Consider the following 144,179-nt stretch of genomic DNA (forward strand, 5'->3'; position numbering starts at 1 on the left):
AAGAATTACTTATCAGAATAAGTACTGTTCATCTGTTAGAGCTAGCTGTTGCCTCAAATTGGCTCAGTTTTTGGTTCTGTGACTGTGCAGTGCACAAGGGTTCTAGACCATGACTGACACACAGAAGCACAACCACAAAGCAAATAATCAGCAATGGTGACAACTGTGCCTATTCTGTGAGCCTAAGAGAATCCTCCAGTGCCAGGGAATGAGGTGTGTAACCCATCCTGGACCCTGTGGTGGACAGAAAAGAAAAGTGATCATGTCTGTGGGAAAGGGAGATGAATTTAACATCTGGATTTGACATGGATTTAATGTGGATTTAAGTGGGCTGTGGTAGATATGTCACAGGTTCTTTTGGAAAGGCGAGATAAAAGTGATGTGTAAATGCAGTAGGTGAGATGTCTTTCTGTTTAACAGCAACAGGCATTAAACAGGCCCCTAGAGATATTTGGGGAATTTGTAGAATTGGATAGACATCTTTTAAATTAAACTTCCAGTCCTGTGTCTTAGAAAAGCTATCATGTTCACTCTCTCTCTCTCTCTCCACACAGAAATATACATACACACACATGCAGGCTATATTTCTCATAAAAATCTTTATGTGCATATATGTATACAATGAAATGACCTTCTATTTCATGACTGACAACAGATAATTAACAAAAACTTTAAACCTCTGGCCTAAGGAATTCTTGCAATACAGAATTATCACAGGATGTGGTTTTCAAAAGGCAGTGAGGGATAAGGTTTGACTGTCCCGAGTTATGATTCTTTTCCGTGGTACTTTACATTTTACTTTTAAAAAGCAATCTCATCTCTTTGAGTTTCTGAGCTGAAGTTCACCTCAAAAGCAACACAAAACTACATAAAGAGCCATGTTATCACTACCTGGCACTGTTGCTTTGCATAATTATGCAGGTTGAAATTTAGAAACAGCTCATGGTGTGGCTCTGATCACCTCCTACAGGCTCAAGGACGTTACCCTGTAGCTAACGTGTTCAAGTTCCATCATTTATTGAAATACTTCCTCAGACTTCTCCATAGGCAGATTAATTTCATTTGTTTATATAGCAAAGCTTCTTAAGAAAGAAAATGTAAGCAGTTGGAAATGAAAGCCAAGTAAACCCGGGTGGCTATTGACAGTAAAGGAAATTATTAAAATGCTGTAGCTAAGGATGTGTAATTTGCCACAGTTTAAATCTTTAAGTAAAAGCTGTGTGCCTATGTGACATCCATGGTGTTAATATCTAATGTATCTCATGGGATGTGCCTTGATGTGGAAGACTAATGGACTTGAGACCACCATGTGAGTAGAAAAAAAGTTCAAGCCCCTCTGTCAGAGGAAGAGATGGCTCGCCTTATCTTCTCTAATGGTTGTGTATTAAACCCTTTTTGGTATGTAAATCCAGAGGGCTGCCCCAGGTGTCCCAGGGGTCTCTCTGAAGTTTGTGTAGTTCCTTCACAAAGATTTGTAGCTCTGGGATTGTATATGAAGGCCTGTGTTGTACATAGCAGGTTGCTTTCCCGAAGCAAGTTTGTGGATGACACTAAGGTGGGTGGAAGTGTCGATCTGCTGGAAGGTAGAGAGGCTCTGCAAGAGGATCTGAACAGGCTGGACCACTGGACAGAGTCCAATGGCATGAGGTTTAACAGGGCCAAATGCCGGGTCCTGCACTTGAGGCACAACAACCCTATGCAGTGCTACAGACTAGGAGAAGTCTGTCTAGAAAGCTGCCTGGAGGAGAGGGACCTGGGGGTGTTGGTTGACAACCGACTGAACATGAGCCAGCAGTGTGCCCAGGTGGCCAAGAAGGCCAATGGCATCTTGGCTTGGATCAGAAACGGTGTGACCAGCGGGTCCAGGGAGGTTATTCTCCCTCTGTACTCGGCACTGGTGAGACCGCTCCTCGAATCCTGTGTTCAGTTCTGGGCCCCTCACCACAAGAAGGATGTGGAGGCTCTGGAGCGAGTCCAGAGAAGAACAACAAAGCTGGTGAAGGGGCTGGAGAACAGGCCTTATGAGGAACGGCTGAGAGAGTTGGGGTTGTTTAGCCTGGAGAAGAGGAGGCTGAGGGGAGACCTCATTGCTCTCTATAACTACCTGAGAGGAGGTTGTAGAGAGGAGGGTGATGGCCTCTTCTTCCAAGTGACAGGGGACAGGACAAGGGGGAATGGCCTCAAGCTGCTCCGCCAGGGGAGGTTTAGGCTGGACATTAGGAAAAAATTCTTCACAGAAAGGGTCACTGGGCATTGGCAGAGGCTGCCCAGGGAGGTGGTTGATTCACCTTCCCTGGAGTTGTTTAAGGCACGGGTGGACGAGATGCTCAGGGATATGGTTTAGTGCTTGATAGGAATAGTTGGACTCGATGATCCGGTGGGTCTCTTCCAACCTGGTTATTCTATGATTCTATGATTCTATGAAATGGTCACCTCTAAAAGCAAAGCAGGGAGACAGTTTCCTCCAGTGACCAGGTTACTGGATGAACATTACCTTTTGGGAATACTTTCTTTGTCACCTCTTTTCACTTCTAAGCAAAGAGTTGGACATGGCAGAGTTTTCCACTTTCATTAACTCCACTAGCCTCTCCAGCAGTGCATTTTTGACAAGTTTAAGTGTTTACATTATTATTAAGAGTAATTATTCTGTCTGTGTCTGTATGGTTGAAACAATGTATTGTTAAGAACAGTACTGTTCAGAGCAAGCAAACATTGCATTGACCCTGCAGGATGTCTGGAAAACTCTTTTGAGCATAAAACTGTATTTTCATGTGTGTCCAGTGTTCCTATCTTGTTCCAAGTTTGGTTTACCAAGAGCACTCATTGTGGTGGCATAAGGAAGAGGAGGAGCCAAAATACATGCCTCATGCTACAGAAATTTCTCTGTTAACGTCCTCATTTGGATATTTGTTGAATACATGCAGGTTCTGGTCCTCTGTAGGGAGTGTCTTGGCAGCCTTGCTCCCTGTCTACTGCACAGTCTCACCCAGTCAGATGTACGGCATCTGCAACCCACCCACTCGTCTGCCAGCACACCTACACACAGAAGGGAGGCCCAAAGAAGATAGATTCCCTTGGGTTTTCCTAGGAGTGTAATTGTAGAAGATTAATAGCGGAAGCCGTGACTTAAATAGAAGTAGTAAGAAGAGCAAAGGCAGTGTTGCAGTTGTGGTTCAGGACTCAAGAGATCTAGCACTAATTTAGTTCCTCTGCTGCTCCCTGAGTAACTTTGAGCAAGTCACGTAATATCTCCAGGCTTTGGCTCTCTATCTATATGTTGAGTCAACAATTCCCTTTTCTTAAGCTTTGTCAAGACCTGTGTCTGAAAAAGCAGGCCTTGATATAAGGCAGAAGTGATCTTCTGTAATGAGAGGTCTGCAAGTTATTTAACAGTGTGATTTAAAGGAAAATGTTATTTGAATGTGTTTTAATCAGCTACAAGATGCTTTACTGAAGCATGTTACATAAGCGTAATGACATTCAGATGAAAACCGGTCCAATTTAAAATATAGTAAAAATAACAATACATAAGTCATGAAACGTGACTTTTAGAAGATCAAATAGCAAGAAACAAATAATCATACATGTTTACTACAGAGATTCCAGAAAGTGAACACTTTTTCTTTTCTGACAGACAAACCATGAGGTATGTACGTGAACACCCTCTTCCACAAGTTGCTTCAAAATGTTAGTCTCAAAACCCCCAGATACTTGAGCTGACTGTTGCAAAGGAATATGATAATCCATTGGCTGGCTTTAACACATCAGTAGATTTCATTGTGAGTTAACATCAGCATGTTTTGTCACAGTTATCAACAAACAGATTATGTCAGGATTGCTGGTCAAGGTAGCAACAGACATGCTGACTCAGATCAAGGGTCTGCCTAGCCCAATACAGAATCATAGAATCATAGAATAGTTAGGGTTGGAAGGGACCTCAAAGATCATCTGGTTCCAACCCCCCTGCAATGGGCAGGGACATCTCACTAGATCAGGTTACCCAAGGCCTCATCCAACCTGGCCTTAAACACCTCCAGGGATGGGGCAGCCACAACTTCCCTTGGCGACCTGTGCCAGTGCCTCATCACCCTCATGGTGAAGAATTTCTTCCTAATGTCTTAGTCTAAATCTTCCATCTCCGGTTTATGCCCGTTCTCCCTCATCCTATCACCACAAGCCTTTATGAATAGTCCCTCTCCAGCTTTCTTGTAGGCTCCTTTCAGGTACAGGAAGGTCTCTGTAAGATCTCCTCGGGACTTTCTCTTCTCCGGGCTGAACAAGCCCAACTCTCTCAGTCTGTCTTCATAGGGAAGGTGCTCCAGCCCTCTGATCATCTTTGTAGCCCTCCTCTGGATCCATTCCAACAGCTCCTTCTTGTGTTGAGGATTCCAGAACTGGACACAGTACTCCAGAAGAGGTCTCACAAGAGAGGAGCAGAGGGGCAGAATCACCTCCTTCGACCTGCTGGTCATGCTTCTTTTAATGCAGCCCAGGATCCTGTTTGCCTCCTCGGCTGTGAGGGCACATTGCCAGCTCATGTCGAGCTTCTCATTGACCTGTACCCCCAAGTCCTTCTCTGCAGAGCAGCTCTTAAATACATCCCCCTCCATCATGTACTGATTTTTCAGAGGGAAAAAATGTAATCAGAACAGAATGGCAACTGAAGCATTTTTTAAATATTTAGCATTTGGGATAAATTTTATCATTTCTCTAATGGCCTTTTACACTGCCAAAATTACTACTATCCACTCAGTACTACTTCCCACGGATAAACAAATATTATGCAAATACTGAGCTACATTATGGCTTTGGTAAGGGAAGATTCTGTTCTGAATTTCTGGCTTGTGAATATGTAAGTTAATGTGCTTTTTCTAGGAACTGAATTGTTAAAAGGCATTGGCCTTAGACAATTCTTTGTCATTGGCACTGGTCACAAAAGAAGGGAAATATCCTTGAAAGAAGATATGTTCTTGGTTTTCTCTTTTTAGTTTTAGTCAGCTTGTAATATTCATAGAATCATAGAATCATAGAATAACCAGGTTGGAAGAGACCCACCGGATCATCGAGTCCAACCATTCCTATCAAACACTAAACCATGCCCCTTAGCACCTCGTCCACCCGTGCCTTAAACACCTCCAAGGAAGGTGAATCAACCACCTCCCTGGGCAGCCTCTGCCAGTGCCCAATGACCCTTTCTGTGAAAATTTTTTTCCTGATGTCCAGCCTAAACCTCCCCTGGCAGAGCTTGAGGCCATTCCCTCTTGTCCTGTCCCCTGTCACTTGGGAGAAGAGGCCAGCACCCTCCTCTCTACAACGTCCTTTCAGGTAGTTGCAGAGAGCAATGAGGTCTCCCCTCAGCCTCCTCTTCTCCAGGCTAAACAACCCCAACTCTCTCAGCCGTTCATCATAAGGCCTGTTCTTCAGCCCCCTCACCAGCTTTGTTGCTCTTCTCTGGACTCGCTCCAGAGCCTCAACATCCTTCTTGTGGTGAGGTTCAAATTCAGTAATATTGAATTTTTCCCTCTTGTTTCCAATGCCCTAAATGGACACTGACATTTCAAACAAATCACTGAAATTAACACATCTTTAGGCTTGTATTCAGATTTGCTGTATGCTCTGAGAGGCCACTGATCTCAAGGAAGGATTTTTCTTTATAATTACATAGGCTGTAATGGAAAGCCTTTACGTAGATGATGTCTGTGCCTCATGCTCTTACAGAGGTAGAATTCAAACTTCAGACATGGGAGAAAGATTGTATAACCCACACAAGGAGTAATGTTATAAGTTAGTACGTGAAAGGAAGTTATTGTACTTCATTAATTAGGATAATTATTTTTCAAAGGCTCAGGGAGGCAGGACCAATTCTACAGAGTATCTACTCTAGTCAGGTTTCAATGTTATACAATACACATGAGGTCGCAGCTATGCCAGATGCTTATCTAATCTGGAAATGCCTGTGATCGGATGAACGCCCTGATCTGAAACCTTCCTGGCTATTTAGTGCCCATATGTTATGTAAGTCAGGATAACTGAATGAATTTAAAGTATAGAATAAAATCTCCCACGTTTGTAGTAGTCTAGATATATTGGACCAGCCAGTAGCTCAAAGGCATTTTTAGTAAACAGTATGTTTAGAAATGCCTCTTTACGCTCTCTGAATCTCAATGACATGCATTGTCACAGACCTACTGACCTTGGAAAAGTGACCAAAATCCTCCCTATATAAGATTCTAGGGGTAAAAATTACATGATTTCTGGCTCCATAAGCTCAACCTCCTGGCAGTATGGATATTTCATACTGTTTTGATGCAAATTGCATAACTGGAAAAAACCTCACACACTAACTGGCTAGCGATGAAGCCATAAAAAGCCAAGCAATAAGTAACAACATATCTGAAAAGTGACATCTTCTTCACTTGTCAAAGAATGCAAATGTAGCAGTTGACAGATTATTATATTTACAAAGAAACAGAATAGCAGTGGAAAATTAATTCTTGAGGTCATCACCATACTTTAATCCAGAGCAGAAGTTGAAGAATATTCATTTCAAAAAAAACTATTACTAGGGATTGCTAGCTGTTAATAGATCTATTACAGGGAAGGAAGATGAATTCTTACTTCTTATCACTTGTTCTAAAGTATTTAGGAGCTCAGCCCATTAAAGTAGAACCTTTAAAATAGACAGTCTGCACAGGGTGACCTTAGGATGTTTATAGGTAAGCCAGAGTGGATCAACAGAAATTGTCCCAAAGAAAGGGCCTTATTTCTCTCTGCTTTCTTCTGCATTGCATAAATTTTCTGATGTCTTTCAATTTTTTTCTCGTAGGTCATCTTTTCTTACACTTTCTCATTGTTCTCATCTGGACTGTCCCTAAAATCCTTCACAGAAAGGGTCATTGGGCACTGGCAGAGGCTGCCCAGCGAGGTGGTTGATTCACCTTCCCTGGAGGTGTTTAAGGCACGGGTGGACGAGGTGCTAAGGGGCATGGTTTAGTGTTTGATAGGAATGGTTGGACTCGATGATCCGGTGGGTTTCTTCCAACCTGGTTATTCTATGATTCTATGATTCTAATTGATCCACAGGTTTCTCAAACTGCAGCTGTTAAACTGGGCAAGGTACTCCAGCTAAACTCTTGTCGTCTTAAGCATTTGAAAAGGATTTCTTTTTCATGTCCTTTGCAGTTGAGGCATCTGTTTCTCCATTTGAATGGGACTGTTTCATTTTCTTTAACAACAGCACATAGTTGATCCTTTCAGCTTAGGGACCACCAAAACTTGCTAAAGACCTGGTATCAAATTCAGCATTTCTCCAGGGTGTGCTTCGGATGCTTACAGAATGTTCAGGACATTAAGAGAGGCATCGGATGTGCTTTAGACATCTCCAGTCTTAGGAGCTGCCAAAGACTGTGTAATATGGACTATATTTTTCAAATAGATGCATTTTACATGAATCATGTCCCAGGTTGACCAGTTCTGTGCCATAAAAGAAAGAGACATAGAGGCTTTTAGGGGAAGCTGCTCTGCTCTTTTGCACTCTCATTCATTTGGCTTCACAGTAGTTTTACAAAATCAGCTTTCGAAGTTAAATTAAGCTTAATTTTTCAAAGGGGAATAGTGCATCACAGACACCGTGGTGTGTGAGATAAGTGTTGTTAGGCAATATTTTAGATGCCATAGCTTTTGCAATGCTAAGGGCATTCCAGTTTCCAGGTTCTGGCCTGATTTTCCCTGGCAGCTCTGCAACCTCTCACCTAATCTCTTCTAGCACTGTCTTTTGGAAGCCTTTGGGACACTGTTTTTCCCTTGTTCTCATGCAGTTGTTTTTGTACTGCTGTTTTCAAGGCCTTGTACCTGGAAAACCTGACACTGATATGACAGGTCTCATGGGAAGGACCTGCCACTACTGTGGGAATCTACCTATTTTCTTTGCCTTTTCCTTCCTTACCCTCCTTATTCTACTATTACTCCTTATTTTGTAAGTTTTAATTTGTATTAAACTGAAAATGTATGTAAAACAAAGTAAACAGTGGCAATTTAAGTACCTTATCACCATGTTCTTGTATTTAAAGAGTGGCCACAAAGAACATGTAGATTCCCTTTTTACAAGGAGTCACATGAAAAAGACGAGTTGTAATGGGTACAAGTTACACCTGGGGAGATTCCAATTGGACAGATAATGAAAATTTTTCACAGTGAGAACAATCATTCATTAGAACATGCTCCCCAGGGAAGTGATTGGTTCCCCAACATTAGACACTTCTAAGATTCAGCTGAGCAGGTGCTGGGCCATCTTGTCTGCACTGTGCTTTTGCCAAGAAAGCTTGGACCAGATGATCCTTGAGGTCCCTTCCAACCTCATATTCAATGAGTCTATGACTCTTATGTAACCTAATATTATATATGGATGGAATTTTTGCAATTGATTGCATGCAACACTTGTGCCGTGTCAAGCACATTCCATTCAGTAAGAGAAGCATCCCTATAGGAACAACTGTCATGGACTTTGACTGGTGAGAGGTGTACAGCACTCATGAAAAATTACAGTGAAAATTCTTTGTCATAGTCACAATGCTGCTCTGGACAGTGCCCTCTGAAGGAGGTATCCCTGTGGGACACCATCACTGAGTTTTTCTTTTCTCTTTCTCATTTTTATTTTTATTATTTTTATTTTATTTTTATATTTTTATTTTTATTTTTTCCCTGAGTAACTTTCTCCATTAAAGCCAATGCCTGTTGACGATTAGGGTCCTTGAGCTATGGGTCTCGCTAATAAAGCTCTGTGTATGTAAACCTGTTTTAACATCCTTTGTGCAACAATGCGTGTCTTAGTACTTATTCATGTGAACTGCCTGAAGAAAGCAATTGATGGGAAGGGTGGTGGAGATTTTTTAACAGATGTTATGCATTTGTCCCAGAGATAAGAAGGCGTAATAATTGGTTTAAAACTGTATTAAAGATTGATCAGTAGGTCAGAGAGACCTTACAAAGATTAAACTCCAAGATGAAGCATGGGCTTCTGTGCAAATGGTTAATGACCCCTGAGAAACTGAAGATGAATGAGACTATCACAGTGTAAATCAAAGAGTGCTTAATGCCATTGACGCATTAGTTGTACCATCTTTGACAGCAGGAATGGTCATCACTTCTGGAGTCTAGAAGGATTCAGACAGTCAAGTCCAGATATGGTTTTGCTTTGGTGATAAGCTGTGCTCCAGTGGCGCAGCTTTTTGAGTAACTATAAAACAACTCTCAAAACCTGTTACTACACAGAGCCAAGGCTAACACAGTCCCTGTGCACAGACCTAGGACACACAAAGAGGAAGGCTATCTTCTGAGAGAGGCACCTCTGGGACTTGGGACTTCAATTTGGCGGTATACAACCTGCCAGACAACTCTTTTAAGCTGTTAGTAGCAAACAGGCACCAAAAGAGCACAAGTAGGAGTGAAGAGACAGGCTTTCAGCTCAACTACAGCAAGACTCATACACTACATTGCTCTTGTTGCACAACTGCTACTATTATTTATTCTATGTTGTCCTGTTCAGTCTCATCTGTGAGTGACTTGTGATGATTAAGCAAGTAATAATGTGTTTTCACATGTCTGCATGATGTTTTACAGGGAATTTAAACTCTTTTCCTGTAATCACAGTTGATCTTAAGGAAAAATTTGCAGAAGCAAAGGTCCTAGCATAGCTGTGGGAAGTGAAACACAGGGGGCAAAGTTCCTTGCACAAGAAGTTAAGGACCTAGGTTCTTGAATCAGACAAAGAAGAAAAGAATCAGACAGGGAGAACCACTTGATTCAAAAAGCAGACTGAAAGACTGTCCGGAGGGGAGAGAAAAAGATTGTGTGAAATTACTTGCTGGCCCCCTCATTAATGTTTATGACTAATTATGGCAATTAGCAATAAATACACAGTGCCATATCTGATAATTAGTTATTCTACCGCAAACCACAAGTGCTGTTGTGCATACTTTATTTTCATTCCTGGCCAGGATTAACTAATCAGAGGGAAAAAATTGTTGATTATGTCTGAGAAGAGGAACTCCCTGTGGTAGCCTTGAAGTAATGATGTGTCTTACTTAGGTTACTAAATTATCACTTTGTTTAAATTTACTCTTGGGCCATTTTCAGGGGGACAGGGAACACTGAGAACAGAGCAGTATTCAGTTGATGAATGAGTAATGATCTGAATCATCACAAATGAGGAAAAGAGTTCATTAATCCAACTGTGAAAGGATTTTGGCTCTTTCTTTTTGAGAATGAATTCTGTGATCCCTAGTAGAGAACTAGAGGAAAGCTTTCTAGCTTTCACTTTAACCTATTTTGTTCTGTTGGTGTTTCCACTGGAAAATCTTTTTAAGTTGTAAAGATTTAAAAAAAATCCTGATCCTGTGTAGGAGAAATAATTGTGAAGATGGTGATTTTTTGGTAATGACGCATCCCACAGGAACTGTGCTCTATGTGTCAGCCATGTGCAGAAGTCTTAAATACCACAGAATGATGCAAATAACATTGCGCACCTATTTCTTTGCAACATAAGGATGGCAAATATGCTAGATGGGTCTAGATTTGTTGTAGGAGCTCCCTTGTTGGACAAGAAGGCTTTACATCAACCAGGATGGGAGCCTGAAAGACAGTGAGATCTGGGTTTGGTTTTTTTTTTATATAAAACAAAAGGAAGCAGAATAATCTCTTGTAATATAGAATCTTAATGTTATATAATAGTCTATTCTAAAAATTATGAATAAATTTAAGCTAATTTGATTAAATTTGTATAAGGAATAATATTTACATTTCCATTATAGGGGTCAGCTGAATGGAAATAAGACAGAAAAATTTCTAGTTGCATTTAATAACCATAACAGCAAAATCAAGTATAAAAGTTTCAAAGTTTAAGAACCATGAAACGGAAGGAAGAAAGATAACACTGACCAGTAATAATTGCAGTATGCAGCTGAATTTGGAGAGGGATTGTGACAATAGGACTGAGATGTTGTCCAGTCCTGTATTCACATTTATTTGCAGCAGTTTGAATTGGTCCTGAAATTTAAAATAAAATAATCTGCTTCAGTCCCCAAACGTGAACTGGTCAATTTTGGAAACATGCACAGATTTAAGATGAGAGAAAACATATGAGAAATTTAGAGTGAATTGAGACAGATAATTGTAAGGAAAACAGAAGTTGGTTACCAGAAATAACAAAGATAAAAGCTTTGATATATGTCAGGATGTACGTGTGTCAAGAGATGATGAAACAAGAAGAACCATGATTATGGTAAAATAAGACCACAAGCTTTCCAACTGAGTTTAGAAAAGTCAGAGCAGTATTTGTGAACATACATCACAAAGGCAAGTAAACAGAAAACACTCCCCAATTTTAAATGATGTTTGAAGAGAGATAAAAAAAATCTTTTTCTCAGTCACCAGAGTTACAATCTTTGAAGATAAAATAAGAGAAAATGAAGGAAAAAACACATGAAAAAGGGAAGAGAATCTGTTTTTACAGACTTTATTATCTTTATGCAGGTATGTGACTTAAAAGTTTTACTCACCACACAACGGTGGTAGTGATAGATAACATATTCTCTTGATGTGCTCATTACTTGTATCACAGAATCACAGAACCTTCCAGTTGGAAGAGACCCACTGGACCATCGAGTCAAACCATTCCTATCAAACACTAAACCATGTCCCTGAGCATCTCGTCCACCCGTCCCTTAAACCCCTCCAGGGAAGGTGACTCTGCATGTTGTCTTCTGCTAGAAAGAGTGGCTGGGCAGCAGGAGGAGACCCTGCTCGCTTTGTCCTTGAGACTCTTCTCTAGGTCAGGTGGAGCTCCTGGGAGAAGGAGATTTCTCTTGGACTATCTAGGTATGCACATCTGGAGTAGAAGTTGTGACTGTCAGTGTGAGAGCATGAGGGAGCCAGCAGGCAGGACCCTGAAGCATTTAGACACTGGAAGTTTTCTGTGAGGCTTGGGGGACAAATACACATGTGTTAGAGGTGCTTTGAAGGAGACTTTCCCAGAGGACTCCATGCAGGTTGCCCAGCATTTGTCACAATACAAGGGGTCAGGAGAAAGCTGTTGGTCTGAGAGAAGACTAGTGAAAAAGAACGTCCTACCAAAGGGCAGTTTTGTATTCTATTTTTTTTTTTATCTTAATGTCTTATCTGTTGGACTTGACTCCCTCTGATATTAAAAATTACTGAGGTTTTGTCTGTTTTCAGACATCTAGGCTGTAGTGATCTAAACATTTGCTGGTTTTACAATCCTCCCTGTAAGTGCAGACATGTGCACCTCAAAGTAGTGGCTGGCTTGTGAGCCTTTCAGAGTCAGCAAGCCTAGGTACATCTCATTGAGCATTAGCCATAAGGCCGGAGTAATTGAGGGAAGGAATAACCTTTCCTAACTGCATTTCACTGAAGAAGTGTACTTGGAGTGGAAACTTTTCCCTAGGAATTCCTCACCAGGTGCATGACAGGTTGATTGGAGGGCCAGAGCGAGGTTTGCCTATTGGTCCCACTGACCACCCTGACACCTCATGTATTGTTAGTTAATCCTTGGCATCTGAGCAGGTGAATTAGTCTCCAAGAATGCAGAAATTAAAATGCCTTCTTAAAGCACACAAATTTATAGTGTTTTTCTCTGAAGAATAAGGTGGTTGGGAATCCTAGAATCATAGAATACTTTGGGTTGAAAGAAACCTTAAAGGTCTTCTAGTTCCAGCCCCCCTGCCATGGGCAGGGACATCCCACTAGATTAGGCTGCCCATGATAAGATTTTTCTTGTTGTGAATCACATTATATTGGTACAACAGGATGAACACTATGTTAGGATTGCTGGGTCCAGGGCACTGGCTCTCATCCATCGTTCTGCAACATGCATGAGATATCTCCAATAAAGGGTCATCCCTGTGAATGCCAGCAAACAGTGCAACACTGTTTACAGGAGACAGAAGTCTGTTTACAATGGAAAGGAAAAGTTTCAGATATTAGCTGATGGTTTTAATGGTCTCCACTTTCTTGATTTTAAAATTATTGCTAAGGAACAAGAAAAAAAGAGCAGAACACATGGCACTCTACCTCTTAAGTCAGAACTCCTGGGCTCCTCCCTGTGGTTTTGGGAAGATAAGTTTCCCATGTTAATACTGCCTAAAAGAAAGGCAGTATATTGTTCTTTGTTAGCAACTACAATAGCGCTAAGAGAACTTGCTAACAAATGTTAAGAGCTACTCTGTGGCTTGTCTTGTTTTTCAGACGAGAAAGATGGAGAAAGAGAGTCTCAGTTTGGAAGTGGCTGCTTCTAGACAGGATAACACAGAAAGAAAGCAGCACCATTTACTTTTTGCCTATAACTGTGGGGCACTCTGTGCTGTGATTTTGTGAGCCATTTGTGTACTATTCAATGTGAATGTTAATGTTCACAACCAACGCTTGGAACCAGGCAGACTCATTTTGTGTGGTTGCCTCAAATTTAAGACAAAAATTAAACTTCATTCATCTGCCTATGTAGACTTATTTCCATTTAAAGCATTTACAATAATATCTCTATATAGACATATATATACCATAGACAAACACATATTTAGTGTATAGATTGCTATTAAGAGATTTCTTCTATTAATCCCTATTGTTCTGTTGTTTTTAGAACTGAAAAATAAAAATTAGATGGATTTCTGCCAAATACTAACTAAAATAATAACAAGTTAATCACAACAAGGATTTCTTTAGTGAAAAACCCACACATTTACAGACTTGTTGGTTCAGCAAAGAAAGTAAGGTTAGTGTTTGGTGGGTGAGAAGAGCAGAGTTTTGAATTGTCCACAGAAATTAAAACCAGCTGTGAGCCTAAGAATGCAATGCAAGGAATCCTAGCAGGCACCCATGAACGTGATGAACAATAACACTTTAAAGGAGTACATTTTCAAAGTGATGTGTGAGGTTTTATCCTTCTGACATCCACCAAATGTGATGAAAGTCATGTGGCTAAAAGTCGTGCAATGCTGTGAAAATTCAGAAGATTAGGATCGTTTGATCAGATGACATGAGAACCATATGATTAAAGAGTCTGTAATTCCAAGTTCCAAGACAATGGAAATTTATAATGCTCTTTATATCAAGAGACTTTAAATAACTGGGGGAGGGTATGGTACAAATTCACAGACCACTGCAGTGCATGGGTAGATAAACGTACAGTTGTGTGAATGTAAGTAAAGTAGGCTAACCAGAATACTTCTATTTTCTTTTCCCCACACAGGATTTTTATGCAACTATGTTAAATTCCCTTATGTTATAGTACAGTACTTGAATATATGGTGTTTATTAAAGTTGTAATAGTGCCTTTTATTACAATCAAGAGTTTTGATTGACATGTAACAATTATGAAAGCCTATTTTTCCCTGTCCCCCAACTCCATTGGAAGTTTTCAAGGCAAGGTTGATGAGGCCTTGAGCAGCCTGATCTAGTAGGAGGTGTCCTTGTCCATGGCAGGGGGATTTGAACTGGATGATCTTTAAGGTCCCTTCCAATCCAAACCATTCTATAATTCTGTAATTCTGTGATTCTAAATACTCTGTCAAAAACCTGTGTATAAAAACTATGATCCTTATATACTACCGATACTACTGAACAAAATAATTACTGATGCATAAAAAAGAATAAAGAAGGTGATAAGACAATAAATATTTTAAGTAGCGCTCACCTCAGCTTTAGATGTTTGAACTGAGGTGTTTGGTTTAAGAAGTTTTGGTTTCTAGAGCAAAACACAGATTTCTATCCACTTAGTCATCTTATTCATCTTAGCTCATATTAGTCATTCATTCCCTTTTACCTCTCCATAACTCACCTTCTGAAGGAAGCTCCCTCCATCATATTGTCGTCTTTTAATTTTTTTTCTCCAGGACTTTCTTTCAAGGATCTTCTCATTCTGTTTTTTAAAAATTTCTGGACTTTTATTCCTTCTTTTTTGTTTTTGCCTCCCTTCAGCAGTCTTGCTTTGTTGCCAGAAGGAAGAGGAATTAGTAACAAATGGGTGAATCCCAGAAGCTTGGTTCCTTATCTGATGTGTCTTAAAAGATGAACATTTCAAAAAATTGGCCTATAAAGTTCATGAGAACAGAAACTCATGAGGAAAGACTATCTTGCATGTTTTTAAGTGTTTTCCCCTTTACTTTTGGAAAAACACATGATTTGAAAAGAGGACTTCATCATTCTTACTCATAGATGTTGCCAGCAACTGGAAGCACAAAGGCATACAAAACTGAAACAAAATGAAAATGAATTAGTTGAATTTTGAAGCTAAAAATAATTTGGTTTGCAGAGTTCAGATTTTAAGAAAGAGTTCAGGAGCTGGAAAATATCTAATTTGATACAGCTTAAATTTACCCATTGATACAACTTTTTGAAATTTTACAATTTGGGCCTTGTACTCAACACAGACCTGAAAGAAAGAAGAGTTGTAATATTTCTGTTAAATTCCTGCCTAACGGGGTATCAGCAAGCTCTGTTTTATGCAAGGGGTGCAGTTCTTGCACCATGGAAGTAATGGTCTCTGCTATAAAGAGGATGCACTGGAAGTAGTCAGACAAAAGAGAATTATTCTCCAGAAGTACAAGTCAGAAGTGTGACTAGCCCAGTCACAAAGAGTGCTGATGACAAATGCAAGAGCAGAACTCATTTAGAATCAGCTCACATAAAGACCATTGGGTTTGGCCTTTAAGAATAAAGCTTTCTGACACTATTTGTTCTGACAGTAGAGTTAACTCCTTAGCTGGAGGCTAACAGTAAACCACACGTAGTCAAGTGTATCAAAGCATAATGAGGGTTGCAGCCATGCGATGAGGTTTATTGCAGTGGGAAGTGCTGATGTGTCTAATAGAAGTTGCCTTCAGCCAACTTTTAAAAAGCAGAACGCCCAATATTTTATAAGAAACTAAAAGATGGGGGTTTTCCTATCACATTCTGCAGATTTTTTGTGTATAAAATAATGACTTCATATAAATCTAAAAATATTTTGTATATGACTGAATGGCACCTACTTTTTGTTAGTAAACAAAAAGCTGACAAAACCAGTAATTTTTCTGTTGCAGTCATAATACTGTTCTTCAAACATGGAATGAAGTAAAAGAAAAATGAATGTCTCAATACAGGTCTGTTGTCATTATACCCTTTTTGAGTACCAAAGAAGAGTTAAATAGTGCATTTTCCTCATGCCTGACAATTTATTTTTAGGTTGACTTCCAAATAATTGCTTATATTTGACTGAGGTACTCATGAATTTCTAGGTGAATTCAGAAAAAAAAAAATCACAAAATACAAGATTCCCATCTCTATCTTATAACAAATCTATTGGTAATGAATAATGTGCCAGAGCAGAAACAAATATGAATGATGGAACACAGGACATCTTTCAAAAATTAAGTCCTAAAAAGTTAATGTGTCTGGAAGAAAATGGAGTCCAAATGTCTTGCATTATATTTAGGAGACCAGTGCATTTTAATACAAGTTACAATTTTACTGTAGAACCTGTTTTCTCAGCAATTGTAATAGATAGTATAGCCATAGGAGGAAAGGATAAACATTTTAAAACAAACGGAAAGTAACACTGCATTAGCTTCTGCAAATTAAACTCGTTACTGTCTGTAAGACACTTAATACATGGATGAACATAAAAATGCTTAGTATTATTATGAATACTGTTTAATGCACAATGCAAAGAATCTGGCAACTGAAAGAGCCACAGTAGCTAAAACAAATAAAAGGTTTAAATAAAGTGAATCTCACTCCAGCCTAAACAAGAAGAATTTAATAGAACCAAAACTTAAGATCTTGGCGTGGCACTTCAGCTGCTGCTTGCATTAATCTTAAAACTGTAGCACAAATAACATAAAACCTGAAGTCATGGTACAGATTCAAGGGTGAAAAGTACAAATCTACATTTAAGATTCCAAGTTAAAGCCTTAATGTGCCTCTGCAGCTTAGATCAATGTGCAACTATATGTAAATATTAGATGTTTTAATACACTTAAAAAATCCCATTTGCTCCTGAGAATAATTGTGCATAAGCTATTCACTGATGACTAGTTTTATATGCTTTCATTGAAATCTGTGTATTTTGGGTTAATAAGCTCTTCTGGGTCTGTTTCCATTATGGACTCACTTTTAAGGACTGACTTAACCAAGGATATTTTTAGCGTTCTCCTTAGTCCATTCAGACTGATGTATCACTCGAGTGAATACTGCTAATATGCTAGGATATTGTAAGCAATGAGACACAGTTCTGAGAAAGACTCAGAAAAACATGCCAAGAAATATATTTATGTCTCATCAGATCATCTGAGTCAATCCAATGGGCAATGCTACCAATGAATCAGCAAGTGAGCTTGCAGGAGCACCTCTGCTATGAGGACAGGCTGGGATAGTTGGAGTTGTTCATCCTGCAGAAGAGAAGGCTCTGGGAGAACTTATAGCAACCTTCCAGTACTTGAAGGGGGCCCACAAGAAGCCCCAAGAGGGATTCTCTTGGAACCCCTTTCTAAACTCAATCAAGTAAAGAATTAATTCAGATGCAGTCATCCTGGTTGCTTTCTGTAGTGAAATGACTAGTAATGAGAACGAGGGCAGGGAGGTAGATGTGCCTTTAGTAAGGTTTCTGACCTGAGATCATTGGTTGAGTTGGACATTAGCTGGGCTGCCAGGCCCAAAGTGTAGTAGTCAATGGCTCCATGCCCAGCTGGTGGCCAATAACAAGCAAAGTACTCCAAGGCTGATAACAGAGCCGATGCTCTTCAGTATTTTTATCAGTGAACTATGTAATAAAACAGAAAGCACTGCCCAACAAATTTATAGGTGTCACAAAGTTAGGGAGAAACAGCTGATATAACAAAGGACACAGTTTCTTTCCAGATTAACCCTGAGAAACTTGAGGACTGGGCCAGCATGAATTTCAGCATAGAGTCACATCTGCATCTGGGAGACTGGGAATAGGCTGAGTGAGTAGCAGCCTTGCTGCAGGGGATCTTGGGAATGAAGCAGAGGGCAAAGAGCATTACAGGCTTCTTCAGGTTGGAAAGATCTTTGATGGTTTTCTTGTTGAACCTTCTGCCATGACATTAGGTTGCATTTCGAATATCTCTAAGGATGGAGACTCCACAACCTCAGCCTGATATAGTGCTTATCTATCCTCATGCTGGGAATTTTTCCTTATATTTAGTTGAATTTTTTTGTGTTCTGACTTGTGTTGGTTGCTTATTGTCCTTGTACGCAGAAGCCAATCCAGAAATACCTGATGACCTGACTTCTGCAGAACTTCTAATAAAGACAAATTGCACAAAGCCTGCAATCTGACCTCTGTCTCAATAAAGGAACTGTGACACATATACTGAGGCTCTGGTTGCAATTTTTGGCCCAAGATCTCCCAGCCTCCTTATTAGTGAAGGGGACCAGGAGGGTAAAGCCCCTTCCAGTGTAGGGGAGGGTCAGGTTTGTGCCTGAGGAACCTGAACATATGCAAGTCTATGGGATCTGATGAGATGCATCCCAGAGTCCTGAGAGAATTGGCTGATGTGGTGGCCAAGACACTCTCCGTGATACTTGAAAAGTCATGGCAGTCATGAGAAATTCCTGGTGACTGGAAGAAGGATAATGTCTCCATTTTTAAAAAGAGTAGAAAAGATGACCTTGGGAACTATCACCTGTCAGCCTCACCTCTGTGCCTGGGAAGATCATGAAACAGATCCTCCTAGAAGCTAAAGCATGTGGAGGACATGGAGGTGATTAGTGGCAGCCAGGGGCAAGTCCTGCCTGATGAACCTAGTGGCTTTCTATGATGGGGTAATGACATCACTGGATGCAGGAAAACCAACACATCTTCTATCTGGACTTCTGCAAAGCCTTTGACACGGTCCCCCACAACATCCTTCTCTCTAAATTGGAGAGATACGGATTTGATGGGTGGCCTGTTTGGTGGATAAGAAATTGGCTGGATGGTCACATTCAGAAAGTAGTGGTTAATGGCTTGATGTCCAGATGGAAATCCGTGACAAGTGGTGTTCCTCAGGGGTCCATACTGGGACCAGTGTTGTTTAATATCTTCATCAGTGATATAGACAGCAAGATCCAGTGCACCCTCAGCAAGTTTGCAGATGGCACCAAGCTGAGTGGTGCAGTTGTCACACCGGAAGGATGAGACGTCACCCAGAGGGACCTGGACAGGCTGGAGAAACACGTCTGTGAGAATCTTATGGGCTTCAACAAGGCCAAGTGCAAGGTCCTACACCTGGGTCAGGGCAATCCATGTTTTCAATACAGGATGGGGAATGCCATGATTGACATCAGCCCTGTGGAGAATGACTTGGGGGTGCAGGTTGATGTGAAGCTCAACATGAGCCGGCAATGTGTGCTCACAGCCCAGGAGGCCAACCGTATCTTGGGCTGCATCAAAAGAAGCGTGGCCAGCAGGTCGAGGGATGTGACTCTACTCTCTACTCTGCTCTTGTGAGACCTCATCTGGAGTATTGCATCCAGTACTGGAATTGTTAACATAAGAAGGATATGGAGCTGTTGGAATGGGCCCAGAGGAGGGCCACAAAGATGATCAGAAGGCTGGAGCGCTACTAAAATGGATTTAAATTGGGAATTACAATACTGTTGGTTTCTTGGCAGACTGGGAATAATCTGCACAATGCAAGCAGTTCATCAGTACTTCTTTGAGAAAGAATATAATTTCTTTGAATTCTCTTACTATAAAATAGCCCCGGTTTTGAGTTTATTATTCAGCTTGCTAAAGTTACCTGAGAAGTAAGTGGTACTGTTCCAGAGAGTGGAACTCACATAATGGTATTGTTGTGTCCTGGTCATTCTCTCTGATCAGATTTTATGTCAGCTACGATGACTACTTTATGATTTAAACAAGCTTTCTAGTGTCTTTGTTCTCTAAGACAGAGATTCTCAGATTTTCTCATCTAGGTCCTCCCATTGTCCAGAGAGTAGATGCTGTCAGTGATGGTACCAGCACCACCAACTTCTTGTCTCTGTAGTGGTCCCTGCACATGACAAAGGACTTACACCCTCACTCTTTCTGCTTCATCCTTCTAGCACATATGAATTTTCCGCAACTCCCACTACATAACATTTTAAAAGAAATTTGGAAAACTCTGCTGTAGGTGGTACAGAAAGAAAAGGAAGTTGCAGAGTATTACCTAGGGTGAAAGTAACATCACCGTGGAAACTGGGAACATTTTTTATTTTTGTTCTGTTGTTTTATAGGATTTTTGACTATAAATAGAATATTCTAATGAGGATCACAGATGCAGAGCCTGATGGAGATAAAACTTTGAGGATCTTGACAAAACTAAAACCAAGTTCTAATAAATCTCCTATTCCAGAAATTACTTGGCAGTCCAAAAAGGAAGTTAGGAAACATCTATTGCTTAACATACTGTTGAAACAGAACGTTTCATATTAGTGCATTTTGCCCGTGGCAATGCCAGACTGAAGACATCTCCAGTTTGTCACAGAAACTAATCCCAGCCTGGTGGGTAATTGGATGGAAAGACCACATGGGAGTCTTGGGTGCTAGAAGGACAAGCCAAGAAAATGTGGCTAAACTCTTGGCAAATATCTGACAATGGAAACCCAGTGAGTGAAAAGGCTTCACTTGGCCCTCTTGTTGTTCCTGAGCTAGCTGACCAGAGCAGAAGAAAGTTATTGCTTTCTATTCCTTAATTTAAACAATGAGGGAACTGTAGGAAACTGCAACATTTCTAGAAAATGTAGCTTTAACTGAAAGTAAATTTAATCTTACTCCTGTAGACATACACGTCTTCACAGAATAGTGTCATGCCTCAACATATTGTGTGAATTAGCCCTAGGAATGAGTGATAATTATTAAAGTGGATTTCATACAGTAATATCAATAAATTCTTACCTGAAGTTGTGGATTTATTGAGGGATAGGACTGCCATTGAAGGACCTTTTTATGCAGGCTGACAAGTATATCAAGAAATTTAACAAAGACAAATGCAAAGTCCTGACCTTGGGAGGGAATCACCCTAGGCTGAGATCTGTCTGAATAGGGAGGAAATTTGTAGAAGACTCAGTGGTCCTGGTTTACAAGAAGTCCATAGGGTACCCTTGCAGTGACTAAGGCTCATCACATCCTGGACTACAGTAGCAGTGTGTAGCTAACTGGTCCAGAAAAGCAATTAGTCCACTCTACTCAGGCCTTGTGAGTCCATATCTGTAATACTGTGCCCAGTCTTCAGCTCCGTAGAGAGATATTAGCAAGTGACTGCATCCAGTGAAAGCCATCGATATAGTTAGGGTCTGGAGCACAAAAGGGGTGAAGACAGGCTGAAGGATCTGTTTCTTTAACTTGGAGTAATGCAGGCTAAAGAGAGATCTAATTGTTGTCTCTAACTAACTGTCCAATCAGTAAGTCAAGAGGGACTCAGAGTTTTCTTGGACTTGCATAATGAAAGGATGAGAGGCAGTGATCACGATTTACATCAAGGAAAATTCTGACATGGCAGTGGGAGAGCAGTAGAACAAGTTCCCCAGAGATAATATGAAACTACATCCTTGGAGGATTTTTATAACTCTACTAGTCCTGAGCAATCTGATCTAGCTTTGAAGTTGACCTTGCTTTGGGAAGTTTTGATATCATTAAGCTTGATTATGGTGATGACAGGATTGAGTGTCTGTGGGTAAAACTCAAGAGGAGCCCATAAGAACGCAGATGTTGTAATGGGAGTCTGTTATAGACCACCTAGCCAAGAAGAAGAAGCTGATGAGCTCTTCTACAAATGACTGGGAGAAGTCTCGAGATCACTAGCTCTTGTCCTTGTGGGAGACTTTAATCTACCAGATGTCTGCTGGAAGTACAATACAGCAGAGAGGAAGCAGTCTAGGAGATTCCTGGAGTGTGTGGAAGACAACTTCTTCACACAAATGGTGACAGAGCCAACAAAGGAAGGTGCCCTTCTGCACCTGCTGTTTGTGAACTGAGAAGGCCTTGTGGGGCATGTGATGGCTGGAGGATGCCTGGGGCAAAGCAACCATGAGATGGTAGAATTCTCAGTTCTAGGTGAGGTGAGGAGAGGGATTAGCAGAACAGCCACCTTAAACTTCCAGAGGACAGACTTTGGGCTGTTCAGAAGGCTACTTGATAAAGTTCCATGGGAGACAGTACTTAAGGGCAAAGGAGCCCAAGAGGGCTGGGTGCTCTTCAAGAAGGAAATCCTAGCAGTGCAGAAGCAAGCTGTTCCCATGTGGCAGAAAATGAGCCATTGGGGAAAAAAAGAAACCAGCTTGGTTGAGCAGAGAGATCTGGGTGGACATCAAAAAGAAGAATGTCTATGAACTTTGGAAGAAGGGACAGGCATCTTGGGTGGACTACGGGCAAGAAGTGAGATCATGCAAAGGAAAAATAGGGAGGGCTAAAGCCCAACTAGAGCTCAGACTGGCCAATTCAATGAAAGATAATAAAAATGTTTCTATAAATACATCACTAGTAAAAGGAGGACCAGGGAGAATATTCAGTCTTTATTGGATGCAAAGGGAACAACTGTGACAAAGGCTGAGGACAAGGCTGAGGTACTTAATGCTCAGTGCTGGGTCCAGCCCTGTTCAATGTCTTTATCAATGACCTGGATGAAGGCATCGAGTGCACCCTTAGCAAGCTTGCGGACGACACTAAGCTGGGTGGAAGTGTCGATCTGCTGGAGGGTTGGGAGGCTCCAAAGAGATCTGAACAGGCTGGACCGCTGGGCAGAGTCCAATGGCATGAGGTTTAACAAGGCCAAATGCCGGGTCCTGTACTTGGGGCACAACAACCCTGTGCAGCTACAGACTAGGAGAAGTCTGTCTAGAAAGCTGCCTGGAGGAGAGGGACCTGGGGGTGTTGGTTGACAGCCAACTGAATATGAGCCAGCAGTGTGCCCAGGTGGCCAAGAAGGCCAATGGCGTCTTGGCTTGGATCAGAAACGGTGTGACCAGCAGGTCCAGGGAGGTTATTCTCCCTCTGTACTCGGCACTGGTGAGACCGCTCCTCGAATCCTGTGTTCAGTTCTGGGCCCCTCACCACAAGAAGGATGTTGAGGCTCTGGAGCGAGTCCAGAGAAGAGCAACAAAGCTGGTGAAGAGGCTGGAGAACAGGCCTTATGAGGAGCGGCTGAGAGAGCTGGGGTTGTTTAGCCTGGAGAAAAGGAGGCTGAGGGGAGACCTCATTGCTCTCTACAACTACCTGAAAGGAGGTTGTGGAGATGAGGATGCTGGCCTCTTCTCCCAAGTGACAGGGGACAGGACAATGGGGAATGGCCTCAAGACGCTCCAAGGGATCCAGTTCAAACTGGATATCAGAATGCAATTTGTCATGGAAAGGGTCATTGGGCACTGGCAGAGGCTGGCCAGGTAGGTGGTTAAGTCACCATCCCTGGAGGTGTTTAAAAGACGAGTAGATGAGGTGCGCAGGGATATGGTTTTGCGTCAGATAGGAATGGTTGGACTCAATGATCTAAGAGGTCTGTTCCAACCTGGTGATTCTATGAAGTTGAACTAACTGACCTTCAGAGGTTCCTTTGAATCTGAATTATTCTATGATTGTAAATACTTTAATTCTATGATTGTAAAATACCAGTTCCTTAATCAGTAGAAAAATATCAACTCCCTTTCATCATGCTCAACATTTAGAACTGATATAGTGCATATCAAGGTATTGTTGGTAGAGCATAATTTATAGCTAGACAGTTTCCCCCAACTTTCCTATGTTTAAACAAATATTTCTGGCAGGCCTTGACAAGAGTTGTGTTGGGGAATCTGCTTGGCTCCAGAATGGGATTTTGATCAGAGAAAGTCATAGTCCGCAGTTACTAATAAAGAGCCAAGTGGCTGAAACATCAACCCGGCAAATGAACGTTCAATTTCTTCGACTTGATTCTGGAACTTGAAACTGCACAGAAAATGAACACTTTCCTTATAGCAGAAGATATTTTTAGGTTGATGTCTCATCTTTTCTATTATCATTATCTCATGTTTATAAATAAAAAATGCTGAAGTAGTCCTTCATAGACGTCTTTAAAAAAAAAAGCCAGCAGTTTTGGAGAAGTGGAGTTACTGGTACTATCTTCATTACAGGAAACTGATCTGGTTCTTAACTTGTGTTCAATTCCATTGTAAGCAAAACTACAATTTTCACCCAAAATCTTTAGATTTGAAAATATGAATTCTTTCCTGATTTTGATTCCTTGTTTAACCTTTCTCTTACTAATTCTCAGTATTTCCACTTACTATAGAATGAGAGAAATAAAATCTGCTTTTTACTCTTACTTCTGTACAGAACATAGATGACATTTTCACTGGCAGAAAGTGGCAGAATTTGAGTCTTGCCAAGAGTGGAATTCCTACTCCAATGAATTCTATAATTGTGTGAAAAATAAAAAATAAAACCCTCCTAAATTCCAAGTTATTTGCTTAATCATTTCTGGGTATTTGTAATCCTTTCTATTAGGCAACTCAAGACATGGAAGTGTTTCTTGAAAGTGAAATAATTTATAATAAGGCTTTTTATGCTGAGTTATTTTCCAGACGCTGGCCCATGGGAAGTCACCATATATCTCACTGTTACTGAACAAACATATTTATGTAATTATTGTGACTATGGTGCGCATTTATGGGGCCAGGAAGGAGATAGCTTTCCTAAACATTTAGACAATGAGCAAATGTTACCTAGTTTATTTGCCTCGCATTTTTATTAGGTGGTGTGGGGATGGTGATGGAAAAGGAATGCACTGTTCTGTTGCTGTCTCAGGCTTCTTCAGTTTGTGGACCCGTAAACTTTTTCTGGGTTTTTCTAGTTCAGTGTATAGTCCTTTTCCATGGATTCTTTGGGGTTTGGTGGATATACATACACTCATGAATATGTTGTATTTTGCTGCTACTGTGCATTGGGAACAGATATAATCGTTGTTCCCACCACACACACCAGCAGTCTTGTCTACGTGAGGAAAGGAAGTAATCCCTATACTCTCACTGGTAAACAGGGACACAGGACAGGATATGAGACGTCCCCAGCATGATGTTGGACAAGAGGACAAAGCCCCAGCTCGTTATAGGAGGGTTCTAGTCTTCTTTCTCTCTTCTTCCTACCATCCACAAAATAACATTTGAAGAGGGTCAGACTTATACCTCTGTCTAGTCCTTCCTCTTGGCTCTAGCAGTAGTTGTTGTGGGATGATGAAAGAAAGCAAAGTGCCATGTCAGTGTTGGCTCTTTCATGCCTCTGGGACTCAGACTGGGAGGCTGCTAGAGCACGAGACCTATGGCATGCTGCTGATCATTACTAACAGCTGCCAACACAACTGTGAGTATGTCTCGCCCATTCCTGAAACCCACTTTTAACTGTGACTCTTAAAACATCCTTTAGAAGTGAGTTTCATTATTCAGCTGTACCATGTGTGGAAATTTGTGTCCTTTTGTTTGTTTTACATTAACACTTCTTGCCAAATGGTTTTCCCGATAATGGATTTTGTTTGTTACCTTCTCCAGGCTGTAGGTGATTCCTGGGTACATAGTTGCATATAATTCCTCTTAGAAAAACAATTATCAAATCTCCCATAATTATTACTTCACGTTTATCAAGTTAATAAACTTGAGTGGGTAAAACTCATGCTGATTAACTTCCTAATATCTAAGCCCTGAATCTGGTAATGCCTGAAGTTCTTTGCAATTTATATTAACTTGCTGAGAGAAATGGATCTGATTCAGACCTTAATAATCAATGAAAACTGATTTTACAGAAAGCCTGCAGAACTGAGCTATGTATGAACAGCTGGATCAGTGTACGGCCCATTATCTCCAGATGAAGACTGAGATGCAGCCCTACGATGTTTCAGGGTGAGGTACTTTTGTTTGGAACTCTAATCAAATTTAAAGAGCTACTATGTGAGGCTAAGTAACCTTAAGAATATCTCTAAACTATGATTCAATTCTTAACCACTTGGGAAAACATTCTACAGCAACAATAATGAAAACAAAAACACCAGTATCTCAGTATCAGTACTGGTTCATTCAGAAGAAATTCTAGAAAAAAACAGAAAGAATGGTTTAAAATATACAGTGTGTATGAAAATGCATATGTTTGTGTACAGTTCTCTTCATCCATGGAGCTGAGAACAACTCTGTGAGTGAAATGTGTGGATTGGCCTTTGTAGGGAGGTAGCCGTCCCTTTTACTGGGACAGGACGCAGGGGCACCTTAAGTGCTAGAATGCGGCATAACAGACCAGATTTATTTAATCTAGGAGTTAGAAAGCTAGGCAGAATTTTAACACTAAAAACAATGAAAAATTTCTACTATTCATAATGGTGAGGCATAACCTCCTCTTTTTCATGAAGGGACGTGAAAAAATGATCTAAAAAGCTAGCATTTTATCTTAATGAACTTTAAAAATCAATCAACCCAACAAATGAACCCCTGCTGCTGCATATTTTGGTCCACTGTAAAAAATTGTTGGAAGATCGTGCTAAACATCCTTATTAATGAAAATTTACACAACACATGAAACTACTTAAATTTCAAAATTTACCAGATACCAGTCCCTGGCAGCAACTCTGTCATTTCCCAACAGTCCACTGCAAGGGGTAAGTAGTTCCTGGCCACCACTTTTTCCTTTGAACTTCTAAGTTATTTTTCATATAGGAAAAGTCCCACTGATTTCCATGTTCTAGGAGTCTGAGTCACAAACCAAACTGTACCCCACTAGCGTGTCCAAGAGCACTGGGCTTGGAAAGTATGAAGTAGTATGAAGATGATATACGGTCTGTAGCTTCAGGCGATGCCCGACAGTCAGGTGCAAAGGTGACCTTTTTGATCAGCTAAGATCCCCAAAGGACAACTGTGGAGTACACAACTTTTCTAGGCTCCTTTGATGAATTATGAAACTTCTACAATATTGTCATACTCTTTTGTAGCCCCACCCTATTCCGAATCCCAGCCCAAGGGGAGCCTGATTTCACTGATTACTTCTGTAGAGACCCATCATAAGTAGAGCGTATAACACCTATAGATCAAATATGCAGGACAGCAAGGGAAGTCTGGCAGTGCTTTTGTAACTGATCTAGATGAAACATAAACACCTCTGACTCTTACTCATCACTGTAAAGTATTCTTAGAGCCCAGATCAGCATCTTCAGTGCTATACAATATCCTTCCTGTTCAGTTCATGACCTTTCTTATGAATGATAGTCCTTCTTAACTATGAGCAACTAGGTCTGACTTGGCAGATCCCACAGCTAAACAGCTTTTTTATAGTATAAAAATATGCTCGTCACCTTCTTCTCCATTACCTGTGTTTGCCTTCTGGCATACGATGTTCTCTGTGTTTTAAGTGCCACCATTAGAACTTCAATGTTCTGCAGACAGAGATTTTTCACTCCCAAGTGCCAATTACACTCAGGTTTATGAAGGGAAACTTTATCCTATCTCAGCAACTGTCCCTAGACAGGGTTCCTGCATCAGTTGCCAGCAAAAAGAATGCTATGTCATTGTACCTGGTTAGAAATGGGATCAGGGAAATCAAGGGCTTCTCCTGTGCTACAGAGGTACCCTCCATACTCACATCCATGAGGAGATCCATAAGAAAATGTCCTCTTGCCATACTGAAGTCAAAGACTGCCTCATCTAGAAGTAGGTGCCCCCAAATCATAAAAGCAGTTACTTGACCTGTGTACTTGAGGTCCTAGGATGTAACACGGGCCAAGGAGCTGTAAAGCTGGAGCTGGTGCTTGCTTGCAGAGCAGTGTGCTGGGTTTGCTTCATGCCATCCTAGCACAAAATCAGAGCATGAATACCCTACGCAAAACTGCTGTCGGGGTCTTGGCAGAGCTTTACGGCTTGCTGTGGAAGACAGAAGATAAGGCAGTGAATTATTGCTGCAAAGTCTGTACATACAATCTCAGTGACAGATTTACTACTCTTGAAATAAAAAGTTCTTAGGTGAGGCGCATTGTAGTTCAGCCCTCTTATATGCCTTATGCACAAGAGTGAACAGGGGAGAGGTGTGTGTGAAAAGGCAGCTAGGAGGAGGCAGTGAGGTCCAGGTGTGTCAATACCTTCCATGTAGGGCTGAGTAATGCCCCTCTGGGTGCCTCCGAGACCAACTGTTGATAAAACTAGCAGAACCACTCCAACCATTCTGCTCCACACAGTAAACATTTAATTACGTTCTCTGGGCAGGAAAGCACACCTTTCTTTTGCAAAATTTCATGTAATTATCAACAACATTCCCAAGCACAATAATGACAAGTGTTTCTGTTTTATGTGCCATTTGTGAATAAGCACTTCTGGCTTGGGTGTGCCTTCAAGGAGAAGCTGGCAGGATGCCATCCCCTTGAGGCACTGCAAACTCTAGCCTCTTGGCTGTCTCCCCTCCCTTGGCTGAAAAAAAGTATGTGGTGACATCTCTTTGCAAAATTAACTTCATTAAATATCTTCTACTTCTCAGAAATCTCTAAATTGTGCCTGTGAAGGCAAGACATCTATTTCTGCTTTGGAGAGTATTCTCCAGGATCTCATAGCATGATTTTATGAAAGGTATTTGAAGCAATTTTTGCTCAAAACCTCTGTTCTGGATAGGCTATATTTGTAAGGAAGAAGTAGTCAGCTCAATTTACTTTGGGTTTCAACATTTTTGCATGCTTTTTCTTTCATCATTCCAACCCTCCCCCAGTGTCATATTGGAAAGATTTATTTTTGGAAAGAGATTTACTTTCTTAAACATACAGCCATTTTAGGTGCCCTGCAGTATCTGAAGCACATCTGCATGGGACTGGCACATACAACACAGGATCTGCAGAAAGATGCCTCTCTGATGTGGTGCTGGACTATACCACATGGGCAGGACTCTTTAAGGCATCTATGATGCCACTAGACATCTACTGAAATCCTGTCTTTGGTGTCAAAGGTAGGAGACAGGAAAGCCGAGAGGCTTGACTGGGTAGCCTTTGTGGGGTGGGTAGCTGTTGTAGCTTCCTTTTTTTTAACAGAACATGGAAGAAAATGGGAAATAAAAGGAACAAGGCAAGTATAAAGTTATAAACGAATATGGTTTTGCAAGCCACCCACAGTAAAGACGGACATTTTTGTGCTGGAGACCAATAACATTTCCAACTTAGTCTTCTCATGTTTTGTACTTGGCAAACAGATGAAAGATTAAGAGATCATAGGTCAGTAAGGACTATGCACTGCTGACACCCCACCAACTGCCATCCCAAATCACTGGCAAAAGCATTCAGTACAACCATATAAAATAGCAATGACAAAGTCAATAAAAGAGACAACTTTTTTCCACCTAGAATAAAAATAACTAGAAAAACCTTTTCTGGCCCCAGGATGCAACGCCCTGTTCAGGAAAGCAAAGAAGATAGTTATGATAATGGGAAAAACAACTTAAAACTAGTTTAAACTTTGTGCCAGGCTGCTGGTAAAGGATGCGTCTTCAGAAGCTGAGGGACTACATGAATAGTGCAGAAATAATTAAATCCACCAGTTCTCTCACAGCAGATTCCAACCTAAACCAAAATGTTCTTTTCTTGTTTGTATTTACTTACCATCAATTGGATATTTTACAAAACACAGAAGCAGAGGAAGGAAGGAACTTGCTCTCAGGAGCTGAGAGAAAAATACACAAATATGTGAAGTATTAGAGTGAAAAATCCAAATGAAATTTTCATTCCATTGGATATTCTTACTAAAATTTATTGTATTGGGTGGCAGTTTAACTTTGCTTAATTAATTTGTAAGCAGAAGATGCTTTTGTTTTTTTGCTGTGAGGTAAATATAATTACAATGTCTCCAGGCAGTTCAGAACATATAAACTACTGCAGAGTAGTAGCACTCTGCAGTATCAGACATCTAAGGGGTAAAGAGGAATAGTCAAATTCTCTTCCAGCCTTCAGCTGCTCATTCATTAAGCAACTTCCTTCTACATCACACCTTTTAAATCTCTTTGCATATCCTTATGCATATTGTCATGGGCAATTATCACCTACTGAGCTGCATCGTCTTGAGTGCAAATGTGCACTAGAGCTTTCCCTTTTCAGTGGCGTACAGCCCAGGCCAGTGATAACTCGGCTGCACCCTTGACAGCAATGGAATCAGCTTGTTGCAATTACCAGCAAGGCTTTGTTATAAACAAAATGCCCTTCCTCCCTGCTGGAGCTTGCTACTAGTGCTTTGATTTCTCACCACCTCCTCTCATGCTGCCTCCAGATGCAGCTCATTTTGTGGTCCTTTCTGCCTGCTTCAGTTGCAGGTATCATAGCATCCAGAAGCTGCTACAACATAGAATCATAGAATCATAGAATCATAGAATAACTAGGTTGGAAGAGACCCACCAGATCATCGAGTCCAACCATTTCTATCAAACACTAAACCATGAGGCTCGTCACTACCCTTCCAGGAGGTAAGAAGGGTCTATGTAACCTGAAATATGTTGTCTTCATTAGTCATACTTGTAATGTGATTTTGCTTCTTTGCAGACTCCTTTTTAGTAAAGGCTTCCCTGGAGAGGTATATTTATGGCTTTTTCCCTAATCCATACTTTCCTTTCCTCAAGGCTCTGGATAAATGCTATAATCTACCTTTACCCCTTTTTCTCCAGGTTTTCTTCTGGAACCTGAGCTCAAACTATAGGAAATCTGTATATATCACATCTCTCTTCAGCTCCTCATTATGTCCTGTCACTATTTGGATTAAATACATCCAGTTGACTTTTAATCAGAGATAAAATATAGTCAGAGCCTCAATAATTGTTTTTTATTCTCAGAAGTTTTCTCTGTGTTTCATGTGCTTTATTTTTTCTTACCTTGTGGGCTTGGAGAACACAGCTCCTCATCTGAGCCCTGCGTGTGCTGTTGAGTCCAGGATGTCAGAAAAGCTACTACCACTTGCATCAGCTCTGCATTTTCAAATAGTAGAGCTTCTGCTGCCTCAGATAAGTGTCTGCCTCCACAAGCATAGTGTGTTTGCCAATTCCACTTCCAATAATATTAACATCAGTTTTACCTCGTTGTGGCCCTGCTCTTCAAAGAGCAACATGAAAGGTAAACTTCCCATTTTTAAGGTGTTTGAGAGTACAGTGATGTTCTGGTTCATGGCAAGATGCTACAGCAACAGCAGTAAAAAAATTAGTCATTTGCTATCTGAACAGATGTGGTTTAACCCCAGTTGGCACCTCAGCACCATGCAAAAATCCCTCATTCCTCTGCAATGGCATGGGGGACAGAATTGGAAGAATAAAAATTATAAATGCTGTGGGTTGAGATAAATACAGTTTAATAAGTAAAAAAATATCAAACCCAAACAAAAACATTTGAACCCCTAAAACTCCCAAAGAAAAGCAAGTGGTGCAAAACCCCAAACCCAGAATTGCTCACCACTAGACGACTGATGCTTTCCGGGTTTTATTGATGAGCACTATGTCATATAGTATGAAATATCCTTTTGGTCAGTTGGAGTCAGCTGTCTCAGCTGTGTCCTCTCTCAGCTACTTGCCCACCTAAGCCTACTTGATTTCAGTAAACTGAGAGGAAAAGAAAAGGCCTTGGTGATGTATAAACACTGCTTAGCAATAACTAAAACATCCCTGTGTTTTTAATATTGTTTTCATCACAATTCCAAACTAGTACCATACAAACTATTCCGACAAAAGCGACCTCTATCTCAGTCAACTACATTGGTGCTACAATATGCCTCAAAGGCAAAAGGATAAGCAAATAAACTCTAATGGTGATATTAATAAACATTTTCTGGCAGAATATAAGGTGTGAACAAATCACCTGTATTTCATTATTGTGACCCTGAACCACGAAATGACCAGATTTTTTAGTTGCTTCCTGTTTTGTCAGTTTATCTTCTCAAGTGCTTTGGTTGGTGTACCTTTTTGTCAGCATTGTATGTATTACTCATTCACACTGTATATGCACATTTAATGTAAGATATTATACATACAGTAGCATTTTAAAAGTGTTCTCATCCTAACCCATGACTCAAGACTGACCAGAATGGGTCACAGTTTTATAGGTAGCATAGCTATAGTCCGTTGAAATGCCCGAAAATACAAAATGGGGATCTCTACTAAAAGAAACTTCAGTGCCTAATTTGTCCACTGTTTCATGTACACCAATAAGTTGCCAAATGCTCATTTACTTTTGCACTTCAGGGTTTCACTGCAAACAAGAAGTCTCCTACAGTAAATGTGAACCTTTCGGTGAATGAATCACAGATCACAGGAGAGTTGAAACTGCAAATAAGTAAATTTAATTACAGATTTAATTGGGTCCATGTGTTGGGTATTGAGAGTTTCTAAGGAAGGTTTGTTACTGACGAAGAACAACATCCAGTAGGAAATGGTGGCATGCTGAATTAAACTTGAGCACTCTAATCAAGACAGGGCATGGGTGTAAACTCTGCTCTTTTGATGTATCACTCCTTAATGTTATTAGCTAACAGCTGTTTGTTTGCTCTGTTTCTTTGAAGAAACAGATTGAGTTGGATGACATTTAATTTCTGGGCTATTTGTTAAAAGGACAAATAAAGATTTTCTGAAGTACTTTCAAGTGAAAGAATAACTCAACAAACACATTAGCAATGTCACTGAAGATGTGGGAGACAGAAAACTTTTCTGGTGCTGCTGATTATACAATGTCTTTTATTGTGTCCAAAGAAAGAAATACTGAGAATGCTAAGAATCCTATTTCATAGGAAAAAGTGTTTATATAATGGAAAAAAATAATTTGATGTCTGCAATGCTGAACTTAACCTGTACTTTACCAAGCGACTCATGGTTACTCAGAGACATTAAAAATATGTCCTTTTCTCATTGCATTCACGAAGAGATGAGGATTAAAGAATGGATACAGGAAGAAGACAAACAGGTAGCTCCAGCCAAACACAAGTTCTTCTGTTCTTCTGTAGCTATTAATCTCTAAGATAGAGTTGCTACTTATGCAAACCTACATCCCTTTTTTTCCCTGACTTATTACAGGGCAAGACTACAGTACAACTCATTTAGACAAAAATGTATTTCTTTTCTGGAAACTCTGTAATTACTAAGTGAAGAAGTAGACTGCAGAGGACAGGAGCAGCTATTTTAAGAACAGACCTCCTCGACAATCTGAATAGCCTTTGTGTGCCTGTGGCTGTGTGTCTATCCGTGTGGAGACTGGAGGCTTGCCTCACTCCATGTATAAATGCCTGCATAAAGGCCAACCTCCCAAGTGCAAAAGAAGAACTGTTCCAGGCTGTCACATTTCTTTAGGATGTTTGTCACATTTCTTTCCAGACAGAATCAGGAAAACCAGAACATCTAAGTAGTGTTTTAAATAAAACTGTACTTTAATTTTGCATTCTCTCTTGTTCAAAACCGCACATGATGGTAGCAACTGGCCAGGGAATCCTACAGGGTATACACATTCGATATCACTCAGAGGATTGACCAAAGATACTGCCTTCTTGCTCTGCCCTATCAATGGCTCTGGTTACTTTGCTTGTTCTCAAGGAAAAGGACTTCCCAAAGAAGGAAGATAAACCAGCAACGTCCAGGTACATTGTTCAGCTAGAACTGGAAGAAGTAGTTCCTTAGTTGCATTGGCTCAGCAAAGAACTTGGGTTAAAGTGTGAAAATCCTGTGCCATTTCTAAATATTCTACTCCGTTCATTGCAGTGATTTTCTGCATGTTGTGCAGATTCAGTGCAATATTTCCTAGGGTTTAATTTTAAAAGCAAACATGAAACAGAATGCATCATTGTGAGACATTATACTTGAATTTAGCAGACCAAGCCATGAATGAAGGTGTGCAGATTTTGACCATTACATCCAAAATATTCCCAGGATTGTAGTAGAATTTCAAATTCAGAATGAAATTTTAAAGAATTATCTACTGAATCCTCTAGTTCCTCTATACAATATTCCAAAGGCAGTTCAAGTTTTTAGAGCCAAATATCTTAGGGGAACCAAACTCTGTGGAATAAGAAACTAGGTCTGTAAAAAATTAGTTGCACCTATTATATATGTGTGTGTGTGCCTACCTGCTATTGATGGTCTTTCTGTGAGCTGAAACATCATTATTTTCCAGGGCTATGCATAAAAAATTTACGACCTCCATTAAAATGATACCTTTGAAATATAAACTATCCAGCTACTAGGGAGAAACGCGCTGGTTTAGAAAGAGGAGATGGCAATAGCAAATGAGCAGTTGTCCAAGAACCCTCTTTGCAGCACAAAATGATGCAAAGATGTTCCAGTAATGAAGAGTATGTTTTCAAAAGCAGTAGATTGTTCTGGTGTTAGAATCAACAAAGTGTATCCTTTGTCAGACAGGAGGGACCAAAGAATATCTCAGTTGTAAGTCTGAAATTATCCACTGTTTGTGAAACTTTGACCACCGTGACTGCAGAGGAGCTTTAATTCTAGCCTGAGGTGATGAGGAGAGCTTTCAAGTGGTGACATGCTTATCTGAATCTTCAAAGAGCGTTATTCCGGAAATCAAACTGGTAATCCTATCAGAGGAATCTTTTGAAAACTTTTTAATACTTATGCTTCTTGTTGGAGTAGAAAGTCATGGGTGGATCCAAAGCCCAAAAGCAGTAATTGGGAACCACCGTTTATGAAAGACTTCAAAGGATTTTGGATCAAACTCATTGTGACAGCACGCTTTCCCCTGGTATTTTAATACTTCCATATCCAGTTTTATCCAAAACAGGCAGTGAACTCCAAGAGAAAAGAAAAGCAAATGTTTTTCTGATCTTGAAGGGAATCCAAAGATGGATGTAATTACCAAAGGGAATCAGTTCTGACTTGAATGAGAATATGTAAGAATAGAGAAGATGTAAAAGGAAATGATCCATGGACCAGTAGAAAATGAAAGATCAGGTGCCTATGCTGCAGGCCTAACTCCAAGGCAATAGCCACTCCTCATCTGTTCCTTTCTCCAGAAATAATTCTGAGAAGTGGATTTATGTGGGGATGTGTGTTATGCAAGCCCAAAGGTGTCTGTGAAATGGTTTAGTGTGATTCCCTTAAAAAAAAAAAGACAGAACCACCAACCCCCTCAAACCAACAATATTTACTTTAATCATTTTTACAACCCCACCTGTCAGTGGTGGAAAAATAATTATTTACATGTAATACATGCAGTGTTCTGAACAGCTGTCTGGTAGTAAGCTCAATAAATTTATTTTGTGACAGTGATGCTCCTATTTATTTATTAAGGTGCCAAGAAAGACATTCATTTTCAAAAATTCTTGGACTGAAATGAAGAACATATAGAAATTATGATGGTAATTTTTCAGCAGAAACATTACATAACTTTTCCTCAATTCACAGAAGTTTTTAAAAACCACACAATCAGTTTCCTTTGCTTTCTAGCTATTCAGCAGAAATGTGGTTGTCTATTTGGTTCTAGTTAACCACCTCCTTGGAAGCCTCCCGTGGAAAGCTAAGAAGAGATGCAATCAATATCCTCATATTCTGAATCCTCAGACCTTTCTAAGAAATATCCTTACAAATGAAGTATTTAAAATGTGTTTTGAGGCTTATTCTGTTCCAGTAGGAAGAGAAAACCCTTTGAGACTTAATTACTATATGGACAACTTAGCTTTTCCTTTTTCAGACAGATGCTTACCAATCACAATTATGGTTGCTTGTCAGGAAAGAACTATTGATATATATCATCATGAAGTTAAGGTCAGCTTTCAAGGCACCATTACAGTAGTACAAAGGCATGAGCATATATTGGAAACACAGAGAGATTGTGTTTGCTTCAGACTATATGTAGAATCTCTCTTTTCTTCTTTGTCACATTTCTGACACCAACCAGCTATTTGCACCAGATTATTTCCTGTTGTTTGTGAAGTGGAGGAAAGGGAGACAGAACTTCGTGCAGCACCCACCACAGAGTCTGAAAAATTAGAGAAGGAAAATGTTAGTCAGCTGATAAGCCACATCAAATGGTTGTGTGGGATTATGAATAGGAATTTTATTACCTACACATGTGTTGTTACAAGGGAACAGGCAGTGGATCATGTACCATGGAAGGGCAAGCTGTCATATGCAAGCATTGCAGACCATCTGACCGATCAGGATAGTCATTGAGAGACAGCCCCAGTTTTTTTCATTGCTGAACGTTAAGTACACGCTAAATATGGTAAATAGTGGGTGCATCACTTAGAAACCAGAGTGGAGGTGACGTGCATGTAATCCCAGTGAGCTCTAGATTTATTGACCCTTCAACTGAGTCACAGGATGGGCCTAATAACACTAGGCCAAAAACTACATAAACACAGGGAAATATCCAGGATTAGCCTTCTGCTTGATTTCATACATTTTTAGCAAATTGATCTGAGCCAAGTTGATCTGAGGGGACCTTCCTCCCCATCTGGTATCTGAAATTTGTGCCTTGCACAGTTAAATTCACTTTAATCAATGGTCTCCAAGTCACCTGAAGGCAACACACATAACAAAAATCTCTTGGTTAACTCTCTGCCTGAGGGCTGGAGGAACCTGGGCTCCAAGCCTGCCAAAGGCAAATCACTTAAACATTTCATTTCTCCCCTTGAAAAACAAGGATGGCAGTAGTGTCTCTGTGAAAAAAGATGGCTACAGGACTCTATTTTTGGTTCTCTAGGCTCTGTAAATTTAGTCAGATTTAGTTCCTCTGCAATCTCATCAGCTTCAGCTGGAATTGCAATCTTCACTTCTCTCTTCTGTCCTTCTGTGCTCCTCTCCTGGCCCCTGTGCCTGCTCTTCTTCCCTGGGGCCAGGATTTCTCAAGTCAGCAGTGGGTGTCTTTTTTGCTTTTTTTCTCTCCTTTCTTCCCACATACTCTGAGTATTTCATTTTGCCTCCTGCTTTCCTTTAACTACCTTTGGGAACCCTCAGGCTTGTCACTCATGGAAAATAGATTGCACTGAGAATAGAGCAAAGGCTGGGATAGGGCAGCGAAGGAAAGATACACATGATGAGGTAAATGCTGGCCCAGAGTCCTGAAGAAACCACAGAGCAGTATTAACGTTTCCAGGCAGCTGGCTCAGCAGTGATATATTCTCCTACTGGTTAAGCAGTGATCATTGTCAATGCTTTCAGAGAGCTGTGCTCCACAGGAATGAAGGGAGTAGCAGGCTAGTGGTGTTATGAAAAACATGGGCTTGCTTTGCTTGTGGTTGGGACAGGATGCCCAAAGCATGGCTTTAAGAATCTCTTCTGCAGCACCTTCTCCTGGTTTGCTTAAAGGCAAACCACAACCAACAGCTCAGAAGAGGCTGCTCACCCTGTTGTCTCTCCAGAGACAAAGAACATAATAGCTACTGTCAAGCCTGTATCACCACCAGCATCTATGCAGCGGTGAATGTTCAGTGGTAATTGTGAGATACATAACTCCTTAAATAAGCCACATTACTGTGACAAACACCAGCTGAAGTCATGTTTACATGCTGACAGATGCAACCTGCAGCCACTTGCGGTTTCCAGCCATGGACAATAGTGTAGATAGACCGTCAAGTTTAATTGAGGACAGTCTATATTTAAAGGTCAGTAGGTGAGACTGTGGTTTGGGCTCTGTGCCTACACAGAGGTAAATGAGGATGCAAAATCCTCCTTCCCTGCACGCTGTGGCCTTTCCATGGACTTTCTGTCTGACCTCATGTACAGCCATATAACAGCAAATGGGCAAAGGTAACTTTGTAGTGTCCCACCTCTCCCAGTTCAAAGGCCACTTTGTAGTGTCCCACCTCTCCCAGTTCAAAGGCCATGATGTTAATGGGAAATAGACACTCCCTTTCATACTTTACAAAACATGCACTGTTTCAGGCGATGACACAGGAGACTGTAACCCATTTGTTCTCATATTGCCAGAAAGTAGTCATTGAATATTTCCATTGAAGAAAGGATGAAGGGCAATAACCTGCTGCTCAAAATTCACACAAGAAGGAGCAGAAAAAGCCTGGAGTTTTCCGTACTACTGTGAGCCAAAGCTGGAAGATGATGGTGATGGATATCATGTGTTACATTGCAGCACATGCACGGAAGTGTGGCTGATGTCTTATAGTACTTAAAGCCACTGCCTATATATTGTAGTGTTCAAAAAATTTTTTCCAATGGTTCCATCCCAGAAAGATCTTGTTCCATTGTAGAATACCTTGTACCATTTGTTTTATTTCTTAAGGTTTAGCTGTTTTGTTGCAGCATGAGAAATGACAAAGCAGCTTCTGTGCTGCCTCATTATCATGCCAGTCAGTTTCAAATGCAGCATATTTTTAAAGCAGCATCAATAAAGTATGAAAAGTAACACTTCAGGGAAGAGATTAAGTGTATTTGAACTTATTTGTTTCATGTGCCTTTTCTTTCCTTAAGCTTTTCCTATAGGCTTCTGCACTTAAAGAGGAGGCTGAGGGGAGACGTTATTGCTCTCTACAACTACCTGAGAGGAGCTTGTAGAGAGGAGGGTGCTGGCCTCTTCTCTCAAGTGACAGGAGACAGGACAAGAGGGAATGGCCTCAAACTCTGACAGGAGGGGTTCAGGCTTGACATCAGAAAAATATTTTTCACAGAAAGGGTGATTGGGCACTGGAACAGGCTGCCCAGGGAGGTGGTTGAGTCACCATCCCTGGAGGTGTTTAAGGCATGGGTGGATGAGGTGCTGAGGGGCATGGTTTAGTGATTGATAGGAATGGATGGACTTGGTGATCCAGTGGGTCTTTTGCAACCTAGTGGTTCTGTGATTCTGTGATTCATTAATTGTAGCTGCCCATAAAACCCTACAGTTGATCCAATATCTTTAAAGGTATGATTTTCAGGGATAAAGTTTAGTTGCTCGTAAAACCTTCATGCACATATTGAGCTCAGGGGGGATTCCTGCAGGCTCACGCTCAAAAACCCATTTGGCTCGTATTTGCCAACTTTCCTGGTAATATCACTTGCTCATGTTAATTACTTCATTAGAGGACCAAACAAGAACTTGTGAGAGAAGTGAATGCGTGCTCTCTACACTGTTTAAATATGAGTCATTAGTTGTAAAAAAGGACACAGAACAAATGTGAACATGCAGGCATGCAACTACTTATCTTATGGAAAACCACCACTGATGTTTCACAGCTTTTATTTTCATAATATTTGTTTTTCTGGCTTTGAGGACAAACTATTCTCACACAGCTGTCAGCATCTGTGAAAAGCTTTCTTCAAAGGCCTAGTGAATACTATGTCACTGGTTTTTTTATATTTTTGGTTCATTTTTTTCCCCAAAATATCTTCCTCTTAAGAAGCAAATAAACTTATGAAACAAGCTTCTGAACCAGTCTATACAAGAAGATGTAAGTTCATGATCTAAAGGAATGCTGAGGCAAAGTATTTAGACTCTGTTTTCTGACTCAGAATTCTCAAATATTATGTTCAGAGATGCCAGGAATAATTTGGCAATTGTGAAGGCAAATAAACAAATCGCTGTCAAAATTATTCGCTGCTGATGTAGAGAAAACTCAGAAGTGAGATGTGCCCATCATCATTGGAGCAAACATGTTCATAATTGGGAAGAAATTGTTACATGGATGTAGTGGAAGGTAAGGGGATCAGGTTTTGTCTTCTGAAGCTCAAAAGGAAATCTTACCCTATGGGATAGGTAAAATGTAGAATGTATTGTTGTTTAGTGCTCTCTAGGCTTTATTACAAGTCTGTGAAAGTTAAAGCTACTTTAATCTACATTTGGAGATCAAGCTGTCCCAATGATTGCAGTAAGTACAGTTCAGGTGAGCTTAAAAAACCTCACCATGCTCAGGTCTGAGGTCTACCCAATGAAACCAATCTTCATTTGGAAACCCGACTAGATATACTGGGTTTGGGGTGATTTTTTTTTCTTGTTTTTAATATCTTCTTGCCCAGCGAAGACAAATGCCAATTTTCATCATCTGTAAAGCTGTGACATAGTACTGTGCTGATCCAGTTATAACCCTAAAATTTGTCTCCAGATACACCTCTAAATTTCTGGAGTTTTTTATGACACTGGGATTTTGTGCATGCTCCAGGCACACCTGGGGACAGTCAGCTATAAAGTAGACTACAATAACAACAAAAGAAAAGAAAAGAAAAGAAAGAAAATAAAAAAAATATTCAGAATGTTTTGCACTTTTTTATCCCCCCTTAGGGGTTTTACCCAGAGTCATCCCGTCACCCTATGACTTGGGCACATAACTCTATTCCCAGTCTCACACAGTTACTTTTCACTTCTTGCTCTCCAACTTGCACCTCTTATTGAGGGTTTATGTGTAGGGATATCTCCAGATAAGACTCTGATAAGCAGATGGATACTCTTGCTTATCTCCTGCTCCTGTAAGCCATGGCATCCACATGAGAGAGGTCTAAGAACCCTTGTAGTTACTGTGCCTACCATGTCTGGAGGCAGTGGCCTTTAGATGAATGGCAATAATGAGCAACTTAGGGCTTGATGAGCATATTTTTCCTTTGTCACAGGGCTTCGCTGAGCTCCACTGCCTAGTTGTGGAGGCTTTTGCTGAGATACTGCTTCAAATAGGCAAGGCTCAGGAACTGTTTGTTCAAGTTGCGTATTTTGTGTATGGGCTGAATCCTGAGTGGCATAATTGGAAAATGCCTAATGCACTTTATTAGAGCAAATAATGTTGTGTGAGGATAAAGAAGACGTGTTTCAAATGGCGCTTTTACTTAGGAAACTCAAAAAAGTGTTCCACAGACTAAAAAAAGGTTCAAAGCTGTGCTCAGTATGATGCTGAAGCTGCAACACAAGAGAAACTTCCAAAGGGCAGAGACAGCAGGTATAAGCAAATCTCTTATAGAAGGAAAGAAACAGAGAAAGAAAGAGATTTTAACTCCCATTTCAGCTGGAAAGTCCAGAGGAGGGTCACAAAAATGATCAGAGGGCTGGAGCATCTCTCATATGAGGACAGGCTGAGAAAGTTGGGCATTTTTATCCAGGAGAAGAGAAGGCTCTAGGGACACTTTATAGAAGCCTTCTAGTACTTAAAGGAGGTCGACAGGAAAGCTGAGAAGGGACCCTTTATCAGTGGGTGCAGTGACAGGACAAGGTGTAACAGGTTTAAGCTGAAAGAGTGTAGATTTAGATTAGATATTAGGAAGAAATGTTTTATTAGGAGGCTGGTGAATCACTGGAACAGGTTGCCCAGGGAAGGTGTAGATGCCCCATCCCTGGAATTGTTCAAGGCCAGTCTGGATGAGGCTATGAGCAACCTGATATAGTAGAAGGCGTCTCTACCCATGGTGGGGATGTTGGGACTACATGATCTTTAACATCCCTTCCAACGTAAACCATGCTCTGATTCTATGAAAATTGTACTTGGCATAAGTGTTGCTCTTCAAACTGAAAATGGCAGTTTCATCAGTTTTCACTGTAAGCATAAAACAAAAGCTGCTCACAGTAAGGATAGAAACCTTGATCAGAAAAGGGGGAAGGATTTACCAAATGTCAGCACACTAATTTCCCGTATTTGGAAACCTGACAGAGGACCTTATCCAACTCTCGGTGTTCCCAGTGGAAACCGTCCTCCCCAGCTGATTTTACTGGGATCCAGACTGAGCCTGTAGAGCAGAACTGGTGTAACCAAGATGGAAAGTTAGGGTCACGACAAAATTCCTGTAATCTACAGCATTTCTGGGAGGCTCAGTTGAAGTTTGTAGCCTTCTGCTCACATATACACTGCACATCAGCCAGACAGGATACTCAGACTTACTGACTTTCTAAATATTTCTTGAAACCTCTGGAATGTTTTGGAATGTTTTCCAGGAACTGGAAAAATATAATCGTGGAGCTTCTTGAGAAAAAAGTAATAATACTTGTAATTATTTGAAAGAGCAGTAATTTAGAGTGACTGAGGGAACCCAAAAATTGCTGAACGAATGGAACAGCTAGGTGAGTTTCCAAGTGAGGGACTTGAGCTGGAAATCAAAGCCACACAGCTGAGGTTGAAGCTGCTGGGCTCACACTAAAGTCTTCCAGAGGTTTAAGACTGGTGACAGCCAACCACAGTGCCATCTAGTGAGTCTGGAACAGCCTTTAATTATTTCTTTGGGCTCTGGGGGTAGCTCTGATATCAGCTGCTAGAAATTTTCATTGATGACTTAGTAGCTGGAGGGTCTGGTACACTGATTTTCACATTGTCACTGTGAAGTGTAGCTGCAACAATAAACATAAAGCAATACACAAGATGTCAGGAAGATCAGAACTTACGTAGGACTGCATGAGACTGAAAAATAGCCTTAATAAGGTCAGTGAAGGTTTTTCTCTCCAAAATGAAGAGCAATGAGGCAACAAGTAACTCTATCGCCCCCCACCAGCACCTATTGGATAACAGGAAAAATTTGATTTCTCTCTCTCTCACTTCTCATTCCCTCGCACTGATCTGGGGCAGCAAATGCTGAAGACATTATTTTCATTCCTGTCTTCTTTATCTTGCTCCTGTAACCAGATATGGATTAACCATCATGATGAGTTCAGGAAAGATTTTTTCCCCAGTTCTGATTAGGAAGGATCTTTGTATTTTTATTGAAAGTACAAAATCTCTGATGTGGGGAGATGCCAAAAATATTGTCTACAGCTCTTTTTGTAGTAAAGGTCTGGAAATTATTATAAGATGTTGGGAAATACTCTGAGGGTTTTGCAGTGTGGGAAAGAGTAGAATTCTTTGATCCATCAGCATGTTACCTGATTGTGGACAGGGGATAGACTTGATGATTCATGTAATGTCTTCTAGTCTAGTTCCTCTATGGAAAGAAGAGAGAAAGATTTAATCTCCTAGGTCCATTGCATGCTGCTTCCTGGCTTTGTTTAGCAACATGTATAACTGCTGTCCATGAGATAATTCACCCATGTGAATTGGCTGAGGGATGAAAATCCTGGCCTCATTCACTGTGCAGAGTGTGCATACAAATGGCTTTCAAACCATCAGAAGAGGCTTGTTCACACTAAATAGTTGCCAGCCTCTGGAGACTGGTGGGTTGTAAACATTCATGTTCCTTGATATAAAAAGTTGACTGACACATCAGAATGCGGTTTCCTTAATACACATACAGAGCACCCTGCAAGTGGATGGAGCAACAAACAATCGCATCGCAAAGGAGAAGGAAATCCTGAAAGTAACAAGTGAAAACTTCAAGTTAGTCATAGCAAAAAAATTTTCTTTTTAGCATTGATGAGGCCCCAACTTTACCTTCCACAGCCGTAGCATGCCTCTACAGATTCTTTCTTAGATGTTGATGGAGCCAGACAAAGGTTGTGTAAACCTGTGCTTAGATATTGCTGTTTGTTTTCTACCTTAGCACACACATTTCATTTTTAATATAGCTGCAAAGAAAGGAACATCTTTCTTCCAAGTAAAGGATACAGATTTAGCCAACTCAGAGTATCCAGAATGTCTGGATTCCCATTTGTCTTGCTTTAGATGGAAATTTTATTAGAGTGACATTATGAATGTTATTAATTTGAATTGTTTTTATGAAGAATATTGAATCAAGGACAAAATAAATGCTGGAGAAAAAAATGTGATTAAAATAAATTGGCCATATTTGTTCTCCTTCTTTTGTGCACACATACACAGGTTTTTTTAATTTAGTAAGAAAAATACAGCTAGGTAAAGACTAATATATATACATGTAATACTTAAAGTAATGTAAAAGAAAATATAATGCCCCAAACTCTTTGTTTTCTCATGGCAGTGGTTCCTAGTATACGAGTAGTAATTATCTAAATCCTAAAAGAAGACTAAGTTACTCCAATAAGAACTTCAAGTGCAGCAACGTTTTCAGCTATGATTGAATTCCACAGTCTCAGCTGTGGAAAGAACAAATCCAGGAGTCACAAGGGGATGTTAACAGCACATAGAACTGACAGTGTGACTCTGCTAGTCAATAAGTGAGCCAATAATTAAAAAATAAAGCACAGTAAAGCTATACACACATATTAACCATTTAGCACTTTGGATCCTGATCCATGAAAACAGTTTAGCCTTTGCCTAATTCCAAGCATGTGACCAGTCCCTTTGAAGTTAATGGAAAAAAGTTAATTGAGGTCAGAGCCTCAAAATGGGAGTTCTCTGATTATTCACTGGAGTACCCCCTACACAGAGACAGCTCATGGCTCTCTTCCAGGTCATGCATACAAACAGCATTGGGGAGTTTTCAACCTCTTTCATTCTTTAATGTACTTTCCCTCGCTTAGCATGCCTACCTTTTTCACTGCTCTGTCTTAGCCTCTGCTTTCCTAAACCAGAACTATCCTTACTTCCTCTCACTTCATTGAATTGTCATGGGATTAGCTCTGTACAGGCAAATACTACCAAAGAGTGATCTAGATAGCCAATTGCTCTGTGGCTCCCATACCTGCCTCCACATCGACAATTATTGATGATCAGTTGGTAAATTTGGATGTGAACTTGTTCCCATAGACAGATAGGCTTGATATAGAGAGCTAGACCTGCTTTCTTGGCTGCCACTAGCAAGTTGCAGTGATTTCATCTAAAGCAGGATTCCTAAATGTAATGGATTTGGGGATTATCGTGTGCAAAACTGGCCTGAAACTCTTCCAACACTACTAGCAGTACATACAGCACAGTCTGGGAACCTCTGCCTGGAAAGACACGTACATTTACTGGAGAAAACCGTGGTCCTTCAATATCACATACCTTCCCTCATGAGCCATCAGACACGTCTTTCATTTAGGCAGGCACAGAATCAATAATTATTCCCGTAACAGATATCTGACTAATAGGTTAGAAATGTCTGGCGTGAGTCATTCACTACTATCTTTGCTTCTGTTGCTTGGTGGTCCAAAAAACTGTGAAATACCCACCAGAGAGGTCCTGGGAGTAGGGAGGGGGGGGGAGAATGTCAATATCCACATTGAGAGCAAGAAATTTTTGACGAATATGTGTCTGAAAACCTTCATGTCCTTTTTCTACCACACAGACCAAATATGTTTTATTGTTTTCAGTCTCAAGCACACTCTTTTGCTCTAGAGCTATACATTTCTTTGTTTACTTACTTAACTTCTTGTTTTCCCTTGGCTTTACATGTAATTTTCTTCTGTTTGCCTTTGGTTATGCAGAGCTTTTTCTGAAAGAATATTTTGCACTCAGTTTCTAAGCAGGTGAGTTTCATCTGCATGGTGACTAATGGGTCTGGGACTGGCAGCACCAGCTCATAGGATTTGTGGATCCCTTCACACTGCTTTTTGAGAATTTGGAGGGTAATACTTCTAGGCTGAAAATAAAAAAATCACACCCAGCTTCTATGAATATGAGTCATGTTGCCAACTTGTGCTTTGCTGAAAATGTATTTGGAAGAGAATCTTCTGTTGCTAGCAGCAAATAGTTACTTTGAATTATTAGTCTTTTTTTTTTTTTTTTTTTTTCTTGGTCTCCATGCTACATCCTGAGTTATTTCTTGTTCTGGCAGGTGCCTGCTTCCTCCTTTATTCTCAGCAAAGCAACGCCAACCAAACAAGGATCAGCTAATGGCTGATTTCTGTCACCAGCAGCAGATGCAATGGGAATAGCCTTGTGCATCCTTGAAAGCCTCTCCTTAGAAAGAGCAAAGTGTACTGAACAGCCCCAGGGCTTGGCCTGGGCAACGGTCCAACTGCAAGACTGTGACTGGGCTGATCTGCAATGGGAACAGAAGGGATTTGACCACAGATATTCTTTCACTGATGCTTCATTTGTCATTCTGCATCACTTAATTTACCAAATGTGACCAGAAGACCCCTTTGATCCTGCAGTACCTCAAAGAGGCTGAGATTTAACATTTTTCACCCTTTAATAGGAGAACTAGGCTTATGTTATCTAGACAGCATTTCATATTGAATTATATACAGTAGATTTCTGTCCATTATATGCCTTGTTTGTATCTACCATACACTTTTCAGGTAAATAAACATAGAAATATTTGTTACTTTAATATATCGACATTAACAGCTGAGAGTTAAAAAAACAGTAAAAGAAAAAGAAGAAAAACTAGAAGAAAAGAAAAAACAAACCCAAAACAACATTGAGAAAGAAAAGAAGGAGAAAGAAAAAAAAGAAAAAAAAGAAAAATAAATAGAAAATGAATAAGATTGAAAAAGTTCAACAGCTTCATCTGATAGAAAATTGGGATCTGAGGTATTCTCTCACTAGAATGAAAGGCATATACATGTCCACAAACATGAACAGTGTACTGAAACTCTCTCTCTTTAAAAAGTATGGAGATAAATAGTAGTGTGGTGTTGGAATGGCAAGAAAAGCAGCATGATCAGTGTTCAGAATTGTTTCTTTTAAAAACACGCTTGATTGCCCTAGAAACTTTTACCCTCGGGACTGGAATCTTCCATTCTTGTGATCTCCTTGTATTTGTGCAAATTACGGTGTAAATTTCATAGAATTGTTTGGTTGGAAAAGACCTTTGAGATCATTAAGTCTAACTGTACTTGTCCAATACTAGACCACATTTGGAGGAACATAATCAGTTCTGTGATTTTTCGTACAGCGTATCTGGATGCAGAGTACCCAGTAATAACAGCAGAGTTTGGCAACACTAAGCGAAGTGTTCCAGAGCTTTAAGAGCAATCGAAAGCTCTGGACAGGAAGAAACAGTAGCAACATAAACACGCAGCCTTGCTTTGCAGTCTGTGTGAAGTCATGTAGCCCTGCATAATCCACCCAGTTTTCTATCAGCTCCCAGGCATATCAATTGGATATGACAAGTGTTATCTTTGTACACACATTGAATGGTGGAAATATTCCTGGGAAATTATTTAGGATAGTGTAAAGATGTATTTTCTTCCACAGAATAGTCCTTTGGTAATTTACTAGGAAAAATCCAAAACACGACAACAATTCTATCAGCGGAATCTTCTCCCTGTCCCTTATTTTTCTATACCTGGATCCTTTCCTCATTGAGAGAATGTCATTACCATATCAAGTTCTTAATGTATGTTTCCTTTGCTCTTGTTTCAGATCTCAGGTTTGTTGACTTCTGTCTTTTTTTCTACTTGCCCAAGAATCTCTCTTTAGTTACCTTCTTTTTATGTAAGTTATCAGAGCTTGCTTAGTGTATATCAGGCCTCAGTACTCTTGTTTAACTTGACCTCTTCATATTTTCTTGTCACTCGTACCATAACCAAACAAACTGCCTAGAATGAGTGCTATGACCTGACAGCATTATTTCTAGAAAGAGGTGGAAACCTCTTGACATTGGAACACAGGCTTAAAGAAGGTCTTAACAGACCTCATTTTTTTCTAAGAAACCTCCTCAGACTCCTGAGCTGAAAACCCCAGAATATGAAACCAGGGGAAGAATTTGATCTTGCTGCTGTCTGCCAAGGATCACTTCCCTCTGCCCTGGGGCTGCTAAAGTATGAGTGACAGGCCTGTGTAGTTATAGGTAAAACAGAAACAGTTTTATTTTGTGCCTCATCTTTATTTAGTATGAGATCATGCGTGGAAAGGCTTGATATTTTGACTGATGTTAAAAATAATTGTTTGGTTATGAGAATGCATTTTCACATTCAATAAAATAAACAAAAAATCAAATATTTGATCCTATCTACAAGGATAAGATTGACTTTTAATGAACTCTATAGGCTCTCCTGTTAGTTTTTATGCTTAGACTTGTAATTTTTGACCTTTCCCTGGCATGCCAACCATGCCAAACAGTTTATAGAGCTATATTCAAAAAATATGGGAGCTTTAAAATTTATTTCCTTGGATATACTTCCGAAGTAAGATGCCTGAGCTGGTACACAGTGTACTTGTACTTGTTCTTCATCATTAATAAATTTACTCAAATTGGATTTGAGATGTGGAGGGAGTTTTGTTTCCAGAAAATAACAGTATTTTTACGAGAGATTTGGAATAATTTATGGCCTTGTCCTGTAATACCAACTGACTATTAAATAATATAGTGGAGAAATGTACGATTGCAGATTATCTAATCTTTATCTTTCCCAGAGCACTGATTTCTCTGGTAGGTACTGGATAAATACAATCCCTTCCTGAATATTGTCTAGGTTAAATTTTTTAAGGTGTCTTTTTGAGAAAAGTTTTGTTGGAAACATTAAGAAGGCATTACAGAACAGACAAATGGATACTGATTCTACAAAGCTCTCAAAACTGAGGCCTCATTTCTTCTGTTATGTCTTCTATTTGCTCAGTGTCCTGTTTGCCTTATGATGTTACTGAGATAAGAAATGCAAGAATACCAGTAATGCAGGCCATCATTTATCACTAAAAAGCTGTGTGTTCATCAATGAATTGTTGTGAATTGCTTGCTAGATAAGTGGAAATGTTTAACACAGTCAAGTGTCCAAATTCTGCTCTCTTCTTAAATTGCCTCATTGTTTGTTAGTGTCTCATAAGCAGAGTGGTGGCATGAATGGGACTTGGGAAAACACCTGTGCTTGAAAAGAATTTATATGAGGATAAGAAAACAGTGCCAGATAACGCTCCTATGAAATAGAAATTGTGGGAGATATCCAAAGACTACTGAAAGAACACAACTGAGGAATTAAGATTTGTAAATATCCATCAGGTGAACAACGTCTTTGTTGAATTATGAATAACATGGAAAAGTTTTATAATGTCTAGGAAGGTAAAGATGATTTTATTTTTTCAGTAATTAAAGACAATCTCTGTGTACTTATTTCCTGCATTTAGAAAGTAAAAGACATAAAGTTCATTTAATGTAATATTGGTTCTGACACCCCTCCCCTGCCTGAGATGGTGCCTGCAACTTTTTATACAACGAATTAAGAAAATCAACTGCAATCACCTTCAAAATAGTTCCATTCTGAGGTGACACACAGCTGCCTACGATGCTGCCAACATTCGAAGCAATTCCGCAGGTCATTTTCTGAAAGGCCATTGAGTATCTCCATAATTTTCACTTTCACATCTTCTATGAATGATGTGTTCCTTTGAGCACTGACTTGATCTTTAGAAAGACATAGAAATTGCAGAGACCCATCTGGTGAAAAGAGCGGGTGCTTGAGCACCTGTGGAACCACACTCCAGCCCCTCCCAGTCAGAATCCTGTCCTGCCTTTCAGTGGAGGCAGGCATGGAGAGGCAGGAAAAAAAATTGTTCAAACACGATGTGCAGAAAGTGGCTGGCGAGACACCAAGATGGGAGCCCTTCAGGCTTCACAGCACAGGAGCAGTGTAGGATACTGAATTCACAGCAGGTAAGATGTAGACACAGATGGCTCAATAATATTTTCTTAAGCAATGAAGGATGTGTGGTCAATAGGAAATAATCAAAAGGCAAAATTGGCTGAAAGAAGCACATGGAGAACAGACATACAAGTTGATCCCTGTGGAAGCTTCTCTTTGTTTAAAGCAGTAGTTACCCCCACTTTTCAAGATTTTCATGTATGTTAAAAATAAAAGAGAGATCGAATTATTCCTCTGTTAGGAGCTTCCTGAATCTCTCTTGTGCTACCAACTTGGCTCCTTCCCAGGTTGACTGTTCTCTCTCACCACACTGCATTTCAGCTCTCATTTCTCACATCTTATTGGGAATTAGGGAGGGACTAGTGTTTAGAGTTCTGTCTTTTGGTGCCTCCACACTTGTCTGTCTTCAAATTGAAGATTTTAGAATTGCCCACCTGAGGAACATGCCAAAAAAACATTAAAGAAAGCCCAGGAGATACGTAGACAGCGTGTAGATATGGAAGAGCTCTCATATCCTTTGGCAATGTCTGTATCAGACTAAGACATCTTAGGATATCTTATATTAATAAATCTCCTGCCTTATGACTCATAACTGCCTTGTGGGCACCTAATGCACCTCTCGTAGAACCTTCTTGGCTTCACATACATGGACATGTAGGGTCCTAGATGCCCTAGAGAGCTCTCTGCACCACAGCTGCACTGAAGGAAAGGGATTAATTTGATCCTGACAATACCCTTGGACTACACACAGCAGATAGATTCTGATATGGTCATTGATAAAGTCACTGAGACCTCTGTGGTTCTCACAGATAAAGGAGACCTATTATCAGACAAGATACCCACTTCAGTTTCACTTCAGTTTGTTCTGTGACTTTGGCTTGTGTTTGTTTTTAATATTTTTTTTCACATTTGTTTATTTATATGTAAAATCTTTGGTTTTAACTTTTCTGGATGTGTACACTGTGCTTAGTGCTGCCCTCTGGCCACACTCAGTCAAAAAGATGCCAAGTTGCTGTACAGATTACAGCCACCACAAAAATGAAGCCCTGCAGTGAAAGAAAGCATCGTCAACAAGCTGTCCTTAGAAATTAAGACAACTAAGGAGCAGGATAATTGCAATCACACAAATAAAGTCCCCTTTGAGGAAAAAACACATGATAGCATCAGATTTTTTCTAATGGGATGTTGTCTCAAAATATTTTGTCAAAAGTAAATCTTGAACATTTAAGTTATTTTTCCAAATGCAAATGAAATCTATAGTTATTATAGAAATTAATATAAAGAAATTACTGAAAACACCTTTAATTAAAAAAGTACAACTAATTCCTACACAATATAGTTCATTTGTTGTTGAGTAATGTGGCAACAGTTAATTGGTTTAAAGTTACACATCTTCTCCATTAGCTCCATAGCTTTTAACATTTTACTCAACATATTTTAACACAAATGCTCTTATATTTAATGAATCACTTTTTTCCATTATTCTTTCAAGGATATAAGAAATCAAAGATGTGATTGCAATAGTTTCTGGTATGAAATCTCAGCCACCGGGAATACAGGTTTATTTGAATATAAGCCAGCTCTGCATAAGCTCAGCATTTCTGGATTTTTTTTTATGTCCTCCTTTTTTTGTTTTTAAGACTTATGTATTCCATATGATTGTATCTTATTTTTAAAACTCTAGAACACGAGTTTAACAAACTTCTTCAAAACTCAGTGCTAGGAACAGCAAGAGAAGTACAGAATTTTCTCCTTGGATGTAGTAAAGAGACTCTCTGATCACTGAGAATTAATGGAAGCAATATAGTGTATCCTTACAAAACAAGTCTCAGAAGTTGTCTGTATATGTAAATTTCTGCTAGCCCTAAAATTATAACGTGATTGTTATTTGTCCAGGCAGAGGACAGGATATCAGTACACCTGGGATGTCACTGTCGGACAGCGACTTAGACCTGTGCTGTGCCCAAGGGCCGCTTGTACCACCCTCAGTAAACTACATGGAAATTCCCATGCCTCAACTACCCACTGGTTAAAGGGATAATGATGGTACATATTGGTCTTGCCATATAAAAATTTGAGAAACACTGTGATATAATGCCAAATATTTCTGAAAGAACAGGTTTTTTAAATAATATACTATAAGATTTAAAGAATTCCAAATTTTTGACAGTTGGTGTGTTTGGGGCAAAAGCAACACTTTCTGACCACTGAAGTATTTCTAGTGGAAATTCATCATGTTGCAAAAAAGTCCATAATCATCTAGTCAGTAGCAAGCATCTTAGAAATTTTAATGGGAAGATTGTTTTGGCATACAAACTTTTTTTTTTCACTGTAAAATGAGGATATGTGTTTGTTTTTATTAATTTTAAGCAAAATTTTAGCAAAAAATTGATTACTTATTGGATATGGTACAGCTTAGGGACAGAGGGAAGAAGGATTGTGGTTTCCCACTTTAATATATTGAAGAATACACTTTAAAATTTGTTGGCGCTGAAGAGACATTTGAAAGAGAAGCCAACAGAGGCCAACAGAGAGAAACAAGTACTTTGCTAAATCTGGATGTCTGGGTTTAGAGCCGTGTGTTTAGATTTTAGTACATTCAAATTTCACATATTATGGAAATTTGTGGTTGATATTTTTAAGGTTGTTTAAAAAATTCTGTAACTGATTCTTCAATTAAGGTCCAAATTTTGGGTACTTGCTGGTGGAGGTAATGCACGTTAATCAAATGAGGCTATTTTTACTTGGGTGCCTACTCCCTCTCAATGGAAACAGAACTATCAAGATAAAAAAAGCACTGCTTTTTTTACAACAGACTTATAAAACTACTCTGTAGGAATTTTCTGATTTGCTATCATGTCACTCAGTGCCATAGGTGAATTGCTGAATAAATGGTAAAAAAATTCCTGAGCAGCAGAGGAAATTAAAGGTCACATGCAGCAATAAAATGGAAGTAAAATTCTGCATTGCATTTGCACGTAAAGACATTCTTCTTCTCTGTGTTATTTAAATATTTAATTTGATACTCATGCGGCCAGAATGAAAAGGAAATTAATATTGGACAAGACTTTTCTGCCTCACACTTTGCGAAAATATGGTTTCTGGAGAAACTATTCCCCAAATGCCTTTAGCAGAATCTGGCCTTTGATGCTTTCTTTACTTTAAGACATCTTTAACAGTTTGAGGTCGCTACTGGAGGACCTATTCCCCGCAGGGGAGAGAAAGACAAGAACTTCTGTTTGTTCAGATATATGTCTTGAATTTCTGACTTTTTTTTTAAAATGTAGTTTTACCTCAGTCTGCTTCCCAGTGTCCTGAAGTAAGAAAAGATTCTTACTCTTTAAACTTAGGGTTAATTGCAGCCTTCGTAATTTAGGTGCTTATACAGAGCCATACAGCAGTAGTATTCTCCTTCAAGAGCTCTGTTGATCTACCTCTGTTGGCTGGATAGGAAATATAGGTATTTATTAGCGAGATTAAGACATAGATTACATTCTCAGGTTAAAGGATTTAGATGCCATGTTATAACTCTACATATTGTAACCACTTCAAGTTTCTAACGACCAGTATTGCTGCAAGGGAGATGAAGCTAGAATTTACGACACAGAAGAGTAGGGAGAAGGCTTGTGCCCTTCTGGAATGGAGCTAGATGTTAGATGGAATATTTCTGGTGGTAAAATGTCATTAGATGCAGACGTGGCTCCAGAAAAAGATATTAGAGTCTTCAACTGCATACATGTCTTTGGTTCAAGAGAAATTAAATGATATACAATAGGGAAAAAATGCATTCATTTTGATTCCTGTTTTCAAGACATGGAGAAGGATTACTTGTCTTTGTCTTAGGGACAATCAGTCATTTGAAGGTGTCTGAAGAACAGCAGCAGTACCTCAAGAAAAGTACTTTCTGGATAGAGATAAAAAAACATCATAAAAAAATTATGTGAAGTTACTAATCATCTTTATCTAAAGAAAAAATGGAATAAACAGACTTCAACAGCAAACTCAGTGCAACAACAAAAAAACCTCGACACATGGCCAACTCTTAGAGGAAGTTTATGGTATAAAAAGCATTTGTATCAACTAGGACTTGATTACATGTACTTAAGTTTGAATGGAGAAATGTTGCTTTTATATACAGAAAGAAAGATCATACTGTGATAAGTCCAGTACTTTGGCTGAAAGAGAAATCAACACATAAATCTTCAAATTTAACCCTGATGAGTTTCCTCCTGACCACAAGCAAGAACAAGTTGGAAGAAAATGCTGCCTGAATGCTTGCTGAGCAGGGAATTTAATTGACTAATCTTCAAAGGATAATTGTCAAAGCATGCCAAGATCTGTAGGAACCTGTAATTATTAAAACCAAATTCCATTTTAATTTGTTGTTGGATGAAAAGCACAAAACAGCTTAATAAAATTAACTGTCTATCATCTCAGCTGAAACGCAAGCTATCACAGTTTTGTGGTATGGACTTGTCTTAGATCAGAGATTTCTAATTGCCAGTGAAGTAATAACTGTGATCATCACAACATGAGGATAATACTACTGATCTAAATACCAGCTGAAATGATTATTTTCTCCCCCAGACCTTCCTATAATCCATTATTATACTGCACCATGGTATTACTACTCATAGAGGCCCACAACTTAACATCTTTAATTAATAATAATTAAGAAATAAAAATGATATGACTGATGACAACTTTTTAACAGAACTAACCCTTGAGTTAGATTTTGGAAAAAACTGACACCTTTTCCATAATTAGATTTATTTATTTTTTAATTCTGGTTTTTTTGCAAGTATAGCTTATACAAGGGCAATGCATTATGCTTCAGCAATAAGTTATTATTTTATTTAATTACAGAAAGAACAAATAATTCAATGAAGTAGTAAGACTGCTAATAGTGGTGGTGACTGGAGCAGAGGATTACTCTCAGAGGATTCTGTTCTTGTTGCAGTCACTCACATCCTTTCTTCCAAATCCTTCTAGGCAACATTTAGCAACATAATTTACTGTGTTTTGATTTAGCCAATGTACATTTTTGACAGGCAGTTTTATAGATATAACATAACATATTAGACACTCAATAACATTTAAAGAACTATGCAAGGCAATGTCTTAATAATTAGAAAATGATGGAGTAGATCCTGAGAATAAAGGAGGGAAAATATTTGTTCTTTGACTGGTTAATTTGTCTAGCATCTAATAAAAAGTACAGGGACAATAGAATGTTTTTTAATAAACTTTTCAACAATCTCATATAAGAATGACATTTCACACAGAAATTAGTGAAATATGGTGTCCATGGCATTACTGTAATCTGGATGCCCAGTGGAGGCAAAGCAAATTTTCATTACTGCATTGTGAAACTTGAATTGGCTGGGATTCTTCAGCATTTTCTTGCAGAAAAAGCACCAACTATATTTATAGTGATGAACTAATATGAACTGTAGTGATTTGTCTAGGAAAGGTTGAAGCTTTTTCAAGGACAAGATAAAGTGCTAGGTATAAAGAGGACAAATTCTGCATACTAGTCTTGTCACCTCGGTGCAGTTCATTGTCACCATAATCAGTGGCATTTTATATCTTGATTAATGGCAGTTTCCCAAATTCTGGGTCCGGTTAGGCACTGTAAACTTGATCTTCAACTACTGAATTCTCTGGGAGCTTCATGGATTTCATGGGAGCAGGAGGAGGGCTTTAACTGCTCATATTATTCAAGAACAGAAAGAAGGACTCATCTTCATTTCAGTCTCTTGAAGTGAAAAAATAAAGTGGAAAAATTTCTGTTCACTTCTTTCCTCTCTTAATAACAGATACGCAGAGAAACCCTTTTTGTAAATATCATCTCCATTGTCCAAGTTGCTTTTTGTCATATTTCACATTTGGCTCATGCAGCTCGAGTCACATACTTGTCAAAAAGTTACTTTGAGATTGGAAAATCACATTGGGTTGAGGAATAAAGAGAGGAAATACAGTGTAAAACCCCAGAACAACTACATTATGGTATCATTTACTTGGCCCAAGAAACTGGTTAATATTGGGGGCTTTGTTAATTGCTTTTATTAAGACAAATTTTATATTAGAATTATTTGTTTCTTACACATGACAATTTATCAATTCCCATGCACCAAATTCTATTTTCCAGAACACAGTAAGAATAAGACAATTGAGGAAATTCCTTAGCTGTGCTTTCTCAGTCTAACTCTCTCTGCTCAAGAAACTCTTTTTCCCACATTGTACTGTTTTCTTTCAAGTTTACACTCTCACTGATTATTTTGAAGCCTCCTCATTTTTTTTCTGTCCGCTGGCTGCTTCTCCACTCCTTCTGACAAATGAATACAAATAGCTTCACTAATTAATTCCTGGCCTCTATGTTTTTCTTCAGTTTGGTTTGGGCCATGGCTTTCGCTATATCGTTTTTTTTTCTCAACAAGGGGGATTTAATTGTTCCGTTTTTATTGTTACTGGAAGGACATGATTGTGGTCTCCAACAGGCTATTTTATTTGAAACAGTGAAATTCATACTTGTTACAGTGAAAAAAGTCTTTTTTGGCCTACCTTCATTACCATTTCCAAGCATTCTCAAAAGAGAATTGCTGGATGGATCCAGGAAACTTTTTATGTTACTTTCTCTTAGGTGTGGCAACCACATAACCACAGGCACAAATGGATTCTTCTAGGGTCAGAGACTTGCTATATGTGAGTGAAAAATGGATTGTGAGAGAGATGGTTGAAAAGTTTGTTTAAAAGAGGGGTCTGGCCAACAGTATCAATTAACGTAACTATTTAATCAGCTTTTGTCACAACATTGTAACAAATGATAACATAGTCCATAGGAGAGGTGGAGTTGTGAAGTTCCTTTATTCACTGTGATGTACAAATTTGCATTTGAAGTACTGTAAAAGCTAGCTAAGTAACACCTTTTATATTCAAAGGTATTACCAGTGTTCCTGGCAGTCATATAAACTAAAAATGATGTTGATACTAAGTGAATAAACACTAATTTTCATTTCAGTGGTTATGCTGCTTTCTCAAGTATGACTTTTTTTTACACCTCCAGACAAACCTTTATTTGAGGGAAAGCTCGTTTTGAGGAACTGACATATTTGGTTTTGTCAGGTGACATTGCTAAGACATGAAGCCTGGTGGTTATAGAGATGCACAGAAATTTCTGAAATGAGAAGTGTCCCTAGGTGTGGCAATTTATCTTCAGTTGCCTGCAATGAGTGAGGGCCTAATTCCTACACATAAGGAAATCAGTTCCTTATTTTCTGTTGTGTTTTAGTAAGACAGGTCACCCACCCCTCCCAAATCCCTAAAGGGGTGTACCTGAAACTCACCTTTTGTATGAATTTTGACATCTTAGCAAACTACAGTTCAGACTGTGAAACCGCTTTGGGATTTAGGAGACCAGGTGCCAATATCTAATTAAGAACTTTTAGATACTGATCTGGCAATTAGAGTACTTGTTCAGACAGTGGAAGACCTGCCTTTCATGCCAGGAAATGCACCAATCACCCAACATATTACATAGCAAACAATCCTCTCTCTGGGCTATGCTGGGCTATGGTACAGTTACGAATGCACAAAGAGAGCAGACTGGCTTTGCAACAGAGTGGTTAGAGAGCTCACTTTGCTTTTGGAAAAGCTTGGCTCCTGGGCCATGTGCCCAGAACTGTTTGTGCATTTTACTTCAGATCATCACTGGATAAAACCCAGATACATTAAAGAGAACAATGTCTGGAACCTCACCTCTCTGCCTTTCCAGCAAAGTTCCTGAGTCATTACAATGTTAAGTCAAGCACCCATTGCCACTGTGGCTTTTATTGTCCATGGTTCCAGCATCAACAAGAGGTATGAAAAATGAGTGTTTTTCCAGCACAATAGGTTGTTTAGTAGTTGAGGCAAAATAGATCACATACACAAAAGCAAGCCTTAAGAGAAAATCAGTTCTCCATGCCACCTGAAAGAAGGAAATTATGATGGGTTCATTAGCTGATCTCAGGGAGATATGCTATAACGCACTGCAGATATAAAGATGTACAAGAGACACAGTTGCAGTAATGACCTTCTGGGTTGCAGCTTCATGTTGGAAAGGGAATTTAAATCAATGCAAAAGATGATAATACATGATAACTCAACTAGACAAGGCTAGAAACTGCAGGTGTGCAGAGTGTCACAAGTACATAAGGTGCACTAGGTGGACTAAAAGACGATTAAGTTATCTCACAAAAGATGGACTCTCAATTGCCTAGTCCTTTGAATTTAGGCAAAGATTTTTCTTGGAGCACTAAAATGTTCTCTAGATCTTCTCCCACCTTCCCTGAATATACAGCTATTCATAGGTTTCTTTATTTTCCAATAACCCTGACTGAGGCTCAGGACCTTTGATAGTTCTTGGATTGGTTTCATGCAGTTCTCATGAAATTTTGTTTTTAGGCTTCAAAGGTGCCCCAGTGGACAGGCAACTTCCTTTTAAAGAATAATAGAATTGTTTAGGTTAGAAAAGACTTTCAAGATCATTATGTCCAACCATAAAGCTAACACTGCCAACCTCGCCGCTAAGCCATGTCCCTAAGCACTGCATCTACACCTCTTTTAAATATCTCCAGCGATGGTGACTCACCACTTCCCCAGGCAGCCTGTTCCAATGCTTGAGAACCCTTTCCATGAAGTAATATTTCCAAATATTTACCCTAAGCCTCCCCCGGCCCTACCAGAGGCCACTTCCTCTCCTATTGCTTGGTACTTGGGAGAAGGGAGCGACACACATCTTGCTACAACCTTCTCTCAAGTGCTTGTGGAGGACAACAAAGTCTCCCCTCAGCCTCCTCTTCTCCAGGCTGAACACCCTAGTTCTCTCAGCCACTCCTTATAAGGCTTGTGCTCCAGCCTCTTCACTAGCTTTATTTCCTTTTTCTTGAAAGGCTGTAGAGGATCTCTATCGGTTTTGGTTTCACATCTCATACCAACCAAAAATGCATTCCTTTGAGTACTGACCAGATCTCTGGGATCTCTTCACCATAAATTTTGGCCAAAAATTGGAAAGTTTCCATCATGGATTTCTTCAGTTTCACAAGAAACCTGATGTTAACTTGTTGTTCAGTCTTTCACACAGTCATTTTTCAACCTAGGATAAGCAAACCTTTGTATTTGAATGCACATCCACTCATACTGAGTGAAGCAATCGAACTGAGCCTTATCTCACCGTGACAGGTTAGAATATGTTCTATAACCTCTCTTTGCCTCTCCCCTCCCACTCTTGGCTGCTGAGATATAGGGTAAGTCTTGGGTTTCTTGTGTCTGGCCTCATATTAGAAATTAGAAAGACCTCAGAGGGGAAAAAACTTTAAAGCATTATTTATTTACTTCAAAAATCAATTGGTTTGCAAGGGGTCTGTGTTCAATTCTCATTCTCAGGATGATTTCTTGGGAAATAAACTTCCCCATCAATTTAATCAAACTATGTACACCTGTTCATACTTATCTAGAGTATAGAAGTAGGATTAAGATTGTTGCCAACTCTTGTGATTTTATGGCATGTCTTATGAGATTTGATTGAGAGTTTTTCTAAATCTCACATGATCTTAAATTTATTGTTTCAAACCTAATGGAAACTTCCTCAAGTATAATGGCTCCTATTCGTTTCTGCAGGACTTAATGAAGCTACGTTTAGCTGTGGTGAAATCATTCCCTACAACCTTTGCCCTTGCAGGGAGAATTTGTTCATGAGTATGGTTCCTATCACCAGCTTCCCAAGATCTTGTCAGATATAAGAAATAGCTGTACCTGTGCCTAATAGGCTATTTAGCAAACTGTTAGGAATACATTAATAAAAATAGCTATATTTAAGAAGAAGAAACTGTATTTTGGTTTCGAGGATGTATTTTGGAAGAAAAGATGCAGACCACAGGTTTTAAGCTTCTTGAACAAGATAACAGACATTCAAACATTCAAGGCACTCCCACCCTCCAAATATTAATCTAATCTAATCTAATCTAATCTAATCTAATCTAATCTAATCTACATGGACTTTATTAACAAAGATAATACAGTTCAAAAAAGATAATACAATTAGGGGCACTGGACCAGAGTTAGACAAGAAGTGTTTTGAGGAGAACCCTCAAGGAGATGTATTGGCCAGGGAAAAATTAGACGGGGTAGAAATCACAGTGGAGTTCCTCAGCAGTTAATTCAACAATCAATTTTGGTTCAATTTCTCATTAATGATGTGGAAAAACCTAGGCTCCAGATTGTTTATGTGTTCCTTTACCAATATGAAAGAATACTGAAATTTTGGCAATGAAATTTCACCGGGAACTTGGATAAACCTTAACTCATGTAAAAGTATTGGATGGAAATACATTAGAATAATGATCAACACTGGTTTTCTGCTGTTCTGTTTTTTAAAGAGGCTTTATTTGGTTGTTGCCTTTGGATTTTATTTTTTTTTTTTATTAACTAGCACCTACACAGTGAATTTGAACCGAAATAGGTCAAACATTTTTGGAATGCTGAATCCAACTTGTGGGTTATACAAATTCAGCCTTGCTGAATTCTTTATATAAATGTCTTACTGGAAGTAACATGACTTTGAAAGAGGAATATAGCTAGTAACAGTGTGTTTCAGCTCAGAAAAGATACTAACAAAAGTCAAACAGGATCTCATGAAGACAAATACCTTATTTAAAAGTTTCTGTGTTAGTGTTTGAGTTGTAACAGTCTTAGGAAAATCAGTATGTCTCTTTGCTTTTGTAACTCTAACATCAAGTTTTAAGGAATGTATTTAAAGGTAAATAAATAAATAAAAAAACAAAGAAAGAAAAGAAGAAAGGAACATGGCAGGAAACATGAAACTCCAAATAATCCTGAATAAATTGTCTTCATGGTGCCAGCATTAATTGAAATCAGTCATAGTTCTTACAAACAAAGAAAAGAAACACAACACATGTTTCACATAAACACACGCAAGTAGGTAGTGTTTTATCTATCAGAACCCTCTCGTACAATGACAATAGCCTGAGTGTCTTCCTTTTGACTTCCTACTATTTCAAAACACTGTTCTATGTGGCATAGCTATTTTCTGTTAGCAACTACATGTAATTTTTCTTGGGTCAGAAAATCTGTTAGTTTCAACAATGTCTTAGAAGGAAGGTAGTGTTGGTAAGTAAAGAAACCAACCTAGAGTTTCACTTTGAAGTTTCCAGCTATTGGCAGTCACAGAATGTAAGAAAGTGGAGAAGCTGTGCCAGTATTTGTGTTAAATAACACTTCTGCTGTATATTAAGACATAGGAGTTTAGTATGACTTGAGTACTGTACAGATTTGCAAAGTATTTTGCTTTTAGTCTGTGTCGTTGTGACTTTTACTTACTGATTCTTTTGTGTAAATCTTGTGTCATAGAAAACTTAGGAATTTCCAGAGAGTATTCTCATTGAGTACTCTGTTTCCATTTTGTATCTACTTCTTGCATACTCTGTATTTATTTCTGCAAAGTGACAGGGTTTCTGCATTGAAGATGTAGAGTTTCCACTAGCTCCAACTTCTTTGCAGGCTGTGCTACAGAGTAGTCCGATTAACTGGGCATTTTCTTAGAAATTAAAGCAAGGTAGAGCTTTTAAATGCACTTTTCTGCAGGGCCTTAAATCTAAGAACTCCCGGTTCCTGTATTTCAGCCATCAGAGAGTTTTTCAGTCTGAAGGGTAGGGTCTGGCAAATCAGGCTGGCAGCTAATACTGTCTTGAGTTTGAATTCCAACTGCGTACTCCACTCTATTGTAGGTGTTCAAGGTAGTCTGAATGGAGTTCAGAGTTCCCCAGATGGTTTACATTAAGCAGTCCCTCTTTTCTCGTATCCAGCATGTTTGTCTGTCATGGTTGTCTTGGATGTCGTGATAGGGAGCAGTGAATTTGCATGAAATGTCACACGAGTATAATTTCAGAAGATGCTATAGGGTTTTTTTCCATATTTTTGAAGCAGACTATTTGAGTTTCAAAATTCTCCAAGTTTGCAATGTTGAATCAAGAAAGTAAATTTCCTTTTTGAATGCTGTCACCTGTGGGATTATACCACCTGTTGGAATCCCTTCCAGCACTTCTACTTCTGCTCTCTCTTGCAGAAATGCCTTGACAGCCATCTCACATTCAGCCTTCTGAAACAATTCTCTCTTGCCTGACATTCCTTTCTATTGCTCATGCTGCTCAAGACCAATAAAATATATCTCTAGCCAGCTCTAGGATTCTTTTCCCTCCTGTGTGGTTCATCTCATTATGGCTTCCTTGTTATATTAATCTGCGAAGGGTAGAAGGTGTCATTAGCTGGTTTAAAACTTCTTTTCTTTTCTGAATCTTTCAGCACCAACTGCACCTGCTGTAAAAAGCTCTGTTTGCTCTTTTATGTGCTGCTGGGTATCGTATGTCTCTTCCGTCTTCTTGTAATGATCTGATCCACAGCCAAATTCTGAATAGCAAGTCATCTATCCTGTTTGCTTATCAGACCATTGAAAAGCCCTTCTTTCAGTACGATGAAAATCTTGGCTGTTTGATCTTCCTGGTCATAAGCTTGCAGTTAAAAATTTCAACATCCTGTTTCATCATGAAGCAGGCTCTTGCTGTAGCCTGAGCTGCTGATTAGGCTTTGGAATTACCCTCTGGAGGTCTGATATGTGCTTTCTGCAGCTCATGTTTTATTCAGAGCTGCATAAATCCTCAGATGAATGTTAGTATCTCTCAATAGTGTAATAGTCTCTGTTACTATCAGTTACACAGGTTGGGAATGGAAAATGGGAAATAACGAATTTATTATGGTATCAGGAGAATTTAGATTGATTTCCGATTCATTTGCAGGCCGGAAGAAGTGGTGAGGGACAAGAATAATTGGGAAGATTTGATGACATGCAGCATGTAAATGAAAAATGATGTTATGAAATTTTGACTGATTCAAGGAATGAAAGCATATATTAATCCAGGAGCCAGAGAGAAACACAGACAAAGAAGAATGTATATCTGGTGAGATGGTCAGCAGTGCTAAATACTTTTTTTACCTGGATTTTCTGAGAGTTGTTCTTAGAAAATTAGTGTTCACTCTTTCCTAAAGTTCATACTAGAGTTCCTTTTGGTTCTGGATTCTTCAATTACAATATTAAAAAACGGGGATTTTATGTTGTAGAGAGTTGCAGTGTCGGAATAGATGACATTTTGGCCTAGCGAAGAAGAACAGAACAAATGCAAAGCAGCTTAATATTCTTTGAAAGGTAGTTTAATCTCTTGAACAACAGTTTGAGGAAACCTGTGAACTTGTAAAGCAGAAATAGCATAACTGGACAAAATCTAATATATAAAAGCACACAATAGTTTTCATGAAGATTTAGGCATGTTGAGCCATGTCTCGGCAGTGAAAATATTTTCTTGAAATATAAGCAGACAAATTTGAACATCTAGATGGCCAAGCCAGCTGCACAGGCATTAATATCCAAAAGATGTCCAGCTGATGTGGTATGCAGACCTTGACAACTGGTCTAAGAAAGGTAAAAAGTTTTGGTTTGGAGACCACAGTGCTGATATATAGTGCAAACACGAAGCAAGTATAAAATAAATCTCTGCTTAGGAAAGTTTTAGTTTAGTGCTAATAGCATAGTCAATACAGGTGATATTTGACCTGTTTATCCCAATGATTTATCCTAGACAGATAAAGAAAGAAGCTGACTGTCAATCCACTTATATAAAGAAAGGAAGTTTTGTTCTGTGTCCAGGACTATACAACATTTCTAGCACGAGTCAACATTTTCAGTAATGACATGAATGATAGAAGAGCAATTTTATTACATTTGCAGACATCACCAAGATGGAACAGTGCACTAAAGGACAAGGTTAGAATTTAGCCGGGACCCTGATAAATTGGAGAGGAGATATGAGAGAAATTGGATGCGATTCGGTAAGGGTAAGTAGAGAGCTCTATATTTAGCCAGGAATTGTCAGTTACATAAATGCAGGATGTGGGACAACTAACTGCCTAGTGGAGGATCCCAAGGCTCTAGTGGATCATAGCTTGACATTGATCAATAATATCACAGCATGTAGTAAGGTAGGTGAGTTGAATACCAGACTATATAGAGGGTCATGTCTTTTGTAAAAACATGAAGAAATTCTTCTGTGTATGTTAGCATTAACCCACCTTAGCTGGAACACTGTCTCCAGTTTGAGGACTGTACTTTAAAACAGGTGTAGATTGGTTTGAAAGAGAAGAACAGTGAGAATAGTTGGGGGCTAGAAAATCTAATGGATGAGGAAACGCGTAAATATTGTAGTTGTTTGGTCTAGAGAAGGGAAGACTGATGTGTCTTCAAATATTTACAAAGCTACTGCACAATGGAAATGAATATATCAGTTGTGGATAGTGTAAAAAACAACTGGCTTAAACTACAACAAAGGAGACAATAGACATTAGGAAAAAATTTCTAATGATAGTAAAATACATTGCTTAAAAAGATTGCGTAATACTTGCACACACTGTTAGAGGCTTTTAATGACTGGTTAAACAATATTTGCCAGGAATATTCTAACTTAGCACTTAGAAGAGAAGTGTAGATGTTATTCACAATGAAATAAAGTTGCCTTGGTGTTACTGAACTCACCTTGGTTCCAGAAGCAGGTGTCAAGTACTCAACCACTGTAACATATCATGGTGTAGAAACTTTCATGATGATTAATAGACTTGGTGTATAACTGAGTATTGTTGCGATTCAAGCAGTCATATATGCTGTGTGTCAGACAATGCATATCCTGCCCTGCTACATTTAGTGAACTCCCTTAGGACCTTGAGGATACTGTTGAGGATAGCCAGATGTTTTGGACCCATTCCTCGTAGTTGCATTTCTACAGGATGAAGTAATCCTGCCTGGAATACTTCTCTCTTTGACACAAAATTGTAACCAATACCTGTTGGGAAGGTGAAATTTTGTTGCTTGGACAACTCTGACTTTTCTCAGTATATTGATGAAGAATGGTTTGATATCCTGGTTCCACTAGGTTCAAGTGACCTGAGTGGTGACAAGGTCCAAGTATCATCATGCCTTCCACATGAGCCACATAGAGAAAGTTTGCTTAGATCATGTAGAACAGGAGCTCAGTGTTGCTGCTGAATTTGGTTGAATTTGAATTGCAGTTATACAGTGACCTAAACTGAAGCAAAGTGCATTACAGAGAGGGAAAACTGGAATAGTTATCAAGCGGCTGTGAGATCCTCTGGGCATGCAGGCAGCCTATCACCAATATCACTTAGTTTCACTGATGTAAATGTCAGCTGACACACTCCAATCAGTGTTGGAATTCCACATCAAGATAGACATAGCCTTATGTTTTCTATTGAGTACTTTGCAGGGAAAGGATCTAAAAATCTTTCAATAGCGTCTTTTCAGGAAGGAGAACTCTATATTGGGCTACTTAGAAATTAAAGCACAGCATATAGCACAAACAATTGAGTTTTAAAGTAGACAAAAGCATTGAAATCCAAAATCTTTTCCATTTTATCCTGGCAAATCAAAAAGTCATGGCAATTAGGAGAAGTCCCTGGTGACTGGAAGAAAGGTAATATGGTGCCCATTTTTAAAAAGGGTAGACAAGACAACCCTGGGAACTATCGACCTGTCATCTCACCTCTGTGCCTGGGAAGATCATGGAACACATCCTCCTAGAAGATCTGCTAGAGCACAAAGATTTGAAATATCTAAAATCAGCTAAAATGTAAGACTAAAATTCAGAATTTTACACAAATTCACTCCAGTATTGCTAATTGACTTGCAAAAACTGAATTGTTCCTTCTAATTCTTTTGCTTCATTTTTCTAGATTAAATGTTTCTTTTGACCTTCTGGTTAGTTAGCACATCCTGTTCTTTGTCGCCTGCTATTTATTGCAATTACCCTCCATGTCACAAATCACTGTAATCATACAACTGATGAGATCTCTGGTTTCTTTTTGGCATTTCCTTGTTCAAATCTTGTTGCTGAAACACAGAATAGTATTACTGAGTTAATAGTTAATATTGCCATTTATGTCCAATAATTCTTAATGGGCCACTGGTTACGTCTCAAATGAGGATATGTTCTTGAAGAATTAAAAAAAAATCCACCCACTTTCATGGTGTCATTAGTCATTATTTTTGCTGGCAAAGTATTTCTTAAAAAGCAGTGCTCACTTGGACCATATGTGCTCATTTGAATGAAACTGAGCAGGTTCTTCTTCTGATTTAGATTCCAGCTTCCCACATTTTTTATTTTGTGATATCTACATCATTACATATTTTTTACATCAAGATTTTTTATTCCTTTTCTGATTTTAGGACTAATAAGGGCTTTCATAGAAATTTTCACAAATATTAATACCAAGAGAAACTCAAAAGTGTATATTAGAGACCAGATAATTCCCACCAAATTCACCACTATCTTTGGCAAAACTTTGGTAGACTTTAACAAAAAAAACCAAAAAAACCCCAGAACAAACCAATAGTCCATTGGTAGTGGCAGATTAGTTAGGACCAATATAAATGGTGTCTATGAGCCAGACATGGGGTTCTAGATGGTCACTGAATGGTGAATCAAGCTACAGAAGGAGGGAAAATCTTGCTAAGGAAAAAACCTCCTTTCAAAATAAGAGAATCAATGATCAGTATTAAGTTTGTGTAGCACACTTCAGTCAGGCACCTTGGAGGCTTCTGCATGCACAGCTGCACGCTGGTTCATCTTCCTCAAGATGCTGCAGTTTTTAGCTCTCAGGTTAGAACTCTGCTCAGTGTGTGATGCTGTAGAGAAAGATAAATGATATTTAATTAAAATTCTCCTAATTCATATGTCCTCTTATGCAGTTACTACTAGCCCTCTGAACCTAGGAACTTGTTAAGAGGTATTATTGGGCTATAAAGACATGAATTCATGACTACAATTCTAGCGTTGCTGTGCTAGAAAGGGTTGTCCTAGCCAGCCATCTCAACTCTGCCTCTACCTGATGAAAGCAGAAAATGAATCTTGTTTTCTAAAACATTACAGTCATTTTCACTCAAATATTCCAACCAAATGGCCATCCACTACAACGCTTGATCAACTCCCTCAGTGTCTAATCCCACATGTGTTGTTGGGCTGCCTCAAGCGTGCATGGCCAAAGATCTTTTACAATTCTAGACCATTTTTATGGCACTTCTGAGATCTCTGACAAAATCCAAGACAAAATGCCCAGGTAACAATGCCTGATATGGGAGGGTAATAACAAACGTGATGGGGGACCCAACATTGAAAGGCAGTTTGTCTCAGCAGATTATGTTAAAAAGGAAGATGAAAAGAAGCCAATTAAAGAATATCCAGTGAATCAGAGGCTTTGGAAAGAAAGAAAACGTCAGCTGAAGATGCAAAGCCACAGGAGCATTAAAGTCTCTGAAAAGGAGTGGCCTTGGAGTAGAAGGAAGAGCAATGACTCTGGTGTCACTGCTAGGCATTGCCCCACAGCATCCCCAGACCTGCCTGGGCCCAGTCCAACAACATCCTGCACCCAGCCAGGAACACCCTGCACCCTGCACAGGAACACCCTGCACCCAGCCAGTGACCCACAGCACAAGGGTGGCATTGGGAAAACCCTCCTTGGGTTGCACGTGGGGCACCTGCTGGCAGCAGTGCCTTAGTGGTGTGCTGGTAGGGGTGTATGCACAGCTGGAGCACCCACTTCTCCATGTGAGGGTCTGGAATCTTCTGCTATATAGGTGAAAATGATGTACATATTCACTGATGACTGTTTTATTCCATATGATTAATAAATCAATAAGCTCCTTCCTTCCTTATTTACTCAAGATAGGTAAACTGGGCATTTTTTATGTGATAGTCCCATTCATCTGACCTCACATCATTGCCTTCTACTCTGAAAACAATGAATCTTGCGCCATAACTCACATGGTATATTCCCGGAGGTAATATGTTTAGTTTAGTTGTGTTAAGTATGTCTGGTTGGATTCTAAACATTTTAAAAAACTATCTAGAATGTTTTTGTCAGTTATTTGTCCTCATTAATTATTGCAATTTCATTTTTTTGTAATTTTTATTTTTACCAGAATGATTTAATGAGATAAAGATACTTGCTAGCACTGATCCAAGAACTTTTCTTATTAGTAATCCTTTCTTTTTTATATATTAGGTTTGAAAATCTTATGTTAAGCTCTGTCAATGAGACAGCTTTCAAATAATTTAATTTTTGTCCTGCTATTAGTGTATAATGCAATATCGAAAATGTCATATAGTAATAAGTCAAGGAGTGACTGTAAAACATTGGAATGTGATATCTTCCACCTACATCGTCAGTGCCATTACTTCTGGAAACCAGATTTCTGTTGCTGTCAGTAAAGACCACATATTTATTTCTGACAAGGCTTTTGTCTATATCTTTATTTGCATATATCTGTGAGTGTATTTAAATTTCTTTATGTTAGCCATCCTATAGATTAGGCTAACTGATTTATAATTCACAGGATTATTCATTTTATCCTGTCTAAATACTGGAACCACATTTATAGTTATCCAATCGCTTGGAATGTCTTCTGTTTTCCAGGACTTGTAAAATATTGCATGAGTTGTTCTGAGAGCTCCCAGATGATTTTCTTAGGGCTCTTGGGTGCCAGTTATCTGGGCTTGTTGATTTGCAAATGTTTAATTTCAACAGATGTTCCTTTACATCGTTCTTTGCTGCACATGGCAAGCTTGCTATTCTTGCTATTACAGCAGCAATAACGTCTGGGATACATACAACCTCATGCTTCTTTCCACTTACAACACATAGATGTCTACTGGGAATTTCTGCATTGTAATTCTTTTATTCTTTTTTTTTCTTTTTTTTTTTTTCAGAGCCTTCTAGACAGATATGAGATGTGTACCTGTAAACTAGTCTTCTCAATATTAATTTTTCTTCTTTTTTAGCAGGTCTTCAACATCTTGTAAGTAGGCTTGCTGCCTCCCCAGGATAACATTTTTTGTGTCCTTGGAATTGTGTTTTATGGGATACTCGATAGGATGTTCATGAACAATTCCTGGTTTTTATTAAAACACTCTACATTAAACACGTGCTTTGTCAGTTATCATAGATTTCTTCAAATTTGGTAACAGCAGTCATTTCAGGGTTCAGGTATGCTGACAAGGTATTAGTGCTTGGTTCTGTTTTTGTAACTGTAATCTAACTAGATTAAGGTCACTGACATCTCCTTTTACTTAAGTAATTGTCACATCTCTGCCAGTGGGAATACTGCCCAGATAATGAGTTACCTCACGCTGTCTGCTCATGACTATTCAACATGTCTAGGAAAGATTCCTTGAGTTGAAGTCTGTCTTGACAATGCTGGTTTTCTTTCTACTTCATCTCAGCTGTGGTTTAAGGAGTGGTTTAAGGAGTGGTTTAAGCTTATATTCCCAGCATTGTTTTATAGATGTTAAAGAAATATGCCTCCTTCTGTGCTTTTATTATTATGATGTCACAACCTTCATGAATGTAGCTTAGTGTACATCCTATAATGACAATGCTGTTATTCTGTTCTATTTAGGTAGCTGCAAAATATTCCTGGCTAATCTTTGCTGCACAGAAAAGAACCATCTGGTTTGTGCAATTATCTCTTTATGGCAATCATACTACTGTACCCAAATTACACATTTCTCTCTCCACTTACATAAAACAAGTTTTCATTTTTTTCTTCCATTACTCAAGATACAGAAGGAATTCTTTGGAATGCCAGAAGGTTTCTCCATCAGTTTCCTACCCAGTTTCTTGTCTAGGAGTTAGCATAGGTCATTTTCAAATTGGATGATGTCTCTGGTAGATCTCAAAAATAGAATCATTGAATCATGGAATTACTGAATAGTTTGGGTTGGAAGGGACCTTAAAGATCATCTAGTTCCAACTTATCTACCGTGGGTAGGGACACCTCCACCTAGACCTCTGCTGCCTAGGAGATTCAATGTATAGGCATAAAACCCTGATGTTTTCTACTCCTGACTGGTGACATAGTAACTTCTTTTGGGCACAGAAAGTGATTGTTATTGTATGACAAATGTGAAGAAAAATAAAAATTTGGCTCTTCACAGCCAGGAATTCACAGGTAGAAAGGTTTTAAATGATCACTTCTTGGAAATATTTGGTATTATAGTATCTTGAGATTCACATAATGTTCTTAGCATGCCTTCTTTACTCTTTTGGAATGAACAGTTTGACATAATCACAGGAACAAAAAAAAGCACATTGATGGTTTGACTCCATCCTACAAAGCGTAAGATGGCTACAAAGAGGAAATACATAAAGTATTTAGTAGAGGAAGGCCAGTGTTATGACTTCACAGGGTGTCATTTGTCAAATTTTATTTTTGAGGCAAGTATTGCAGTTGTGTACAATAGCATATGCACTCTTGAGCAATCCATATATAATATAAGAGAGGTTAGGAAAGAGAATTCAACTCAATTTCACTCCTATGGCACTTAGAAACTCCTTGGGAATATTTTTTCTCCTTAGTTACAGATAATTTTCTGCTGTTTAATAAACAGTAGAAAACTATTAAAGATTTTAAAAACCAAAACATTTTATTTGATTTCTTTATCAGGTGACTTAGAAATTTTTTTCCCCCTTGGCTTTTTATATGAAACTACAAATTTTCATTCTCAAAAGAAATAAACAATAACTTCTGAAAAAAAGAATAGGCAAACTACTATGTATGGCATGAAAATATTATACTGCTTTAAAACCTGTGATATTAATTTGAATAGGAAAGAATATAACGTTCAAAATAAGTGATTGTCTAGCACTGAGACACCAGAAATCCCCCGTGTGAGGTATTTATTATGTTTTGAATAGCTTTTTAGTTACTGACACTGAAAGTAATATTCATATATAATGTCTAACACAGGATAATCAGGAAAATTCTCATTGTCTGAAGTACCATTAGGAGAGAAAAGGCAAGTCATCTTCACATCAGCCCCTGTAACAGCTTGTAGATAGAGTCCTCTAGAGAGCCATGTGTAGGCAATGAAATCCTAACAGAACAGACAATTTAATTTTGATGATTTTTCAGACACATACATAAACTAATATTACTAATATTACTGCTTTCCTCCTTCTTCTGTCTGCTGCTTTTTTTCCCATTGGTTGACTACTGACTATTCTATATTAATCATAGTCTTCCTGAATTTTTCTGTTAGTTGATGACGAAGCACTTAAGATGAAAGCATGTAGAAGAACATGTTTATACATATACTGCATTTATTGTTGGAAAAAATACTCTATTGGCCTAAGGAAAGCATAGATATTTCACGGCTAGAGAAATTCCAACTGCACATTAAATGATTATTCTCTTGGAATGATTAAATGCGAAATGTTTCATTCCAATTTCATTTGGTATATTTACAAGATTGACAGTCCTGTGCTTTTTTAAATTATGTCTGTTCTTTAAACATCTGCATTTAGTAAAAATGTTACTATGATGTACAGTTGGAATGACTTCAGATTGCTCATTTAGCAGTCATTCTAGCTTTTATTTGTTTACTGAATGTATTTATTTATTCATTTGCAGTTGAAGAGGACTTCTAATTTGTTGATTATATTGTTATAGTTTGGGAAATACAAAGTTATTAACGAGTAAAAATAGTATTCTACTCTTAAAATTGTGGTAATGCTATAAAGGAGCAGTGAATTTTGAGTTAAATGTTTTAGGAATAATGAAATTATGTTTGTATTATGTATGAGTTCCAAAATTGTCCTAACTCCATTTATACTAGGACACATTCTCTTTAATCTCTCATGTCTGCTCTTTAAGATTGACTTTATGTGTGTGGTCTACCTTTGTCTTTCATGAGAAGTCATTTCTTATTTCCTGAGACACTAAAGTATTGGAGATCAGGTTAGATATTTGAACAGACAAATCCTTGGCTTATTTTTTGGCCCAGAAGAATCTGAAAATATGATTAGCTTTAAGCACCATTGATTTTCATGGGATTGATCATAAGCTTTAAAATAAGAATATCTTTCCGCACTTCTCTTGAGTATGTCTGTATCCAAGAACTGAGGACTCTGCTCTGCTCAGGGAGGGAAGCTGTGCTTTTCCTCACAGTTGGAAACTTAAAGGTGTCCACATGCAAGAAATGCTCAGACACTTGGAGAAGAAAATAAAAGGATAATGCTGATTTGTACACAGTCATGAATAGTTCAGTAGTAATTTGCTGTGTGCTTTCGTAGTCAATTGTTGATTTTGGTTTGTTAATTGTGATGAAGATCTAGACTAGTGCACTAATGAAGACATGCATGGAGTTAACATAGAAAAGGAGTTAATGCAGCTGTTCATGTACCATCTCTGAGCTCAGCCTTTTGCATATTCTGCCCCTTCCCTTACCCTTTGCCTCTTGTCTTTTCAGCAGTGAAAGCCTGTTAGAGAAGGCACTGTACTTGTACAAAACAAAGCACTGTGGAGACTATTTTTCAGTGAGCTCCTAAGGTTTACTGTAATATCTATAATAGCAAATAGTTTAATGTGGCAACAGTTCACTAAGGACAAGAAAAAAATAAATGGCATTTAGGTCACATTCCTGGTTTCTGAGAAAATACTGAGCAGCAGAAGAAGGAAAAGAAATAGACTTATGTCTGGAAAAAGCTAACATATGTAGCTAAGTTCCTTAGCATGAAAAAAAGAACTGTGTCACAGACATAGCTGAGGTTAAGAATAGACATGTTACATCATCTTTTGCACAATGCAGTAGTGGGAAAAAGGAGGAAATGAGGCCTTAGGAGAGGAATAAATAAATTACAGACAGATTTTATAGAAAAATGGCTAGACTGGAAGCTCCTTAGGAAAAATCTGGATTGTGGTCTGTGTTAGATACAGGTGAGGGGAGAATGGAAAGAACTACTCAAACAAAAAAAGAAAAGAATAATTTGGGTTACTGATGGCATGGAAGAAACGTTCAGAGGATCTGAGGACATTTAGTTCTTTTTGTTTGTTTGTTTGTTAAGAGATCCTCTATTTCTGGCATGTTAGTGATAAAGATAAGTTGAGCAACAGCCAGAGTCACCAGAGTTTCCAACAGGAAAAATGTATGGAAAACTCCAAATGGTTTATTTCCCACATTCAAATTCATCCAAGATTACAATTAAATTAGAAAAGAGAAGGTCCTCTTGAGAGGTTGCAGTGGCAACATCCCATCCTCCTTGGAGTAAAGTGGCACTTAGAGGGCAGGACAGTCGCCAGCTGAGGTGTGAGCTCTTAATAAATTTAGACCAGAAGCCAACTGAATTCCGGGCTTCTTTGCACAAAATGAACAAATGGTTGAAAACTTCTTATTTCATCAGTGTCTTTAGTTAGGAGTAAGCCAGAAAGTAATACTTAACCTGTTAAACCATAGTACCAGGATTTGGGCTAGATGGCCTGTCAGCCTCTAAATCTAAAGAAGCAGGTGTCTGACAAAGGTTATAAAAGATATAGTCTAGAGACAAAGGTGATCTGGGAATGATCTAATATGTATACTGAAACCAACTATTAGTTGAATTCTGGAGTTCTGCATCAATATGTGGGACAGGATGGGGACTAGCTCTTGGCAGCTCTTTTTTTCTCTGGATACCAGAAAGATGGACACATACTCTGGAACATCCTGGAATTTAGTACCTCTTATCACTCTGTGTTTTTAGCAATTATATTTATTGCTAAATTTTTATTTAAAAATATTCACCATGTTGATACAGTTTTGTTTCAAACAAACAAGCAGATTCAGTAAAGGTGTACATCACGCAAAGGACCATAGCTCCTAATTCTACTCTCACTTGAGGCCTGTGTCTAGGAGAGTTTGTGTCCCAGTAACCAACAAAGGAGCAGTTTGTAATCAGTTTGCATTTACAGCCCTTTATAAATCCCAAAGTAAGCAAGTGAAAACATTAGAAGTGCTCAGCTTCTAAAAGGTTCCATGCTGTTTCTAATTAACTCTTCTTTAGAGAAGCAGGTCTTAGATTGCAACAGCCATCACAGAGGAGCAGAAGTCTAATGAGATCTGTAGGCGGACATTGTAAATCAGAAAAACTTTTGCCTCAACCACAGCAACTCCTTTCAGGACAATGCTGGTGCCGCCCTGGCCTCCAGAGACCAGGTAGTGGATTCATAGAATCATAGAATAGAATCATAGAATAACCAGGTTGGAAGAGACCCACCGGATCATTGAGTCCAACCATTCCTATCAATCACTAAACCATTCCCCTTAGCACCTCGTCCACCCGTGCCTTAAACACCTCCAGGGAAGGTGACTCAACCACCTCCTGGGGCAGCCTCTGCCAGTGCCCAATGACCCTTTCTGTGAAGAATTTTTTCCTAATGTCCAGCCTAAATCTCCCCTGGCGGAGCTTGAGGCCATTCCCTCTTGTCCTGTCCCCTGTCACTTGGGATAAGAGGCCAGCACCCTCCTCTCTACAACCTCCTTCCAGGTAGTTATAGAGAGCAATGAGGTCTCCCCTCAGCCTCCTCTTCTCCAGGCTAAACAACCCCAGCTCTCTCAGTCGCTCCTCATAAGGCCTGTTCTCCAGCCCCCTCACCAGCTTTGTTGCTCTTCTCTGGACTCGCTCCAGAGCCTCAACATCCTTCTTGTGGTGAGGGACCCAGAACTGAACACAGTATTCGAGGAGCGGTCTCACCAGTGCCGAGTCCAGAGGGAGAATAATCTCCCTGGACCCGCTGGTCACACCGTTTCTGATCCAAGCCAAGATGCCATTGGCCTTCTTGGCCACCTGGGCACACTGCTGGCTCATGTTCAGTCGCTGTCAACCAACACCCCCAGGTCCCTCTCCTCCAGGCAGCTTTCTAGACAGACTTCTCCTAGTCTGTAGTACTGCACAGGGTTGTTGTGCCCCAAGTGCAGGACCCGGCATTTGGCCTTGTTAAACCTCATGCCATTGGACTCAGCCCAGCAGTCCAGCCTGTTCAGATCCCTTTGCAGAGCCTCCCGACCCTCCAGCAGATCCACACTTCCACCCAGCTTAGTGTCGTCCGCAAACTTGCTAAGGGTGCACTCGATGCCTTCATCCAGATCATTGATGAAGACATTGAACAGGGCTGGACCCAGCCCTGAGCCCTGGGGAACCCCACTTGTCACTGGCCTCCAGCTGGATTTCACACCATTTCCCACCACTCTCTGGGCCCGGCCATCCAACCAGTTTTCCACCCAGGAGAGTGTGCGCCTGTCCAGCCCAGAGGCTGGCAGTTTCTCAAGCAGAATGCTGTGAGAAACTGTGTCAAAGGCTTTGCTGAAGTCCAGGAAGACCACATCCACAGCCTTTCCCTCATCCAGTAGCCAAGTCACTTTGTCATAGAAGATTCCTTCCATTGCTTCTATCTTTACAGTTGCTTCTTGACCCTACTGGCTTCATCTCACAAACTTACTGCTGCAAAGCTCTTTGGAAACTTCGGCAACAGTTATTAGATGGAAGATACTGACAGGAATAAGGTATAGATAATTGAGTAAAATTCACTTTTGCATTTTTTAAATTTTAATGTTCAAAATTGCAGCTATAACATTTTTGAGAAGTGCTTTTATATCATTTCCTGCTGCATATAAAATAAAGTGAAAAACATTAGTGTTGTGAGGTTTTATTAAAAGCTAAAATAAAAGACTGCCCTCTAATTATTGCACAATCAGTGAGATGCAATTCTACAGGAATACACAATGGAAATTCATGCACTTGGATCCATTTTTAAAGAAGGAAACAAAAAAATATTTAGGTTTTTCATTTATTTTTGTCAATTGAGAGGAAACTGTCTTATAAGTATGCTTCCTGTTACAATTTCAGATGGTCGTTTCCTGATTCCAGACAGATTACCTGTACTCACTCCTCCAAAGTAAACCAGTTAAAAAACCCCTCCAGAAATACAGAGGATTAAGCTGTCAAAAATGTAAGTCTAAATGTAGGTAAAACCTGTTCTGGTTGCTATTTTAATCTGAACAGACACTAGCTCAGTCTGCTCAGAAAATAAAATAAATTTGAAACAGATGTCAAGAAGTCACATGCTTTATAGGAGCCCTTCCTGGAACGGCCTAACCAAGCAGGGTCACTATGGCTGCAAATGAGACCGTTTAAAAGTAAGTATCGGTTCCAAAGAGAATTAGCATATTATGGCAGCCTTCACTGTTTCCATTATTGCCATGGCTTTCCAGAGTTTACAACCCTTCTACAGTTTAAAATGTCATACCCCAACCAAATTCTGTGCGGTGTTATAATTGCAGTAAATTGCCTCAAAAAGAATTATTTGGCACATGCAATAAAAGAGAGAATCGTTTGGCATGTAGTCGCTAGGCAGTCCCACAGAAAACTGTCTTGCCAGCATAGCAGCTCAGAGCTTCTCAGAGCTGGAAGCAAAGTTTAAATTCTACCACTGTGTTTCAGCCAAGACACTCCTGTTTTGGGGATGGAGAAGGCTAAGTGATAGAGCTGAAATGGCAGAGCAGAAGGGGAGATAAATGATGCTATTCCTAGACTGCCGTATACACTGCAGTCTGCCTATAGGCAGTTGCTGTTGCTGCAGCCAGCAGCCAGCAACATTTCCAGGCTTCCAGCACAGACAAAAAGCCTCTGCCAAAGCCATTTTGCTGCTTCTCTATGTCATTGTATCTTTCCATATATACCATCATAAATGTCACCAATCCTACAGGTGTAATCCACAAGGATAAAGTCAAACACTGATGTGTAGACCCCCTCTCCTGACAGTCTCATACCCTGTTGGGATGGTCTCTATTAGCTACTACTGTCATCAATGCCACTGGTTAATCCAGTCCAGCAAGAAGCACCTTAATTCCCCCATCAGTGCACACTAACACACAAATCTTCATTTTAAATAGAGGGTAGAAATGGATATTAGAGGTCCTTGATTGCTCTGTCTGGTAGAAAGACTCAGGATCTCACTAGAGTAGGGGAGAGAATGAAGGGGGACCAATAATGTGGAAGCGTGTGTTTCCCTGGGAATGAGCTGAGAAATTCTAGCAGCTTTCTGGAACTAAAAATTCCACTGGCTTTACTTAATTTAGCTCAGGATATTGTCCAGAATTCTAACCAGCTGTTTTTTTCACACTACATGCAGTTACTTTTCTTTAACAACATTCTTGTGTTATCCTGCTTGTTTACGCTTATCTTGATTGTCTGAATGGGGTATTTTGATGTTGGAACTCACAGGGCAACTGATACACTACCGATTGTTCATGATCTAGTGTGTTCATTCAAGTGCAGATATTTGTCTACATGCAGTTTTATGCTGAATTTTTAAACTGTCTTCTCTTCTGGAGACATGTTAACACACCAGAGGGAGGAGTGGGAGCGGGGATGATGGGGAACTACATTAAGATCCTGTATTGATTTGATTTTCATGCTGGCATTTTGCCTTTCTGACTGGAAGCCTCCTGGAAGGTATTTTGCCCTCAGGTCTTGTTTTTAGACACCTATTACTGAAGAATTTCCTTGTTGGCATTAAGCCTTGACAGATTGGAAATATATTGGAATTTATGACTCTGTGGATTTGTACATTGATTGCTGATGAATTGCATGTACATAAACCACATAGTTAAAAAAAAAAATCAACATCACATAAAATAAATATCAGAAGGAACTAACAAGTATTGTTCAGTTCATTATTAGCTCATGAGACTATATGTATCTTACTCCTTTTATATCAGGTGAAATGCTTTCAGGAAAGCTATTTAGTAGCTCAAATACATGTCTTTACACAAAACTAATGGTATAGCTATAAAACCCAAACTGTTAGTCTCTTGGATACATTTCTCTTCTTTAACACCCAGCATGTAATTTTGTAAAATCTTTTTGTCTTAATGCAGCAAATGGAGGAAAAAAATTTAAGGTAGAACACTGAAATGGAATCTTGGAATTTACAGCTCTGGTTATGAGGGGTTTTCATTCTCAGTTCAGTATTAAGTGATAGCTCAGCATATATAGATCAAAATAAAAAAATAGTCAAGTCCAGTAATAGCGTTCCAGCCCCAAAATACATATTTTTTCAATTAATTTTTAATGTTAGGAATGCAAAGAGATCAAAGTGCTTGACTCATTCTCACTCTCCTCCCCTCCCCTCCCCACCCATGAAGTGTACCTTCTGCTGGCTATGGAGCACTGGGAAATTCCCAAGAATTTTCTACATTTTTCCAAGCTTCCTGGAGAAAGCTAGAAAACTCCACTTCATTGAAAACCACGTGGTGCACCTGAGCTTCACTTTTTTCAGCAACCACAAAATCTGTAAGTGATGACCTAATAGAAAAAATGTCATGATTTCCTGATTATTGACCATGTGAATAATATCAGATTTGGGTTTTCTTGTAACAGATTGTGCCCATGTAACTTGCTCCTGCAAGGGAAGCTTCTTTTTTTCTCACAGTCCAGCACTTGAATGTCATATTGGTGGAAGCATTGGGCTACTTCTTTCTCATTAGCCCAATTTCCAGTCATCCTATCTCTTCTGTTCTTCCTCTTTTAAACAACCTTTCATCAGACATTGTTATTCAACATATATCATCTTATCTTTCATGAGTATTCCTTGAATGATTTTCATAGAATCATAGAATCATAGAATAACCAGGTTGGAAGAGACCCACCGGATCATTGAGTCCAACCATTCCTATCAAACACTAAACCATTCCCCTTAGCACCTCGTCCACCCGTGCCTTAAACACCTCCAGGGAAGGTGAATCAACCACCTCCCTGGGCAGCCTGTTCCAGTGCACAATGACCCTTTCTGTGAAGAATTTTTTCCTAATGTCCAGCCTAAATCTCCCCTGGCAGAGCTTGAGGCCATTCCCTCTTGTCCTGTCCCCTGTCACTTGGGATAAGAGGCCAGCACCCTCCTCTCTACAACCTCTTTTCGCCTCCTTCCTCCCTATTCTTCTTGTCCTAAGAATTTTCCATCCTCCTTGTTGAAATCATCTGCTTCAGGTCATGACCTTTCTTAATATTTCCTCTCTTTGCATCTTTTTTTTTTTTTTAATCTGAAACATTGATTCAGCTCTTCCATTCAAAAGGATTTTTCAGCTTCCTGTTTCTGTTAGTGTATTTACAGCGTAATGTAATGATGTCCAAGCTTTACACTAACAGAGCACAGATGAATACTGCAGGCTAGCTACAGTAACACAAATCTGAAAATAAGTTGCTAAAGCTGCTTGAGAATTAATCAACTATCTCACAGCACGCTTATTATTGCATTGTACTGTAAGTCATGTATAATCCAATTAGTTTGACGCTATCTCATTTTCAAGTTACTTCGTGTCCACGGTGGCTATAGAATATTTGCTGAAGTTTTGTTGTTTTAACCTTTTCCAGTTCCTGACCACCTTCTCAGCCCATTGGTGATTTTCTTCCCTTTCAAAGTTACTTCATCAGCACCTCTACCACTCCCTCCTCCCTTTTCTGAAGCTCCATTTCAACACTCCCTGTGTTAGCAGTTTTACACAAGGAGGTGCTAATCTGTTATTACCATCTCAGTAAGAAAAGTGCTCAGATTCTGCGAAATACAATTTCACGTGCTATTTTTTAGAGCTAATACAGTGAGGAAAGATTTGGATGCTGGGAACTGCAAGCTGTGAAGCAACAGATGAAAAAGGACAATGCATCAGTAGTCTCTTCCACATGCCTTTTGCCTACAAACAGAGCAGTCAGAGCAGTTACATAGAGAATGAAGTGTGAGTGAATCCATAAGGGTTTGGACCCAGATCCCAAGACAGTGTGGTGTTTCCCAGATTTTGGAGCACTGTGAAAGGCCAGAGTGCCCCCTGATGTGTTTTGCGCATTGGGAAAGCAGGACAGTGAGAAGATACCAGAAGGAAAGTATGAAAGAGACAATAGTCTTGAAGTACTTGCGGCTTCTCTAAGCACATTTCCTTTCACTTCAGAATACTAGTTCTCTTCCTAAACATTATGCAGGGTGAGCCAAATACACTAATCACTTTGTCAAACTAAGGACTTTTGTGACTTATGGCCAGTTACTTGTGTGTTTGACTGAAGAGTGTCCCTGCTTTAATACAAGTGGAGAGGACAGTTTCTAGAGTACCCTATGGACAATTATTGAAGTTCCTCAGGTTAAGAAGAAGCTAGCATTTCTTCTTTTGAGTACGTATTAAAAATTGAGCAGAAAGTAAGTACTGACAGAACCACAACAGCAGATGACATAGTTGTGATCAGAATGAACTTTTCAGACTTCAAGATCTACTAGAGCAATACCTGAACTTGGGCTGCAGTATCACTCAAGGCATTTATTCCATAAAACAAAGCTTTCCTAAGCATGAATAAGGCAAAAGGTTTAACAAGGAGGGCAGTCTTAGATAAAAATGGTATATCACTAGTTTAGCTGCTCTGAGAGGCAAGAAGTACTGTAGATACCAGGATTGCTTTTTAAGGCATAGCTGAGAATTTAGTGCTTAAATCAAAGAAGGACTGGCATTGACCTTAGTTTATTAAAAACTGTCATTGCAAAATTATGTCGTCAGTGTTATTGAAGATTAAAAGTCTCTCACACACAGCCTTAATCTCCTCTTTCTACAAATCTCATTCCCTTTGCTAAGTTAAACCTGTTAATTTTCTGATGGCAGTGCTGTGCAGAGTCTGCTGGCCATGGTTAAGAGGTTAAGAGAAAACAGACTCAAAGGAGGTTAAGCTTACTATTTTCATATCACCACTTAATTATCTCACATCTCTCCTAAAATAAAGTTTATTCTAATTTGTCATTTCAATAAAACAAAGTAATTTTTCTTCCTTTTCCTTGTTAGTCTAAGAAAGAACAAATCTCTCAACTTACCCTTCAGGTAAGATTGAATAAATCCTGAAATTCATTCAGAAGGTCTGTGGTTACTTGCAAAAAAGGATATATTTTATGGTCATTGCTACTGAAAATTTTAGTTTAACTTTGTATTCTGCTTGTACAGATAAAACATGTCTTCTCTTGTAAAATGACCAATTTGTGGGTTTTTTATGGAATCCAATTTAAACCAGTCTCCTTCTCTGCATTGGCTATGACGTATTGGTGCTTTAAGATGGAACAAGAGTTTTCACAGCAACATTCTTGAATATTGCACCATTTTCCACTGGAGAGTGTCTTCAATGTTGACTAGTGTCTCATGAAACAAGCAGTTCTCTATTGGGTACAGATATCTAATTGGCACTGTGACAACATTGTCATGGTACTGGCTGCATCTGGAAAGAATAAAATACAAAACTGCCTTTCATCACATTTTTGTTGATTATGGAAACCATGTTGTTTCTTAACTTCAGTCTTAATCAAGGCCCACAGGAAAGAGGCAGTAAATGGAGACATTTTAGTATGCGGACCATTCATCCTCTATCAGTCTATTGGTCTTGCTGAAAAGCGTAATTGGAAGTGATGCAGTTTCACTGTCTACACCTGATAATATGTCTCCAGAATTGCTCAGTTCTTCTAATATGACAGTTTTCAGGAAACTATTTCAGTTTCCAGAGGAATACTGTATTTTCTTTTAAGATCCATAACAATTAAGAGAGAGCATCTCTTGAGATCACATGCTTTATTCTCTGATGCTTCATCCAATACTGAAATTTTGTTTATATTTTACAATTTGTGAGCTAGAAATATTTGCTGTAAGCATGAATAGCTAATGTTCTTGTCACCGCATTACTCCAAATGAAATTTTATGGATCTGATAAGACCGTCAAGAGACCTGTCATAGTCAGCCTTTAGCCAGCAGCTAACTAGTACACAGCAGCTCTCTCACCCCTCTCCACTCAGTGGGATGGGGAGGAGAATCAGAAAAGAAAAGGAAAACTCTTGGGCTGAGATAAAGGTAGTTTTAATAGAACAATAAAAGAGATAATAATAACAATATCAGTAATTAAAATACAGCTGCTCACTGCCTGATAATTATCCCACCCCAAGCAGTGATTTCATCAAGTGCAATGATAGCAATGAGCCCAATGAGTGCCGTGAGCACAGTGGTAGGAGAGAGCAGAGCACTGAACGCAGAACCTGGATTGCCTACCAATACCACTCTAGCCAAACTGTTATTTCATAATGAGCATGATGCTAAGATATGGAATATTCCATTGGCCAGTTTGGGCTAGCTGTCCTGGCTTTGTACCTGTATACTAGCAAAACATGGGAAAATGAAAAATCCTTGATTTCTTAGTAGGAACTGAAAACATCAATGTATTACCAACACTCTTCTCTAACTAAATCAAAACAACCCAGCAGCTGCTGGGAAGAAAATTAACTCTATCCCAGCCAAACATAAATATTGCATAGCACAACTAAAATGATATGTTTTATCAACATTATTCTCACGCTGACTCCAAAACACAGCATATAATGGGAAGATAATTGATTATATCACAGTTGAAACCAGGGCAGGGCGAAGAACATTTGCTGTTCCTCCTATGCATTCTTCTATACGTATTACATATCTCATATTATGCTGAGGAGCACTGATCACAAATCTAGAAGAAAGAGAGGAAGAAACAAAGGTATGAAAGAACTTCAGAATTTTTATCAGCCTGTGAAAGAGACTGGAGATATTTATTTTTTTATATAATTTTGAAAGTGAAGAGTTAAATGAAACTCAAAATTACTCTGTTAGAAATGATGTAATTTGTTTTTATGAGAGCATAGTTACTGGTATTGTACATATATGGAAAATGTGATGGTGTTTCTTATAGAATTTGCTGAAATTAAAATCTAAAAAACAATATATTATTTTTTTTGTTTGCAGTACAAATCCAATTTTCACATGGATTTTTCTAATCTGAAAACCAGACATTTACATTATTAATCACACAAATTAGTATATCAGGGAAATGAAAGCCTTCTGCAGAAAGTGAACTTTATCCAAAAAGCAACTATTTGAGAATGTTATCTCTTATGAAGCTTGTGTGGGTTTGTCTGAATAAGAAATCCCAGTGTTTAATACTTGACTCAAATACACCTTGGGTAATCTGACTGGGTTCCTTTATTACACTTACTGTGCTCAAAAAACTATAAGCTCCCTAAAGGCTACAGTCTTCTTGGCTGCACTTGCAGAGTTCAGTACAACAGGAGTCACAACACCATGACAAAAGAAAGACTCTGAAAATAACATGGTTATTATATGAAACCACGAAGCATGATATGTTCTGCTCTATTTTCTACCTGGCTCAGTGATGCACAAGTCAGAAAATCATTGTTAGATGTGACTGCTTGGAGTCATTATTTAATGTGACAAGACACGTAATAAGCAAGTGATCGGACACGTAATGAGGAGGCAAGAGTGTAGTAAAACCTTTCTTTGAGCCTAGCTATACTTATGCACCTCGTTTTTAATGGTTTTTGGCTATTTCATCTTAGCTAGTGTTAGGCTTAGTTTCAGCTAAGAGATTGTGGCTCTTCAAGCTCAGGTACTTAAAAAAATCATTTGATTAAAAATACACTGAACTAAGGAAAACCTGGCAGAAATGGGAAGGAAGAAGGGCAAACAGACAAGCAAGACCTTTGACCCTGCTAGATAAATGACAGAACTTGCTCAGAGCAGCAGCAAAATAATATGAAACCTCATTTCAGAACACACACGAATAAAAGAGCAGCTCTGTGGAAATTCAAGGACGTGATAAGTTTGCAGATAGTTAATTAACGTAAGTCATGAAGATAGTCAGGTGAAGTCTATAGTTGTAATGATTTTTTTTTAACTTGAAGGGCCCTATTTTACACAAAGCCAAGAAAAAAAAACACAAGGGCATAGGAAATACTTGAGGCAAAAGAGTAGAAATGGCTCCATCTGTTCACTCTCAACAGGGTCTGATTTCCAGAATCTTTTGTGTTATGTAAGCGGATTCTGATTTGAGCAGCGTGTAGAGGTAAAAACACTGGTAACAAAATTTACATAACAGATATTGTGAAGACATTACCCCAGCCTCAACAGCTTTTTAGATTAATCACCTCAGTTGATTTGAAAAGAAACTGCGTAGATATGTCAGAAGTCTAATGTGATTTTGAGAAGACACAACTATGCTTAGACAAGCAAGAATTGTGGTAAAGCAGTATGTGTGACAAAGATAATGTCGGGGTTTGTTCCCTCCTTAATGCTTGTAGTCTTGTCATTTGTTATTGGTGAATTAAAGAATGCATCAAGATTCTAGGCTCAATTTTCCCGACAGCAGGCTATAAACAGGGTGAGGTGTGTTACCTCAAGCTCTTCTTCTCATCTAGGACCTTTTAGTCATAACTGGCAAGGCCTCCTGAACTAGGAAGACTGGAACTGAGATTTTTACTGGAATCACAGGGCCAGACTACCAAACTACTAAACACATGAGTGTTCAGAGGGGACAGTTAGTCACACCATGTGATAGCAAAAGACAGAGACTGAGATCTGAACCAGAAACTTTCAAGAGTATTTTCATGATAAAAGACCGGGAATTACGTCTTAGAATGGCCTTTATCTTCTTGTATCAACAAATGGATCTTTAATAAACATTATCTTTACTGAGAAATAAAGATCTGAATGTAGGAATCACCATTTTTTTCCATGAGATTTTCTCTCTATAGAAGAATGAAAGCTAAGGAAGAGAGTCTTCTGCATTCCTGAAGGATTACATATGATTTTACTAATTCAAGAAGCTGAAAGACTGGCTGCTGAATGTCTGAAATGGGCAGAAGGGATTTTTTTCCGATTCCTATTCTTTATATGACTCTTCATGTGTATTTTGTCCTGATATTTCATCCTGTTTTATGTTCTTCGTTAACAGAAGATTTGGCTCAGGTTTTATCACCACATCCTTTTCAGGACTGTAAGATCTGTTATTCAGTGGCCGCAATGGTACTCTTAAGAGAAGGTAAGAAGCTTTAGAGAAAGAGAATAAAGTGAATCTTTTCATCAGGCCAGCTACCATATGTCTGTAATAGCCTGAGTTTACAGTTCCTAAAGTGTTTGCCATACTAGTAACTGGAAAAAAAATATTTTTACTTGCAAAGTCATTATGTTTGTGCTGGAAAGCAACTGGAATTCGGTGATGCAGAGCCAAAAATGCTATCTCACATGGCAGAACTTTAGAGCAAAGTCATAATTTAATGCAAATATATACCTGGGACTGTATTTTACAAAAGTGGAGCCGAGAACTCTGGACTATGCTTTTTTTTTTTAAGGCCAACTGAAATAAGTGATGTTCATTTCATTCCCCTTGTCATGCATTCACTATATTCCTTCACTTCAGTACACACAAAAGTTTAGTCTCTCTCTACATGTCTAGTTTCCACTGATTCTTTCCTCGGATTTTCCTTGCAGAAGATTTTCTATGAGTAAATCTTGTACAGAATTGAGCAAACGTCTAACTATGCATGCAGTTAAAGTGAACCAAAATACTTTTTATATGAAGATGTTGGGCAAAGAATAAAATATAAACTTTGTCAAGAATAAATCTCATCACCTCATTAAAGGTGTTAATGAGAAATTCTAAAATTTATCAAAATTAGACCTGTATTAAAAAGATCATAAAAGAAATAGACTATGAACTATTTTTTTTACAAACACAAATAATGTCAAGATGAGTGTGTGTAACTTTGGACTTCATTGTTATTCTTCAGTAAACATAGTCCCTTGGGCAGATTACGTAGTTAACCTTAGAAAGTTTTATATATAAGTTTCATGTGCAACTATATATACTAATAAAAAGTCCAACCCATCATTTACCATGGAATAAGTGATGATCAAGTAGGTTGGAAGTAGAGTGTAGAGTTATCTGTGTGGCACATTCCCAGTACTCCAATAATGTTCATTTCATGCATCCTGGATGTGATGTTAACTGAGCTCCATATTATGGTCCAGATCTGAGAACCACAGCAAAACACTGAGTGATTCTTTTATTTCTTCTGTTAGAAATCTGGAACTGGATATAATTTCTCAGACTCAACATAAGCCAGCAACGTGCGCTCACAGCCCAGAAGGCCAGCTGTATCCTGACTGCAACCAAACAGCTTGGCCAGCATTTCAAGGGAGGTGATTCTCCCCTTCCATGATGTTCCTGTGAGAGACCCCATCTGGAGCAGTGTGTCCAGTTCTGGAATCCGCAAAATAAGAAGGATATGAACGTGTTGGAACGGGTCCAGAGGAGGGCTACAAAGGTGATCAGAGGGCTGGAGCACCTTCCATATGAGGACAGGCTGAGAGAGTTGGGGTTGTTCAGCCTGGAGAAGAGAAGGCACCTTTTAGTGACCTTGCAGCACCTGAAGGATGAGGAGGAATGGTTTTAAATTTAAGATTAGCCATTAGGAAGAAATTCTTCACAATGAGGGTGGTAAGGCACTGGCACAGGTTGCCCAGGGAAGCTGTGGCTGCCCCATCCCTGGAGGTGTTCATGGCCAGGTTGGATGGGGCTTGGGCAGCCTGATCTGGTGGGAGGTGCCCCTGCTTATGGCAGGGGGGTTGGAACTACAAGATCTTTAATGTCCTTTCCAACCCAAACCATTCTATGATTCTATGAGTCGACGATTAATAGTTCATGAATTGTCTTTGAGATGCTTTCAGTGGAATGAGCGATTATATCTTAACATTTATATAAACAAAAAAGAGATTAATTTGGTGGCAATGTAGTGCATTTATGAGTTTATCTCTAAAGAAAACATGAACTGTTTGTGCTATGGTTAGTTTGGGGATCTGCAAGATCTAGTCATCAGTGTCAAAGTTTAGATGGAGAAAGGGACACCAGTTGATATCTTGCCAAACTACACAGCATTTGGAACAAGGATTTTAAGTTGGAATCACTGAACATTTCTCATTTTATCACTATTGATAAATTATTTTTGCACATACAAACAAAAAAGCATTGAATTATTTTACACTAAGTAAAAAACTGTAAAAAAACAGTAAAAAACAGCAGTGAGCCACAGTTGACTACTTTTAAAAAATATTATAGAAATAACAGAATAGTATCTCTATATTCCTTAGACCATATGACATAGATCACTTTCTGACTCCAACAGAGCTCTTGCTACGACCCTTGCCTTAAACTTTCCTTCTGAGATATTAGTGTCACTTTTCACTTTGAGATGTTCTCAGATCCTTGACTAGCTCATAAATGTTTAGGAAAAAGGGTGTGAACAAGAGAATCTGTATCTCATGGTGTAAATAAATAGAAATGTGAGGAGCACGTAAGATCAACCCACAGCTTCCCTGTATTTTATAGGCTGACAAATTCTTGCCAGTCTGAAAGTGATTGCTTGTTCAATCTTCTCTGTGGTGCAGGCTTTAACATGTAGGGCACAGGAGTGAAGCAGAAGAGATCAAAGTACCTATCGATATTACGTCTGTGCGTCTGCAACATTTAAATGTTCTGTCCAGGGCATAGATCTGACTATCCCTTCAGCCACTTAGTGCAGAATGTAAGTTACTGTCTTGATAAGACAATGCAATACTTGTTTATTTTCCATGGAGATCACTCGCTGAGCTTGTAATTTGATCTTGCTTTTCATCTCCAGACCTTATGCAGCTAGTGTCCTATATGCACAGTACAATGTTTCCCTATCTCACCGCACTAGTATGAGCAGGATACACTGGAGTTACCCATCAAATTTAGAAAGCTGACTTTGACCTAGAAGTATTTAATCTTTCAATAATACGTCTTCTCCCTTTGTCTGATACTTCTGCAATGCTAGAGATCAACGGGGATGTGAAATGTAAAGCCCCTTTTTTATTCAGTAAAAAAACCTGCTGAATGCAACTGGCATCTGTCTGGACTTAGGATCTCTGGATCTTACACTGTCCCCTTAGCTGCTGAACACCTAAATGAGATATGGTGTGAGCTTCACACACACACATGCGCGCGCACACACACACACACACTTTCTCTCCTGCTCTTGGATGAATGAGAATTGGAAGGATTTTCTAGGGCAGGAGGATGATTTTGAACCTAATGTTTTCTGACTTTTTGGTAGTAATGTACAATGCTGTAGTACTAAAAAACTGAAAAATGTAAATATAGCTGTTCATTATTTTAGTATGAGTGCAAAGAATATGTCTAGAAGCCAGAAGGAGTAACAGCTATAAACAGTGCATTGCTCTTGTGTGAAAATAAGGCCAAAAACTTTCTTGCCTCATTTTATAATTTTTGGTTCTTTGAATTTTGTCTCGGATGAGATGGGGATGGGAGGAGTTTCATTTAGGATTAAGCTGCTTCTCTTTGTTGTCAGACATTGACAGTAATAACAAGAAACTGCTCAGACTTCAAGTTAAACAGAATTCTTCCTGAAAATGGGTGTTGTAAATCATATGGTCTTCCTAGTTGTGCAACATTGTGTTTCTATTCACAGCACTGACTGATTGGCTCTTAAACCTGATACAACATTGCTTCAGATTTGCTTGAAAAGGTTCATGAATCTGAACAGAGTTTCAAAACTTTTAAGCTGAGTACTGACACAGTTTCTCTTGCGTCACTCTATGTGTTTCCTAAAAGGAAGTTGTGGAGAGGAGGGACCTGGCCTCTTCTTCCAAGTGACAGGGGAGAGGACGAGAGGGAATGGCCTCATGCTCCACCAGGGGAGGTTTAGGCTGAATGTTAGGAAAAAATTTTTCACGGATAGGGTCATTGGGCACTGGCAGAGGCTGCCCAGGGAGGTGGTTGAGTCACCTTCCCTGGAGGTGTTTAAGGCACGGGTGGATGAGGTGCTGAGGGGCATGGTTTAGTGATTCATGGGAACAGTTGGACTCGATGATCCAGTGGGTCTCTTCCAACCTGGTGATTCTATGATTCTATGATTCTATACTAGTCAAATGGCCAACACATAAATCATAAAATAAAGCTGTAGTGATATTGAAAGACAGAAATGGTGAAACTTTACCTTCTGGTTGTCAGGTGCTGAACAACAAGATATTGATAGAGAAAGGTTCAAATTACTTTATAAATAGATGGCTCAGCAAGATTTTCTCCTTTTGGAAGCTTGCAAAATAGTGATCAGGGTCATGGTTCATCTCCTTAAACAGAAGCCATCTAAAAGCTAGGGCATGCACTCTTAGGTGGTCGCCTAAGCACTTTCTGTGGTGAATGGAGAGACAGGCATGTCCACCAGATAGCTCAAACTGCAGGCTCTTGTCATTCACTTCAAGACAGAGTACTCTGCCATTTGAAAATAACTGTGTCTATCCACTGCACTGGAATATGGGCAACCAGTATAAAAAGATCGCTACGTTTTAAGCGCAATAGAATGAAATTGGTTTCATTTCTTTGTAAGAAATAAGGTTTTAAGCAAGTCCTTGAACCCATCATTTGCTCTGCTCAGTACCACTGTTTTCTTCTGTAAGCTTCTTGACTGACCGTAAGCCTTTGTATGTGCTCATAGAGATTTCAAACATGAAAATGGTTATTTACACACTGTAAAGTACCTGCCACTTACTTTTATGATAGATTCTGGGAAGAAATATCTTTGTCTTATTGCTTCCCTTTGTGGTTGTTAACCAGGGATTTACTGTTTACAAGTACTTGATTTTAAGTGTGATTGTCCTTATAAGGATGGAGCTTTTCCTTACTGGTCCCAAATGGTCTTGTCCAACCTCAAAGAAATTTATCCTTCCAGCACCACAGTTATAAGATGGGAATTCAGATAAGGGCTTGAGACTCAAATTTTCTCAGGGTTTAAAGAAGCATCAGTCTGAGCCAGGAACTAACCCTCTCCTCTGAATTTTCATGTCATGTTCTTTGTACTTGCTTCTTGTCTTGCTAGACAATAAATGAAAAAAAAGGAGGTAATCTCTCTACCTCTTCTTGTCTCTTGCTCTCTCACTCCCTCTCCCATATTTAAGCCCCCAAAGAAGTACTTTTCTTATTTAGGAATATGGATCACTGTTGATCACTAAAGCCAAAATTACTTTCACTCTTGAATTTAGTTGGGGAAGGGGAACTTTCTAAACCCACTGCTGTTAGCAGTAAGCAGAAAGGTTTTATGATGTGTCTGTTGGCATTGAGGCTGTTACTGAAATAGGTTTTCAGATTCTCCACCTGAAATTTGATACGAAGAATCCAGTTTTCATGCAGCCATGCATCATTAGCGATGTTTAACAAATGCTTTAAACTCTCAGAATGAAGCAATAACTTTGATTACGACTATAGTGATAGAAACCAGGCCTGAAATGTAACAGCAGACTTCCCCGGAGAGCAGAATGAGCGTTAGAAAAAACATGTTTAGTGAGGTGTTTCAGTACAAGTGTGGAGGGTCTTTTGTGAATGAGATAATATAGGGCACTTTTCACATGTGACTGGTTATGATTGTCTGTACCAGGGAGGCACCTGGAAGAAGAAGCCAGGCACCTGTGAGCCTGTGTGAGAAGCTGGCAATGCTAGTGCATAAATGGGAGCTGTTGTTAATTCCCTGTTAAAATGCCATGTGCCCTACATGCTGCTGGATCTTGTTCAGTGGTTCAGATGATCTATTTTCTGAATATCACTGCAAGTATTCTGCCTGCATTAAGTCATGTACAGTTTTGCTTTAAGGCAGTAAAAATGTCTTTGACTTATGGCTGCACTTAAGTTAGACAGACAAATGTGGCCAATTAAACCAAACAAACACAACTGTCTTGAGAAATAACTGGTAAATGATGGTTTTAATTTGTGCTGATGGATGTGAATGTGATCCCCTGGTATCACTAAGTAGATAAGGTAAAGTGCAGGTCGATTTGTCAATGTAATCTAACACATAATTCCCCTACACTTCATTCTGACATGTAGTTCTCATTGACTGAATCTTTTGAATAGTGTGGTGGGGTTTTAGCATGATCACAAGGAAACATAAATTAATCAAACCACAAAGCTTGTTCAGTTTGTAACTTGAACTAGTCTTGACTTCTCAGATGGAAAAACTGAGTAAAAGTGAAGGTGACAAGTTTTCCATCAAAATAAATCTAATGCAGACTTTCAAAACCTGAAAGAAATGATGTGAAGTATGCAGTTTTTAGTTTCAAAGCAATTTTGTCTGGCCTGAGTGACAAAATATAGTTTCTGGAAAAGTCATGTGACTTCCTAGGTTTTTCTGATTTCAAACCCCAAACGTTTGCAATCAACTTGGAAAATGTTTGTAAGGGAAAAAATTAATCACAGCTTTTGTTCCCCCTCTTCCTTGGCTAGACAAATCATTTAATTCAGTTATCACTGAATTAAAAGTAACCAAGATTCAAATTTCTGCAGTGTTTAGTCCTGGTTTTATTTTAGTTCAGTATTTCCTGCAGGCAATCCTCCGTGTAGTATCCTGATTTGATGTTATTATTGCAGTAATTCACACCTTTAATAAAGCTGAGTATTGCTTGAACTTCCATTTACAAATAAAGTCATGGTTGTTTAAGAAGAACCAGACAGCACACATGCTAGTTTAGAAGACAGGGATCATGGGTCTTTGACAGAAGTCTCTCATTTGTGTAATTTCCAAAAAATCTCATTCGTACACCATTTTTCACCCGAGCTCTGTGGCAGAATGATGGGATATTCTATCAAACTCTAAGATGATAAACCTCCCTAAATATGGCCTTAGCAAAGCCACATGCAGATAATAATTATGAGATTAGATCAGGAGCAAAAGACAAAATATGCAAAGGTGACAGTGGAGGAGAGTAAGGACAGGGAGTACGAGGAGTCACTGATGGAAAAGGAAAATAAAGGGGAAGTTGAACTCAGTACCGAGTCATATAGTCCTCAAAGAGACAATTATTCATACTAGAATAATAGAGATTGCTCAACCAGGGCCAAATAGAGGTGAACAGTACCCTTACTGAGAAGATATTCACTGTAGTGAGCTGGGAAGCGTGATTTGTAATATTGCCATTGCACTCATGCTTTCTCAGACCTACTAGGGGTCCCTGTGTATTTTCCTCAGTGCAAATCCTGCATTCTACCTAAACTAGCAGAGAAGCGCATCCCTCCTTGTTACTTTACTAATGTCTGCAAATGTCAGCTTCATATATATTATAATCCTCAGGAATATCACGTCTCTTTTTATTTTACCTTCTCCAGTAGAAGTTTGGCAAGAATAAACAAGCAGTTTTAATAATCCAAAAAGAAAATAGTTCAAAGCAAGGAGAATTATATTACACCTGGGAGAGAGAAACTTAATCTGTAATTTTCACCAGCTCACCAAAGTTCATGGTACAGAATTGGATTCAGATGGTAGCATCTCCTTGAAGAATGAACAAAAGTGTTGTTCATATTCTCAATATATTATTCTTGAAATCAGATTTCATGAAATCAGATACTCGTGATCTGTTAATCACACAAAACCTCTCACTGTATAAAACTTCAGTATCCCAAATATACTTATAGAACCTAAAACTCAGTACAGTTTATGCAGCTTTGCATTTCCTGTAAATTCAATAATATACATGGAATATATGTGTTGAGAGGGAATAGCTGGAAGTGGTGTATCTAATTAAATCCACAATATCTCCAGTCTGTGCTAAAGTCAGGGTTAGAATGAAGACTTTGAAAATAAAATGCTAGAAAGTGAAGAACTTTAAAATAGGAGATTTATTTTAATGCAATTAGTCATGTTATTATGCTTGCATTTATTATGAAAATTAAATTTAAAATATTTCCTTCCACGGACTGCATCCCATAAGCAGATCAAAAGGCATGAAATTTTCAACAGGACTGGAAAATGAGTAAGACCCAAGAATAAATATTTAGATTATAATTATCTAATAAATGTGTCCAATCTGTCAACTATGTATTATTTGTATAGTGGCATGAATGGCGAGGTAAGTAATGATCTATGCCTTTAAAATAGTGAGGGACATAGATTTAAGTTTCTTGCTTAGCTGAAATTCTGAGATTAGCACATGCATTAAAAGAGTCTTAATCAAATCTCATTTGCTTTTTCCTCTAGGGTCCCCACTCCTGCAATCAGTCTAGTGCAAGACATGCAATAGTGGCCTGTCTTATATTCAGACTGACACCAGAAGCAATCAGCCTGTGCAATTAGACACTGGAAACACTGCAGAGGATGAGACTGGTGAATAAAGATAACCAAGTTCTTCCTAGCAGGCTCTGAGGTAAGTGCAAAGTTGAGTCCCAAAGGAAAAATATTTGAGGAAGCCCACAGAAAACAAATTCTAGACAGATTACTTGAGACTTTTGATGTTGGGATGTGGAAAAAATAACTCCCTGGAAAGACACTCTTAAATGAAATTTCTGAGAAAGAGGCTACCTCTACAGAGTTCATAAGAGAACACTACATTCATTATTAGGGCTGGCAAGCCGAGGGAATGGTTCTCTATGTGATTAAGCTCAAAATAGCTACAAGGAAAATAACCAGCTACAGGCAATTTGACTGTTAGATACGGGTATGCAACAACTGAAAAACAGATGAAAGTTGCACTAGACAGGTGATAAAACAGAGAAGTGCAAACAAAATTTCAGTTGATGAGGTGAATGAATGCAACAGCAAAAAACATAAATAGATTTAAATGGAAGATTTGTAGCAAAGGCTTGGGCACCTTAGATTAGCAGCTCTTGGAAGGGTAATGTGCCTGGGAGAAGAGAGAGTAAGTGCAGAGCGGAAAGTAGGGCACAACGGAGAAACACCTGCTGGGAGAGAAGATACAGTGGTAATAAAGAATAAGGAAAAAGAGGGAAATGTGGCCACTTCATTTTAATAAACTTAAAAACATTCATAAAAGTAACAACTGGCATTAAGATGTAGGAATATGAAACAAAACAGAGGAAGTAATTTGTCCTTGGTGTAACTTTCACAGTACTTGTGTCAATAACACGGTGTTCAGACTGTGGGTGGAATATTTTTCACACATTGCAAAAATGTATAAAGGATACTTACTATTGCACAGAAACCACAGAAATAAACATAGTAGCAGTCTAAAAATAAAAATACTTCAAGTCATTCATCTTGGTTAAAATCCTTCACGACTAGCATCAAAAAAGTGCACACTTAGGGAAAACAGATATATTTTATAAAGTCTTTATTTGATATTTTCCAAGATGCTGAGGATTAGATTTACCTTATTGCAGTTTAAAGATCTTTCTGTTTATTCCTAGGTCTGAGTGTCTTTACAACTAAACAGAAAAATACAGTCAATTATATACTATAATGAAAATGAGCCAGCAGTGTGCCCAGGTGGCCACAAAGGCCACTGGCATCTTGTCCTGTTTGATACACCAGCGTGGCCAGCAGGACCAGGGAAGTGATTCTGACCCTGTACTCAGCATTGGTGAGGCTGCACCCCAAGTACCATGTTCGGTTTTGGGCCCCTCAGTACAAGAAAGACAATGAGATCCTGGAGTGTGTCCAGAGAAGGGAAACAAAGCTCATGAAGAGGCTGCAGAACAAATGTTATGAGGAGCAGCTGAAGGAACTGGGGTTGTTTAACCTAGAGAAAAGGAGGCTGAGAGGAGACCTTATCACTGTTTATATCTGCCTAAAAGGAGGTTTTGGTGAAGTGTGTGTTGGTCTCTTCTCCCAGGTGATAAGACAAGAGGGAATGGCCTCAAGTTGCACCAGCAGAAGGTTCAGATTGGACATTAGGAAAATTTTCTTCACAGAAAGGGTTATCAAGCACTGGAATGGGCTGCTCAGGGAGGTGGTTGAGTCACCATCCCTGGAGGTATTTAAAAGATGGGTAGGTGAAGTGATTAGGAACATAATTTAGTAGTGAACAGATATGGTTGGAGTTTATGATCTCTAAGGTCTTTTCCAACCTAGTGATTCTGTGATTTTAAAATAGTTTGTTCAATTTATTTTAGAAGTCTATTTTACAGTCAGGTGGTTCATTTAGTAGATGCACTAACTGTATACACAAATAACGTAATTTTTTTTCTCCATTATGCAGAATGAGAGTATGTAAAATTAGATTGCATTTATTAATCAAAACTGTAGACATCTAAGCCTGACTGCAAAAAGTCTTGTCAGACTATCTATGCGGCCTTTAAAAAAAAACCCTGTGCTCTGCAACTCTGGTGCAGAGAAGTATACACAGGAAGAACCCTCATTGATATTTCAATGTCTTGTAAAATCTGTGTTAGGTGAAAGAAGTTAGGATGAGATACTGGAATTTGTGGTGCATGCCAAGGAGACATATTTTACCCTGGCACTAGAAAATTTCTTGCTTCATGATTGTAGAATAGATGAAGCTTCCTCCTTGACAGAGATTCATTCCTGGGTGCCAGTCGGGCATATTTTATGTGATGCACAGGCAAAACACAAGTTTAGGAGCTTGAATGCATTTCCATGAATAAATACCTGTGTCAGTGATGCAGTAAGGTATTCTGGAAAGAAGTAGTAAAAATATCCATAAAACTAACACATAAGTTTATATTTAAAGTCTCCTCCACTGTGAAAATTACGTTATTTGTGTATACAGTTAGTTAGGTTATTTTCTAATAGGACATAAGCACATCTAACAGGCGGCAGATGACACTGGTCATCAAAATGGGAGCCTCTATTCACCACAGGGAAGAAACAACTTCCCCTGAAGCATCTGGCAGAGCTAGACCAAACTGAACAAAAATCAGGGCTTGCACTTTAAAATACCTACCTTTTTTTAAAGAAAGTATGAACATTTTTGTGGATTCTCTTTTATCCAAGGGAAAATAAAAGGAGAGTGGACTTGGTACATAGATTTCGGCTTATTGGCTGTGGGCAGAGAAGAACTAATATAGACACTATAATGTCTTAAAGGGTTGATCGTGCCTTAGAACTTCATGACACTAAACCTGAAGAGAAATTATCAAAGGTTTTGGGGTCCTCTTCTCTGTAAAACCTATACGTGACTGAAAAATGCAACAAAATCCTTAAATGAGAAAACATTGCTACAATAACAAATTTAGTAGAGAAAATGTCATCCTTTCACGTTTTCTTCTCTGAGGACCTTTCCTACATCCATTACTACAAATAACTATACTTTATACTATATACAGATTCCTGCAAGTAATTGAAAAACTGGAAATCTAGAATATTCTCAGCAACGATCTCAATTGACTAAGATAATAAATTCCCATGTATGTGGTTAAACTCATTGCATATCTGTGCCAATAGAAAGCTCTGTTAAAAGCTTGGATTTATTTGTAAATTAAGTATTTTCTTACCTGACCCGTCTTGTGAAAGTGTAAGATTACCATACTATTTTTTATTCCTTTCCACAATTTTGTTTACATTATATTCTTCAGTAAGCATTTTCACAGAATCACAGAATCACAGAATCACAGAATAACCAGGTTGGAAGAGACCCACCGGATCACCGAGTCCAACCGTTCCTACCAAACACTAAACCATATCCCTCAGCACCTCATCCACCCGTGCCTTAAACACCTCCAGGGAAGGTGACTCAACCACCTCCCTGGGCAGCCTGTTCCAGTGCCCAATGACCCTCTCCGTAAAGAATTTTTTCCTAACGTCTAGCCTAAACCTCCCCTGTCGGAGCTTGAGGCCATTCCCTCTTGTCCTGTCCCCTGTCACTTGGGAGAAGAGGCCAGCACCCTCCTCTCTACAACGTCCTTTCAGGTAGTTGTAGAGAGCAATGAGGTCACCCCTCAGCCTCCTCTTCTCCAGGCTAAACAACCCCAGCTCTCTCAGCCGCTCCTCATAAGGCCTGTTCTCCAGCCCTTTCACCAGCTTTGTTGCTCTTCTCTGTACTCTCTCCAGAGCCTCAACATCCTTCTTGTGGTGAGGGGCCCAGAACTGAACACAGTATTCGAGGAGCGGTCTCACCAGTGCCGAGTACAGAGGGAGGATAACCTCCCTGGACCTGCTGGTCACGCCGTTTCTGATACAAGCCAAGATGCCATTGGCCTTCTTGGCCACCTGGGCACACTGCTGGCTCATATTCAGTCGGCTGTCAACCAACACCCCCAGGTCCCTCTCCTCCAGGCAGCTTTCTAGACAGACTTCTCCCAGTCTGTAGCACTGCATAGGGTTGTTGTGCCCCAAGTGCAGGACCCGGCATTTGGCCTTGTTAAACCTCATGCCATTGGACTCTGCCCAGCGGTCCAGCCTGTTCAGATCCCTTTGCAGAGCCTCCCGACCCTCCAGCAGATCGACACTTCCACCCAGCTTAGTGTCATCCGCAAACTTGCTAAGGGTGCATTCGATGCCTTCATCCAGGTCATTGATGAAGACATTGAACAGGGCTGGACCCAGCACTGAGCCCTGGGGAACCCCACTTGTCACTGGCCTCCAGCTGGATTTCACACCATTTACCACCACTCTCTGGGCCCGGCCATCCAGCCAGTTTTCCACCCAGGAGAGTGTGCGCCTGTCCAGGCCAGAGGCTGACAGTTTCTCAAGCAGAACGCTGTGAGAAACTGTGTCAAAGGCTTTGCTGAAGTCCAGGAAGACCACATCCACAGCCTTTCCCTCATCCAGTAGCCGGGTCACTTTGTCATAGAAGGCGATCAGGTTAGTCTGGCAAGACCTGCCTTTTGTGAACCCATGTTGACTGGGCCTGATCACCCGGTTCTCTTGCATGTGCTTCATGATAGCACTCAAGATCACCTGTTCCATGACTTTCCCTGGCACTGAGGTCAGACTGACAGGCCTGTAGTTTCCTGGGTCCTCCCTGCGGCCCTTTTTGTAGATGGGCACAACATCAGCCAGCCTCCAGTCCAGTGGGACTTCCCCAGTCTTCCAGGACTGTTGGAAGATGATGGAAAGGGGTTTGGCCAGCACATCCGCCAGCTCCTTCAGTACCCTAGGGTGAATCCCGTCCGGCCCCATAGACTTGTGACTGTCCAGTCGGGCTAGCAAGGCTCTGACCACCTCCTCTTGGATCATGGGAGCCTCATTTTGCTCCTCTAGCTCCTGGGTTTGTACACAGGCGGAACGACCCTCCTTACGACTAAAGACTGAGGCAAAGAAGGCATTAAGTACCTCAGCCTTTTCCTCATCCCCTGTTACTGTTGTCCCTTCTGTGTCCAATAGGGACTGTATGGTCTCCCTAGTCCGCCTTTTATTATTTATATATTTGTAGAAAGATTTTTTGTTATCTTTCACTGACTTGGCCAATCCAATTTCTAGCTGAGCCTTAGCCCTTCTGATTTTTTCCCTACACAATCTCACTTCCCTCCTGTAGTCCACCCAAGAGGCCTGTCCCTTCTTCCAGAGGCCATAAACATTTCTTTTCTTCTTGATATCCCTCAAGATCTCTCTATTCAACCAAGCTGGCTTTCTCCCCTGCCGGCTTTTTTTCCGGACCACGGGGATGGCTTTCTCCTGAGCTGCTAGGACCACCCCTTTGAAGAGCTCCCAGCCCTCCTGGGCTCCCTTGCCCTTGAGTACTGTCTCCCATGAGACTTCACCAACCAGCCTGCTGAAGAGATCAAAGTCAGCCCTCTGGAAATTTAATGTTACCGTCTTGCTAACCACCCTCTTCACTTCACCTAGAACAGAAAATTTTATAATCTCATGGTCGCTTAGTCCTAGGCGTCCACCTACCGCCACTTTTCCTACTGAAAAGTGTGAGTAGGAAATGAAGATGAAAGGGAATATGACAGAAGAGAAGCTTAATAATGACTAATAGCAGAAAGAATATCATTAAGGATTAGGAGGGCAATAGAGGCGAAATCTCTGGGTTTTAATATCCTCATTGCTACCTCTTCTTCCGCTGACTTGGAAGTGCCATCTATTATTTCTGAATTACTTCTGCCATTTATAAATAGAAGGTGATGGTGACCTACCAAACTGTAGCTAAAAATAGTATTTGGAATTTATTTTGAGGCCCTTACTTCTGTACTATGCCATCACATATTTCACAGATGTTTCAAGCAACAGTCCTGATAGTTAGAGGTGGGTGAATACATAGGCTAAAATAACAATGTAATTGAACCTTCCTTAAAACTTGAATTGGACCTCTGATACTTAGGTTAACTTTCTTGAGGTGATTTTTCATTTTGATGTGCTTTAAAATTCCTGGTTCCAGTTGGCTGTAAAAACAGATGTGCTGAAATACAAACACTACCGGAAGGTTGCTTTAGTGGTATTTCCAGCCTGAAGGGAGGCCAAAAATGTTAGAAACCCCTTGAGAACACCTATTTCCAGCCTATTTTTGCAGGCAGATTTGTCTGTCACTCATTTCTTTAATGATGGTAACCCAAGATGGACAGGAAATAGCAGAACTCAAACACTCTATGTTTTATTGTGTCACATTCCTACAAGGTACTAAGCAGAACTACATGGAGAAAAATAATAGTGTTTCCTGAATAGTTTTTGTCTTTTGAAGCTTGGTTGCAGTTTTCATAAAAAAACTTATGAAAGTTAGTTATATTGACACTTTCAGTGAAAGTGAAGGCTTCTCACCCTGTGCTGTAGGAGTGCATGATGGACCCTGGAAGTGGAGCCTCCTGGCAGAAAATCAAGAGGAATTTAATTTCATCTTGATCTGATTCCAGTCAGAATTTTATTGAAATAAAATAAACTTCTTTGAATTGCTGTGTTCTGATTGAACTTGTAAATCCTACAGGAAGTGTATTATTCTGGAATTTCTTTCATCCTTTTGAGACCAGAGACCTTTAAGAAGATACAAATTTCATATTCACTGGAATGTCAAGCATCAGCTGATTCAGATAACCTTAAAAGAAACATCTAGATCTGGTTCAGTTACCTGAAAGCAGAAGTCCTGTGCTGTCTAGGTTGTCCATCTGATATTGTGAAACACAGCACAACTAAGCCCATCCAGCCTGGCACGTAGAACCTGTGAGAGATGCAGAGGTATCACAAGTTATAAAACTTTTGTGTTTACCAAGGAAGAAAAAGTACCTGTGCTGCGGTTTAGCATATATTTCCTTCACCAGTTCCAGATGGAAAGGTTATTAAGCTTATTTCAGCTGGTTTGATATGTTGTCCTCACTGTTGATTCATTTTAAGTCAAAAACATGTTTATGTGGCACTCAAACAGAATAATCTTAAAAGACAAATTCATGAGAGACTGTTGTAGGTGACCATTGACCAGTTATCTAGTCCTTGAATATTTTTATTTGGTATGGCAGTAGCTGCACTCAATGCACTTCACCTTATTAACAGGTCTGCTGTGTATGAAAAAGTGAGTTTTGGGGGAAAAATATGCAAGAGCAGTGTACTGTGAGTAATTTCCCTTTAATGTTTTTCCATAGAGAAAATTCAACATATCAAACGTCAAATTATTGGAAGGGTAAACAAACAGGTACATTTAGAGCAATTAAATACGATTTTGATAGCCCAATGAATACATGAATGCTAAAAGCCACACATCTATACTATACACAGGAAAAAAAAATGCTTTTAGTAAAAACTTTGAGAATCACATTATTGTCTACATGGTGAGCAAAACAAAAATGAACTTTTCCAATCAGAATTTGATTTAAGCCAAAGAGATTCATACAAAATTAAAGATCATAAAGCTGGAAATGAATCTTTTATAAAAGGAAATGTAAAGAAATTCTTTTAAGTTAATGTGTCTTTTAAGTGGGAAAATTGGATTGGAAATGAACATGAAACATTCTTTTGCACAATGTCTATCTTTTATTTGCACTGATGTGGATGCCTTCTAATCAATGAATGTAAAAGAAATATAGTAATAGAGTTAGTAATGTAGTCTTTTGTTTTCAATAAATCAATTTTTACTTCTAGACTGTGATATTAACATCTCCTTGGTGAATGAATAGTGATTTGTATTTGGTTTAGGATTTTTGTTATAAGTGAAACAATAGTGTCACAGTTTAAAGTACAAGCATTCACAGAAGAAATGACATCAGTGTTTTGTACTTAATTTATCCCAGTTTTCATATTCCACTTTTTTCCATATTAAGCTAGCTCTGTTGAAAAGCAAAAGGATGAATATTCTATAATACCAGGATTGCAAACTGTACTTACAACCCCAAACCCCAGCATTTCTTCTTCTTTTTTTTATTCTCCCCTATCACAAATGTTCTGCTGTTCATTGGAACTTAGCCTGCAAATTGTTTTATATAAGACCAGAAGGGAGTATACATTGTTTTTCTTGTGAACAGGCTCATCAAACAGTACTGAAAACTTTACTTGTTACAGAGAGTAAGTGTAGAATATTAATGGGCATGTGAGCTATCATAGATAGTACTTTGTTTTTGATTAGCCTACAAAGACATAGTCCTGTGCTTATCAAGTTCAACAAATGCTGCCTAGAAAATCAGTATGGTTAAGGGTGTCAGATATTACAGGCAGCTCAATAACAGAATAAGAATTAGTATTTGGCAGCAGATGTCCTTATCTACTTGAAAAAAATACTTGAAAAAGAAACAGGAACAGTTAATTAACAAATAGATTTCTGGAAAGAAACTTAACAGATACAAACTTTAAGTGCTAATATGCTTTGTTTCAAGCAATGTATCATCAAGTTACTATTTGTATGAATATTTCTTTTTGACTAGGTTTTAGCATGTATGAAAAAGATGCCAGACTGGGAGCTTTGGAAACTGAGTTTGTTTATCCAAAGAAAGCCTTAGCAGCAGCAGTAAGAACCAGTGTTCACCTCCTCACACTGGGAAGCCTGTTCTGTGGAATTACTAGTAAAGTCAGAAAATAGGTCAGCCTCCATGCACATTAGCCTCTGGCCTCTCTGCAGAGACTGGCAACGAGCGTGCTAATTAATGACAGCTGTGTTGGACATTTATTGACTGGGAACTAAACTGAGAATGCAGATTCCTTTCACACAGCCTACTAAACACCCATCAAACCGCAATTTCTTTTTGACTTTTGGCAGAATTAGAAATATTTTTCAATGATAAAAACTTCTCAAAAGCAGTAGGTTGATCAGCATAGAGACTAAAATAGTTTCCCTCCCCCTTGACAAAGCAAGTTCCTTTTGTAAAGCTTAACAAAAAATGCATACATTTACAGAAATTTTATGTGTGTATGTGAGAGAAATCCCTTTTGTGTGAGAGAATGTTTTTGTTGTTTAGAATCATAGAATCACCGAATCACCAGGTTGGAAGAGACCCACCGGATCATTGAGTCCAACCGTTCCCATCAAACACTAAACCATACCCCTCAGCACCTCATCCACCCGTGCCTTAAACACCTCCAGGGAAGGTGAATCAACCACCTCCCTGGGCAGCCTGTTCCAGTGCCCAATGACCCTTTCTGTGACAAATTTTTTTCCTAATGTTCAGCCTAAACCTCCCCTGGTGGAGCTTAAGGCCATTCCCTCTTGTCCTGTCCCCTGTCACTTGGGAGAAGAGGCCAGCACCCTCCTCTCCACAACTTCCTTTTAGGAATACAGTTCCAGAATATTTTGTGAGAAAGTAAGTTTTGTAGGGTTGAAAGTTTTGCTTTGAAAATATCAAAATTATGCACCAGAATGCACTAGAACTCTTACTGAGGTCTTAAAAGATCCTTTTTTTGTAAAGACAGGTGACAATTGTCTAAAGAACATTCAGGACCCTTCAAAATGCATACTCAAGAAAATACTATCTAGGGTAAGTTTTAATTACAGAATTTTAAAAGATTTAATTTCAATTATGTTTGAAGATATTTGTGATTAAAGAGATTGTACAAAAGTCCTACTGACTTAAAGCAGTTTGGGCACGATCAGCATCCTTTCATACCTCCAACAAGGCTGTACCTCTGATGGAAGCACTTTACACATGAATTCCCAGTGGTACACAGACATAAGTGTTGTTATTACTGCTGCTTTTGAATCAAATTTGTCTTATTTTTGATTTGAGCTTACATTTGCACTTTCACATGACGCTTCACTAAAACATAGCCTAGCAGTGTGGTGTTTCCAAAGGGTAAGGCACAGAAGGCTATGAATACACAGATGACCATGCCACAATGGAATCTTATATTGGAAGAGAAAGTAAATGGCAAATGAAGCAGTGCACTTCTGACTACCTGGCAGCTTTTCAAATCAATGCCATCTTTAAGACTGTAGATTATATACAATCATTTGTTGGAGAGGCAAACCCTTATGCCCTATATGAAGGGCTTGATCAACATCCTTCCCTGGGGACAAAGTACAGGCATGGCCAAGAGAAAGGAGGCTATCACAGGCTTGCATCATGAAGTTTCCTCATTCATTTACCCTCTAGGGAAAGGCAAAACAAATCCCGGAGTAGTCCCTGAGACTCTTCAGATTCTTGACATCTCCACAATCCCTGGGGTAGCCAGAAGCTCATGAAATTACTTGCTGCTCTACTAGTGGACTCTACCTGACTGAAGAAGAGCACAAGTATCAGGAGGCTTTCTTATGTTTAAAAATTCATCTATTCATTATAAATGTTTTCCTTTTCCAAATTAGTTTGCCTTACCTGCTGGGCAGTCCAGGCATAGGGAAACTATTACATGGCAAGAGACTCTTTCTAGGCTATTACTATTAATATAGAAGAATTCTTGCATACAAGTGATAGGAAAGTAGTAAGACCATAATTCTTATTATGCCACTTACATCCACTCATTAACATCAGTGTATCTCATGTTTCAAAAAGGTCCTAAGAATCCACGATGATATGCATTGTGCTATGGATTGTAAATATGCAAGTCTAGTACAGGAAACTTGTTTCTGTTTCCTGCTGTCATGAATTCGCAGAAATATTTTTTTACTTTTTTTAGCAAATCTTACATTCCTATGAAGATGGACAGAAAGCAACACATTTTAAAACTGAAGGAGGAAATTTCCAGGAAGCCAAATTCCAAGGACATGAGATATGCTTGTTGAACCTGCTCACTGGATCATTAGATACATTTGTACTGAAACTTTTCCAGCTCGAAACCTTATTCTGCATCTACAGGAGAAGGTCCTATGCAATAAATAAATTCCTGAGGTTCTTCTCCTGCACTTGTACTACATTTGTCTGAATGCTTTTCATTGTATCAGAAAATTATCATCTATTGCACCAGTTCATTTTTATTTTGTCTACAGTTTAATCAACAGGGAGAGAGAAAAAAAAGATAGAAAATGAAGCATATATTATTTTATAGTGGGATTGAAACATCTAGCTGACAGGTACCATAAAATCTTTTTGAGGATTTTGGTTCATGTTATGATTTTAAACAGTATCGGACCTCCAACTTAAAAAAGGAGAATAACACAAAAAGGTATCCTCAGTGACATTTATTGTGTATTGCTCTAAAATGTGCTAGATCAGGATTGAATGCATATTAAATTCAGGATAAAAGTCTAACAATAACAGATGTTCAACAGGTTTTAAACTGATAAAATACTTATGCGGCTCTACTAGGTTAAAAACTATTGATTACTTCATACCTGATGCTGGATTTAATGAAACTAGTAGTTAGTTTTCCTGTTTGTAAAATGAGATTACTAGATATTTCTGCCTCTTTCAAGAAAATTGTATTTCATCTTTTAAAATTTACCTCTTTAATGACAATTTCAAATTTTAGCAGTATGCAAAGTATAAAAGGGATACAAATAATAATAATAAAAAAAAAGCTTTCATAAACCACATTGAATTTTGTGGTTTAGCTGGCAGTTACATTCATAATGATGTTCAAGACTAAAAGATATTTAGCAATTAATAGATTTTTACACTCATTATGTTACATAATGAAAAAATAAAGAGCAGTTAGATTCAGAGGGCATTTTCTTAAATATTCTTAAATGAGGCAAGGAAAATTTTGATACCATCATGAAAGACAACGAAAGCGAGGGAGAGGCTATTTACCAGGGAATGTAGTGACAGGACAAGAGGTAATGGTTTTAAGCTGAAAGATGGGAGATTTGCATATGAGTAAGAATTTTTTTGCTGTAGGATGGTCAGGCACTGGCACAGGTTGCCCAGAGAAGTTGTGACTGCCTCATCCATGGAGGTGTTCAAAATCAGGTGGGATGATGCTTTGAGCAACCTGATGTAGTGGAAGGTGTCCTTGCCCATGGCAGGGGATGTTGGAACTATATGATCTTCAAGGTCCCTTCCAACCCAAATGATTCTATGAATCTATGATTCTAGGAAATATTGGACAAAATTAAGAGAGCTGGTGAATTTGGAGACACTGTGTAACTCCATGTTCTCCTGACCACCATTTTTGCTTACAATGTACTGCTAGCTTAGACTTGGATTCTTTTGGTACTATGCTGTGTTAAGCACCCTTTGACTTTTGCCTGTTGCCCAAGAGCATGAGAGACTCTAAATGAGTTTAAATTTCTTCCAATGTTGCTATATAAAATTGTGCTACTATGAATGTATCTTCAATGATTTCTCTATTTATTAAGGGCATATCTACATAGAGTTTTCCAAAGTACTCTCTGAATCCTCATCAGTAACTAGTTAACTCTTCACAGAACTTCTCATCTTATAGCTCTCATGCCTTGCCATGGAGAAAAGGCCATAAATTCTTCGGGAACTACAAATTATTGCTGTCTTGTTTTTCAAGTATTGGAAGCTGCAGCGCCTCCAAGCTCAAAGTGCTGTAGCACAGAACTGAGGCAGTAAGTTTAGTATTTCAGAGGAAAGGACACCTGTATCATCTCTACCACTCCTTGCAACACACTGACCTTCCTGAAATTCTTCCAGCTTTATGCTATGTAAATGCAAATTTGTTTAGCTGGAAAGTTTGGATTTCTAATGAAAATGCCACTAGAAGTGCAAATTAATCACTAGCACATACATGTTTCATCAGTTGCTGTATGCTATGTAGTTATAGAACTTTGGATCCTAACAGAGATTTCAAAGCAATATATTTTGCTGAAGAAACTAGTCTGATATTTCATGTTTCTTAATTCCGCCCCCCCCCCATCTTATTTAGGATCTTTGCACTACTCATCATGTAAATCTACAGCAAGATGAGGAGAATCTGAAGAACTTTTTATTTTTAGTTCACTACACCACAATCAGTTTTCTAGGTCAAAGTTTTCCTTCGTGTATATGACTCTATATCAAGCCAAAAATTCTTTTGGAGTTTTCGGCAGAGAAGTAATGTCAGCGATTTGGGTTTTGGAGTGATTTCCAATGGATTCAAGCCACTGGTATATACTGGAAACTTATCTGGAAAAAGAAAGCATTTCTCCACAGACTACATCCAGCTTTTCAAAATTTCTACTAGTTAATTGAGCATAGCTCATCAGATGGAATCTGGGATTCAGCAAATGAATGTTTTCTAGTCTATGCAGAAGAACCTTTGTCAGCTGTGGCATACATTCAACTGAAAGAGTTTTTTTCATATATATTTGCTGAAAGCAACACCCCAGGTCCCCTTAACTACCACTGTTAATCACTAACGGACTTCAACACTAAAAGCTGGTTAAAGTATTAAGAAAAGGAATTTTATACAAGATACTGTGCAGTGGTGTCTTATGCCACTAGCCTGTGGCTGTCCCCAGAGCCAACAGAAGTCAAACCCCCTTATTTCCAAGTGCATGTAGCATATAGCAAAAAAGTTGAAAAGCATGTTAGTATTTTCACCATTTTTTGAAATGTTGTAGAGCTGCTAGTACATGTGTGATAGTACATGCTGGCTTCTAATTGGTAATATTAAATGTGTGTCTAAATCTTTACAAAGCTGAGGATTATAGAAGTAAAAATAAGGACAACAAGGGCAATCCTTCAGGATTAAATTGTCTCTTTTTTTATACATACATTAATTTCTTATAAAGATGGACATGCTAAGCTGTGCCTACTTATGTTAATTTCCAGTTAAAAGAGAATATTCACATGCATTTTAATAATGGACTCTAGAGAAACAAGCAAGAAAGTAGCACACTATATACATAAGGCATAGTTCAGTAAATACTTAAGAGGCTGAAGCTGTGAAGGGTTTTCTTCCAAGTGACAGCCCAGTAAACTGTTGATAAAACTCAGAATGCTGAGATAAAAAAAACACCACAACAACATCTCTCCTCCCCCCAGGGTTTTTGCTGTTGTAAACTAAGCTTTGAGAGGAAGAGAGCAGAAGCAGAAACTGCAGAAAGTTTGTAAGTACCTTGCTGTCCAGTGAAGGACAACAAGTGAAGTGTTGAATGGAGTCTGTTGTAATTTGCAAGAGAAGAAAAGGTTTAGGCTATACTAATGTAAGTAGTATGTTCTATTTTAATAGATTTTTCTGATCATGGAAGTCTTTTGAATAAATCAAGAAGGCATTAGTTTCAGAGAAGCTGTTTTTCCTTTCAGTCCCTGGCCAGCAATGGACTGAGTGTTGAGCCTGCTGTGTTAGGTTTTGAGATGGAAGACAGAGTGCAAGCCAGGGATTACACTGAAGAGACACATCTTCTGAGAAATGTCGTGAAAAGGGAGAAGAGAGAATAGCCAAAAGCACTGCCTGTTTTTAACTTCTAGAAAGCCAAAATCACAAGAAATGAGCAGAATACAATTACAAAGAGGCACAACGGATTGTGCTTTACAGTTTAAAAACAGAATTTCAGAATTAGGAAAATAAACTCAAGATTTGCCTGTGTCTGAGGTTAAACATTTGTAGAAATATTTCTATATTTAATCACAATTCATTTCCAATTCAAACTGACTTAGATCTGATTGAAAACAGGCTGAGGAACAGTGTTTGGGGCAGCTGTAAAAGTAAGCAAAAGCATATTGAGTTGGAGTGAGATGTTTCATGAGTTTCTTCTTTACTTATCTGTGTATTGTTTTTCTCTGTGTGTTCATGTAGGAGGGGGAAGAAGTTAAAATTAAAGTACCAACAAGACATAGCTGTCCATTCTGTTTTCTGTGTGTATTTCTAACTTCTGTGTATATTTCTAACTTCTGTGTATATCTTTACATAAGTCTTCAGTCATTCCGACATGTGCAACATCTTCACTTTAATTTCACACAGTTTTTCAGTCTACTTATAATATGGAGACCTAGTCTTACCTTCCTACTCAAGACATTCACACTTTGATTCAGCGTATTTCGCCTCACAAGTCCGACTTCCCTTAGAGAATAATAATTTTTGCCATTATCTTAATAAATCAAACATTTTAAAATTCTCACCCTTTTGAGTTTGATCAGCATTCACCATTTTAAAGGATTTTCATTTTCCTGTAAAAACATTCTATCCTCAAAAATTACTAGATGCTTTTATTACATAGATGCAGCATTTCGTGACATGGTTCAGTAGGCACGGTGGTGTTGGGCTGACAGTTGGACTTGATTTTAAGGGTCTTTTCTAGCCTTAATGATTCTATGATTGTAGACCAATCTGATTGAATGCTTCAGAACTGATGAACCATACAAAGAACAATCAGGCCCGGTTTCTTTAAAATGGGAATCACAGATAAAGCTGATTTTTTTTTTTTTTTTGTGTGTGTGTAAGGAAGTATTCTATTATGCATGTTTATTATCTACATCCATGCTTGTAGTAAGAGAATATGCCTCTTTTGGGCTAGTATTTAGTTCCATTTTTAGAGTGGTTGGTTTTATATTTTAATAGAATCATTGAATGGTTCTGGTTGGAAAGAACCTTTAAAGATCATCAAGAAGGACCTTTAAAGATCATTAATGTTACAATCTCAGAACTAGTAGGAGTGGATAAACAAGGCTTATTCATAATGGCTAATTTTAAACACAGAGACCAGTCTAAATTAAGCTCTTCTTTTGAGTCATTCTGTAAAGTAGAATCTGTCTGTATCTTTTTGCCTAAAGAAGCTGAGGAAGAGATTAACCCTCGTGAATATTCTCTCTGATACTAACTCATGTTTCTCCTGAATAACTGAATGCTTGTATTTTAAACAAGGGAAAGAAGGACCTAGTAAATAAGATTTGAAATAGGATGAAAAAGTGAAGTGACCTTTGAAAATAACTTACAATCTAGAATACAACTAAGATGTCACTCCTTTAAGTAGGACACAATATTACAGTGTGTGTTTATGCTGTTCCCTGTAAATGCAGCTATCACATCTGCTGTCCTTGAATTTCTCTCTCATTTCCAGTATATTTTCACTTTCTTAAGGTTGAAAAAACCTATAAATGTAGTAGCTTTGCAAGGATCCCTACAAATTTTGTTATGGAGGTGTAACAGTTCGTGTATTTTGTGAAGATTTTCTCTATTTTTATCCAAAGCTCTAATAAAACTATGTGCAAAATGTAAATATAAACAGTTGAGAGAGCAGACGCCAAGATTTGCATCCATGCTGTTTCCAGAGGAGATAACTCATCCAAATATGTTCTAGAATGGAGACCATACTGTACTGGGTAACAAGGGATAAATGTGATTAGAAACTTTATTACAGAGTAACAGTAAAGCTTTTTTGGTTTTAAGTTGAGGATTTCTTAGGATTTACTGGAAAACTCACAGGACCAACAGAATTTTGAAAAAATGTCTGTGTTATAAAACATCAAAGTCTGGGATATAAATGCTGATCCTGTTGTATAACACTGTTTACAAGGCTAGCAAGTAAACTCTACCTAAAGTGTGCAGAGTTTAAATGTTATATCTTCAGTTGGATTTGTGTAAAATGTAACATGAGTATGGATTTTAATGCAACAATTTCATACATCTCTGTAGAATACATTCAAAATTTGAATTACAGGATATAAACAAAGAATGATAATAAACGTCAGACTTTTACTTCTGAGATATTCTGTGTTTTCATAAGCAAAATATCACAACATATCTTCTCTATTAACTAAATTGCAATGACTCTTCTGGAAAATGTCATCATGTTTGGACTCGATGATCCAGTGAGTCTTTTCCAACCTAGTGATTCTATGAGTCTACGATTCTATAAACAATTTAAATATTAAATATTCTGTTCCATATAGGTATCACTGAAGCTGCATACTAACACATAATAACAATGACTCAAGCTTACAGCTCACCCAAATCGAATAAAAGGCTCAAAATAAATTGGAATGAAAATATCTGAGCTGTGATTCAGTAAGACCCTTTAAATAAACACATGGGAAAACCGTCAGAAACAGGGAGAACTCAGTTTGATAATACATGACATTCCACTTATGGAAAAAGAAGTTTTGCTTTATTGCCTAACACAGGAAGGTTTCTGCTACTAGTTAATACCAAAGCACATTAAAAAAAAAACCCCGAAATGTCAAAACACTACTGTTTTTCCCTATTTGAACTATTTAAATACACCAGTCCAAGCAACCTCATGAGTGACAGAAGTGAATTAGGAGAGAAATATGCCATTTTTAGTTACCATACATGGAATCAAAGATGAAGAAATTATTGTAGCAATAAAACTCAACTACAAAGTACTAAGATAATATAACAGAATGTAGTGAATCCTATGTGAGTAATTAAAATCACCTTTACAGATATTGATTATTGAAGGATTAACAATTTAATGTGGTAGATGAATGGTGCTATGCAGACATTAAAAATTAATATCCAGAAATGTTTTTGCCACAGGAATTTGAAATAGGTATTCTAACTCCCAAACTCTTCCCCTTACCTATTGGTAGTAATCCTTGCCTTGCACGCAGCATGTGGGTGGAAGCTGTGTTACCTACTCATATCCATGTGAAAGAACGGTTGTCTATTTCTAGTTCTACTTAAATGAGATTTAAGAGGATTTTGCAGATTCCTAAAATGAAAATAAATTCACGCTATCTGATTTGTATTATATGGGATGAGCACAGTAATGCAGATAATTCACAGTTACATGTGTGCATATAGTTACTATGCAAATCAGCAAAAGAAAGAGTTCCATGTGATTGTCAGACACACTTTGTTGTCTGGGCACCATCTGTTTCTAGAGGTGGGCAGCAATGGTGGGGTTGAAAAAAGGTGGTAGGGGCTGTGTGAGAAGCTGACAGGGATGAAACTCCTCTTCCCATCCCTCAAGGCTGTGAACTTCTCAAGCAGGACTGCATTCTCAGCTAAGAATAACTGGCGTGGCCTACAAGAGAGGAAATAGCAGCAATGGGAAGCAGAGTGGATTGGAAGTCGGATTTTAAGAGGTCGTAAGGGAATTGGCTGCGATTTTAACAACTCATTCAACTGACCAGGACAAACCTTTCTTAGTGCTACCCTGCAGAGAATAATGAAGCTCAGACCAAGCAAGGCTGATAGCAAGGAATGTAATTCAGTAATGAGTAATGCAAACTATTGTGTGATGTTGAGCTAGCAGCTGCATAGAAATTAATATGGAATCATAAATTCTAGAAATATTTCTATATTATTATGAAGTTGTGTTGTCATTGAATTATCGCTAACAGAAAAATCTTGGATTCATCTGGAAAAACTTTCTGTAATTTTAAAGAATATTCACAAACCACTGTTTTACTATGCAATGTGTGAAGAGAAGCAGGATAAGCCAGAAAGCTGCTACAGAGAGATACTACTTCTGACACTGAAGTTCAGCACAGTGAGAAAAATTTCATATATGTGATCCTATACTAGTATTTCAATATAAAGCACTTCAAATTTTGCAATAAAATTGAGTATTCAGGAGCTGTTAAGCCAACAGAGAGCAGCAGTAGCTGGAGTAGACTAAAGTGTGCATGTTTCTGCCTCTTAATATCAGGAGGCTTACTGTCTGACAATCATTATGACTAATGAATTATAAACAAAAATAATATGGGCTTAATTCTTTGCATCTGGGACTCAGTTAAAAACAATTTTGTTTTGTTCAGCAAATAAAAGTATTTTTAGAGAGCATCTTTCTTTAATTAAAGTGATCGCAACAGTCACAGTATTTTCAATGTACGTACACTTCTACAGGATTTAGTACAATTTTATTATGAGGTACTAATTATTTTCTTACTTGAGATTGCTATCAGGGAGAGAACTAGAGGAAATTGATACACTCTCCTTTTTGGCAGATGAGATGGTAAAGAAAGATAGACAACAGTGACCACATCAAAATGCCAAAATGGTAGCAAACTCAAAGAGATATAAGGTACTGCACAATAAAAGAAGCATTCTGTGTGTATGGCTTTGCAAGGGGATTGAATTTCCCTTCATGCACATGTGCTTGATGGAATATAGTAAAATAAAATGAAATTTAAATTCCGCTTAGAAAGTTTACAGCCTCATGTATATTTTGTCCTTCAATCAATAAGTCTGGGTGTTTTCTGCGGAAGGATATGCATATATGTGATAAAGGGTAATACTGTCCTCCTGTGAAAGATAATGAACAAAATCTTTAAATACTTTGACATTTAGGAAGAGAAAAACTTTCACAAAACGTAAAAAAATCCTCTCATTTTTTCCCTTGTCACAGGAAATTTGATTCTTGCATGAGTCTCTAGATTACTCACCTTTCAACAGCCCTATGTTGATCAGAAAGTGCACCACGTATCAGAGAGCTAAGGGTAGTAATGAATGACTACCTAAAGCTGTTCAGATCTAAGATATCCCTGTACTATAACAACCTGGAAGCATAAATATACAGATACATGTCTTACAAATATAATGCATACTTTGAAATATATTCAAGCATTTCTTGGTGATTAATTTTGAAAAAGAACTGAAATAAAAGAGAGACTATAACTCTCTCAAAAAAACCTCCATCTAATTGAACTGAAAAAGAAGAGTACATTAGCTGGTGAAGGGGTCGGTGAACAAATCTTATGAGGAGTGGCTGAGGGAACTGAGATTGTTTAGCCTGGAGAAGAGGAGGCTGGAGGGAGACCTTATCACTGTCTACTAACTACCTGAAAGGAGGTTGTGGTGAGGTGGGTGTTGGTCTCTTCTCCTAAGTGATAGGCGATAGGACAAGGGAGAATCGCCTCAAGCTGCACTGGGGGAGGTTCAGATTGGACATTAGGGAAAACTTCTTCAGTGAAAAGGGTTATCAAGCACTGGAACAGTCTGCCCAGGGAGGTGATTGAGTCACCATCCCTGGAGGTATTCAAAAGATGGATAGATTAAATGTTTAGGGATATGATTTAGTAATAGACAGGTATAGTTGGACCTGATGATCTCAAAGGTCTTTTCCAACCTAAGGATTCTATGATTCATTTCATCTGATGTGTGGAAATGTCATCCTTAATTAGGCAGTTGTTTTCTTGAAGTTTATAACTGATCTTCTTCTGTATAGTTGTAGAAACATAAAATCTAATGTCAATGTTCCAACTGCTATTGTTTTTCTATAGACTTCGTATAGATTTTCAAGAATTCTTGCAGAGCTTCCTGCCTCAATGATATGAGGTGCAGAAAGAATCACCAGTAAAGATTATAAATCTTGTTTGGAGCGATTACGGTAATTGGATGTGGACCAGGACAACCATTTTTGAAGAGTGGAATTACAATTCTTCATTGAGAAGTGCCAGGAAATTGATTTGTGGTCATTACAGCAGAGAAGAAAGCGGAGCTCTTGACCTATACTTCCCATCCTTTCACATAAGATAATAATAATTTATTGTTGCTTCATTTGTTCTCTGCTGCTTAAAAGTTCTCCACTGGAATTCAAACCTGCTTTCATGTGGCTTCATGTGGGCCATATTTCTTAAGAAGCGTGGTGATCTGTGGCAGAAGTTCTGGTGGAAAAGACATTTTGCTGCCAGTATACCAAACATACTGGAGCTATTCAAATCCTTAGTACCCTTTTCAAGACTTCTGGTTTCATAAGCCATTTTCCTGGCATCTCAGAATGACTAAATTCTGGTTTTATAAGGGGAAAGTACTGGATTTTTTTTTCCACCCTCTAATTCACTCTGTCATGAGGGGGCTTTTGTCCATGTAGCTTTGTTCCTCAATGGGAACACAGTTTAATCAGATATTCCTGTATAATGATGATGCAGAGAAGCAGCATTTATTTAATTTGTATTTATTTGTATGAAAGTCATCCATTTGTATTTGTATGGATGACTTTCATCAGGCTGTGCTATTAGCTGTAGAAGAATTAGTTTTGGTTTGCCATTTCAGGTAATTGCTGAATAAAACTGCTCATTCTTTATAAACAATGATTTTCCCAAGAAGTCAAAATTCAGTGTCCTTACACTGGCTTCTGTACTAGCCTGACAATAAAAATTTCTGGGTTTACCCAGGCTTTTCTTGGCCTGAGCTGATGTTCGCTTGTTTTAGCTGTGACAGCAAACGTGTAGCAGTCAGGTAACCAATATTTAAGATTGCTGCAGTTTAGTTTCTATTTAGACTAACGACACAGTTATTCTGTATGGAACTGTATATGACTAGAATAAGATGCAGTGTAGAAGAGCGCAGGTTCAGGATGATACCAGATCTCCCAAACTGTAAACACAAGTCAGACTTGTCAATCAATATCCACTGCCGGAGTGCAACCTTGTGAATCAGAAAACGAAAGGGATAGTGACGTTACAGATAACAAGGAGAACAGAAGAACTGAATAACTGGGAATTGAAAAAAAAAACAACAAAACCCCCCATGTCAGCAGGCAGTCTTAAAAAATTTAAAAAATAAACAGAATTTAACCCCAAGGAAAAGGAGGAAAGCAGCATCACAGCCAACATTGTGTACCTACTGAGAAGAAAGAAACCCTCATAAAAAGCATCACACTCGTTCTGGTAAAGACTTTGAGGTGTTTACAACTTATTGTGGGCACCTCACCTCTTTTTTTGAGGAAGAGAAAAACTGTCAAGATTAGATCCAGAGGACCACAACATCATAAAAAAGGGGTAGAGGCTGGGACTTTTTTTTGCAACTGCATTATTAGGTTTTTTTTAATTAACTAAGAATTTTGATTACCTGACTGTTAAAGATTGAGTTGGACTAGTAAAAATTTAATAGCTTCTAATACATAGTCTGTTCTTTTTTACTTGTAGCATTTTTAGTGTAAGAGTGCTATTGACCAAAGCAACAGATAATGAACCCAAGATGCCTGCTTACACACATGGGAGTGAGAGAAAAGATGGATGACAAAGAAAACTTAACAAATGAATGGGGAATTAATTCTTTCTGATGAAGAGAGAGGAAAAAACAGGGAGATAGATGGTGATAGCTGTCTTGAGTAAATGTTTATAATACTGCAATTATAGAGAATACATAAAGGAATTCAGAGTTAAAAGAAGGAAAATCATAAGTATTTAATAATGATTATTTTTGAGGAAACTGGAAAATAAATTAAATACTTCTAACTAACTGCAAACAGAAAAAGCCGCTCAATGGTGGGCACAAGCATGACAAATGAAAGTCAGAGCATAATAACTATTACAGAGGCACAGTTCCTCCCAAAGGAAGAAGCTACATTATATAGTTACAGGATGTTCCAAAAGAAAATGTATCTTTGAACTGCAGGAAAATTAAAAGCAACCTTGAATAAAAAATAAAATCAGTTTGGTGTAATTGGTATGGAGCAAATGCCTAAGTACCAAAACCATAAAGTAGCAACTTAAATACTTCTTTTTCCAAACAAGTACAGAACAGAGGACAAAGACAAATCTCAGCTGCTCTAAATTAGTACAACTGAGTTGATTTCAGTGGAGCTACAGTGAATTGTCTCATCTAAAGATAAGTGAAAGAACAGTCTAAATGAAAAGAGAAGATGAAAGATGACAGCCATATTCCTAAGCAGGAAACCACTGAGGAAACTAAATGATGACTGTTTTAAATGATTCCTGTTAGAGCTGGGTTTTATTAACTTTATCTTATCTCAAATTCACTTAAGCTTTGGAGCTTTTAAAGCTAGATTAAAATTAAAAGCTCTTTGATTCGTTTTTCCTATAAGAAAACCTGAGGAGTGAGAAAGACAGGGAAAAAGTGCAGTAAGAAGGGGGATTACAGCTGGAGAAGAAAGAATAGGGCATTAAGATCTTTGCATAATACCTTAGAAAAGCTATTTTTACCAGCATGACATTCCAGCTATGATCTTTCTGTGACTTTGATCTGTTTTGTTGTCACTTTTAACCAGATGGGGCATAATACTCCATGAATCACAGCTGTGTGAAAAAGAATGCTACAAATCTTGTAAAATACCTCCTATACATAGAAAGACAAATACATATCCTGTGTTCCAGTCTCTTCTTTAAAGGCTATTTGCAGGTTCAGGCTAAGATGCAATACTATGTGTCTTAACACTTGTATTAGAGGATACGTTGTTAATTCCTATGTAACATGTATTTAGTTCAAATGAACATCATTGTGATGGAAAAGGTCAAAATAAAGCTTAGAAAGCATTAAAAAATAATTGATGACTTTGGAAGACAGGATGTAAGTACAGAATATCATACAGACTCAGAGCTCAAATTCCCCATGTGTTGGAATTTACATTTGGAAATATAATGAATTTCAGATGCTGGATAAAGTTGCACCTTTGTCCTACTCTTGTGCTCAATCCCTGCTGACAAGATAGGTTTCACTGACCTCTGGTGTCTGTACACATTTTTTCACTGCTATGTAACTCATTTTCGTTCCAAATAAGAATTTCCTTGCAAAGTTTTAACTGTATTTCTCTTTCTTTTCCTCAATAGGGATAGTCAAATGTAATATAAATTGTGTATTTGTATACTAAATCGGATGAATTCAGCAGGCTGTACTCAATAAACTTGCATTCATATTTGGTGCTTATAGTTTTAGTCGTCCTGAGTATAGTAATATTATCTGACATGAGACTATATATTACTAGGAGAGACAATTGCTTCCATGACAGAATAGTTTTACAATCTACAATCTGTCATCTTTATAGTTTTTATTTCTTTATTGCTTTTAAACACTGACTTAATGTAGGAAGTCCTTTACAGAATTCATTGAGATATTTGTAAAATTAGGTATAAATCAAGGCTTAAACAGGTCAGAATCTGGATCATAAAGAGTGAATAGGGACAGAATGATATATGGGATCAAACTGAAATGCAGCTTGCTTAATTTATTGAAATTACAGATACATGCTTTAGTAAATCTAATCTCCGTTTTCATCTTAGTGATTTAATGTCCAATTTCCATAATCAATCTGTGTGTCAGGGTGCCATCAGCACAACGTGTCAAGACGCTTTATGATTCCCTTGACAAAAATGGGGCAGACAAAGGTGATATCTATGTCCTTTCCCACAAGTACAATGCAACGCTCAGCTCATGCTTTAAGCAGAATAGAAAATCTGTTTTTCAGGCCCGTGCCTAAGTAATATCACAGGTAACTTGTGATCATTTCAGTGCTCCATAATGGACAGTATAACTACATTTCTAAATGCAAAGCTTAAACAGGACCCGAACACAAATAGCTCAAGGCTTGTACAGTACAGCCCATCTACCATCTATGACAGTGGTTCTTGCTGGCACTTCTTAATGATACTTTTTCTCACAACAGGAATTTGTTCTTTACTTGCTCCCACCATCAAAATTGCTGTCCATCAGACTACTTAATATGCAGTTGGATTTTTAGACATTTGTTTTCTGTAATTTCTATAGGAAATACTATTAAATTGCAAAAAGGACTGGTATTTATATGAATCAGAAAATATCTAGAAACACCATCAAGCATGAATTGTTTTTCAAATACTCAAATTTGTGGAGATGAAACAAAATATGGAGCATGTTTGATTCTTTCTTGTTTTCTGCACAAGGTCTCTGCATATCACAGAGGACCCTGCCTTGCAGGACAAGAAAAAAAATGGTAAAAGTGCAAGGTCATCTTTCTATACCTCATAACTGATGCCTTGTTCCTGACAGCATGGCTCTTTTTTACAATCCAATATAGGAGGATAAAAAAACATTTCTAGATACTCCAAATCAGCTATCTCTGTTGTCAGTGGAGAAGGATCAGAGCCTGAAGAGGACAAATCAGAGCTGCAAAGTTAGTTAATGATTAACTGATAACAGCAATCTTCTTTGCAGACTGCTGGAGCATGTCCCATATGAGGACAGGCTGTGAGAGTTGGGGTTATTCAGCCTGGAGAAGAGAAGGCTCTGAGGAGATGTTATAGCGACCTTCCAGTACCTGACGGGAGCATACAAGAAAGCTGGGGAGAAACTGTTTACAAACGCTTGTAGTGATAGGACAAGGGGGAATGGGTATAAATGTGAGAGGGGCAGATTTAGACTACGCATAAGGAGGAATTTCTTCATGATGAGGATGGTGAGGCACTGGCACAGGTTGTCCAGAGAAGTGGCTGCCCCATCCCTGGAGGTGTTCCAGGACAGATAGGTTGGGGCCTTGAGCAGCCTGATTTAGTGGGATGTGTCCCTGCCCATGACAGGGGGTTGGAACAGGATGATCTTTAAGGTCCCTTCCAACCCAAACTATTCTTTGATTTTTGATTTTGATTCTATATTTCTTTATGCTCACCATAGAGGCAGCCCAATCTCTTTACATAGGCATCTGTTAGATGCCTAAAGCAAGATGTTGCAAATAAGTCCCTGAGACAACCATTCTTTTATTAATGAATGAGGTATAGTTATGAGAGGTAGGTCTTTTCTTCCTATTTTCCATTTTAAAAACATATATATATCTGGAAATTAAAATCCGTAGTTATTTCCAGGCCACAAAATACCTTCCAAATTTAATTCCACTGCCTTCTCCAAAGTTTTATCTGGCAAGCAATAGAAATTTCCAACCTTTTAGTATGTACAAGCATAGTAAATTGGCCATATAGAAAGAAGAATTCTCAAAAGACCTTCCAGTAAGTAGAAAGCCCTGCACTAATACCTCTTCACAGGCCTTGAAACATAAAGGAAACCCATACACTATTTACACGAATTTCATCTCACTCCAGTTCAAGACTCCCAGCAGATAGTCCAACTTTAACATGTGCTTAAACTGAAAATCAGAACTTTATCTCTGTATTTCCCCCCCCTTCTTGTGTTCTCATGAAGAATTTCCATTCAACCAACATGCAGGAGAATGTTTTGTGTGCACATGAACTAAATGGTACACTGAAATAGCTGCAAGACAAGGGTGTCACGCTGGAAAACCACACACACATGGAATGCCCATTAGCTCATCCCTGGTGGAGGAAAATATCTGTTGACATTAGAGACTTGTAACCCTACTGGATGGAGATAAACCATCTGAAACATCTTGGCTCTCCACTAGAGTCAGACAGCATCAGCTGCAATTGCAGTTTTCCTTTTTATATGGTTCCACTTTTACAAGCTTGTGCATCTGATGGAGTCAACATCAGGAGCATGTGTTGAAAACTTCTTCATGACACTTCCAGCTTCTTTCCCAACCAATGTACATGTTTTCAGTTGTTCAGCACTTAGTAGTTGGTAGGTTGCCACACACCAGAGCAAGAGAGGAAAATGAGAAGCCTCTTTCCCCTATCCCAGAAATGAAGCTTTTCTTTCTGCGGTTTCATTTTTAGGCTCTAAGTTAGTTTTCGGTCAAGGAAGCTGAACTCGTTTGTTTTGCGGATTGGTCTTCTGTAAAAAAAAAAAAAAAAATCCCATTATGAATATCATAAGATATTTTCTGGAAAAAGCAAATATGTTCCTTTTTGAAAGAGGATCTCCTCTGCTTTTACTTATTATTTGGTGAAAGGAATACTCTTACCAGCTGCAGACAAGACCCTTCTATTGATTTCTTTCATTCCAGAGAACATGAACATTGAATTCTGCAAGGAAAACTGGAACTGAGCTTTTGTGTGTGGTTCAGTCTAGCTAGGGCAAAGCACAGACAGGGCTGCTGCTGCTGCTGCTGCTGCCTCTGTGTCCTGATGAATTTCACATAAACACGCTGCACACAGGCTAACATTTGCTGGAGTCACCTTATTGCAACATATTTTTGCAGTTCTCTTTGCAGGTCCTTGCTAGAATTTGGAAAAAAGATTCTGTAACTGTTTATTTTTTTTCTTTGACATAGAATTCATGAGAATCTTAAGCATGTAGTTAACAGCAAATGAAATATCAAGTCTACTAGCTTAAATTCTGATTAGGGGTCCGTGAACAAATAATAAAGCCAGAAAAGAAAAATCCAGGCTTGATCTATGTAAGTTATGATGGAAAATGTTTAAGATTTCGAACTTAATTCCATTTCTAGGAGCAACTGATTACTGCTGCATTTCAGTAATTTGTGGTGGGATATTTTCATCTCACCAAAGCTTTTTACTAAAGAAGATTAATAAAGAAATACTGGAACAGGGATCCATATCCTAAGTCATGGGTCTTAGGATAATACATTGCTGAATAAAGTTTCATTTTGTTGTTGACAAAAAGGAAGTGTGTAAGAATGTGAGGATGGTAGCAATAAATCCCTCAATATTATTCTTTAAAATAGGTATTATGTACAAGATTTCACATAATTTTGAAGAGGTTACTAATTTGAAAGTAAATAAACATAGTTTCTCAACACATTTTTCCACATTTCTGTGACAAAATAAAACAAAAAAGAAACCCAGGTGTGCTATTCTTATTCATTAAGATATGTTTGTTCTGGTTTTAAATTTGAAGGAAGGCATGAAGTTATCTTTGTAAAATAATTTTAAAACCTCTAATCTAGGCAGCAGGAAAATGTAATTTTCACAAGAAATTCTACATTAATCTTCCTAGAATGGAAAAAAAAATAGACAATATTTTATTCAAAGTAAATCCGGCATTTAAACATTAAAGTGGTTGTGAAAACACAATCATTTTCCCCACAGCAGTTAATTGAAAAGAGTTCATTCCCTACTACAGGAAAGCAATATGCTCAAGGATAAAGGTGAACAAGGGGAAAACAGCGATTGACATCTAAGAACACAAGGTCTCATCAGATCTCCAGCAGGTAGATTGCTAACTAAACAGTGTATTGGTCTCAACTGGTTGCTGCAGGAATTGACGGAGTTCCTTATTCTCTCAAGATAGCTCCCAAACATGAAACCTCTCCTCCACACAGGAGGCAGCACTCAGACTAGTGTAAATGATTATTTCAAAGGGACCAAGAGGAGGAAGTGAATTTAAATCGGAATACCTAAAAGAAGACCATATGATATCACACTTCTCTTTTACAAGACAGTGTTTTCTTTGGGCATTTTCCATGACAGAAAAATTTGGGAGTCTCAGAGAAACTGGGAATGAACTAGTGAAGTATCAAATATCTCTTTATTAAAATTATACAAAGAAAGATGCCTTCTCACTTATGTAGCTAAACATTAAATTGTATCTGATAATGAGTATTTTGGGGGAAAAGAGAGCAAACTTTTCTTCCTCAAAAATTTTAGCAATTGTCCACAACTATCATGATTCTTCCAATGGTTTAATTTTTAATTCCATTTAGTAGTTAAAAAAGAATTAGTGGAAGTCAAAGGCCGTGGTGCAAGTTTGAGATGAGAGACTCTACTTAACAAAAGTCTGTCCTAGATTTAAACAGATTTTAACTACAATCAGAAAGCTCACAACAGTATTTTATTGTAGAGTAATCAGTGGCAAGGGTTAGAAGGGTAATACTGTACTTTGAAAGAACAGACCTATACTTCTTAATTATAGGCAGAAAATCAGGGCAAGCTATTACTCTTTTTCTTTTGTATAAGCTAAAATCTAAGTAACCTCTCAAACTGCAAGACTTGGTAATAAATATTTCAGTCCTTGAGGTCTTTTCAACTGGTCATAGACTTCATCAATATCTCAGAATCATACTTCCTCTAGTCTCACATAAGCCCTAAAATGCAAAGAAAAAATGAAAAGTCTAAAGGAACAGAACTAAATTTATTAGGGATGCAATTCTGTGTGACAAATGCAAAGTAATAATTTAGGAAAAATAATCCTGATATGACAGGGGTACTATTACTTAAGTAATTGCTCTTCAGCAAATTTGGCAAATAGAATAGTTTTCAGTCTGAATTCGAGAGTACTGTGTCACACAACAATATTCTAGGACATTTTGTAACATAGCACAGAAAGGGTCATTGGGAACTGGAACAGGCTGCCCAGGGAGGTGGTTGGTTCACCTTCTCTGGAGGTGTTTAAGGCACGGGTGGACAAGGTGCTAGGGGGCATGGTTTAGTGTTTGATAGGAATGGTTGGACTCAACGATCCGGTGGGTCTCTTCCAACCTGGTTATTCTGTGATTCTGTGATAGCTTGCAAGAGGCATGAAAATCTACTTTTTTAATATTAGTAAGGCCTCGGATACATCAGTTTTTTAGTATGCCTTGCAGTGTATATCAGTCTAGACCAACCTGAGACTGTGTAGAGAAAAACAAGGTAAAAAACAGAAAGAGCTAGAAAGCTTGACATACAAAGGGTGAAAGATGACAGAAAGGAGGATGCATTTAATAACAATTTTTAAATACATATAATTTGAGGAAGACAAATAGAACAGTATGCCCAAGTCCACAGCAGATGACACAAACTACAGCAGGGAAAATCAGTTTAAGTACCAGGATAACTTCTTACTATAAGGAATTGAAGTACACTTTGGAGAGCTTGAGAAACCGGGAATGTTTACAGTTATGGGACTCCTAAAGACTAATTTAAACAAACTTCTACCAGGACTTACAAAGGTATACATGGTGTTAAGAAAATCTTAAGTGTCATAAGTGGAGATAAGTGAGAAGATCACTGGACATGCAAAAAATGTGCATCATGCTGAATTTGCTGACTTGGCACTTCTGAGCTTCTAGGGACATGACTTGCCTCTTGGAGAAAAAGGAATACTGGCAGCACTGTATTTAGATTGAGCCAGCATATACTGTTTCTTTCAAATGTAGTCAAAAATGCATATGTTCTTTGTGGAAAATAGTTAGGCATCCAACACTGCTGTTTGTATTCAGTGATAGAAACATCAAGCAACAAAGGAAAAGCTGACTTTCAGCCTAGTAGAAGTACTGCTGCTTTATTTTTCAGTTTTTGTATAGCATAATTTTGTAGAGAGACATCTTTCTTATCTTTGTTGTTTCTTAGGTAAAGTCTATTTTTTTTAATCAGTTTCCCCCAGTCGGCTCAAGGTGGCTGCAAATCTTCTGGAGAGGCAAAAAATATTAAGGATAGCATTTGTAGGAGATTGACTGTGGATGCTTTCATTCTTCGTGAAAATAAGACAATCAGACATGAAGAAGAGTGCAAAGTAAAAAGAAAAGAGTTTAAAAACCTCGTTTCCAGGAGGAACAAAAATGATTCCATAAAGAAGAACTAGAACAGGACAGAGGTTTGTCTTGGTCATCATGGCTAGACTAAGATGAGCTTTACATTTTCTGTGACATGGATGAAATAAGTCATATTTTAGATCCCATTTGGACACCAGCTATCAAAATCTTTAAATTTACTTCAGGTGTTTGGAAGTACCTTCCTGGCTATGCTCAGATATGCAACTGGTGTATTCACCTGAAGTGAGACCACCTAAAGCAACTTCCAATGACTGAGAGTTTTCAAATGCAGACAATACATAGCTTACAATTCGAGTGTTACTCAAATATTATACACAAATTAAGAATCTTTTACCAGATTATTCAAATGGAAAAAAAAATATATATTATCATAAAACTCTGTGAGTCCCTTGTTGGCAGAACTCATATGCTGTTAATCTCTCTAAGACAGATGCACTGCTGCAAACACAATAATTCTGTCAGAACCATATGCATTCCTTGGATTCTCAAACCTGGAAAATCCTTCCTGTAGGAAAGTGTACTTGTGCCAGAGCCGAAGGAAGGTTAAAACCAATGCCAACTTTTTGTGAAGCAGATTGTCTTCACAATATTCTAGGAATAGAACATTTAATAGCGTCAAACATTTCTTGGGGTAGAAATGCAAACCACAAAGAACTTCTGCACCTTGAAAATATAAATCCTTAATTGTACCTCTTTATTGTATTTGCCTTCTTTAGTATGTAAACAATGAGTATTACAGCCATGGAAACACCTCAGCAACATTCTTGCTTTAATACTTATTCATAGATGTAAGGCATATTTAAATCCAACTTCTACCTTGTAAATAATGACACACTTATTATTGAACAACAAGCAATATTGTATTTGACTACTTACAGGTGTTGAGAGTACAAACTTCCTAGGACAAGAGACACGACGTGTTCGGTCGCTGTCAACCAACACCCCCAGGTCTTTCTCCTCCACACGTATAAAGGAGCAGGAACGTGAGACTGTATTTTGTCACTCTTATTCCTACAGTGGTGAAGGATGGCTCTGTCAATTGCCAATGAATGGCTCACAACAGGGACAAAAGACCCACTTCCTTTCTCAAAATGGATCACGGTCTCAGTACATTTGAAGAACATGCTACATATTTTAAATATCTGGCAATGTTACCAACTTCCAGCTTGTTCTACAAAGAGAATGAAGAGCACATGGACTATACTGAATAGGTCCATGACCACAAAACATCTGGTTTCTTAAAGTCTGTTAGCAGTCCAAGTTGTGATGAACCATATAAGGGAAAGGAAGGCTTAGGGTATTGGTATGTAAATGTTTATATCCACATTTCAATGTTCGCCTTAAGATTTCAACATTCAGACCGGGAATTAGGGAACAAATCACTTCCAAGAGATTGCAACATATCTAAGAACAACCTGGAAATACTGCAGCTAGATTTGTCTTAGAAATCCCTCTCAACATTAAACTATTCACAGGAGGAAGAAATAAAATGGGAGATTGCATTTCATTTGTAGGAAAAAATGTAGCAGGAATATACAGACAGAATATTTGGTATTCACCCACCACTTTTATAACAGGATTTCAATATTGCTTCCAAAGGTAGGGGTAGACATGTGATTCTTTGGAGGTACAGCTATAAAAAGATGAATCGCTTGTCAATTGAGATAAAAGTTTAGGTATGTTCCTTAAATTGAGAAATAGTGTTACATTAGTGTTACACTATTGTAAATAATAAATAACACTAATGTAAAGATTGTTAGAAGGTCATGAAGGTGTTTTGGACTGAACATTTTTTATCAGTACTTAATCTGTTCTGCCTCTTTCTGTCCTACTTTATCATCCTACTTATTCCCCATGTTCTGTGGAGGAGGGGGAGTGAGTGAGCAGCTGGGTCGGTGTCTGACTGCAGGTCCAGACTGACCCACCACACCAACGACAACCCCTCCGATACTTCCCTTGTTATCAGACATCACATTGAACACGGCCCATTCTATGACACTATCTGAGCCTGGTAATCCAGACAGGTTTTTATTGATCCGATCCTACTATGTGTATAACATCCTAAACTGCTAGTTATTTCAATACCATTCTTAAACTTTTAAAATAATATTTCTATTTTATGGGGTTTTTTTACTTTATAGTGGACTTTATGTATTTTACATAATATCCAGCAGTTCACAAATATCAGCTGCTGCCTGAAACAGTGTAGAGATTTATAGAAGTATGAAAAAATAGTCCAGATTATAGATAAGAACTGAGCCAGAGGCTTATCAAGTCAGGAAAAATGCTCAAGTTTTATCTGGAAGAGACTAATCTCTTTTAGAGATTGAATGCTGGTAAGGATACACTTTGGGTCTCACTATAGCCCATCAATGTTTTACATGAGCAAATCTAAACCATTATTTTATGAAATTTCCACACAGATCAGCACTACTTCCAGTACATAAGCCAAGAGTTTTGTGACAAATACAACAATTTACACGAACAGTTTTCCAAAGTCCAATACACTTCAGATTTAAGAATGTTGAATATTGATATTAAACCCTTGCTGCAAATAAATAGTGAATTTAGGAAATTGTCTGAATTGTCATAAGTTAAAGGCATGAGTAACAACGTTTCAGTACACGCATGTTTCACAAGACATGCATGTGTTAAATCTGGAAGATTTCAGGTAAGAAGGCAACTGAGAAGTTTTTTTTAATAGAAGTATTTGTATCTTATTATGTCTTGCAAAGATCTGTATGACTCTGTAAGAAGCTGCTTTATAGAAACACTTGTCCCAAAGAAGGTGGCAACCTCTTTTCCATACTTACTGTTTGTTACACTCAGGGGCTTCACACAGTGATGAATTTGCACTGTAGGAATTTTCTCTTTGCCCAGCTATTTAGTGGCCGATACTTCTAAATTAAGCATATTGTAGTCTTCTATTCCACCCTGTCTCCTTTAGTTCCCCTGAATCAGCTGTGAGCTTTCAGTATGAAGCAAACCCCCTATTTAAATTTCTCACATGCTTCACTTGGTTTGAATGCATTTTTCTAATAATTTGATATTCCAGATACTCTTATTCCTTGCCTGCAAAAAAAATTAGATCCCAGCTAATAGGAAAATGTAGTTAGTATAGAGTGAGCATATAGGAAAAGATGATAACATTGCTAGAGCATTTTTGTTTGTAGCATGTTGCTTGCACTGTAATTGTAAAAACCCAATTTTGTAAGAAATGGCAAATTATGCTCTGCCACATCCAATTAATTTCACAAGCAGCTTTAAAATTAAGTGCACTCATCACTGTTGAAAGCTGTATTGGCATCTCAGCTGCAAGGTGCTCAGCCCACAGCAGAGTAGTCTGTAGGATTTGAGGGCATTCAGGCACAGTCTTTCTATTCACAAACCTAGTTCAAAGTGAATGGCCCCAAAAGGGCTGAAACCAATTTCTCATGCCTTAGAAAATAAGCAGTAGTCAAAAAAAAGAAATCATGGGACTAGAACATGGCACTGTGGTCAGGACATAACAATCTATCAGTTTTGGTCCTGCATGATCACTGAAAGCTGCATGCCTGAAGGACTTAGAGAACAACAGTCTTAGTTTGTACCTCACTACCCTATCAGTGCAACTGAGATGTTAATTATATTTCTGTAAATCTCAGGAGGGTGTGGGTTATTGAAGGTGGCAGCTTCAAAAGGAAATAAACATGTCAGCATTGCTGTGTTCAATGCCTGGAGGTCTGGAAAACAGTTCACATCTAGAAATTGATATCTAGGACCATGGAAAGGTAGCCTATGCCTCGTATGGGCTGTGGCTCCTGGGCTTCTGTGTATGCCCCATCTGCAGCCTGCATCATGCTGAGCCAAGACTTTGCATCTGTCGTTTCCCAGCCAAGCAGACTGGAAGGGAAAATGCAATGAATGTCAGCATTTTCTGGATTTGAATAGTCAAAAGATGAAGACAGCAGTACTGTTGTCGACTTTGACACCTCTGAATAGGATTTTTGTGTGCAAGTGTGTACACATCCTAAGACATTTTGTTCCCTCTAAAAGCTTAGCAACGCTGTTAGTTGTCCAGGTTAAATGTGTTTGTTTTGTAACACGTTTTCTATATAGGCTTGGGAAATTAAAGTGAAATGTAAGCAGGAGAAGTGTAGGTACAAACTGTAGGGAAGAGCAATATTATCATTACTGCATTTCACTATTCACTTTCAGTATTTTTGATGGTGGTAGTGAGAAGGAACTCATTCTCCATTCTGAACAAAGTACAGGGAAATTAAGTAACCTGTATACTGGAGTCAGAGTTCCCCTTTACCCACCATGTCATCCAAGCCAAGGATTTCTTCCCACTGGCTTTCTTTATTTCAGCATCAATGCACAGGAGCTTTTATTATCACCTTTGTTTGACTGGGAGCACCTGACCCATTCCGGTGGAAATTATCTGTCTGAGAAAATCATAGCACAATAATAGGTTTCCAGCCCTCATTAGAATGACAGGTGCTAAAGTTAAAAAATATATTGCTATCAAAAATATACAATGAACATACTTTGCAAATAATATAAAAATGTCTAAGCAACTATGAAGAATGTTAAAGGTCCAGGGAGCAGTTCCAAAAAACACAAGTTGCCTGTTCCTCTCAGCAAGGGCCCTTGATCATAGCCCAGATACTGCTCTTGCAGACTTCATCATTCCTCAACAAGCAAAAGAGAAGGCCAAAAATTACACCACTTTCTGTGAGTCAAATCTTGTATTTTTGACCCAGCTAAGTCAGTGTCAATTATTCCACCTCCTCCTGTTGAAGAGGTGGATAGGACCTAGGAAGTTTCCATACCCATCTCAAGGAATCCAGATGAAGTCAAGCAAGCATGTCAGGGATACAAAGACAAATTTTCAGAAATATACCTTACTTCATTGATTGGATAGATGAAATAACTGAAGTATTCCTGGTTTTTTTCTCATTAGATCTTTATCTCAAGCAGCTAAAAATACTGATCTTCCTGATGAAAGCGCAATTAGCTTATATACACACCTGTACCACGTTCTCTTACAATGAGGAAGATATGTATTCTCAAATCTTTGCAAATCTTTCTTATATTTTAATGCTGTGTGTTAAAACACCACCAAGATTTGTAATAAATCCATCCAAAAAATTTATTATATAAAATTCTGATAAATTAAATTCCTCTTAATCAGAATAACTGATGAAAATTCAATGAGAAGGTTTAAACTATAACATAGGTAATCATAAATAATAATAAAAAGATAATAATAATATAAAAATAAAAATAAAGGTAATTTACAATCTAAAAATATTTCTTGAATAGTTGTATCAAGTTTTCTTAACTTTCCTCTGCTTTTGTGATTTTTTTTATAAACATTCATTATTTGGACAATGAGTCTTTGTTGTTTTATGTCTCCATACTCAGGATTTTCTGGCTGAGTTTGAGGTTTTCCTCAAGAGTAATAATCCCCGAAACCAAACAATTTTAAATTATAGTAATTATGCATTTTTCCAGATGTGAGGTTTAATTTCTGCAAACAAATTAAACAATTTTGGATGAAAATGAAATAACTGGGAAAATCACGTAAAGGTAAAAACTTTATGCAAATGCTTCTGTTTGTTCAGAATAGTTGAAGAAAAATATTTAAGTTCTTTACACAGAATGAGAAAGATGCAACAGTGATAATGCCAACTCAAATGTAACTCCGCAGTGGAAACATGTGTGCATGTGATATAAGTAAGCATGAAGACAATATTGTGATCTCTTTCCATTAGCAACCTATAACATGAATAGTCTAAAAACACGGATGAGACCTGAAGTTCATTGCCTAAATTCAGGTTTCCTCTGTAGCTTTCTCTTTCTGTAATGAAAGGAGAGAGACAGGCAGTGTCTGCCGACTTGTTTTTTTTTACTAGATTTTGTTTAGTGAAGTCTTTTTGAACAGAAGAAAAAAGTGGACTTGAGAATATTTATTCTAAAGTGCTAGGAAAACTGCGTAACATGTTTCTCAGGTACTTTAAAACTGCCAGTCTTGAGTAGACATTGAAAAAGCAATGAATCTTGCCTTCATCAAGATAATTATGGACATATTGGCTGTAGCGTTTACCTGCTATCTGTGAGTTCTGTCAGCTCTCTCTTGGAGAAACAATCTAGACTTGGGCAAATAAATTTGCATTTGCAGCAGTGATTTTGAGGACAGACTGTCCCTTGGACTGTTGCTACTGAAACACTTGTCTGCTTTCCAGTTGTCATAGCAGCTACGGTCTGGAAAATTCTCCAGAGACTTTTTGAACCCAAGATTGCAATTTACATTCCTGGATGAGCTATATGCCACCATAATACTCAAAGAAAGCCATCCAAAGACATAACTACTTTTGAATAGCTCTAAATTTCCTTGGCAGTAAGGTACTGATTATGACCAGAGTTAGAGAAATGCAAAGCTGGCTAAAATGCACCTTTTTGTTCCTCATGTGTTCCTTTGTCATAAATTCCATCTAAACATCTAGTTAAGAAGCACTTATTGTGATTGAAGTTTAATTTGCTTTGCAGCTAATCACAAATACAGCATCCCTGGATTTTCTTAACAATTGTTGATTTTCTGTTCAGGAAATTCCAGAGCTGCAAAGCAAGGTCTGTGAAATGAAGATGCCTTTTGGCTTACCTTTTTGCTCCCTGTTAATTTATCTTACTTCATGAATCAGTGCAATTGCCAATAAAAAGCTTCACAATCCATCTTCTGATTTATATAAAGTTCTGACAGAATTTTTCTTGGAAATGTGCCTGTCATTTGACATCAGAGCTCTTAATACATTTGCTTTTCATCTAGTGGTTGGGTTAAGCAAGCTGTCATCTGCTGACGCCTCTGCTTCCCCCATCACATTTCTTGAATGTTTGATTCCAATGACACAAACTTGAGGATTCCTTTCTCAAAGGAATGGTATTCACAGCAGGACGTGGGAAATTTAATTTGCGGGTACAAATACGTTCTTTCGAAATTAGCTTTTCTAATGGAATGGTGAATATTTCTGGAAGCTTTTAAGAAACCATCTTTTGAATGCTGATATGGTTCTGTTGACTCCTTTTTAGTTTCCAAAAATCCTCCCAATATAGGCTTTTGTCAGGGACTATGCATCAGTATATTTTTCAGAAGGGATGTTTACACTCTCAGTAGTAATTATGGTAGGCATATAACCAAAGACCCATGAAGTGAGATGGAGATGCTTACTGTTTTCCATTGACTTTATGGGCAGATAGATGCCTATATAGAATATGTAGTTTTATTTACATATGTTGAAAATTCATGAATAAGCATACACATGAGAGTGTGAAACATCTATTGAAAATGACCCTCCCAGAACAACTAAAATACCTAAGATTTCCAGACAAACTTTGTCAAATACTTTTTTCTATTTTCTCTCAAACGTTTTCTATGGTCACAGTTCACGCAGAGGAAAATTCCTTGTGTGAATTTGTTCACAGGCAAAACTGTCCCCTTATTTGCTTCTAGGAGCCTACCATTCTTCAGATGAGTTCTTAATATTATAGATATGAGGAGCTGTTCTCAGGTAACTATTGCCTTTAAAAAGTGAAATAATCCTTAAAAGGCAAAAAAAGCTTTAGAAAGGCAAGTAAGTTTAACTATATATGATTTCTCATGTTAGTGCTTCCTTTTATGTAATGTTACACAAAGGTATTTTGATATCTTTTTCAAAAACACTCATTTTGAAAGATTTCACTATTGTAATTCTAATAATCTAAACAAATAACGATGAGCATGACTGTGAGCACAAATCTTTATTTGCATTTGTCGCTGGAAAATTAAAGAAAAGAAACCCTGCACAACTAGCAAGTTATTGGGAAGCAGCAGTTGAGCACAACCTATTAGAGAGAAAACGTGGGCCTTTTTGATCTCTTGGCACTATTTCATGCATATAGGAAAAAACAGCACAGACTGTAGTCAAAGTGTCAGCTATAATTTGTGGTGCTGTTCACATAAAGAAGTGTGCAAGAGAATTTTCAGCTAGTTACCAAGGCCCTTTGCAGTTTAAAAAAAACTTCTACACTTTTTTGCTGCATGCCTGTTTTGCTATATGCCTACAAAGTAACATTATCATGAAGTATTCAGCCCTTTGCCACTTTCATTGAGAAGATAATTCATGAGTTTGAGTCTCAACCTACTATTTCAGGAAATATGTAGTTTGTGCTTCTGAAAGATCATGACTTAATCTTGACTAAAATGGTTGTAGAGATTTATTTGTTTCCTTTGTGTTGGTGTTTCAGTACAAGGCGACAATCAGATATGCTTTATGAGCCCATGGCTACTGAAGGAAAAAATTATAAGCCGTCATTGTGTCATTACCTTTTGTAAGGCTGCACAGTAAGTGAGGACATAAAATCTTTAGGAGGAATAAAGGAATACAAACTAAGACATGCATCTATGCCACTGATCGAAATGTAAACTGTCCCTTGAATCTGGTGCAAGCATAGAAGCTTTAGATTTTCCAGTATATTTTGATTCTCATTTAATGATCAATGATGTCAGTCTTTCAACTCCAGGAACAGGTTATGCTAAAAGATGCAGTAGAATAGTTTAAGAGTATAGAACTCTTTTTGGCTCCCTTTATGAAAAGCTTTGAAAGCAATATAATAGAGAAAATCAGCACCTCTTTTGCTGCTGTCTGCTTCTCATTCTCTTACAAACCCTCACAAATATGTAATTTTGAGTTTCTGGATGCGTCTCTATACAACGGTGAGTCAGCACATAGGCAGTCTGATTTCTCAGTAGTCATTGTTTCAAAGTCCAAATCTTTCACAGGAAAATGTGTTCTAATGTTCACTTGATTACATTGCTCAAGGTACTATCAGATGACAGCTACAGCGTTAAAACTGTGACCACTGACTTATGCCAGAGCTGAGGAAGGACAGTCTTGTAGATGGAGAGGTCACTGCCTTCCTTTAATAATTGGGGAGGTACAGGTGCATCCTCCTCCTTAAACTCCTTTTCTGATAAGCTTTTCTGAAGGGCAATACCTTCTCTGGCTTTCTTTCTTGGAGATCTGAGGGTGTCTGAGGAACAACGAGCTGGCTCCAAGTGAGCTAGGGGCCAGCATACATGTCAACCAAGAACAGGACCTTAACCGTAGGCAACGCTTCCACTCTGATGCTGCTTTATGTGGAAAAAAATCACAGTTGATTTTCTGAAGGAAGAAAAAAACGAAAAGAAAAGGCATTCCAAATGCTTTTAAATGTTCAGTAATAGAAGCTGATTAAATTATGAAATTTGAAATGTTATCTAATGGCGATTGTCTCCTTTTTCATGGTCATATGATTTTCATGAACATATTATACATAAAGGAGAAACTTTGTGGTTAAATTGGAGGGACAGCATCAAACTGGCCATACTTTCTGTGTAACCTCATGAGTTCAGGAGTTCTCTAACACGCTTTTGCTGTGCAAGCAATGCATGTGAGCATGCCCCATTATTCTTAGGGTGTTTGTTCCTTTTTTGAGAGGAAAAGTATGGTGATGCAGGATTTTCCTTTTTCTTATAGACTGTAAGGTTAAGAGGAAGGCAGAGCTGGCATTAATGTCAAGCAGGAGATTAAACAAATGGCACAGTTCCTATTCAGACTGGGAGCCCTTTGCAATGAACTTCTCCAGAACTAATGTCAGCATGCGGTGTAAAGAAACAGCAAACCAGAGAGCCTCTTCCCATGAGGCATCACCTGTTTCTGCTCTCAGAAGATGATCTGGTCGAAGCCCCTAGCATCCACTGTTACTGGATTACCAATGACAAGGACATTGCATTCCCATTAGTGTCTCTTAGCCTGACACCCAAAAATCTACTAATTTATTTTTTGAATAGCTGACATTGCCTGCCTCCATTATTTCCTACTACAGTGGGGGAAGTCCCAGTCCCAGACATCAGGTACGTCCTGAGGATGAGGATGGGCTGAGACTGGGCACTAGAACCTCAACAAACGTGGAAGGTGTGAGTGAACAATCTGATAGGAGTGGAGGTTTTCTGCCACTGTGGGTTTATTTTTGTGTTTTGTTGGGCATTTTTTCAATTTTCTCCTTCTTTTTTTGGTTGTTTTTGCACTTTGAGTTGATGTTTATAGAAAATAGTCTCTGATAACTGAGGTCTCTTCTGCATTTTAACCACCAGCTATAAGCTCAGTGTATAACTACGCATAGTTTATTTTATTTTGTCTAGGTGCATTTTGAAGCAAATAACTGATTCTTTGAACCTGAACATAGATGAAGACATTTTGAGTACATATATTCCTTTCAACTTAAATGAGAAGGTAACATATTACTTCTTCCTTATTCTTTCTTACCGCTTTCAGGTCTGTACAAGCAGGTGTAATTCATTCATGCATCTGAATACTGTAAAGAGATATGGTAAAGAAATCTGAAATGATGTTAAATGACACTGTGTACAATACAGTGGCAAGTAAGAAGATGCAAAAATTCCCAGAAAAGAAATTTGAAATGAACAATAATTAGCTTTATTTGGGTCCTTTGTGCCCAGGACACTTAAATATAGTCATTTGGATGTTAATTATATTGTAAAATATCATTAAAGGAAGAAAAAATTATTTCAGTAAAAGGAGAGGCTGAGCAAAACAAATGTGGGAACTGAAGACCAAAGCACCACCAAACAAGTTACAGGAACTATCCTGTCCTATGACTGAAAGTCTGACAATCTGGTTGTGAAGAAGCAGCTATTCCTTGCTTGGGCAACACAAGTTGCTTTGTTACTCTGTTTTATTTCCTATGCCAATAAGTCAGTGTACCACATATGGCTCAGTAATTCAGAGGTCTTATTATTACTGTTTGCCCATCTAAAATCAGTGGTACAACACGCTGTACATCAAGGAATGTACCATATATGATATGTATCAATCAAGGAAAGGCTGTAGATAAGATAAAGTCTATTTAAGTAATACTTTGATGTACACTGAAGTCTTTCTACAATTTTGGTGGTGCCAATAGACCTCCAAAGGAGCTGAGAAGATTCTGGCTTTTAGGAAAGTCCTTGAATAGTTAAACCCACCTGTGAACAAATTCTACTGAAGTAAGTCTCATACAGTCCGTCTCTTCTTCCCAGACTTTCAAGAAAGAGACTGGGAAAGGGAACCAGGTAGTGATCTTCATCAGAGACCTTCAGGCACTGCTGCCACTGTAGGTTTCACCATCAGCATGCCAGACCTTGTGCTATTTTCTTTTTCCTGTCTTTCTGCATCTCCAACACCTTGCACCATCTTTCAGCTAACAAAGCACTCTAGAGGTGATTTACAATCTTGCCTAACAATGTAAACTACAAAACCAGAAGAAAGTCAGTTAATGCACTGAAACTGGGTGCTTAAAGCTCATCTGCTCATATGTTCTGTCCATCAGCCACATCTTTATCTTATGGGTCCTTGTTTCATTTTTTTAGAGAATTAGCTTTTCAAGGTAGAAGCTCCATTTGTCTACTACCTTTCTGGGTTCTTTTGTTGGCTGTACCCTAGTAATTTACATAGTGAACATGAAAACTAAATGAAAAGGAAGAGGAGAAATGCTGAGGGTGAAATGAAATTTAGCCCTGCTGACAGACAAAAATTTATACCGTTACTCCATTACTCCAACTGGATACAGAAATGTCATCTGTTTTCTTAGAGGTGTGCAAACACATGTCTGTAATTCAGATGTATGACTAACACATGTACACATTTCTCTTTAGAGCTGGTTGAGTCTAAAAAGGCCGATGCTTGGACTTGATTTAGGCATTGCACATCTTCATCTCTTCATCATGGTAAACCTTGTTGTCAGACTGCAGTGATTTAAATGCTAATCACATTTAGTATCATCTGCACTATATATTATACTGCCTCATAATTTCCAAAAACTACTTTTCATATAAAGAAAAGTAATAAACATTTCAAAGAATGGTATAGACACTGATATATATATAGTCAGATGTGGTCACTTCCCCTAAACATACTCCCATGAGTGGAGAACACCAAAACCATTTGTTTTCTCCAGGGAATGCAGCACAACTGTAATATTCATTCACTTTCATGATTTTTCTTAGGTCATCTCTCTTTCCATCAGTAGATGTGGTAGGAATGTACTGTGCAGTCACCAGTTTCTTCAAAAAACCAGGAGAAAGCGGTTTTCTACCACCTGTGCCATCTTTGGAACTCTCATTGCCCATTGCTTTGGAAAATCTTAAAGTAGTTCTGTCTCAGATGAGCCTTCCTAGGCTACACAGCCACTACTGCATGCCCTGTGACTAGAATAAAAAGCTTAATCAAAATTGGATGGATCTTCAGTTCAGACATCCACCTGGCTGGGAAACTTAATTTAATTTCTGCAAAATAAAGGTCTGATGTTTAAAAAGGATTTTCTTTTTTTTTTTTTTGCAATGAAAAGTGAAGCTATTTGTTTCCACTCTAGGAACATGTCCATGTTCCTGAAATGCATTGTGCTGTCCAGTCTCCCTCGCTCCCTAACAGCCTGCTGGGGAGCACTGGAGCTTGGGAGCTGGCAAAGCACCCTGGAGGCTGGCTGCCTGCATCAGCCTGGATGTCTTATGAGGAGCATAGTCTTATGAGGAGCAGCTGAGGAAACTGCAGTGGTTTAGCCTAGAGAAAGAGAGGCTGAGAGAAGACCTTATCACTGTCTATAACTGTCTATAAGTCTAACTGTCTATAAGTGTTGGTCTCTTCACACAAGTGACAGGTGCCAGGACAAGGTCGAATGGCCTCAAGTTGCCCCGGGGGAGGTTCAGATTAGACATTGAGAAAATTTCTTCACCAAAACGGTTTTCAAGCACTGGGACAGGCTGCCCAGAGAGGTGGTTGAGTCACCATCCCTGGAGGTATTTAAAAGACGGGTAGATGAAGTGCTTAGGGATATGATTTACTAGGGGACAAGTATGGTTGGACTCAATGATCTCAACGGTCTTTTCCAACCTAGTAATTCTATGTTTTTCATCACTTGGAGAGCTGATGGTTATTTGCAAGTTTCAGAACACTCAATGATCTTTCCAAAAATTTCCAAATGGAAAAAATTTTCCTTTTCAAATGTAAAGTCACTATTCAGCTTTCAAAACACTGCTTTCTTCCTTAGGGAGCATTCAGAGTACCTTTGGAGACAGAGAAAAGCAAAATTATCAATACTGACTTTAATTGTTACTTCCTCAGTATTAATAACATTCCCTTGTAAATAAGAAAATGCCACTAGGAAGGCACTCAAAAGATACAAACAGAAGCACAGAATCATTTATATAGAGACATTTATAAGGGATTTCTAAAGGAGAGCCAGCTTTGAAGCTAGATGGATCAGGCTGCACAATCATAGAATCACTAGGTTGGAAAGGACCCACTGGATCACCAAGTCGAACCATTCCCATCAACCACTAAACCATGTCCCTCAGCACCTCATCGACCCATCATTTAAATATCTCCAGGGGAGGTGACTCAACCACCGCCCTGAGCAGCCTGTTCTAGTGCCCAATGACCCTTTCTGTGAAATAATTTTTTCCTGATGTCCAGCCTGAACCTCCCCTGGCAGAGCTTGAGGCCATTCACAGTCAATTGCTTTTGAGGATGGAGTTTCTACAGCCTTTCTGGATGTTTCATTCTAGTTCTTGACTATCTTTATTGTGAAAAAATATTTCCCAACGGCTAACTGGAATTTGCAGCTTGTGGCCATTGTTCCTCACTATTTTACTGTGCACCTCCAATAAGAGTCTGCCTGCACCTCTATAACCTCCTCTTTGAGAGACAGGGTCAGTGTTAAGATTCCCCACTTAACATTGACTTCTTCAAAACACAAACCCAGGTCTTTCAACCCCTTTGTGTATCATGTGTCTCTAAATCTTCACAGTGACCTTGACCTGGACCCTCCAGTTTCTCCGAGTCTTTCTTGTACTTGGAGTCCAAACCTGGATACTTTCAGATGTAGCTCACATGGGCTGAATAGAGGAAAACAAACAACTAATCATTTTCCTAATCTGCTAGCTACACTTCGCTGACATAGCTCAGGACAGCACTAGCCTTTGTTGCTGGAAAGGCAAACTGCTGATTAACGCTTGACTTGATTGCCATGAATGCAGGTCATCTTCTGCAAAGTGGATTTTCCCCCAGACCCCAGCCTGCACTGCTCCATGCGGTTATTCTATACGTGATGCAGGACTTTGTATTTATTTTTATCTAACTCCATGAGACTATTTCCTGCCTATTTCTCCATATTGTCCAGGTCTATCTGAATAGTAACCTTGGCCTCCTTCATACCAGCTGCTTCCCATGATGCAGTATTACCCACAGATTTGCAGAGGGCATATTCCATCCCTGCAACCACTGAATAGTATCTGCCTCTGAGGAACGCTATTTGGAACTGGCTTCTGATTAGGCTTCATATTGCAAAACCCGCTGTGTCTGTGATGTACTCATACACCAGACTGTAAGTAGTATGATGGTTTTGGGTTATCTGTCCTCTATTGCTGTTTAACAGAAACTGATTGAAATGTTTATTCCCAATTCCTTACTGATTTCTGTTCCTGAAAATATTCTCCAATCATATCAAGTAATCCTCCAGTTTAACCGACTCTACTGACACATGCTTTTGAATACTCCTCTTATCTTACTTTCAGCTTTCCTATTTTCATAGTTGAAACAAAATCAAAACCTAGGCATCACTGAAAGTGCAATTATCTGCTACAACAAGATAACAGGGGGCACATCTGCACATAGTAGGAGAGAAGAGAAGCAAGATCTTCTGGCTTTTTGCAAACTGACAATGCCTCTTAGAGGCTTGCATTTGCTCTGCTCACATAAGCTTGAATGACAAACAGCAACAGAAAGCATTATATTATACCGTATTTTCAAATGCTAAGTACATACATGGATTTCATTACATTTTCATTAGTTCAATGGAAAGCCCATCTGTGAACTCCAGTGAACAAAATGCAGTGACATAGAATCCAAACAGAACATCTGGTAAACTCCAGAAGTTCAAATAGGAACTGGTCTGTGTCTGACTTTGGAAAAAGGAAGTTTTAATGTGAAGAAAAAGCACTTTTCCAATTCATGACTCAATAATAAAACACCCTGTTCATTAACCTGCACTCAGAATAATAGGAATTGTATAGTACAAAGAGAACTTCTTTAGATTTATTGGGAATGAGCTCCAACTATCTCATTTCAGTGCACTCCATTATGCAAAATAGGTTACTTCACTTCACTGTGAAACTCTGCATCCACTTATATGAGAATTCAATTAATTTCCACTTTTAAAGTATTACTGATGCTAATTTTACTGTGTCACAGTTTGGCTCACACCAAAATGCCTGTAGGTTTTTAAAAAGCACTTTAAGCCAAATATCTTAGGGCCTGCTAATTCTCCACGATAAATTGGGTGTAAAAAAATGTTGTCGATGATTATTGAAACTGCTGAGAACCGAAGTGGCAAATGTAGCCCTTAAATAAGTTTGATGTCATTAGCAAAATTGCTGAGAGTGCCCTGAATCTCACTGTCCATGTCTCCGACAAAGACGTTAAACCACACCAGTCCTAATACTGACCCCTGAGGAACACCAGTCACCACTTGGATATTGAGCTGTTGACCACAGTTCTTTGAGTGCAACCATCCAGCCAGTACCTTCTCCACTGAGTGGTCCATCTATCAAATCCACGTATCTCCAATTTAGAGACAAGAATGTTGTACAGGACAGTGTTGACTGCTTCACACAAGTCCATATAGATGAGACCTCATTGCTCTCTACAACTACCTGAAAGAAAGCTGTGGAGAGGAGGGTGTTGGCCTCTTCTCCCAAGTGACAGGGGACAGAACAAGAGGGAATGGCCACAAGCTCTGCCAATGGAGGTTTAGGCTGAACATTAGGAAAAATTTTTTCACGGAAAGAGTCATTGTGCACTGGAAGAGGCTGCCCAGGGAGGGGGTTGAGTCACCTTCCCTGGAGGTGTTTAAAAGATGGGTGGACGAGGTGCTGAGGGGCATGGTTTAGTGATTGATAGGAATGGTTGGACTCGATGATCCGGTGGGTCTTTTCCAACCTGGTGATTCTATGATTCTATGTCAGTTACTGTTCCCTTATGCTGTAGCCCCATTGCAGAAGGCAAACAAATTTGTTAGGCACAGTTTGCCCATGTTGAAGGAAACATCTTATTCTTCCAGACATAAAGATGCAAGAAAAGGTCAACACATGCACCATTCTAGTTGTTCTCAATTACAACAGAATCAGTGTTTTTTCTTTATCCTGTTAAATTTTTGATCTCCATACCAGTAATGCTTCCTTACTTGCAGGAGTAGACTACATAGCCTTAAAAATACCCTGCCACAGTATCTACGAGCCCAAGGCAGAGAGGAGTGAGGTCCTTTCAATCCACTGCCATACTTAAGGTCTTCTTTGTACCATGTGTGGAGGATTAGAGCCCACGCTGGTGCTAATTCTGTAACAGTATGAAGTTTGAGTGAGTGACAAGTTGCAATTGTAAGTACAGTGCAGATTGAAGAAGTAAAGAGACTTCACTGCGTTTTTAATGAGTTTTGAAACTTGCCTAGCTTTTCAATAAGAATAATTGGACCGCACAGTGTGTAAACAACTTTTCAATGCTTGAGGAAGCAAGGGAACATTTGTTAGCTATTTTTATTCATGTTCTTGGCGGGTACAAATCACACGGGGTCCCTCTCAAAGGACATTAAACATTTTCAAACTGGGAGACAGTGTGCCATTGGCTGATGGGAGGAAAGCCCAGATCACAGCTGAGTCAGTGAGTCATAAAAAGATGATTCAAAGTTTGAATTTGAAAGCACCCCCAAATGTAAGTCTAGGAAATGAAATGTTGTTCCCCAAGTCTGTTTGGACCCCCAGGATATTTCATAAGCATGTTAATAAACAAGATGATATGAGGACAAGCATGTAGCTCCCATCAGAGTGAGGAAATCTGAGATGCATCTTTCATTCTGGCTGCCTGACCATACAGATTGAGCTAATTAATCCATGTGCTAATTAAAGAGATGCATCACTTTCTTCTGTTCCTCTCAATTTCTTCCACTAATCCTTTGGACTATACAGTCTGTTTTAAATACTGTAAATGAATACTTTTATGTGTATTAGCTTTGTCCTCTTGGGCAATGATCAGAAAGCGTAGCGTGAACAGCATCCGAATTCACTTTATAAAGAGTAGCAAGGAATATTCCCTGACTCACACATATTGTTTGAGAGACAGTAACAGAAAAGTCTGAGACCACTGTCTTCTAGTGGCCATTGTTAAGCAGGAAAGATGTCTAATGTGCAATAAGACCACATGAAAGACAAAAGGATGAAACAATGGTGTAAAACACTCCCAGATGTTTCAGTTCTAAAGAATGATTTCCTCTTGAATGTCTGACTTCCCATTGTTATGACAGCTTTCTCCCCCAGCCCCTGAAGTTATGTCTGAGAACAAGTGAAACACAAAGAACAAAACATCAGCTTTGTAGGTACAAGGGTTCCTGCTGATGATTGGGTTTGCAACACAGACTGTCAGTCTGTGGTTACAAGTCACTGGTGATATGAAAGAGGGCTACATGATCATGAACTGCATGGAGAGGGCAAGCTGTCTGACAGTTAGCTCTTCCAAGACAAGACCTAAGTGTCTGCAGATGGAAACAGCAGTAGCCCAGATCAAAAAAAATTAGAAGATGTGGCTGTGGATCATGAATGGAGACCTCTGTGAGGTAGTCCATTAAAAAAGTTTGTATGGTTTTGAGGGGAAATCAAATGAGGACTTGGGACACAGGTCTACTGTAGTTACTAGATAGCTAGAACACATTAGGTGTAAGAGACGCTAAAAAATAGTTAACAGCTAGCAGAATATTTAAGAAATATTATATGGACCCACTCTGTCCCTCTTTCTTTCATGTCTATGTTTAAGGTCAGTGGTGGAGACAGGGTACTAAGAAAAACAATGCTTTAATCTGAATCCACACAGCTTTTCTCTCGTTTCTATTCAGCTACTAGTCATTCATCTATGTCTTCTTTTTTAGACTCTTACAATTCTATATTGCCATGTGTCCTTCCAAAATGGGTTAAAAGGACTGCACAATCATGGTAATCTTCCATGTTCTTCCTATTTCAGGGAAGATGCAGCTGTGAGATCAGTTGCACAAAACAGAAAGAAACAATGTCTTGTGCTTTATGCCTCATCTGTGTCATACGAACTATATTTTTTGTTTAAATCCTTTTTTTACTAAAGGATCATATGCCAGTGCAAACCTCCAAAACACAGCAGTTGTTTATCTACTTGTCACTGCTCTTTGTGTTTTTGACACCGATATAACAAATTGTTAAGGTATCCAAGCAATCACTTTGTCTTTTTATTTGTCAGTTCTCAACATGTTTTTTTTCTCTTTGTTTTGCAATTTGCTCTGAATGCAAGATAAAAATCATGTAGATATCTTTCTATAATGAAGACTTATAAGAAAGCTGAAGAAGTAAAAGTAATCTAAAACAAATAAAGGAGAGGGAAAATTGCTATGAAGAAAAAAGGGAAGACAGAAAAAAGAAGATGGTTGCCCACTAAAAAAGGGAAGGAATGGGTAAGGGTTGCCTTGACTGGTAGGTGTCTGAAATAACTACTTCACAATAACCGTTATCTAATAGCTCCCTGTGAGGACACTAATTTTGCATTAAAAAAAAAGGACTAATGACAACAACTGCTTTGCAAAAAATACTGTAGAATCTGCTTAACAGATTTAGCTTTAGCTTGGAATAAAGATTCTTTTTTTCTTTTGAAAGGATGTTTTCACATGGGAGTTTGCCTGGAACAGTTAAATTCTACTGGAATACCTTCTTGGTATGAGTTTTGCTACTAATTTCCTCCTGTCTAGATGAGGTTTCAGCATGTTTCTTCTACATGGGGGCTGTTATCAAGGCCTGATTAATTTTCACTTATATAGCATCATTTTCTATCAACATACCAAAATAACTTAATTGGAGTAATCTCTGATTTAGTCTGCTATAAGATTAGCATCAGGTCCTTATGATCAATTGAATAGATGCTTTCTCTGTTTAACAGCCAAGCTGGAAAAATGTTTAGGTAAAACTATAAATATTTTTAATTCCTTATCCTTGTTGAAATGAAAACAAAGTAAAAATAGTTTAATAAAATACAACAGATTGCATTTGGCCCAAGATGAAACATTTCATATATCCTAAATAAAAAAGAAGGGAGGATTTACAAAATAAAAAATCCTTAAACTGATGCTGTACTCTTCCTTTCCCTTTTACTCACTACTTCAAGGTCAGACATTTCACTCATACTTGGAAAAATAGATCCAGCTACTACAGTTTTGCTTTTTTCAAGAAAAGACCTTGACAACCAGGTTATACTCCATTCTAAGAAAACCAATCTCCTTTCCTGTGATGTTTTGACACCCATTTTAAATAACAATCATAATTGCATAAAAATGAGACTCATCTGATTAAATTCATATGTCTACAAGCTTCCTTTAAATAATAGCAAGAAATAAACCTTCGAGGGTTTGATTCATCTTAAGATCTAAAATAGGCATGACATCTGTCTTTCTTTGACCTTCAGGACACAAGTGTGCACCTCCACTGATACTAGCAGGGTCTTTTACTGTATGTCAAATAACCTTTAATTTCACAAAGTAAATTTCTGTCTGGACTGCCCTCTGCAAATTTGAACTACATTTAGATTTTCAGGCACAGAACACCTGAAAAATAGATTTAACTCTAAACATAATTAGTCTGAAATGCATTCGGTAGCTCTCCCAAACAACAGAAAAATTTGCTGCTTCCTATTTGTTTTGTGTCACCCTTTATTCCCCCAGCAGCCTACAGGATTCTCAATTAGTCAAGACATCTCTACACTAGATTATGGTCACATATGTGACCGCAGTAAGGACATAAATACCCCCTCTATTTCATTTACCTAGTAAAGGGGGAACATCTGCTGTATAACACAGTACTGATTTAATATCCTGTGCACATATCTTTAAGGTGCTATCTAGTTACATGCGTTATAACATCTCCTTTCCCTAATTCAGCTTGTGTAAATCGGTACAAGATTAATAATTTTGGATGATCCAAATGAAAATTCAGGGAGTGAAACAAGTGTCCCTTTCTTTTTCTCTAAATAGATCTCAATTTTAGTAGAGAAATCAGTCCACCGCTGGTGCCAGGAAAGAGGAGGAGGATGAGAATTGTGCTGCAGAGGATATGTGAGATGTGGAGCTATTTTAGCATTGCTGGATGAAAAATATGTTACTAAAATAAGAGTAAGGAACAAATCTACCTCCAACAAAGTGGGAGAGCTTAGCTTCAATAGTTTCAAATGCTCCAATAAAAACGCTACTCTTTCATAAATCTGTCTACATTCAGTTTCAACTTATTCTTCATAAACTGCTGACACTTGATGAAACCTTTTTCCTAGGCATTTCGTTTTCATTATCAATGTTCTGTGTTTGACAAGAAAAAAAATTACAACTGCAGCAAAAAGGAGTTACAGACATGAAGAATACGTGCTATGTATCATGGAATGACAGAGTTCTAGGACACTCCAAGGGTGTAAACATAATAAAATAGTCATTAAATATTAAGGCATAAAACTGATGTGAAATGCCAGGATAATGTGCAATTATTTAAGAATTCTTGATTAAGACCTGTGTATTTCATGGTTTAATTTCATGTTCATGTGAAAAAGAAAATGTGGTAATGCTTCCAGGAAAAATGAGGTTTTGAGTTTTTTTAAAAAAGACAAAAAAATAAAGTAAATTTTGGCTGAATTAATAACATGGAGAGAATATATTCTTCACTGTGTATAACTCGACAGGTTTCTCATCAAAGCTATATACAAAATCCCGTCATATAATAACAGGATCATTTTAAGCAAGTTTTACACTGTCCAGCAGCGAGAGCATGGGATTGAATGTAGGAGAACTCAGTCCACAGTATCAGTTTCCAAACCAGGTTAAGAAGTGGGGGACATGGCTTAGTGGCAGATAGGAACGGTTGGACGTGATGATCCAAGAAGTCTTTTCCAACCTGGTGACTCTAAGATTGGTCTCTTAAGTATGTTTAGCAACAAATTCTGTCCCAGATCTGAGAAATTATATTGCATTTCAGAGGACTTCGGAGGGTTTCAGGAAATGTGTGTTCCTTGCAAAAAAAGTTTTTAGTTGAAAAAATTGTCATCAGCCCTAGAAATGACTAAAATCTTGATGCATAACTGTAATTCTTAATTCTGAATATTATGGAAGAAGTTTGTTCAGCCAGATCCTTAAATCATTCACCGAGGATCTCTCCTCTCTTGGGTCTCCCACTTTGATGTTAATTATTATTCAGACCAGCATAAAACTGATACAAAAAATACTGGGGTACTGCATTCAAAATAAAAAAGAAAGACAACTGGATCTTTCTTTTAAGGAGAATACAAAAGGAATATATAATTGTGCAAGAGTTTTAGCCTGACTGCTGTGAGGCTGTACAGTCAGTCTTATAATTTTACTTGGAGAATTTACATGAATTCAAAATAACAGAATTGGTTTTGACTGAGACTGGGAAAAATAACCCCAACAACACCATAATGCAACATTCACAATTAAAACTCTTCAAATGTTGTCAGAACTTAATAAAAAACTATGAGATTAAGAATTCACATAACAGGAAAAAGGCAATGTTTTGATCTTTTAGATAACTTAGAAAACATGCTTAGAGGACTGAGGATGTCCATTTGATGGGAATTTATAGAAAAATCCCATGCATAAAATTTGTTTTGTAAATTTCTGCATGTGCTAGCACTGGTGCACAGAGCAAAAACCACAGGGATCTTAGCAGCCCAACTAGTAAAGACGTGTTCCTCATGAGAGTGGTAGGCAGTTCAGTATCTGAAGAGTAACACGTTACTCAACGGAACTCAGCCAACAGGGATCAAAAGGACTGGTATTTCTTTAGAGCTGGAAGCTGCTATATAATGGTGGTACTGCCTAAACAGCTGCAGTTCTTGACCAACTAAAGATCACCCAGGGGAAACAGAGAATAAACGGACTCTTCATCGTGAACCGAGTGGTACTAAAGTAGTAACAGCTCTGGGTAACTATTTCTTTGTCTGAAAAGTAGCACTCTAGTAATTAGTATTTCTTA

Source organism: Phaenicophaeus curvirostris, chromosome 2, assembly GCF_032191515.1.
Source record: "Phaenicophaeus curvirostris isolate KB17595 chromosome 2, BPBGC_Pcur_1.0, whole genome shotgun sequence".
Lineage (NCBI taxonomy): Eukaryota > Metazoa > Chordata > Aves > Cuculiformes > Cuculidae > Phaenicophaeus > Phaenicophaeus curvirostris.